Source organism: Sus scrofa, chromosome 7 (genome assembly GCF_000003025.6).
Source record: "Sus scrofa isolate TJ Tabasco breed Duroc chromosome 7, Sscrofa11.1, whole genome shotgun sequence".
NCBI classification, from domain to species: domain Eukaryota; kingdom Metazoa; phylum Chordata; class Mammalia; order Artiodactyla; family Suidae; genus Sus; species Sus scrofa.
The window spans coordinates 115,408,578-115,552,756 of NC_010449.5; the positions used below are offsets into that span (position 1 = coordinate 115,408,578).

At 41.4% G+C, this 144,179-nt stretch overlaps 2 protein-coding genes across 12 annotated transcripts in view; one reads left to right on the top strand and one right to left on the bottom strand.

Annotated features, from left to right (window-relative positions):
* Window positions 3,880–114,655, top strand: PPP4R4 (protein phosphatase 4 regulatory subunit 4). 9 transcript variants are annotated; one of them, XM_021099655.1, is made up of 26 exons: window positions 3,892–4,176; window positions 5,680–5,753; window positions 44,504–44,606; window positions 60,480–60,569; window positions 64,052–64,199; window positions 64,956–65,029; window positions 68,975–69,081; window positions 69,787–69,894; window positions 75,758–75,879; window positions 77,732–77,854; window positions 79,370–79,539; window positions 79,864–79,983; window positions 82,305–82,382; window positions 83,689–83,772; window positions 84,386–84,568; window positions 89,736–89,841; window positions 91,303–91,450; window positions 96,555–96,699; window positions 97,181–97,222; window positions 97,322–97,396; window positions 104,096–104,165; window positions 104,898–104,981; window positions 105,284–105,377; window positions 106,706–106,779; window positions 111,496–111,643; window positions 113,020–114,655. In XM_021099655.1, the coding sequence occupies exons 1-26, from the start codon at window positions 4,057–4,059 to the stop codon at window positions 113,042–113,044; spliced, it is 2,715 nt and encodes a 904-aa protein (XP_020955314.1). In that variant the 5' UTR covers window positions 3,892–4,056; the 3' UTR covers window positions 113,045–114,655. The 9 variants fall into 9 exon arrangements, with proteins under 9 accessions (XP_020955322.1, XP_020955314.1, XP_020955315.1 ...); XM_021099656.1 differs by lacking the exon at window positions 97,322–97,396; XM_021099657.1 differs by lacking the exon at window positions 60,480–60,569 and having other exon boundaries at window positions 3,893–4,176.
* Window positions 126,975–144,179, bottom strand: part of SERPINA6 (serpin family A member 6) — an 18,985-nt gene continuing 1,780 nt past the window's right edge. Inside the window, exons 1-5 of one of the 3 annotated variants that reach the window (XM_013978395.2) lie at window positions 144,033–144,179; window positions 140,706–141,334; window positions 133,052–133,322; window positions 129,204–129,351; window positions 126,975–127,345 (exon numbers count right to left, since the gene is read on the bottom strand). The exon at window positions 144,033–144,179 is cut by the window's right edge and continues 175 nt beyond it. In XM_013978395.2, coding sequence (XP_013833849.1) covers window positions 127,331–127,345; window positions 129,204–129,351; window positions 133,052–133,322; window positions 140,706–141,334; window positions 144,033–144,097 — 1,128 coding nt within the window. In that variant the 5' untranslated portion in view covers window positions 144,098–144,179 and the 3' untranslated portion in view covers window positions 126,975–127,330. 3 annotated transcript variants of the gene reach the window in all.

Here is a 144,179-nt window from a genome sequence, read left to right on the forward strand (position 1 = left end):
TAAGGTAACACAGTCGCGCATCCATAGGATCAGGATGTGGACATCTTTAAGAGAGCATCATTCTGCCTCTCACAATAATCAATTGATTCAGCACAATTTATTTTACCTTTTCGGAATGCTTGCTGTGTGCCAGGAATTTCTCTAAACACTGTAGGCCATCATCTCATTTAATTCTTCCATAACTTTGTGCTAAGGGCTCCAGAGGCCACGCACCTAACCACCATGCTGTTGTTGAATGAACAAATGAAATAAACCTAGCTTTCCTTAGCTGTTCAAGCCTAAGTCACCTTACTTCTCTGAGCCTGTTTTTCTTTATAACTTTGGAAGATTGCTACATCTCTTTTGTACTTCACAGGGCTGCTCTGAGGACACATTGAGACAAGCTGTAGGAAAGCAGTTCAGATCAGGAAAACAGGGCTACAAGACTCATTCCACTGTATGGCACCAAAAGAGCCAGGACTGGGACTCGGGTTTCCTGGCAAGGTGGGCTAATTCCACCACAGGGTCGGTGACTGTAGCAGGTGCAAATGTTCACACTGAATATTTTCCCTTCATCAACGTCCACACAAAGACATGTCTGGGAACTCAACCACTTGCTGCTTAAGAAGGTCATCAAGCCTCAGAGGATGCTGTTAAAAATTTCATATAGGAGACATCACCTCTTAGCTGAAACAGGGCAAAGTTTCCAGGTATCATTTAGTATCAGCTACAAATCAAGGGCAAAGGAGAATTCAGAAATTGACAGAAAAGGGAGGCTGCAAGGGCTTTGCTAAGGAAAACCACCTCCATCATGTCATTGCCTCTTCTCCATACTGATCCCATCAAGATCTACCCCTTTCTGTATTCCCTTGGATGCTCCTTAGTGGGATAGGGATCAGAAAATCTAACTTTTTTTTTTTTCTTTTTAGGGCTGCACCTGCAGCACTCCCAGGCTAGGGGTCAAATCAGAGCTGCAGCTGCTGGCCTATGCCACAGCCACAGCCACAGCCATGCCAGATCTGAGCTACTTCTGCAACCTATGCCATAGTTTGTGGCAATGCCGGATCCTTAAACCAATGAGCAAGGCAGGGATCGAACCTGCATCCTCGTGGATACTAGTCAGGTTCTTTACCTGCTGAACCACAAGAGGAACTCTGAAAACCTGACTTTTGGCTTTAGGGTAACCCCCTGACTGTTTTTCTTTGACCTTCAAGGCAATGTTGGAAAAAAAAGAAAAAGGGCAAAGAGTGAGAGGATTCCCTCTAACAGATATTAGGACATATAACGCAGTCACAGCAATAAAATCAGTGCAGCACTGGTACAGGAACAGATCCAGATCAACAGAAGAACAACGAGAGCCCACAAACAGAGACTGGTGTCTATGGAGACTTGGCTAACAATGTAGATGCCGTTACATCTTAGTGGGGAAAATATGGATTATTTGGTAGGTGCTGCTGGGAAAACTGGCTTACTGTGTGCAGAAAATAATACTGTAATCCTATTTGCAGTATATGTGAGATGAACTCTGGATGCATAAGACCTGTAATAAGTAAAAGTACAAAGCAAAATAGGGGAAAATATAGGGAAATATTTTGCAAGCATGGGTAGGAAAAGCTCCTTAAAAAAGACCCCAAAAGCACACTTCACAAAGCTGAAATTGGATATATCTGGCTACATCAAAATTAAGGACTTCTGGGTGTTCCCGTTATGGTGCAGTGGAAAATAACTAGTATCCATGAGGATGCAGGTTTGATCCCTGGCCTTCCTCAATGGGTCGGGATCTGGTGTTGCTGTGAGCTGTGGTGTAGGTCACAGACATGGCTCGGATCCTGCGTTGCTGTGGCTGTGGTGTAGGCCGGCAGCTGCAGATCTGTTTCTACTCCTAGCCTGGGAACTTCCATATGCCACAGGTGCAGCCCTGAAAAGAAAAAAATTAAGGACTTTCCCTACATTGTAGGATAGAAAAGACCAAGCTAAGAGGATGCACAAGAGACTGGGAGATATTGGCAATGTCCAAGACAGATAAGGGACTGGTATTTAGTATAAGAAAATTCAGAGCTCATTCAGAAAACAGTAGGAAATAGAGCAGAAAGTCAGCAAAGATGTAAATAAGTAACTCAGATGGAAAGAATCTCAATGGTTCTTAAGTACGTGGAAAAATGGTAGTCACTGATCATTAAAGAAATGCAACGGGGGCCTGCTGTATAGCACAGGAAACTCTACCCAATTTCTGTGATAAGCTATAGGGGAAAAGAATGTGAAAAAGAATGGCTGTGTCTACATTTATAACTGAATCACTCTGTTGTACAGCAGAAATGATCACAACATCATGAATTATACTTCAATAAAACTTTAAAAAAATGAAACAAATGAAAATTAAATGTGATATTACTTTACCAATGCCAGATTGACATGAATTAGGACATGATACCAAATGTCAGCACATAAAATGGAGAAACAGGAACTTTCCTATCTTCATAGGCCATTGGTGGGAGTGCAAACTGGCAAAGCCATTCTGGAGAGTACTGAGGCCGAGTGAAGCCAAGCAATACAGACACATGACCCAGCAACTCCATGTCTTTCTTATGGTCCATAAGAGACAGGTGTAACACCCCTTCCAGCATGGTCTGTGATAACAAGGAATTGCTGGAAACCCAACTGTTCCTTATTTAAAGAACTGATAAGTAAAATGTGTTAGAGTGGGTAAATCAAATACTTTCGGTGGCTTGAATTAATGAACTCCTGGCATATATATATCTCCAGATAGATCTCCAAGATATGTTGAGGGAAAAACAAGAAACAGAATCCGTTATCACAGTAGCATTCATGTCTATTAAAAAATAGTTAAACTAAAAACAGTATATTTCCATGATATATACATGTACTGGAACATAGCTTAAACGAGAGAGGGTGCATATGGGGTGGGGAGTGGTAGAGAAATGGGAGCGTGCAGAGGGAATGAACATACCAGAATGACATAAAAAAGAGATGGGCCTTGCTCACTCTTAAGAGCTGAAGAGTATTATCAACAAAACGCTAGTCCCTGAGGTCCAAAATAATCGCCCCAATCCCCTCCCTATCGCTTCCTACTCTTAACACAATCAAACGCAACCAACTCAACGTGGCTGCTTAGAGTTGGCCTCTTCCTCTCTACCTTGCCAAGCACTCGGTTTCCCGCACTTCAAGCTCTACTCCGACTGCATGCACGTCCTACAACCAAAACACGCCCAGGCTTCAATCCGAAAGGGGCTTACTCTTACTTCTTTTGGAAAAGTCTTAAGATTCAGTTTAACTCCTCTCAGGGAATCCTGTAATGCCGGCGGTCTTTCCCTCAATGCTAGCTCCTCCCAGACGGCACTCCCTAGTACTCCCCTCTCCATCAATCCAGCACACACCAAGTTCTATTTACTTATTTTGGGTACACACCGCTCCCCCAAGGCTAGAGCAGAGTTACGGTGGTCTCCGCATCCACAACTAGAGCGCTGGGGAGGGCGGCCCCAGGAATAACTGCACGGTTAGGTGACCCTAACAAGTTAAGCAAGATCCCAGTCCACCTCCCTCTCCTTTTTTCCCCTCGTACTGGTACACCACCAACCCCGGACCGGGTTACCGACCCCAGCCCACCCCCACCGGCTGCAGGAGGTGGAAGTCTCTGCGCACGCGCCACAGCTGGGGCGCGCGCTCGACCGGGGGCGGGGCGAGGGGGAGGGGAGAGCAGAGAGGTGAGGGTTGCGGAGGGGGCCACTGCGACGTTGCGTGGCAGTTGCGTCCCGCCCGCCGGCCGGCAGAGCCCGGGAGGGGGCGGGGCTGAGGCGGGCACCGCCCCCGCTCCGGCCCCGCCCCCGTAGCTCGCCCGCGCGCCTCGCCCCGCCCCCTCGCCTAGGCCGCCCCGCCCCTCGCCTAGGCCGCCCCGCCCCCCTCGGCGGCCGTGCTCCTTCTCCCGCCGCCCGCTTGCCTCCCGCCCGGCTCTCGCAGCCGAAAGCGGGAGAAAGTCCTGCTGGTGGGCGGCCGTGGGGCTGCGCACGTCCGGCATCCCGGGGTCGCTCCGGCCCGGCCGGCGAGGGGGCCCGGCGGTCCATGCATCCGCCGCCGCCGCTCGCCGCCGCGATGGATTTCAGTCAGAACAGCCTGTTCGGCTACATGGAGGACCTGCAGGAGCTCACCATCATCGAGAGGCCGGTCCGCCGGAGCCTCAAGGTGCGCCCCGGGGTGGAGGAACTGCCCGCAGGGCGCCCGGCGGCTTGCCCCTGCCCCGACCCCCGCCCCTCCGCTCCCCGAGGCGGCCCGGGACCCTCTTGGAGTCCTCCTGCCCCCCCAGTCCTCCTTCAGTCCCCGGTCCCCGTGTTACCCTAACATGGCCCCTCTCGGGTCCCCTTCCTCGACGCCCCCCGGGCTCCCCCAGCCTGGACCCCCCGACCCCGAGGGACGGGCACCCGGGGCCCGCCCGCGACCCCTCGGACGCCCTCGGTTCTCTAATTCCCCCGGCCCAGCTGGCCCTGGGCCCTTTCCCCAACCCGTCCCTCTAGGAACGGCCAGCCGAGCCCCTGACATTCGGACCAGCCCCGCGCCGTCCCTCTCGTACAGCCAGGGCCCCTCGGTTGCAGCCCCTCTTCCCGCGTCCCTGCGGTAGCTGCCCCTCGCAGTCGCAGCCGCAGCCAGCTCAGCCTGGGTCCTTTCCTTGCCTCCCCGCTTTGGCTCCCTGGTACTGCTGCCTGGGTTCTGGCCCCAGTCCCATTCCTCAGTCAACACGGCCCCGACTCTTGCCCCTGCCTCTTCCAGAGATACGCCAGATCCCATCCCCCCTCCGCCCCCATCAGAGCAAGCCCAGGTTCCCCAGTGACCCCTTCACTCCCAACTAGCACCCATACTAGAGTCGTCCGACCATGGGTCTTCAAAGCTTTCGCGACCCTTTGTCCCCATCCTGAGTCACCACGCGTCCTCTCCTCCCAGCCCCTCTAGGACTCTAGCTGGGACCCTGCTCCCCAGCCCCCTTAAGGGAGTCAACCTTCACTAGCCCCCCACCCCCACCTCCCACTAGCTCCCCCACCCCGCAGAGTCATCTTCCTCCCAGAGGCCCCAACCCTTCACTGCTGGTAAACCTAGTTGACAGGACCCGACCTCCCTCCCGCCCCCCGCCGCAACACACAGACACACAGACACGCATCCACTTAATAAGTCCTTCAGCTCTTTTCAGTCTCACCTGCCACAATAGCTGGAATCTTTGATTTCCTTCCAGTTCCAGAGTTTAGTCCCTTCCCCACCCAACCCCCCTCCAGATTTCGTCTTTCTCATCCTCACTCGGCTGCAGCCTTCATTCCCCCTTTTAGCATTTCCTGGGCTAGAAAATGCTGGCAAAACAGTCTTGGGATAGTAGAGATTAAAAGTATGTATATATTTTATATATGCACATAAAATTGATTTCAGCACGGTTCTGAAGCCACAATGTCATTCTCCAGCTTCAGTCTAGAAGCTGGAAGAGTAAAGCAAGGAAAAAAAAAAAAAAGCCCCAAACCCCCAAACTCCACCACCTAAACCCAATAATTAGAGAAGCCTGTGGTTTGAGCTCGTCAGACCCTTGATTAGTTTTCAATGACAGTGCTTAATTGTGAAACTTTTTCATTAGTCTCTACTCATATAGGGTCCCTGGAGGCAAGACTGATCAGATGTTTGTGTGCATAATTTGTATTTTACACTTGACAGACACCAGAAGAAATAGAAAGACTGACAGTTGATGAAGACCTCAGTGATATTGAAAGGGCTGTTTATCTGCTCAGGTACTTCATAAAGTCTTTTGGTGATAATTGCTGCTCTTTTCCTGGGGCGGCATCCACGAGTGACTTCTGAAATGCCCTGTTACTGTTATGTTCAGATTTACTTAACCACTTGACCAGAGTACTTTTTGCATGCATAGCACTTAATGGTGTTAGGAATTAAGATTTAGATATGGATTTATAACGTTGAAAATGAAAATCAAATCACCCAACTGAGAGAATATTGTTTGAGGAGGAGGAGCAGAACAACTGATGGTTTGAGTTGAATCTCATTTAAAAATTTTTGCAGCTTTGGTTCTCACTTAAGATCCAATAAATTTAGATGAGACTTAAGACTATCCAAGTGATTCATTTTAAGTGAATTGTAGAGTATGATTTTCTATGCTATTTACTGAACAGAAAAAAAATCCACAAATAGGGTAGTTCAATTTTTTTCTTCAGCTTATCCTGTTTATATTACTTCTGCTAAGTGAGCTTTATAGTTTTGCCTGAGAGATTTAAACATTTAATTGAGCCTATTCTCACTTAAATTTCATCTCACAAGCTCTACAGAATTGCTTAAGGCTAATGGCTTTTACATATATTTACAAGATTTCTCTCAACTCTCTTAAAAACTGTATTGTGGATTTTGCTTCTTAAAAGCTAAGGTGACCCATTAATGAACAGATCTAAAAAACTTAAATAGAAATTTTCTCAAGGTATTTTGTCTACATTGTTTTAGAATTTTCGTTGAACTTGCACAATTTTTTGGTCCCTTTTTTGGCTAGTTTTCTCTTTAGTTTTTCAGAACCTGGTGGTGGTTACCTCCTGGAATATTTGTCATCCTTGTTTCCTTAGCTCAGGTCTGCGTTGCCAGTTTCAGTTTCTTGTTCTTTCTGGCTTTATAGATCAGGTTTCTGGTCCCATGTGAGTCAGTGAATGACCCTGTTTTTTTTTTTTTTTTTTTTTTTTAAAAAACCTCTTTCCTTGACTTCCATTTTCTTAATTATTTACAGCCTATTAGTGACATTTTGGGTTCTGTTCCTATTTTAGTCAGAATTTTAGCATGCTTACAATTTGGACATTTTCTTCAATAATTCTGCTATGTAAAACTGTTTCCGGATCATGGCCTTTATGTTGCTGATATTTCCCCATCTCTTTTGTGATTTATCATCATTTCTACTTACTTATTGAAAAGAGAATGTTTTATTTATGTATGTATTAGCGGCATATGGTTTTGGCATTTACATAGAGAATACTCTGTTTAACCTGTTCTGGTAATTTTTTGCATTACATGTGAAGGCTTTCTTCCTTAGGGATTAACACATCCAACATGGTGAACAGTAGCTGTAAACACCTGCCTTTCCCCACAGTTCTTTTGTTTGGAGTAGGTAGACAGTTGGTGAAAATTAGGATAAGTTTCTTTTAACATAAAGCAATTAATAATTTGAAGGCAGTGCCTCCTTACTCCTACTGAAGCGTCGCTGTATAAATGCTGGCTTATGGTTAAGAAATGAAGAGTCTTGCTCTACTTACTGGTGACAGCAGATACTTTATTCTAGATATCAGTGACAAGGCTTCTTTTTTAGGATAGCTTATTCTCTATTTTGCTTTTATTGTTAGCGAACCAGGTCATCTTAAGTGGTCTGTATTTCTCGGACACAGAACATAAGTTTCATCCAGTTCTGAAACTGACAAAGCCCTTACAGAGACAGACTGGTCCTTTCATTCTTAGGCAAGAGAGTTTTAAAACAGATCTGATTATCTCCTTTATTTCTTGTGGCTCATCTACCTTGAAGGAGGTTTGCAAGGTGACTCTGAAGGCAAACACTAGTTTGGTTGTGCATAGGTTCTCAAGCTGAGTTCTTCTTTTGTGTTCCTCTCATCTCACCACCTCCTGGGGGAAAGTGGGATTTCACCCTTAGGCCAGCTTCTGAAGGGTTCTTTCTTCCCTGGGATTCAGGAGAGGGTATGGGCTTGTCTTAAGGACGGATGGACGTGTTCCAAATTTTGCTGCCATTGAAGCCTCCTGTGTTCTCCTGTATCGAGCCTTCTCATTGAAATGTAGTTTGTTCCTTTTAAAAAAATTAGTACTTCCAGATGCTGTAGAACCTCGTGCTGAGTCCTGTTTTTTTTTTTTTTTTTTTTCCTCTGTGATTTTCAGGTTTATTTTGAGTGCTTTATCTTTTCTTCTGTATTGGATATTTAACGTCCAGATTTTTCTTTTTTGCTTCTGACTGTCAGATTTGTTTCTTTAGCTCTCTTACTTGGTATGGTAAATCTATTTTGGAAGAGTATGTTACATTAGAATTCAGAGTCAGATATGTAAGCATCAGGAGGAAATGCTTTTGGTGGAGGTTCTGCTGGAATTTAAATTGAACCTAATATCTACAAAAGCAGGATATGCAGAGTACTGCCATCCAGTGAAAACCAGATTACACTGTTCATTGTCTTACCCTAAACTATGGCAGATCAATTATTAATGCTGTTTTCATGATTGAGCTTAGAACATTATGGTATTTGAAGATCTGACACAGATGATTTTGTGGCTTTGCATAAATATGATGATGTTATACCCATCTGCGGCATTTAGCGCTGAAGCAAAACAACTTCCCTAGTAGTCACAGCTTGTGGCTTAGTCAAAACCATATCACAGTATCATCTTCTTGTTCTCTCCCTTCTTTGTGATTATGGCATATAGTTTAGGAGTGTACTTAAAACGTGTGAATAATTTTCTTAGAGAAGCGTCCTAAATTTATACTGTATACTGTGCTTTCATGAGGTAAGTCTTTGCTCACTTATCTCCCACTGCCTGCCAGATAAATTCTAGACCCTTAACCTTGGCATTAGTGACTCCATGTAACTGTACAGTGGGACATCCCACCAGGCCCTTAACTTTTTTTTTTTTAATGAGTTCATGGAGATGTAGTTCATATACCATATGGTGGTTTACCCATTTAAAGTGTACAGTGCAGTGGCATTTTTAGTGTATGCAGAGTTGTGTATCCATCACCACAATCAATTCTAGAACATTGTCTTCACCCCCCCCCAACAAAGAAACGGGGTACCTATTAGCAGTCACTCCTCACTTCTCTATCTTCCCAGCTTTGGGGAACCACTAGTCTACTTTCTTTCTCTATGGGTTTGCCTATTCTGGCGTGTTATGTACATAAGTTATACAGTATGTGGCCTTTTGTGACTGATGTCACTTAGTATAATGTTTTCATCCATGCGTAGAAGTGTCAGTAACTGGTTTCTTTTTATTGCTGAGTCGTACTCCATCGCGGAGGCACGGCCCATTTTGCTTGTTCATGCATCAGGTGATGGACACTTGGGCTGTCGCCCCTCAGTCCTTCACTTTTGAAGCAGTCATGCCACCCTCTTCACTGTTGGCCCAGATACATTACGTTCCTCCTTAACTCAGCTTTTCCCCATCCTGGAATACCTTTCATTCTACCTCTCCAACCTCTTCCGTCCCCAGGGTCTGGCTGTAGTCTGGCATCTTTTGTAAGGCCCTCCCTACTTGGTGAAACCACATGGATCTCTGGCTTCTTTGAGCTCCTGTTACCACTTAGTGGCTGTATCCCTCAGCTATCCATTAATCACTGCTCTGTATTCCTTAACACGTGTGTGTGTGTGTGTATTTTCTTTAACAGACTATAAGCTCTTAGAGGGCAAGCTGTGTGTTTTATGTTGTTGCTCTTTCAATTCTTTCTTGTTCTGTACTGTGATTTAAATACATACCTCTGAATGGAATAAAGTGTATTTATTTTAAGATGCCCAAAACGCCAGACGAATTAAGCAACTCCTGACTTTTTTGTGTTGTGGGCAATAGAGTCAGACAGATTTAGGTTATGTCTATTCTGCCAGTTATTATCTGTGTGACCCTGGGCAAGTTACTCATGGTTGTTAAACCCTGGTTTTCTCATCCGTAAAGTGGAAATAATAGTTCTTGTTTCTCAAGGTGGTTGTATTACGTGTAGAGCCCCAGACACCAAATAGGTACCCAGTTAATGTTCATTTCCCTGTTTTCTTTGCCGTGTCCCCAGTTCCCTACTGCTTAGGTGCTCGATGTATATTTCAAACTTTTAAAAGAAGATAGCAGTATTAATTTTGCTTTCCAATAATTTAAAAAAGCAATGAGCAAGTCACACGTATCAACTGAAGTTTGTGATAGATAACTGTTATCTTGCTTTGCTAATAGTATTTAGCAGAATCTTCACATATTGTAATTATTTTAAATGAATGATAAGGTCAGCCTGTTTAAGCAATATTTGTTGTTTATATTTTGCATTAAATGTGTTGATTGGTTAATGTTGCTTTTATTTTGCTTACTTTTTTTTTTTTTTTTTTTGGTCTTTTTGCCATTTCTTGGGCTGCTCCGCGGCATATGGAGGTTCCCAGGCTAGGGGTTGAATCAGAGCTGTAGCCACCGGCCTACTCCAGAGCCACAGCAACGAGGGATCCAAGCCACGTCTGCAACCTACACCACAGCTCATGGCAACGCCGGATCGTTAACCCACTGAGCAAGGGCAGGGATCGAACCCGCAACCTCATGGTTCCTAGTCGGATTGGTTAACCACTGCGCCACGACGGGAACTCCTTGCTTACTTTTACAGTCACTTTAAAACTACTTATTCTTTGCACTGTGAATTTTAAAACATTTTTTACTTTGCATTTTAAGGACAGTCAGATGAAGCACATCTTTAATTAGCAACTTTCCCCCTTTTCTCCCCCCCCCCAAGGAGTCAGTGCTCCCCTAGTGATACCACAGAGTAAGAATGCTGCAGCCAAATCTGCAAATAAACAAAGTGCTGTGAACTATGGCTGTTGCTAATCACACATCTGGAAACTTGCATTCAGGACTAGTACAGGGTAGCAGTGAGGTCGGGAGGAAGGACTCTGGTGATTAGCTCTGCTCTGGGCTAGCTTTGTTTTAGCTTTAAAATTACCTGTCCTGTTTGCGAGGCAAGGGGGAAAAGTTGTGTGAAAACCTCCTTTGAATGCTTTTATTTCTAAGATCTGTGTTCCCACACTACTTTCGCCTTTGCTACTGTCTTGATTGCTTTCTTTTTCTTTTGACGCCTTCTGCCATTTAGTACTGTTTTGGTGAGGTGGAGCGCATGGGGGGAGGGGTGGGAGTGGGTCTTGGGTAGCCAGTAATGCGGGCTCATTTTCTTGAATGTTGAGCAGGAGAGGCGCATCACCATTTTCAGTTCCTCGCAACTGGGATGAATAGTTGGTTAGTTAATCCCCCAAAATTGGAATCATAAAAATGATACATACCTTCAGTATTTCATTTAGTGTAAAAAAAATTATGTTTGTTTGCCAATCTTTAACACTAGGTGCACCAATTTTTGAGCATGGTTCTGCTTAATATAGTTCATAATCCTTTTTCTTTTCTTTCTTCTTCTTTTTTTTTTGTGTGTGTTTTGTTTTTTGGTCTTTCTAGGGCCACACCTGTGGCATATGAAAGTTGCCAGGCTAGGGGGCGACTCGGAGCTATAGCTGCCAGCCTACACCACATCCACGACAAGGCCGGATCCGAGCTGATCTGCAACCTACACCACATCTCACGGCAACACTGGATTCTTAATCCACTGAGCGAGGCCGGGGATTGAACCTGCGTCCTCACTGATACTAGTCAGATTCGTTTCTGCTGAGCCATGATGGGAACTCCTATAATCCTTTTTCTTCCATAAATACCCCATGATGCATTTACTGTGTCAAGTTCAGGTTTTTTTTTTAAGTTGAGTGGGAATTTAAAGATGCTTAATGAAGAAGTCTTGAAGGCCTGTCTTAGATTGTGAAGATTTTCTACTCATCTTTTGCAAGTTGTCTTATTCTTCCTAATTCATCACAGTTTTCTTTGGCAACTTATCTTTATTGAGTTTTTCTAAAAACTTAGTTGTCATGGAAACGACTCTCTTTGCATTCATATGTTTATGTAATATTTAATTAAATTATGTAATTGCAGTATCAAGTCAATTAGGATAAACTGGTTGGAGAACAAACACAGCTGACTCTTTGTTACCACTCACCTGGTCAGAGTGGAAGCATGTGGTCCTTTTAGAGCGTAGCCTGTTAGCTCTAAGCTTTCAGCTTGCCTTTGGCAGGGAAGTGCAGTGCGTTGCTTAACTGGGAGAGTCTTTTACACTTGATCTTAGCCAAAAGGCGGAGAAGCGATGGGTGAGTCTTTTAATACCTTGTTGATAGAGACACTGGCCCTTTTCAGAGCACGCAATGCAACAGCCATGCATACCCATAATATATCTCTCGTCTCTGCATTGAGTTTGCTCCATAGTCTGGTCTGCTCTTCCTTCACCATATTCTAAAAAAGAAATTAATGGATCAGGAATCTCAGTTAAAGCGGTACTCTCATAAACATATGCTTTGTTTTTTAAAACAAATTTTGGAACATAGGTGGAAATGAGCACACATAAATATACAGCTTGTTATAGTTTCACAAGTTAAAAAACACCATGTGGAGTTCCCGTCATGGCGCAGTGGTTAACGAATCCGACTAGGAACCATGAGGTTGCGGGTTCGGTCCCTGCCCTTGCTCAGTGGGTTAATGATCCGGCGTTGCCGTGAGCTGTGGTGTAGGTTGCAGACGTGGCTCGGATCCTGTGTTGCTGTGGCTCTGGCGTAGGCCGGTGGCTACAGCTCTGATTTGACCCCTAGCCTGGGAACCTGCATATGCCACGGGAGCGGCCCAAGAAATGGCAAAAAGACAAAAAAAAACAAACAAAAAAACCCACCATGTAACCAGCACCAGATTAATAGGATATAATGTGTTGTATTAGCCTAGTAGCCACCCTTGTACCTTCATTCAGTGTCCTCCATCTTCTGCAAAAGCTAAGTACTATCCTAACTTCTCACACCATAGATTGATTTGCCTGGTTTTGAACTCTATTGACTGTGCTCTTTTGTGTTTAGCTTCTTTTGCTCAACTTTTTGTTTATTTATTTATTTAAATTACTCAAATGAATTTATCACATCTGTAGTTGTATAATGATCATAACAACCTGATTTCACAGGATTTCCATCCCATAGCCCAAGCACATCCTCCCACCCCCCAAACTGTCTCCTCCAGAGACCATAAGTTTTTCAATGTCTGTGAGTCAGCATCTGTTCTGCAGAGATGTTCAGTCTGTCCTTTTTTCATATTCTTCATGTCAGTGAAAGCATTTGATGTTGGTGTCTCATTGTATGGCTGGCTTCACTTAGCATGATAGTTTCTAGGTCCATCCATGTTGCTAAAAATGCCGGTATTTTTTTCTTTTTAATGGCTGAGTAATATTCCATTGTGTATATGTACCACATCTTCTGGATCCACTCCTCTGTTGATGGACATTTAGGTTGTTTCCATGTCTTGGCTATTGTAAATAGTGCTGCAATGAACATTGGAGTACATGTGTCTTTGCGAGTCGTGGTTTTCTCTGGATAGATGCCCAGGAGTGGGATTGCTGGGTCAAATGGTAGTTCTATGTTTAGTTTTCTGAGGAGTCTCTATACTGCTTTCCACAGTGGTTGCACCAATTTACAATCCCACCAAAGTGTAATAGGGTTCCTTTTTCTCCACACCCTCTCCAGCACTTATTGTTTGTAGACTTTTGGATGATGGCCATTCTGGCTGGTGTAAGGTGGTACCTCATCGTGGTTTTGATTTGCATCTCTCTAATAATGAGTGATGTTGAACATCTTTTCATGTGTTTCTTGGCCATCTGTATGTCTTCTTTGGAGAACTGTCTGTTTAGATCTTCTGCCCATTTTTGGATGGGGTTGTTTGTTTTTTTGGTATGGAGCTGCAGAAGTTGTTTATAAATTTTGGAGATTAATCCCTTGTCCATCAATTCACTTGCAAAGATTTTCTCCCATTCCGTGGGTTGTCTTTTTGTGTTGTTTAGGGTTTCCTTTGCTGTGCAGAAACTTTTTAGTTTCATTAGGTCCCATTTGTTTATTTTTCTTTTTATTGTCAATACTCTAAGAGGTGGATCTGAGAAGATGTTGCTGTCATTTATGTCGGAGAGTGTTTGGCCTATGTTTTCCTCTAAGAGTTTGATAGTGTCTGGTCTTATATCTAGGTCTTGAATCCATTTGGAGTTTATTTTTGTGTATGGTGTTAGGGAGTGTTCTAATTTCATTCTTTTCCATATGGCTGTCCCGTTTTCCCAGCACCACTTATTGAACAAGCTGTCCTTTCTCCATTGTATATCCTTGCCTCCTTTGTCATAGATGAGTTGGCTGTAGGTGTGTGGGTTGAATTCTGGGCTTTCTATCCTGTTCCACTGATCTCTATTTCTGTCTTTGTGTCAGTATGTGGTTTTGATGATTGTTGCTTTGTAGTATAGTCTGAAGTCCAGGAGCCTGATTCTTCCAGCTCCATTTTTCTTTTTCAGGATGTCTTTGGCTATTCTGGGTCTTATGTGCTTCCAAACAAACTTTTTTTTTTTTTTTTTTTAATATTTTGTTCCAGTTCTGTGAAAAATGTCCTTGGTAATTTGATAGGGATTGTATTGAATCTGTAGATTGCCTCAGGTAGTATAGTCATTTTGATAATATTAACTCTTCCAATCCACGAGCATGGTATATCTTTCCATCTATTTGTGTCATCTTTGATTTCTTTCATCAGTGGCTTGTAGTTTTCAGAGTACAGGTCTTTTGTCTCTTTAGGAAGGTTTACGCCTAGGTATTTTATTCTTTTGGATGTGATGGTAAATGGGATTGCTTCCCTAATTTCCTTTTCTGCTCTTTCATTGTTAGTGTATGGAAATGCTGTCGATTTCTGTGTATTAATTTTGTATCCTGCGACTTTGCCAAATTCGTGGATGAGCTCTAACAGTTTTCTGGTAGAGTCTTTAGGATTCTCTAGGTACAGTATCATGTCGTCTGCAAATAGCGATAGTTTTACTTCTTCCTTTCCAATTTGGATTCCTTTTATTTTTTTTACTTCTTTGATTGCTGTGGCTAGGACTTCCAAAACCATGTTGAAGAGTAGTGGCAGTAGCGGGCATCCTTGTCTTGTTCCTGATCTCAGCAGGAATTCTTTCTTTCAGCTTTTCACCATTGAGAATGATGTTTGCTGTGGGTTTGTTGTATATGGCTTTATCATGTTGAGGTAAGTTCCCGTTATGCCCACTTTCTGAAGGGTTTTTATCAGAAATGGGTGTTGGATTTTGTCAAAGGCTTTTTCCGCATCTATGGAGAGGATCGTATGGTTTTGATTCTTCAGTTTGTTAATGTGGTGTATCACACTGATGGATTTGCGGATATTGAAGAACCCTTGCATCCCTGGGTTAAATCCCACTTGATCATGATGTATAATCCTTGCTCAACTTTTTAAAAAAGAGTTTTGTCCATATTGTTGCCTGGAGAAATAGATGGTTCATTCTCATTCCGGTATAGTTTTCCATTATGTGGATATACCATATTATTTATTCTTCTCTTGGTGGATGTTGTCTTATTTTCAGGTTTTGGCTATTATGAGTCATGCCGCTCTGAACAGTCTTGTACAAGTCTTTTGGTGGATATGTGTATGCATTTCTTTTAGGTATCTTCATAGTAGTAGCATTGTTGGTCATAGCATATGCATATGTCCAGCTTAGAAGATACGACTCAACAGTTTGCCAAAGTGCTTGTACGAGTTTATACTTCTATCAGCAGTACATGAGTGGTTCCACTCTACATTTTTTAGGAAACAAAAGTGACAAACTTTCTACTACCTAATTTTCTAGTATATCAATAATAAACTGCCTACCTAAAACCACAGAATTTTCTGTTATTCTGTGTATGATTTACTTATAGCCTATAACTTTTTTCTTTTCCTGTGAGAGAGTTTCTATAACACTTTACAATTAGTTTTTTATTCTGCTGGACTGCTTGGTTAGAAGACTCTTGGTTAGAAGGTCTTCTTTAGGAATACCCCTCTAGTTGCTGTGCTTTCAATGATTCCAAGCGGTCCTATTTTTTAAAAAATTGCCAAAGAGTTATCATCCAGTGTGAAGACGATGCACACATCGCCTGCCTTTCTACCTAGAAATGGGAGGCCTCTTCACTTTCATGTTCTCAGATAAGGCGGATCACCGTGTCACACACGAAGAGGACTGCACAGTGAATTCCACCTCTGTCTCCCAGATTCCTCAAGTCCTTAGCGACCCCTGAATTCTCTATTTTGGAAAAGTACTAGGTCTCTGAATGTAAGGGGAGATAATTTCCCACCTCCTTTTCCTTACCTTTTGTTACGAGAATAACGATGGGAGGCATCTGTTTCTTTCTTTCTTTCTTTTTTCTTTCTTTCTTTCTTTTTCCTGTTTACTGAAGCTTCAGAAGGCTTTCACTGTGACATCAGTAGAAAGCAGACTGCTCTCATGGGATCTGTAGGAAAAGCTGAAAAATAAAAAGTAAACTCTTTTTTTTTTTTTTTCGATAAAAGTGACCCATATAATGTCATTGGGGAGACCTCAAGTTTAATAGTATTTAGCAAGAACTCTGGTGATTAGCTCTGCCACGGGCTAGCTTTGTTTTAGCTTTAAAAATACGTGTCCTGTTTGCTAGGCAAGTGGGAAAAGTTGTGTGAAAACCTCCTTGTTAACTATAGCTGTTTGATAACCTATTTAAAATACCTACAGAGTTCCTGTCGTGGTGCAGTGGTTAACGAATCTGACTAGGAATCATGAGGTTGCGGGTTCGATCCCTGGCCTTGCTCAGTGGGTTAGGATCTGGTGTTGCTGTGAGCTGTGGTGTAGGTTGCAGACGTGGCTCGGATCCCACATTGCTGCGGCTGTGGTGTAGGCCGGCAGCTACAGCTCTGATTCGACCCCTAGCCTGGGAACCTCCATGTGCTGCCTGAGCGGCCCTAGGAAAGGCAAAAAGACAAAACAAAAAAACAAAACAAAACAAAAACAAAAAAACCCCAGAAAAAACAACCAAAAAAAACTGCAAGTTTCTCTGATAAACACTATCATAAGTAACCCTAAAACGAATGCTTGTATAAAGATTTGAATAAAATATGGGTTAAGTGAAATAACTGCAGTGTTAACTATATTGTAGCATATGTCTGTATGTGTATATTTATTTTCTTGATCAATTAGTTCATACTGACACTTGAGACGTGACACACAGGGAGATTGAGTTTTGTCCCAAAACATAGCTAATGAGCTCCAAGTAAAAGTTTGGTGTTGTATTGCTTGGCTTCCAATCTTGTTGTATAGTGGTTTCTTAGTAGTCACATTATGACAACACGTAAGAGTTGACTGTACCAAGTGGTAAAAGTCATACCTTTCAGAAATAGATCATTTTTTGGTTTAGTGATAAATATTGTTTTTTCAGTTACATCTTCTACTGTGTATGAGACTGGATCCGTGGTGTGGCTAGCTCAGCTCGATTGACTAGGGAATTCATAGCGGATGCCAAAAAAAAAAAAAAAAAAAAAAAAAATACATGAAGGAATTAAACCAACGAATAAGGTCCAGTGATCTTCAAACTTGCATCTCTTTCAACCTGGATATTTTGCTTTTTACGGTGTCTTTTGGCTGCCCTGTTGGCCACCCACTGTGGGGGCAGAGAGAAAAGTGTTCAGACCTAGTTCTTGGCAGTCACCACCTTTTGGCTTTATCCTTACACGATATTGGTGTGTGGTAATCAGGTCAGGAATAATTGCAAAATCGGTTATATCCTTGTATATGGATGTGCCTTAAAGTGTCATTTCCCCTCCAAATCAGAGATGTTTTAATGGAAAAGCTTTGTAATGCAACTAATGGTTACCTTAGAATAAATCTTGTGCATTTCGGTTAAAACATACAGACTATTTACTCAGTCCTTAGCACATGTTAGGCATCTCCTGAGGAATGAGTGGTGTTGTACCAGCAAATATTTGTGTACAAGGAGGTACTTGTTTAAGGAAGCCAATGCATTTTTCTCAAGTGTCAGTGCACTGGAAGTCACCTCCATTTATAAGGATGTAGGTTGTTGGGAAGGCAGAATTTAGTGTCAGGGGTACTTTACATTGAGACAGACCCAGATTTGTTCTTGGAGGCTGAGGCTTGCTCATTTTTTATTGAGCTCCTTTGGGTAGTTTGCTTATCTGAGCCCTCCTAATCTAAACTAGGAAAAATAAAACCTACTTTGCAGGATGGTTTAGAAGATGAGAGAAAATGGATGCGGAGGACACAAGGCTTGGTGGAGAGTTGTGTTCAGTAAAGATAATTGTTATTGATCATTTAAAGCAGCTGTTTGCAATTCAAAAACTATTTTACTTGGATGTATGGGAAAATTCCTATCCGGAAACTTAATGTAGTTACAAAATTTTCTCTCCAGATGGTGCCCCTTTGTAGTTAATCCCCCACCCTGACCCTAGGCAATGAGTGATCTGCTTTTTGTCACTATTAAGTAGTAACAAATTCTCTTGTTCTAGAGTGTAGACATATATATATATATATATATATATATATATATATATATTTTTAATCTCTTGGATAAATGCCTAAGAATGGAATGCTGGCTCATATGGTGAGTATATTGTCTATTTCTTAGAGTTATATTGAAGTATAATTGACATCTAATAAACTGCACATATTTAAATTTTACAGTTTGAATTTTGCCATGTATAGACCCATAAACCATCTTTCCCATTAAGATAATGAACATAAACAAAGTAACTTTATAATATCCTCTCCCTTCCTTCTGATACCCTGTCCCACTCCAGGAACCTATGATCTGCTTTCCGACACTGTAGATTGCAGTTTGTAGAATTTTTATAGACGTGAATCAGAGTAGCTCCTCTTTGGTCTGGCCCTTTTACACAACGTAATTATTTGGATGTTCATTCATGATGTTACATGTATCAATAGTTTATTCCTTTTTATTATTGATAAATTATTCTGTTTTCAAGATAGAGCACATTTTGTTTATCCATTCATCAGCTGAGATATTTGGTTAATGTTGACGTTTTGGCTGTTACAAACCGAGTGGCTGTCAGTATTCATGTACACGTCTTTATGTGGACATGCGTGTTCCTTCCTCTGGTCCACAGCTAGGAGCAGAATGGCTGGGTCATATGTGGCTGTATGGTTACATTTTAAGACACTTCTAAGCTGTTTCCAAAGCGATGATACAATTTTGCATTTCCTCCAGCAGTGTGTGAGAGTTGGAGTTGCTGATATACTCACCGACACTTGGTACGATCAGTCTTTGATTTTAGGTCGTTCTAGTTGTATTTCTAGTGGCCTAGCATAGTGGTATTTCATTGTATTTACAGTCTGGATTTCTGAAATGACCAGTGGATATCAATTTTTACATGTGTTCACAAGCCAGCGCATATATCTTGTTTGGTGAAGCATATGTTCCAGTCTTTTGTGCATTTGTTAGATGTATGCTTTACAAATATGTTTTACCAGTCTGTGGTTTGCCTTTTAATTTTTGTAAGAGCACCTTTCTTTTAAAGACCAAAAGTTTCCTGGCTTTGCTGGGGTCTAATTTTGGTGAGGTCTAATTTATTGATTTTTTTTTTTCATTATAGTTAGTACTTTTTTGTTTTGAGAAATCCTTGCCAAATCTAGGTCATTAAAATTTTTTTTTCCTGTGCTCTTTTATAGAAGGTTTGAGGTCTTAATTTCAAGTCTGTGATCCATTTCCACTTAAATATTGTATGTGATGTGAGGGAAGGGTGGAGGTTAATTTTTTTTTTTTTTTTTTTCACATGGTGTAGTGGAAAGAGCCAGTTTGCTGTTGTAAGAATCAGGGGACCTAGTGTCCATCTTTGTGGTCACATTCACATCCCTTAAGTTCTTCACACACTTCCTCTCCTTCTCTCCATGTGATACGATGGGTTGGGCCTCAGAATTTAAGGTTCCTTCCTGCTTCAGCAGAGTTCGCTTCAGCTCTAAGAAAGATAAGGAAAACCATCGAACCTCAGTTTCTTATTTCATCCACTAGGCGGTGCTAATGGAACCCTTGTAAGGACAGAACCTCCTCGGGTAGGTGAAAAGTTTCAGAACTTTTTTAAAATGGGCATTCGTGAAGTAGATATTCATAATTCAGAAAGTGCCTGTGTTTTATTAAGGAGTAGTTGCAGTAATATTATAATGACACTTAAAATACTATTAATTACTGAAAAAATGTCAGAGTAAAACAATATTTTCTTTAAAGAGTTCTGTACATTGCAGATTTGATTTGAATATGTTTTGGGCAGTATGAGAGTTATATGGCTAGCATAAAAATATTTACATGTTCAGTATGAGAGAATCAGACTGAAGTCGGAGTTGAGAATTGTCACGGAAATTCTCTTGGTACTACGTTTATAAACTGTATTTGCTTGGAAATGCTTTTGGTAATAAAATTACAGACTGTATTTCCTTAAGTAGTGGACATCCTTGAAGAGGAAAAAGATTCCCAAAAGTACGTCCTGGGCCTGTGGAAGAGCAGGCATCTCTCCTTGAGCTCTGTTGCTAGTGGGGAGTTGGGGGCCTGGTTTACACTTGTGGTTAATGTGTACCTGCATCTCCTGTAATTTTCCAACGATTTGGGGGATTTTTCCAGATACCTTCCTGTTATTGGGTTCTAGTTTAATTCTCTCATGGTCACAGAACATACTTGCCTGATTTCATTTTCTTCAAACTCGCTGAGGTTTGTTTTTTGCCAGAACATAGGTTGATCTTGGTGTTCATTCCATGTTTACTTGAATGTCTTTCTCTTGCTGTTGGGTGTGTAATATTCTATAAAAGTTAGGTCAAGTTGGTTGATGATATTTTTCAGATCTTCTATAACTCTAAGGAGGACATTTTCTGCCTACTTGTTCTCCTGACTAAAAGAGTGGACTATTGACTCTCTAATTGAAATTTGTCTACACCTTCTTTCAAATATAACCTTTTTAGTAGTAGTTCATGCATTTGGATTTCTGTAATTAATGCACGTACAATTAGGATTGTTAAGTTTTCTTGGTGAAATAAGCCCTTCATAGCTATGTAATGTTTGTCTTTATCTGTAGAAATATTCCTTGTTTTAAAGTCTGCTTTATCTCATATTAATATACTCTAGTTTTTTTCTTTTTTTTGGTTAATGTTTACACAGTATATCTTTTTCTGCCCTTTTATTTTAAAAATATTTCTATTTTGGAATTATCTTAGATTTCTAGAAAAGTTACAACGATAGTTGAGGGAGTTCCTGTATGCCTATTACCAGTTTCCCCTAAAGCTAACATCTTATGTAACCATGGTGTATTTGTCAAAACTAAGAAACTAACATTGATACAACACTTCTTTTTTTCCTTCCTTTTTTATGGCCAGACCTGCGACATAGGAGGTTCATAGGCTAGAGGTTGAATTGGAGCTGTAGTTGTAGACCTGTCACAGCCACAGCCACGCTGGATCCAGGCCAGTGATTGAACCTGCATCCTCACAGACACTATATTGGGTTCTTAACCCACTGATCCACAATGGGAACTCCTGGTACGACACTATTAACCAAATGCCTGACTTTGTTTGGATTTCACCAGTTTTTTCACTGACACATCTTTTTAAATTTCAAGGTCTAATCTAGGATATCACAGAGGATTTAGTTTGTCGTATCTCCTCTTGGCTGTGACACAGTCTCAGTCTTTCCTTGCTTTTCATGATCTTGATAGTTTCAAAGAGTACTACTGGTCGGGTATTTTGTAGAATGTCCTTCAACTTGTATTTGTCTGATTTTTTTTCCTCATCGCGAGACTGGCGTGGTGGGCTTTTGGGACGAATACATCGAGGTGACATATGACTCTCCCATCCCATCATTTCAGGGGTACCTGGCATCAACGTGACTTGTCACTGGTGATGGCAATTGTGATCCCTTGGTTGAGGTGGTACCTGCCACATTCCCTCACTGTTTAAGGATGGTGAGAGAGGACTTCCCAGCCTTGCCCCTGACCCCAGGGGAAAAACATTGTTTCTCATCATTAAGGATAATGCTGGCTATGGATTCCGTATAGATACCATTAAGTTAAGGAAGTTTCCTCTAGTCCTAATTTGCTGACAGTTTTTTTTTTTTCCCCTATGAATGGGTATTAAATCTTGTTGAATTTTTTTCCTGAATCTATTGATATCATATATGGCTTTTCTTATTTAGTCCTTTAAAAGGTGATTTATGCTGATTAGTTTTCAAATGATGAACCAGCCTTGCATTCTTGGGATGAAATCTGCTTGGTCAAGATGTCTGAGTCTTTTTTATATTTCTGGACTCTATTTGCTAATGTTATTGTAAGGATTTTTGCATCTATTTTAATGAGAGGTATTGACTTGCAGCTTTCTTATAATAATATCTTTGCCTAGTTTTTGGTTTTAGGGGAATGCTCATAAAAGCACTTGCGAAGTGGTTGTCTAGAATTGGTGTTATTTCTTCTCTAAATATTAGGTAGAATTCACATTGTTAAACATCTGGCCTGGAATTTTATTTTTGAAAGGTTTTTAACTAAAATTCTGTTTATTTTATAGATTTAGGGCTATTTGGGACGTTTGTTTCTTCCTGAGTGCGTATTGGCAGTTTTTGTCTTTCAAGTACTTTATTTCATCATCTGTGTTATTGAATTTATGGGCATCAGATGATGCTATACTAGTATTCCCTTTTAACCTTTTTGGGATGTTCTCTCTCTTGTTCCTGATATTGGTGGTTGGTGTCTTCTCACTTTTTCTGGTTTAACATGGCTAGAGATTTACCAGTTTTTTTTTTTTTTTTTTTCTCGATCTTTTCAAAAAACCAGCTTAGATTATTTTTCTTTAATGTCTTCCTGTTTTTTTTTTTTTTTTTTTTTTTTTTTTTTTTTTTTTTTTGGCTTTTTGCCATTTCTGGGCTGCTCCTGTGGCATATGGAGGTTCCCAGGCTAGGGGTCTAATCGGAGCTGTAGCTGCCAGCCTACGCCAGAGCCACAGCAACGTGGGATCCTAGCCACGTCTGTGACCTATACCACAGCTCATGGCAATGCTGGATCCTTAACCCACTGAGCAAGGCCAGGGATGGAACCCCCAACCTCATGGTTCCTAGTCGGATTCGTTAACCACTGCGCCACGACGGGAACTCCAATGTGTTCCTGTTTTTGATGTCATTTATTTTTGTTCTAACATTTATTGTTTCTTTCCTTCTGCTTACTTTATATTTCGTTTTTTCTTCTTTCTCTAGTTGTTAAGGTAGAAGCTCAGGTTATTGATTTTTAGAGCGCTCTTCTAATTTATGCATTTTTAATGCTATCAATAACTTCCCTTTAGCTGTCTCCTACAAATTTTAATACGTTGATCTTCATTACCATTTAATTGAAAAAAAGTTCTAATTTATTGAAAGAAACTCATGAGTCATTTAGAAGCAAATTTTTGCATTTCCAAATATTTAGAGATTTTCTGCTTTTTTTTTTTTGTTTTTTTTTTGGTCTTTTTAGGGCTGTACTCCGCAGCATATGGAAGTTCCCAGGCTAGGGGTTGATTTGGAGCTGCAGCTGCTGGCCTACACCACGTCTTCGACCTACGCCACAGCTCACGGCCACAGTGGATCCTTAACCCACTGAGTGAGTCTAGGGATCGAACCTGCATCCTCATGGATACCAGTTGGGTTCGTTAACCACTGAGCCATGGAGGGAACTCCTGCATTTCATTTTAAGTTACTGATTTCTAATTTAGTTCCATTATGGTTTGAGCATGTACTTGGTCTGGTTGCTGTGACCTCCCCTTTTTTCCCCATTGCAGCCCTTACTTCATTTTTTACGAGTCCTTTCTTTGCTTGGTATGTACTCCAGCCATCCTTGCTATTCATTAAATACACCAGGTACACGTCTTTGCTCTTGCTGTTCCTTCTGTTTTCAGTGGTTTTTTGTTTTTGTTTTCCCCCTCAGATATCTGCATTGCTAGTTCTATCACTTGCTTCAGATCTTTTCTCAAATTTGGGGTGCCTACTGGTCTCTGATAAATGGCACCACCATCTACTTCATGTCGCTGCCCGAAAACCTGGCAGTATCCTCAATTTTCCCTTTTCCTCACGTCTGCTCTTTAGGCAAATGAAATCTTTTCTTTTACAAAATAGAAACATTCACCTGGTGCCTGTAGTTTTCCGATACACACATTATTAAAAAAATTTGCCTAGTGAAGATGGTTTTTAAATGGTGGATTCGCAGAAACCTGCGGAGGGTCAAAATTCCAGTGTTTGATTCCTTTCTTTTGGTATACTGGTGGGTAAATAGATGTAGCCTCTTTTTTTTCCTTCAAGGAATATATTTATTTTTTGTTTTTACGGCCACACCTGTAGCATATGGACGTTCCCAGGGCAGGCAACAAATGGGAACTGCAGCTTCAGGCTGCTCAGCAGCCACAGCAGCACTGGCTCGCAGCCGCATCTGCAAACTACACTGCAGCTTGTGGCAGCACCAGATCCTTAACCCACGGAGCAAGGCCAGGGATAGAACCCTCGTCCTCACAGAGACCACATCAGGACCTTAACCTGCTAAGCCACAACGGGAACTCCAAGAAGAATATTTCTTAATGTTCCCCAATGCTATCTATATTATTAGTTCAGCTCTCTTCTCTTATTATACAGGAATATATACACGTGTGTGTATGTGTATTATTCAGCTCTATTCTTTTATGACACAGCAGTGTGTGTGTGTGTGTATAAAAATCAGTCTTTAGACTAATTTTATGTTTCTTTTTATTCAGCAGTGAGGGCTATGTAACTCAAGGTTTGTTTGTTTTTTTTTAAATCTTGGTTGCTAAGAAACATGGGACAGAGCCACTAACCAGCTGTGTGACCTTGGGAGCATCGTTTCGCTCCTCTGAATTCCGTCAGTGAAGTAAGGGAGCTGCCAAGCCTCCTTGGTCTGTGACTCGGAATCTTAAGTCAGTGCTCACCCCAGTTATCAGCGTTCGTCAGATGGTAGGCACATCCACTTCTCTGCTCCTTCAGAAATACTTAGTTTTCACCAGTTAAAACAAACACCCCCAAACTCAGGATGTACCAGTCAGCTCTGATTCTTTTGACTAATTATTTTCTGAAAAATACTGAAGTGGTCAGTATTGCATGTTTAAACATGTGTGCTGCTCTGAATTCTTTTGTGCAGGTAAACAGGATATATAAATAAAAATAGAATGACGTTATTTTATTAAATCATTATTTCATAGTAGAAGTCATTACATATTATGATTCCAAAAGTCCATTATATTGTGTTTTCATAATTCTCACGTAGCTAGCACGTGGACCTAGGCTTGCGGACAATAAAGTCTTGAGATATATTTATAATTTAGGTAAGATATATGCATTATTATTTGTGCATATGAGTAAATTTACCCTTTATTTACTCATGTAGCTCCGTATTTACTCATTGAATTACAGATGGTATAAGTAGCAATTATATTTCCTTAGATAATAGTTTTCTTCATGGTAGCTATAGCTAGAAGCCTGGTAATTTATATGTTGCAAAGGGGATGTCTGAATTAGTTCTTTGACTGTAAAGGACTATAGGAAGAAAATTGGCTTTGTTTCTCTTAAAGAAGAAAATGTATGTGTACAATTAAGTTCATAGTTATTTAGGAGTCCTTGAGGGACCTTAGTTTTGTTGGTTTATTTTTTTCTTTTTGTCTTTTTCTAGGGCCACACCCTGCGGCATATGGAGGTTCCCAGGCTAGGGGTCTAATTGGAGCTGTAGCTGCTGGCCTACACCACAGCCACAGCAACCCAGGATCTGAGCTGCGTCTGTGACCTTCACTACAGCTCACGGCAATGCTGGATCCTTAACCCACTGAACGAGGCCAGGGATCGAACCTGCAACCTCATGGGTCCTAGTCGGATTTGTTGACCACTGCGCCACGACGGGAACTCCTTGTTGTTCTATTTAAATTAGATTCTTGCCCTGTGGAAGTGGTGTCCTGACCCTGGCAATAGCTAGCTAGGGGTTGACCTTGACCAACTTCCGTAGTCACCGTGGGTGCTGGTTTCTTCACTGTCACCATGTGAGGGAGTGAACTGTCTGAGGGCCTCTTCACCTGCAGCCTCCCTTTGTGTCCTAGCAGAAGCATTAGAGAAAAGAACCGTTATATCCCACAGCTTTTCCAGACCGATTCGGGGGTGATGGATGAGCTTTTCCATTTTGTAATTGATTTATTTGTACCTCATTTCTTCTGGTTTGGTGCCCCATTTAATATCAGCCAGATGAGCAGATGGGATCCTTGCATACTGTTAGGGACTCTTTTTCTGTGTCATGTTCTCTGCTCTAAGGCTCAGCATGTCCCTGATGTAATTTCCAAATCTGTGGTCACAGCCTTGGGCTTTTCTCCAGGCTTTGGGCCGGGGCTGCTGGCCGGGTGCTGCCACCACTGCGATGTCTCTAGCGGAATAACTTGCCAGCTTTTCAAACGTAGTGTGCCCGAAATCGAATTTATCGCCTTTTATCTACATTTGCCTCCACTTCTTATTGAAGCCTGACCTTCCTTTTAAATCACACTGGAGGGAAACGTGGGAATAGTTTTGTACTCTTTGTTCTCTCAGCAATTTCGTTTCGCGTTAAGTCCTATTGATTTTATTTCCACAAGAAGCCGTTCCCTCCTTGCCACTAATTCCGACGCAAACTCAGCCGGCTTTGTTTTTCTTGTTTTCTTTCTGCTTCCAAAGCACAGTGACTGGCAGATCCTAAGTGTTCAGTAAGTGTGCAATGACTGGATAAATCCCGTCCGGCAAGGGACCTTCAAACACACTGTTCCTCCTACTCTCTCTTTTCACTGATTCCTACTCGTTTTTCAGGCTCGACTTCCAGGAAGGCCTCCTTGACATCCAAACTAAGCGATGTTCTTGGTAGTATCATGTACTGTTCCCTTATAGGTCTTTGCGCATTAAGGATAATTTCTTTGATTTTTGTTGTTGTTTTAACGCATGTCTTCTGTGAAGCTCTGCTAGGGCAGGTTTGTTCTGTCTGTGCCACCATGTCCCCGCCAGGGCCTGGCTCAGTGTCCACTATATAATATGCACTCAGTCCATATTTGTTGTCTGACAGATTCTCTGAATAGGCACAAAGCAGTATTAGATGGTGCTGGGGAGTCCAGAACCAGTGCCTGGTACCCAGCAATTCTTAAATAAATACATGCTGAATTATTGAACCTATTAGCCCATTTGTCTTCTGTCGTTTAAGTAATCGGATCTCTTCCCCTTCCAGTGATAGCTGTTTATCATCATCTCTCTCGCTCGCTCTTTTTTTTTAGTGGCCACACCCCTGGCATATGGAAGTTCCTGGGCCAGGGATTGAATTTGAGCTATAGCTGCAACCTGTGCCACAGCTGCGGCAACACCAGATCCTTTAACCCCCTGTACTGGGCTGGGGATGAACCCTTGCCTATGCAGTGACCTGAGCTGCTGCAGTTGGATTCTTAACCCACTGTGCCACAGCGGGAATTCCTCATCCTTTCTTTTTGCAGGTGCCAGGGATTTGACCTGATTTCTCTCCCTGCCTGCCTCCCTGCCTCTCTCTCTCTTTTTATTTTTTAACAACTGTCAGTTACTATTCTATTTTCCCTCCTGCCTTACATGCTACTGGACTGGCTGCTATGTAAATGCAGTCCTCCTAGCTGACCCCTTTCCCTCATGTCCTATATCTCTATATTTTTAAACAATGTTTTTAAATGGATTTTTTTTTTACTGCCATTTGTTAATGGGGAAATAGACAGGCTTTTTAAAAAGAGTAGTGGGAGAGATTATAGTGTTTCCAGGAATCTTCCAAGTTTGTATAATTATTCCTGAACTCATATTTTTATATGTCTTTCAATATTCCTGTTAGAGCTTATATATTTAGGGCAGACATTGCTCATTTTCCCTTTTCCTCTTTGCAAAATACTGTAGAACAATGATTTCCAATTTTTTTTAACCATAGTTCATAGTAAGGAATACATTTAAAATTATGACCTAGTGTATACATACATGTGTGTGGGAATTAATATATATAATTGAAACCAAATTGTAGTGGCAGTTATACTTATGGGTATAGTAAATTGAAAACATCGAAGTAAACATGCAATATAATCCTGCTAATACTGAAATATAATATGGAAAAAATCCAAAATAAACAATACAAAAACAGAAGTAAGGAAAGATGTATTCATGCAACAGGTGTGTGTCTACTCCTTGATAAGTTGGTTCCACTCCAGACCAAGGGAGGATTCTGCTCATCCTGTGCACTGAGGGTTTTTTTTTTTTTTTTTTTTTTTTTTTTTTGTCATTTCTTGGGCCGCTCCCGCAGCATATGGAGGTTCCCAGGCTAGGGGTTGAATCGGAGCTGTAGCCGCCGGCCTACGCCAGAGCCACAGCAATGTGGGATCCGAGTTGCATCTGCAACCTACACCACAGCTCACGGCAACGCCGGATCCTCAACTCACTGAGCAAGGCCAGGGATCGAACCCTCGACCTCATGGTTCCTAGTCGGATTCGTTAACCACTTCGCCACGACGGGAACTCCTGTGCACTGAGTTTTGACGTGGGGTATGAGGGAGAAAGGAAAGGTTAGTCTAATTCTAGGCTGTGCTCGTGGTGAATCAGAGGGCTATTTGCACCGCTGTTGGTAGAAAGAGGGGAAAAAGGAGCTCCAGTTTTCCTGCACAAAGTTGAAGAGCTGTTGAGAAGGAGGTGCTCTCTTTACAACTGGTGGTGCTGGTCTTATCAAAAGAGGAGTTTGCCTCTTCTTCATGATGCACGGAACTTTCTCATTCTGTGTGGACTTGGTGTGGGGATAGTAAGAGGTGTACAGTAGAAATTATCAGTAAAAGAACTCATTATAACATGGAAATTACGAGATAATTGGTGGGCACATTTTTCTCTTGTAACATGATCAACTTAGAGACCCTTTTTAGGCTGACAGTTCAGCCACTTCTTAGGCTGGATGGAACGAGGAGCCTACGTGGCCTGGTATCCCTAGGTTATGGACTTGGAAATCCTAGGCTGGACTCCTGGCTCTGGTAGCTGGATGACTTGGGGAAGTCACTGTTTTTTTTTTCTTTTTTCCTGGACTCAGTTTCTTCACCTCTAAGGATATGACCATATTGCATGTATATTGGAGTTCCCGTCATGGCTCAGTGGGAGTGGCCCAAGAAATGACACACACAAAAAAAGACCATATTGCATGTATATTGTCAAGGCCCATGTGTGATAATGTATGCGAAGCCCCTTGCCTGGCAGGTAGACCCTTAAATGTTACTTTTCTTTTATTCTCCTTTGGCACTATTAAAAATTTAGTCTGTTTCTCTGGGATTCTAAGCATGACGACTATAAACAGAGTTGAATGGTTCTCTGTGTGAACCTTTAAAGGTGATATTTTAAGGATTTAATGTTATTACGAATTCGATTTTATACTACCAACTTGGAAATACACCACATTTGAAATTTTACTGATGTCTTGGATTGGTATTTGGTATCTTCTGCTTTAGATTCTTCAGTCATCTTTGTCTCAAAAAGAGGTTTTGTCTTTCTTGGGAGTTTAATTCTCTCAGCTAATCATTTAATTAATTTTGTTCTATTCATTCAAACGAACTGATTAATAACTTATTTTGAGTAAAAGAAATAATTATGTAGCAACCATATAAAGTTTAGTTTTCTTTGGAGATTCAGCACAAGGCCTGTGTGACCTCTACTTCATTGTTATAAATTCAGGCGTGGAATCAACAGCTGATGTGTTGGATTTTGGATTTTGAAACGAGAGCCGCTAGGATGAAGATCACAGGCCGTGTGTATACAGATCATTTAGTTTTTTTTTTTTTTTAATTTTTTTTTGTCTTTTGTCTTTTTTGTTGTTGTTATTGTTGCTATCTCTTGGTTCTTGGGCCGCTCCCGCGGCATATTATACAGATCATTTAGGATGCTACACATAATTCAGTAGTTAGGAGAACTGCTCTCAGGTTAATTTCTCCAGCGGGGACTGTGTTCTGTTGTCCTCCTTGGGTGATAACTGCTCCTTCCTCTCTCCCTTTCCTTTTGGTTTAGGATTAAATAAACTGTGAGGGTTTTCTAGCTAGGAAAAGAAATAGGATTTTTTGCCACACAGTTAGAATTTTTAGTGTGTGAATCCATCTTCTGCTTTAGATTTTGAGCTCTCTGAAGGTTGAAGCAAGGTAGAAGAACAGAGAAAGATAATATTGTCACTATCTAGGTCTGTTCTGACACACAGCTTGTTCCCTGTGGGCAAGCTCATGAGTTTCATAAACCAGCACAGATTGCCTCATTTTTAGAGACCAAAGATAATGTTTCTGAAGGTGCTTGAGGAAATATGATATACTAAGATTTTCTGGTCCTTTTATTGGTCTCCCACAAATTAGTTATTTTGTCTCTCTCCAAGCATCATTGAGGAATGGCTTTTTTTGGGGGGGAATTGTATGTTCTTAAAAGCAGCATAATTATGCAGTTACCTCTAGTAGTGCTACATAACTTAAAAGCAGGAGTCGGATGGAAGGAGCAGATGGTTGAGCTGGCTATTAGCTGGGTGCAGCAGGTTAGAAGAGAGGCAGTGTGTGTGATGGTCAGTGCATGGGTTTTGGAGCTGTCCAGGCTGGGTAATGCTGGGCAAGTACCTTCCACTTTCTAAGCTCTGATTTCCTCATCCCTAAAATGGGGCTGGTGATAGTATCTAATCAGCCTTATGATTATGGTGAGATATAAGATGACTGCGAGTGAGGCATTTATTAGCATAATGCCTAGTACGTAGTATATCAGATGCTGTTTTTTTTTTTTGTTGTAATTAAGAGGAAGAGAATTGAAGTTTATTGGTGAGAGTGTAATTGAAGTAATAGAGAGGTTCAGGCTGTCAGGAAAGGAAGTGAAATGAGGAGACATATTAGAAACTGGAGAATAAGAAGGAATTGAAGGAGTTATAAATGCGATGAGGGTGAAAAATGGATTTGGCAATAAATAAAGAGGTAACAGCAAAGGAGATCAAAGTCTGAGATTCCAGAGCTGGAGCATTTCTTGGTCATGATACAAGCTGGCCTTTGACAGTGGTGCTGAGATGGAGACAAATTCAGTTTATTTTTATTTATTTATTTTCTTTTTCGGCCACCCCATGGCATATGGAGTTCCTGGGCCAGGGATCAGATCTGAGCCACAGAACTGACTTATGCTGCAGCTGTGACAGCGCCGTATCTTTTAACCCACTGTGCTAGGCCAGGGATCGAACCTGCGTCCTGGGGCTGCAGCGACACTGTGGCACAATGGGAATTCCAACAAATTCAGTGTAAACCAGCAAATGCTTACGGAGCTCTTTCTGTGTGCTAGATACTGTCCTGAACATTGGGGAGTATAAAATTTGGGCAAGACATCATTGGATTAGAGAGGGCCAAAAACCAGCTCTTTGTCATTCCTCTGAATGAAGAAGTTACTGTGGCAATGGCAGGACTGGGATGACAAGGAAGACTGCTAATAAACTTTTTATTTTAGCAAAAAATGCTTCAGTGGATTGACTTGTTTTTTACTGGCTTAAGATATTACTATAAATGGCTCTTTAAAATAGGTGTATCCCTCCAATGGGAATAAAATAATTAGTGACATTAATTTAGAATTTGAAAGATAGGTGTCCTAAATTCTTTTATTTAACTAGTCTTCCCCCCTCCCCCCTTTCTCTTTTAGCCACTAGTGTACAGATTAGATGATTAACCCAGTTCTTTTTCATTTCAGAGGAGTGGTTTGCTGAGTGGGCTTGTCTCCTCCTCATTTCTGGGTGCACATTCTAGAAAAGGGATGTGTCCCAAAAAATAGCACAGCTGGGGCAAAAAGGAGCAGCTCACGTTGTAGCCCGGATGATGCTCCTTGTGCTTTTCCATTGAAAGTTGTAGGCTTTGAAGTTTAGGAAGCTTATTTTGTTAAAACAATAGTTTAACATTGCTCAAACATTTATTTTAAAATCACACATACCACATCACCTAGCAATAAACCAAATTTTACACTGTTGACTTAAAACTTGTGCTGGTTATTGTGGGCTCCTTCCCTTTGGTGATGAGAGCATAGATCCACACATATCTGGCTTATTTGTACTGACTGGGACCAAGTCAGCAGGGGGTAACAGCAGGTCCACAGCACTCAAGAAATTTCCGGGCATGGGGGCTTAGCACCCCACTTTACACCCAGGTCTGCTCTTCTCTAACCCTTTCCCAAACGCCTCCTCACACTCTCCTGTAATGGATATTTAAGGAGACTACCTGTTTTTCCATCTCTGCTGTCTATTCTCTGCCCCGTTATTTTTAACGCTGTTATCATGAAGGGGAACCTTGCTGGGAGAACTGCAGATAGAAAGAGTACACACATACTTTAAGGTCAGAGAGACTTTCTGCTTCTTTTGGGCAAACTGCTACCATGCACTTGGCTCCTTTCACGCATGTTGTCTAAAAAATGAGAACGGGAAGTTTCCTCCTTCCTCTAATAAGACCCTTCCCTCTGTCATGGTAGCGCTGAGAGAATTATCTCCATCAGCATCAGCATTACCTGTGAACATAGTAGAAGTCAAGTTCTCAGGCCTCACCAAGATCTACTGACCCAGAGTCTCTGGGGGCGGGGCCAGTTTAACCAGTGCTGCAGGGTGAGTCTGATACCTGCTGAAGTTTGGGAACCGAGGCCGTAGTGTATTGTGGTTACCAACTTTACACATTTCCTTGAAGGGTCTGCCAGTATACTTCTGTTAAGTTGAATGCATAGGTTGAAAATATTGCCATTGTTGTAGGCTAAAAATTGGAATTCCCGTCGTGGCTTAGTGGTTAATGAACCTGACTCGCATCCATGAGGACTCGGGTTTGATCCCTGGCCTTGCTCAGTGGGTTGGGGATCCGGCGTTGCCATAAGCTGTGGTGTAGATCGCAGATGTGCCTTGGATCCTCATTGCTGTGGCTGTGGTGTAGGCTGGCAGCTTTAGCTCCGGTTCGACACCTAGCCTGGGAACCTCCATGTGCTGCAGGTGCGGCCCTAAAAAGGCAAAAGACAAAAGACAAAAAAAAAAAAAAATTATCTAATGTTGGCAGTTTCATTTGATTCAACTAATACTTTGTGTAAACAAGATTTTTTTGTTTGTTTTTTGCTTTTTAGGGCTGAACCCGAAGCATATGAAAGTTCCCAGGCTAGGGGGCGAATTGGAACTACAGCTGCCAGCCTGCACCGTAGCCACAGCAACACGGGATCTGAGCCACATCTGAGACCTGCACCACAGCCCATGGCAACGCTGGATCCCCAACCCACTGAGCGAGGCCAGGGATCGAGCCCGCATCCTCATGGATCCTAGTTGGGTTGGTTAACCACTGAGCCACGAAGGGAACTCCTGAACAAGGTTTTCGTAAACCTTTTTTTGTTGAGACACACTGACATTCTTTGTTGTGGGCAGCTGTCCTGTGTGTTGTAGGATGTTTTAGCAGCATTCCTTGATTCTACCTATTGGATTACAGTAGCATCTCCCAAGAGTGGTCATCAAAAACGTCTCCAGGGAGTTCCCGTCGTGGCGCAGTGGTTAACGAATCCGACTAGTTGCCGTGAGCTGTGGTGTAGGTTGCAGACGCGGCTCGGATCCCGCGTTGCTGTGGCTCTGGCGTAGGCCGGTGGCTACAGCTCCGATTCAACCCCTAGCCTGGGAACCTCCATATGCCGCGGAAGTGGCCCAAGAGATAGCAACAACAACAACAAAAGACAAAAAGACCAAAAAAAAAAAAAAAAAAATGTCTCCAGACATCATCACATGTGCCTGATGGAGGAGGGCAGTGCTCTTGGCCAAGGACGACTAGCTAATAAGCCTGTTTGCTTTCCCTTCTAAGCCATGGTCTTTAACACAGGACCCAAATACACGTGTTTTCCTCCCTGGGTGGCAAAAGGGCTGTATAAAAATTGATTATAGAAATTGAATTTAGATTTTTTTGATAGAGATTATGGTGATTATAATTTAAGTGTACTTTTGTATTTTTTCACATCCTGTTTACAGTAAGCAGTGTAGCTGTTATTTGCTTTTCTAATTTAGCTGCCAAAGTCTAATGAGAATCTCTATATTTTTTTCTTTTACTGAGTAACTTGCTTGTTTTCTTGGATGCCCAAAGGATTTTTTTTTTAAGTCCTAGAATATTTCTCAGTGTTGGTTACGCTGGATTAATTTTTCTCAGATATATGATGTGCTTTCTTGAATCTTTTCATTTTAAGTAATTTTTTTTTTGAGGTTTCTCTTGCTTTGGTTGCTTTTTTAGGGACTCCTATTAAAAGTACATTGGATCTTCTTTGCCTCTCTTATGTATCACTTTCTCTCACATCTTTTTTAAGTTTTTTAATTTAGAATTTTTATTCTTTTCACCTATTTTGAAGGAATTATCTACTTTATTCACTTCTGTATTCTTTCTAGTTTAGTTTTTTCAAAATATTTTCTTTCATTTCTTTCCTGAGTTTTATTACCTTATTTCTGAGTTTCAATAATTATCATCCATGGTTTTTTTCTATATATTTTACATTTTCTTATTTTTTCCTTTGCTTATGGAGAAATAGTAGGTTACAATTAGCTGTTTTGTGGGCTGGTCTGTCTTTCATTAGTTCAGTCCTTATACTCTTTTTTTAAAAAAATATCTGAATGGGATTTGATCATGATCCTTACATACTTCTCATATTTATGTGAAACTAGTTTCATAAGCCTTTATAAGAAGGTGTGGTTCAGGATAGCTTTTCAAACGTCAGGTTTTAGAGTTCCCCCTGCTTTTTTTTCTTTTTTTTTTTCTTTTTTTCTCCTAGTGTTCAAAATAGGATCCTTCCCTCCTTCCCTTCCTCCCTCCCTTCCCCCCTCTGCATCCACAGCATATGGAAGTTCCCTGGCCAGGGACTGAATCTGAGCCACAGCTGTGGCAGGTACTGGATCCTTTAATTCACTGCACAGGTGGTGGGAACTCCAGGATGCCTTACTTTCTGAAGTTTATTGGTACCATTTCTCTGAAGTTTTTTTTTTGGACCTTCTCTCTCCTTTATGGTCTGTTGTTTCTGTGCTGTTCAATTGAGATTCTGTTTCCTAGAACTCTTCTTTAATGTGGACCTTTGTTCTGGATTTTTTGAGAGTTCATGGGATTAGTGCCTCAGTCCCTGCAGATATTACTGCGGATTCATTGAACTCATTAGAAGTATGCAGAATCACTGTGCAGTTTGAGCCACTTCCCATGTGTTGCATGTGCTTTGTGTTTGTGTTGGGAAATCTTGCCACTTACTTATGTTGGAGATGTGTGTATAGTTTAAAATTTTACTCTCCTAGTTGCTCTATTTTTATGGGGAGTTCAGGAATTTTCAAAAGTGTGTGGCCCCTGCTGCCATCTTCCTAAATACAAAAAGTCTTTCTTTTTGTATTTATATACTTTATTTTGCACAGATTTAATGAAGTATTATTGATGTATAATGAAATGCACTGTCAGGTGAGTTTCAAAATATGTATATGCCATTGAAAACCTTATTATGATCAAGGTCATAATCATATTCATCACCCCTCAAAGTTTTCTCATGCTCCTTGATTCCCAACTTTCTTCCCCACCTGCATCATTTGCAGGCAACAACTGGTCTGCTTTCTGTCACTATAGTTTAGTTTGCATTCTTATAATTTTATGCAAATGGAATCAGACTAGTATATTTTTTTTAAGGATGGTTTCTTTTATTCAGCATAATTATTTTGAAACTCACCCATGTTTTCATGTGTATCAGTAGTTCATTCCCTTTTATTGGTAGAAGTTTTCCACTGTATGGACATATCTCAATTTGGTTATTTGTTCACCTGTAAGTGAACATTTGGGGAGTTTCCAGTTTTTGTCTATTACAAACAAAGCTGTGATGAGTATTTGTGTTGAAGAGGTGTTTCTGTGGACATTCTTTCATTTCTGAGAGTGGAATGCCCAGGTTGTTTGGTAGGTGTATGTGTAACCTTTTAAGAAACTGTCAAACTTTTCCAAAGTGGTTGTTCCATTTTCCTTTTCCACCAGTGGTGTGTGGGAGTGCCTGCTCATCCTTGCCTATATTTGGCGTGTTCAGTTTTTATAAATTTTAGTCATTCTAGTGGTTATATAGTGGTACCTTATCGTGGTAATAATTTAAATTTACCTAATGATTAATTTTGTTGAACATCTTTTTCATGTGTGTATTTACCGCTTGTATATTTTCTTTGAAGTTTTGTAGTCTTTTTTATTTTTAGTTGGGTGTTCTCATTATTTAGAGTTCTTTATTCTAGATACAAGTTGTTGGATATATATCTTGGGTATGGCTTGCCTTTTTGTTTTTGTAATAGTGCCTTTGGAAAAAAATGATTTAATTTTGATGAAATTCATTTTGTGGATTTTTAAAATAATTTATATCTTTTGTGTCCTGTTTAAGAAATATTTGTTAAACCCAAGACCACTGAGAATGTCTGCAGTTTTCCTCCAGAAATTTTACACTCTTTGCTTTTTTATTCAGGTCTTCGATCCATTTTGAATTAATTTTTTATATTGTTTCATGTCTCATGTTAGGACAGAGTCATTATGTTTTGCATATGGCTGTCCATTTGTTCCAGTACCATCTGTTGAAAAGGTGATCATTTCTTCATTAAATTGTTTTGTCACCTTTGTCACAAATCAATTGCCCTTTTATGTTTAGGTCTATTTCTGTACCCTCTGTTTCTCTCCTTTTCTGATCTGTGTGTCTATCTTTTTGCACTGCCACACCATCTGTTTCTTGTAACTCTGTAATAATTCTTGATATCAAGTTGTATTAGCCCTGAAACTTCATTCTCTCTCAAATTTGTTTTGACTCTTCTAGATCCTTTGCATTTCCAAATAAATTTTAGAATAAGCTCGTTCATTTCTACAAAAAGCCTGTTGGGGTTTATATTGGGAACCTGTTCTTCAGTTTGGGAGATTGACATCTTTACAGTATTGAGACTTTAATCCTTGAGTGCTAAATCTTGCTCCATATATTTAGGTCTTTATTCTCTCAACATGTTTCATAATTTTCGGTCTATAGATCTTACATATCTTCTAACCACATTTTTCAAATGTAGTTCATATTCTTAATGTAAATTGGATTGCTTTTTAAATCGCTAATTATGATTTTTCTTTTCTAGTATATAGAAAAACAGTTGACATATAAATTGACCTTGTATCCTGCCCCATGGCTAGACTCACTTATTAGTTCTGCTAGCTTTTTTGCACATTTGACTTCCTCCTTTCCAATCTGTAAGCCTTTTGTTTCTTTTTATTGCCTATTACACTGACTCAAACCTTTAAACACAGTATTGAGTAGAAGTCGTAACTGTGAACATTCTTGCCTTGTTTGTGATTAGGGAGAAAGCATTCATTCTTTCACAGTTAGGTATGATGCTAACTGTTAAGTTTTTCATAGATGCTCTTTATCTGGTTGAAGAAGTTCCCTTCTAAGTTTGTTGATAGTTTTATTTTATTTTATTTTTAGTTCTGATTTATTTATTTATTTATTTTAATAGTTATTTCCCAATACATTTTTTTCCTACTGTACAGCATGGTGACCCAATTACACATACATGTACACATTCTATTTTCTCACATTATCATGCTCCATCAAAAGTGACTAGACATAGTTCTCAGTGCTGCACAGCAGGATCTCATTGCTAATCCATTCCAAAGGCAATAGTTTGTATCTATTAACTACAAGCTCCCCAACCACCCCACTCCCTCCCCCTCTCCCTTGGCAACCACAAGTCTGTTTTCCAAGTCCATGATTTTCTTTTCTGTGGAACGGTTCATTTGTGCCTTATATTAGATTCCAGATATAAGTGTGATATCATATGGTATTTGTCTTTCTCTTTCTGACTTACTTCACTCAGTATGAGTCTCTAGTTCCATCCATGTTGCTGCAAATGGCATTATTTCATTCTTTTTTTATGGCTGAGTAGTATTCCATCGTGTATATATACCACATCTTCCTAATCCAGCCATCTGTTGATGGACATTTGGGTTGTTTCCATGTCTTGGCTAATAGAGCTGCAATGAACATGCGGGTGCATGTGTCTTTTTTAAGGAAAGTTTTGTCTGGATATATGCCCAAGAGTGGGATTGCTGGGTCATATGGTAGTTCTATGTATAGATTGCTAAGGTATCACCATACTGATCTCCATAGTGGTTGTACCAGCTTACATTCCCACCAACAGTGCAGGAGGGTTCCCTTTTCTCCACACCCGCTCCGGCATTTGTTATTTGTGGACTTATTGATGATGGCCATTCTAACTGGTGTGAGGTGGTACCTCATCGTAGCTTTGATTTGCATTTCTCTAATAATCAGTGATATTGAGCATTTTTTCATGTGCTTGTTGGCCATCTGTACATCTTCCTTGGAAAAATGTCTATTCAGGTCTTTGCTCATTTTTCAATTGGGTTGTTGGCTTTTTTACTGTTGAGTTGTATAAGTTGCTTGTGTATTCTAGAGATTAAGCCCTTGTCAATTGCATCATTTGAAACTATTTTCTCCCATTCTGTAAGTTGTCTTTGTGTTTTCTTTTTGGTTTCCTTTACTGTGCAAAAGCTTGTAAGTTTGATTAGGTCCCATTGGTTGGTTTGTTTGTTTATTTATTTATTTATTTATTTATTTTTGGTCTTTTTGCCTTTTCTAGGGCCACTCCTGTGACATATGGAGGTTCCCAGGCTAGGGGTCGAATCGGAGCTGCAGCCGCCAGCCTACACCAGAGCCACAGCAACATGGGATCCAAGCCGCGTCTGCGGCCTCTACCACAGCTCATGGCAATGCTGGATCCTTAACCCATGAGCAAGGCCAGGGATTGAACCTTCAACCTCATGGTTCCTAGTCAGATTTGTTAACCACTGCACCACGACGGGAACTCCTGGTTTATTTTTGCTTTTATTTCTGTTGCTTTGGGAGACTGACCTGAGAAATATTCATAAGGTTGATGTCAGAGAATGTTTTGCCTATATTCTCTTCCAGGACTTTGATGGTGTCTTGTCTTATATTTAAGACTTTAAGCCATTTTAAGTTTATTTTTGTGCATGGTGTGAGCGTGTGTTCTAGTTTCATTGCTTTGCATGCAGCTGTTCAGATTTCTCAGCAAAACTTGCTGAAAAGACTATCTTTTTTCCATTTTTTGCTCTTGCCTCCTTTATCAAAGATTAATTGACCATAGGTGTCTGGGTTTATTTCTGGGTTCTCCATTCTGTTCCATTGGTCTGTCTGTCTGTTTTGGTACTGGTACCACACTGTCTCGATGACTGTGGCTTTGTAATATTGCCTGAAGTCTGGGAGAGTTATGTCTCCTGCTTGGTTTTTGTTCCTCAGAATTGCCTTGGCAATTCTGGTTCTTTTGTGGTTCCATATAAATTTTTGGATTGTTTGTTCTAGTTCTGTGAAAAATATCATGGGTAATTTGATAGGGATTGCATTGAATCTGTAGATTGCTTTGGCCATTTTTACAATATTGATTTTCCCAATCCAGGAACATGGAATATCTTTCCATTTCTTTACATCTTCTTTGATTTCTTTGATTAATGTTTTATAGTTCTCAGCATATAGGTCCTTTACCTCCTTGGTCAGGTGTATTCCCAGGTATTTGATTTTTTGGGGTGCAATTTTAAAGGATATTGTACTTTTGTGTTCCTTTTCTAATATTTCATTGTTAGTATACAGAAACGTGACTGATTTCTGAATGTTAATCTTATATCCTTCTCCTTTGCTGAATTTGTTGATCACTTCAAGTAGTTTTTGGGTTGAGTCCTAGGGTTTTCTATGTATAGTATCATGTTATCTGCATACAGTGACTGTTTTACCTCTTCTCTTCCTATATGGATGACTTGTATTTCTTTTGTTTGATTGCTGTGGCCAGGACTTCCAGTACTATGTTGAATAACAGTGGTGAGAGTGGACATCCTTGTCTTGTTCCAGATTTTAGTGGGAAGGCTCTCAGAAGCTTTTCTCCATTGGGTATTATATTTGCTGTGGGTTTGTCATGAATGGCTTTGATTATGCTAAGATATGGTCCCTCTATGCCCACTTTGGTAAGAGTTTTGATCATGAATGGATGTTAGACTTTGTCAAATGCTTTTTCTGCATTTATTGAGATGATCATGTGTTTTTTGACTTTTCTTTTGTTAATGTGGTGTATGATGTTGATTGATTTGCATATGTTGAATCATCCTTGTGCACCTGGGATGAGTCCCACCTGGTCATGGCGATGATTTTTTTATACATTGTTGGATTCGGATGGCTAAATTTTTTTTGAGAATTTTTGTGTCTATATTCATCAAAGATATTGGCCTATAGTTTTCTTTTTTGGTGGTATCTTTGGTTTTGGAGTTAGGGTGATGGTGGTATCATAGAGTGTCTTTGGGAGTTTTTCTTCTTCTTCAACCTTTTAAAAAAGTTTAAGGAGGATGGGTATAAGTCCTTCTTTGTATGTTTGGTGGGATTCACCTGTGAAGCCATCTGGTCCTGGACTTTTTTTTGTAGGGGGTGTTTTTATGACATATTCAATTTCATTTCTAGTGATCGGTCTGTTCAGTTGATCTGTGTCTTCTTGATTCAGTTTTGGTAGGCTATAAGTCTCCAGAAAGTTCTCCATTTTTTCTAGGTTGTCAAATTTGTTGGCATACAATTGTTGATAGTATTCTCTCATGGTTTTTTGTATTTCTGTAGTATCTGTTGTTACTTCTTCTTTTTCATTTTTGATTTTATTTGGGTTTTTTCTCTCCTCTTCTTGGTGAGTCTAGTCAGAGGTTTGTCAATTTTGTTTACCTTTTTGAAGAACCAGCTCTTGGTTTTAATGATTTCTTCTATTGCTTTTTTAATCTCTATTTTATTGATTTCCTCTTTGATCTTTATGATTTCCTTCCTTCTGCTGACTTTAGGTTTTTCTTGTTCTTCTTTTTCTAATTCATTTAGGTTGTGGGCTAAGTTGTTGATTAGTTTTTTGATAGTTTTAAATCATGAGTGAATGTTGGATTTGTCAGACTTCTGCACCTATTGAGATACACAAATGTGTTTTTAAAAATTTTGTCACATTATTGATCTTGAAAAAATTAACTTTTATTTTGAGATAATTGTAGAGTCATAGACAGTTGTAAGAAATAAAGCAGAGGTAGCCATGTACCCTTTATCCAGCTTCCCCCTTGCATGGTCAGGCCACTCCAGATGGCTCTTCTCTTGCTCTTTGTACATTCCCTGCTCGACCAGTCCCTGATTCATCTCCATCCTACTCATGCGACCATGCCTGCCCCTTGCTCCTGCTAGTAAGTGTTCTAAACCTTAAACCAGAATGGCTCCACTGTCTAGGTTATTTAAGGGAAGCCTTTGCCCTCGTGAAGGTGGTTAACCCCTAGGACTGTGAGAGATGTGCCTCAGCTGCTGGTTTCCCTGGTAACTGATGAGTCAGCCTGAGGTCAGTTTCCCCTATAAATGGTAGCCTCCTCCTCCCTGGAGTAGCAGAGATTGCTGCCATGTCCTGCCTGCCATCTGTCTGCCACACGTGGTGGGGTGTTGCTTTAGGACTCTTTGTTTGGATGTGTTAAGATCTCCTGTCCAATAAATCATTGATGTCTATGTTGCTGTCTCCTGGATCTTTCTTGGGTCTTGAGGCTGGGCAGTTACAAGGCTTACAGGCCTGTGGGGTGCAGCCCAACATCCCAATAGTAACGTTCGACAATCTGTAGTGTACATAACTGGGATATTGATATTCAAGATAGGTAAGCTTTCCATCACCCCCAGGACCCCTCAGATTACATTTTTATAGTCAAAACATCTTCTTCCTTCCCACCCCCCCATCCATCCATCTTTAGCCTCTAGAAATCATTTAATCTATTATCCATTTGTATAATTTTTTCATTTCAAGGATGTTTAAATGGAATCATACAGTGTATAACAGTTGGGGGTTGGATAATCTTCACTTAGCATAATTCTCTAGAAATTTATCAGCTGGTTGCACCTGTCAATATTTGTTCCTTTTAATTGCTGGATAGCATTCCATGGCATGGATGGACCACAGTTTAACCATTTATCCATTTAAGGACGTATAGGTTGTTTATATTTTTCAGTTCAAATAAAGCTGCCCTAAACATTTATCTGCAGGTTTTTGTGTCTTTGAGATAAATGCCTGAGAGTACAATTGCTGGGTTGTATATTGTTGTGTGTTTTGTTTTCTAAGAAATTGCCAATTTTTTTTTCTAGAGTGGTCGTACCAGTTTATATGTCCACAATCAATGAGTGATTTAGTTTCTTTGCACTTTTATGGTGATATGATTTATTTTATTTTTTTTTCCTGATAATTGTGCAGTGATAGTTCATTGTGGTTTTACTTTACCTAATAGTTAACCGTGTTGAACCGTGGTTATTTGCAGTCTGTGTATCATCTTTAGTTAAAAGTCTCTTCATTCCTTTTGCCCATTTTCAATTGGATTGTGTGCTTTTTTACTGTTGAGTATTGATAATTTTTTTTATATATTCTAGATACTGTTCCTTTGTCAGGCATGTAATTTGCAAATATTTCTCCTCATCTGTGGCTTGTCTTTTCATCCTCTTAATGAAGTCTCTTACAGTACAAAAGTTTTTATTTTCGATGAGTCCAATTTATCAGTTTTTATAGATCCTGCTTTTGGTGTCAAGTTTTGCCTCACCCTAGATTTAGAAGATTTTCTCCTCTATTTTTTTTAAAGTGTCATAATTTTCCATTTTATATTTAAGTCTATTTGGAGTTAATGTGAGACTTATGTCAAGGGTTTTTGTTTTTGTTTGGAGATTTTTTTGCCCTCTGGGTGTCCTGTTGCTCTAGCACCATTTGCTGAATAGGGTGTCTTTCCTACATGGAGTTGTCTTTGCACCTCTGGCAGGAATCAGTTGTACGTATTTGTGAAGGTCCATTTCTGGATTCTCTTCTTCTATTCCATTGATTTATGTGTCCATCCCTCTGCCAGTGCTATGCAGTCGTGGTTACTGTAGCTAGATAATAAATCTTAAAATTGAGTAGACAGATTCTTCCCACTTATTCTGCTTTTTAGAATTGTTTTAGCTTATTCTAGTTTTGTTGCCTTTTCATGTAAATTTAATTTAATTTAATTTAATTTAATTTAATTGTCTTTCTAGGGCCACGCCTGTGGCATGTGGAGGTTCCCAGGCTAGGGGTCGAATCGGACCTGTAGCTGCCAGCCTACACCACAGCCACAGCAAGTCACATCTGAGCCGTGTTTGCGACCTACGCCACAGCTCAAGGCAATGCTGGATCCTCAACCCACTGAGCAAGGCCAGGGATCAAACCCGCATCCTCATGGTTCCCTCCCTTCTCCTCTTGATTTTGTCTTTTCGAGTACTCACTTAGATGTTCCCTTGTGGACTAGCAGGTTAAGGATCTGGTGTTGTCACTGCTGTGGTGCAAGTTCAGTCTCTGGCTCAGGAACTTTCACATGCTGCAGGCTCAGCCAAAAACATAAATAAAATGAAGTCTTCACTTAGAGAGTGAAGAGAGTAGTGGAGTGATTGGGCTGAGCCTTATTTCGCAGCCTGCCATACTGCAGCAGAGAAAAGCCTTTCTCCACAACAGGGCAGCTTCATTTAGTCAGAATACAGAATATGCTGCTTATTAAGAGAACTTAGAAAGCTCTGAAGCAAATAAATAGTTTTAAAAACTGTGTTAAGGTCTTATATACATAATAACAAATGATTTCATTTGAAGAGGTAAGTAAGAATAATTTTACAGTAAATAAGTATTACGGCATCAGTAATTAACTTTTAAGTTGGTATCAGTTAAGCATACGTGGGATTTCCCTCTGAGGTGGTGCCACATTTACTAGCATCTTTTATGTATGCATATCAAATACATGTACAGCTTATGTTGCTAAGCTGATGTTTTAAAAACAAATAACTTTTGTATGGAATTGGTTTTTCAGAAGACTCTGAACACCTTTTCTGAGGTATTTAGGTATCTCAGGTACCACTGAGATTATTTTGGTAAAGCCCTAGTGACTTAATGAATGTTACGTCAAAGAGGCATTGCATAAATATGCTCTACTGACCTTTAAGAACATTGAATATAGGCGTTCCCATCGTGGCTCAGTGGTTAATGAATCTGACTAGGAACCATGAGGTTGCAGGTTCGATCCCTGGCCTTACTCAGTGGGTTAAGGATCCAGTGTTGCCGTGAGCTGTGGTGTAGGTTGCAGATGCGGGTCAGATCCCACGTTGCTGTGGCTCTGGTGTAGGCCGGTGTCTACAGCTCCGATTGGACCCCTAACCTGGGAACCTCCATATGCCGCGGAGCGGCCCCAGAAAAGGCAAAAAGACCAAAAAAGAAAAAAAGAACATTGAATATATTGTTAGATTTCCGGCAACTCATAGTCAGTCTAGTGCAACAGGTAATTTGACTGTACCAGAAGAAAGTTTATGATTCTGCTGTAGTTGATTTTGTTGCTGTCCCTGCTGTTGTATGATTATTAATATTTTATCATAACGAAATTTACCATAGATTTTTTTTTATGAAGTGTGGCAAACTGGCAGGTCACAGGAAAATATGAGGTAGAATTCTGAAGTCATTATTTAATAATAGTCTCTCAAGACTCTTAGGTGAGTCTGTAGATAGATAATCTTGTTTTAGCATAAGCATAGTTAATATCATCATTCACTTGCTGTAAGATTTACTTAATGCAATTCCAGTTCTGGCTTTATTTTTTTTTTAATCTAAGTGATGTGTTTAAAGTTTAAGCTGTCAGAAGTCTGAATATTCATTATTAAAAGCAGGGATTTTCAAGTTAACCCCTGCTTTTTAAAATGTAAATTAATACTACAAATTTATAGTTACAAATTTAAATTTTGTGTTTTTTTGTAAGTGCTGGTCAGGATATCCAAGGAACAAGCGTGATTGCGAATCTTCCCTTTCTGATGCGACAGAACCCTGCTGAGACACTTCGGAGGGTCTTGCCAAAAGTTAGAGTAAGTTGCTGTGAAATATGCTTTGAATTTACCTTTTTTTTTTCCCCCCAAGTAGTATGTTGTCATTGTCAGGAGAAGATTTGAGAGCTTTTGATGGCTAATATTTCGTACCTAATTATTGAACGGAGGAAGTATTATGATAAACGTTTGGAATTTCAGTGAAAATATTTAGGGAAATTAGCTGATGGAAATGGAGAAATCTAGATCTCAAGTTACAAAGATTTCTTTTATCATTTTCTCAGTAGACTCATTATAATTAGTCTAGCTTTGTAGTAGTTCAGAAAAAAATCTTAGTCTTATAAAATCATAGCTATCTTACTTGGTGTTCTCTTGACTTAAATACGTATTAATGGTATTTCTACAACATTGACAATCAGTTTATCTAATAGTCGTAATAATCACCCGTGGTGACTACTGAAGAATCATCAAAGATTGAAGGTTGTGACTCCTGCAGTTTTAGTTTTATATTTAATTCCTAAATTCCTTCAAAATTAGTTTCTGTGCTATAAACAAAATATTTGCTCTACTAGAACTTGCTTTTCTCTGTTTAGTATTTATTGTTTATTAATAGATAATACTAAGTATTTAATATGTGCCGTTTATTATTTATTTGTACCATGCATAAAGCACTGTTCTTTATTAGAACTTGAATGAACAGAACAGATGGTGTCTATGTGTCCTCAGGGAGCTTAACCTACTAATGGGGTCGGGAAGGTTACATGCTAATGGAGATTCTGTTTGCTAATAGTTTTATAGACTTTGCTTTGGCTTTCTGTCCAGTTTAACTTTTTTGTAATTTTAATTTATATATATTTAAAATACTGTCATTAGTAGCATCTCATTTGGGTTTTATTTTTAGGTATATATAGCATGTTTCCAGTGGTTTAGATTTTTACAAGATGCCCACATTTCTATGCAGGCAATGTGAATTTTTCTTTCTTTTTACTGATACAGTGATGAACTGAGAAGATGTTTATTTTAGTATTGCATGTGATTTAAAAGTGAATGAAGCTTTTTCATATCTGTTTTTGCCAAATCATTCTGTAACGTCACTGGAATTAAGTCTACAGAGTCTAGGTTTAACTCCCAGTCAACTTAAGCGATATTAACTGACCTAAGCTTGTTAGCATGTCATCTGGAAGTACAGTTAAACAGTAGTCGTAAGGAACAGGTGGTTAGGCCCTCTTGACCAAGGAGGTATTGTACACAAGCAGATTAGTTTTAAAGCTAAAAATATTGGGCACGCTATACATTCTGTGTTGAGCAGGCTTAATTGGGTCACAGCATGCTGAAAGTTCAAAGTTTCGTAAGTAAAAAAAGAAGATGAATGGTAGTTTTAGAGGTCTCTAAATTATTTTGAAAAAAATGCTTTCCTAATGAGTTCATAACAAAGTTAATAACTCCTGGAAAAATTATATACTCATATATTGAGCATATTTATGTGAAGAATCAAATTTTGTCTGCTGAAAACTGTATAACGGAGCGTTGTAGAAGACAGAATTTTATTAGGCTTTTAAAGTAATTAAGTATAATTCATAATACAGAGGATTAACTGAATAAATTTGATATTAAAATGTGTACTATTGAATAGATAAGAAAGTCTTTATTGCTGAATGATTTCATTCATTTCTTTCTTTTTTTTTCTTTTTTAGGGCTGCACTGGTGGCATATGGAAGTTCCCAGGCTAGGGGTTGAATCAGAGGGGCAGCTGCTGGCCCACACCACAGCCACAGCAATTGGGGATCTGGGTCACATCTGTGATCTATACCACAGCTCATGGCAACCCTGGATCCTTAACTCACTGAGCGAGGCCAGGGATCGAACCCACATCTCATGGATACTAGTCAGGTTTATTTCTGCTGAGCCACAGTGGGAACTCCTTCATTGATTTCTTTAATTAGTCAACAAGCAGCCATTTATTTAGGACTCTTATTTATCTTGCCCTGTACTAAAAATGGTAGAAATCAGTCCCACTTTTAAGATTCTATATCAGGAAAACAAAAAAGACTACAGAAGACAAAGAATAAGCATAGGAGAGGATTTAATTGTGTGATTTTGACTTTAAAATTGCTGAAGTAAGCAAGCAGTTATGGGGGCAATAATAACGACTTTGACAGAGGGTTTAATATAAAATGTAGGTAGCTAAACATTTAAGCAACCCACGTCAAATGATAAAACCTAGGTTTTTGAGCAAATCATTTGAAATCATGGTATTCAGATATTGTTAAAATTTATTGATACTCATAGCACCTTCTTTAATTCTGCTTTACTTCTGTGAGTTGTTATTTTTAAGTGATAAAAGTATGACCAGAATTGCACAGAGCCACTTTATTCACTTTTGCCATGGCCATCGTTTCTTAGTTCATTTTTATAAAAAAGCAATCTTGTGTCTTAAAGTGAGCATTTAGTAATAATGGCCTTCTCATTCCTTCATAAAATATTTCCTGAGTTCCTCCCGTGTGCCAGGCCCTGCTCTAAGCTCTCAGAAAATAGAGGTGAACAAAACAGAGAACTTACCTTCGAGGAAGTTTCCAGAGGGGGCGACAGACCCTAAACAAGTGAGTGAGGGTTAAAGAACAGGATAGAGTGACAGGGGTGGGGACGTGTTGTGGTGGTGGTGGTGGTGGTGGTGGGAGGGCACCAGCTATGCATTGATGGTTAAGGAAGCATCTCGAGAAACTGAAAGTTGAAGGGATTGGAGGGAGCAGCCATTTGAAGGGTCAGGAATGAATGGTTCAGGCAGAGAGAGCAGAGAGTTTGGCGGATTTGAAAGAGCTAAGTGTGATTGGAATCCAGTGGGTAGGGGGCGGGTCGTGATTTGAAGAGGGTTTAGAGGGACGATCAGTGACAGAGTGACAGAGAACGGCGAGAGTTGTTCTTTCTGAGGATGGTGCAGAGCCATTGAAGACTTGAGGCAGGTCAGTGACTTACTGCCTTGACATTTTATAATGATCCTTTTGCTGCTTGTGTGGTGAGTGCATTGAATGGGACAGTTAGGAAGCTGCAGCACTAGTCCTTATGATGTGTGAGGGTGGCTGGATTAGGGCAGCTCTTAGGACAATAGGGAGTGGTGGATAGGTCCAAGATAGGTTTACTGGGATAGAATGAACTTCATGATGGATCGGATGTGGGAAGTGAGAGATGACTTCCAGCTTTCTGGTTGGAGCTTCCATATGGTTCTACTGCTTTTGAGTATCTTGGTTGATAATTTATTAAGTCTATGGGGAAAAATAGTTTGAACACGTACTAATGCTTATCTTCTGTGAATGATTTAGAGAATTTAAAGATGTTAATGATAAATGTTTTATGTAAGAAGTTCATTCCCCCGATTCTTTTCATATTTATAGCAGTGGTACAAGCGGCTTTTAGCACTCACGCTGTGTCTTATCTTTACCTTAAAGAACATCAGATAAAGTGATGATGATTTTTCTGACCTTACGTATTATAAAATTTCACCAAACAGAACATTTTTATTTCTGTTTTTGTTTTGTTTTATTGTGTTTGCATTTTATCTTTACCATAATGTATTAAGTGAAAAATGGTCTTTAAAATAGGTTGTTTTAGAGATGAAGGAATTTGATAAAAATAAAATGGCAGAGAATCAGGATTAGAACTGAGCTAATCTGTAGTACTTCTAGTTTATTTTCTAAGTTTTACCCATGGTGGATGATGAATGATAGTGCAATCAGGTCACTCATCTCGAGTTTAAGTGAGAATCCAGAAAGGAAATATTTTGACCTCCATTCCCTATCTAGATATGAGACACTTCTAAATAGACAGTTGACCCTTGAACAACATGGATTTGGATTGCGTGGGCCCATTTGTACTTGGGGTTTTTCAGTAAATGTGTACTGTAATACGACACGATCCGAAGGTGGTTGAATCTGTGGTTGCAGAACCTGGGATACAGAGGAAGGACCAACGGTAAAGTTGTTTGTGCCTTTTCCATTGAGCGTAGGCACCGCTAAACCCGCATTGTCCAGGGGGGTTGACTGTAGCTGTTTTATCTCTTTGATTTGATTTAATCCTAGGATGTCTTTTGAAAGAGGAAACTTTTTTTCTCCTGTGGTTCTTACTGTGTTTTTAAATTATAGCTGATTTACAATGTTGTGCCAATCTCTGCTGTACAGCATGGTGACCTGCTCATGCACATATATACATTCTCTTTCTTATATTGTTTTCCATCACGGTCTGCCCCAGGGGGTTGGATATAGTTCCTTGTGCTTTATATAGTAGGGCCTTATTGTTTTTTTTCTGTGTATTCTATTGATTAAGCTTAAATTCTTTTCTACAATATATTACGTTCAAGTAATATGAGATGTTAGATTTCACATTTGTCTAGAAATTAAAGAATTTTTTTAAGGATAAATTTCCAAAATACTGCGGTCCTTTATAAAATTTAAAATAGTAGTGAAGTAATTATGTAATGTCAGTGACTCCTTTATAGATGAAGTGCAAAAGGCAAGTCTCTACCTGTTGAGTTATTGGATCTTGTTATTTTTTTTTTTCTTGCTTATTTGGGGAACCCAAATAGATGGCATGAAATTGTCTATTAGAAAATGTGCAGTGTCAGGAACAGATAAAAATAAAAAGCTGACATTTCTTGAGGTTTTCCGATGAGTCAGGCACTGTACTCTGTCAAACCTTTTAGAGGTTTTTATCTCTTTGGATGCTCATGGGAGTTCTGAAAGGGTTATTCGATAGAGGCAGAAACAGCTTAGATGAGTATCTTGCCCAGTGTCACAAAGCTAACAAGTGCTATGATTAGGTTTGAATGGGGCCTGACTCCTGGGTCCTCCCTCTTAGCTGCTCTATAGCTTCCTGGTTAGTTAATCTTGACTGCAACAGATTTAGTACGTATGATTTTAGTCCTTAAGCCTTAGTCATTTCTCATGTGGTTATTGCAGTAGCTGCCTCACTGGACCTGTTGCTTCCACTTTGCTGCTGGGAGTCCACTGAGCCAGACAGATCGTTTATTTGTTTATTTAGGAACAATCTACACATTATTTTGACAGATAAAATTATATATATTTAAAATATACATTGTGAAATGATTACCCCATCAAATTAATTAATACATCCTCATCCTCTCACAGTCAATTTCTTTCTTAGAGAGCTCTTTTTATTTATTTATTTATTTATTTATTTGTCTTTTTGCCTTTTCTAGGGCTGCTCCTGTGGCATATGGAGGTTCCCGGGCTAGGGGTCTAATCGGAGCTGTAGCCGCCAGCCTACGCCAGGGCCACAACAACGTGGGATCCAAGCCGTGTCTGCGACCTACACTACAGCTCAGCTCACGGCAACACCGGGTCCTTAACCCATTGAGCAAGGCCAGGGATCGAACCTGCAACCTCATGGTTCCTAGTCAGATTCATTAACCACTGAGCCACACGGGAACTCCAGAGAGCTCTTTTTAAAGCATCAATCCTATCTTTTTTTCTTGAATGAAAACTACTTAAGTAGGCAGAACAGTGCTCTCCCCCGCCACCACCAAGATGTCACATCCCAATCCCGGAAGATATCACATGTACCTTATTTAGAAAAAGGTTTTGTAGATGAGGTTAAGGATCTCAGATAGAGAGATTATCCTGGATTATCTGAGGAGGCTCTATGTGTCATCACTGTATCCTTAAAAGAGGAAGGCAGGCGTGGAGGAGAAGGCTCTGTGTAGATAGAGGATGAGATGGCATTGATGCGGCCACAAGCCAAGGATGCAGGAAGCGCAAGTGACTGAGCCCGCTTAGTGCCTCTGAGGGAGTGTGGCCTTGCCAACACTTTGATTTGGGCCCAGGGATCCTGATTTAGGACTAATGGCCTCCAGAACTGTGAAAAAACACATTTGTGTTGTTCTAAGCCACTCAGTTTGTGGCAATTATAGCAACCACAGGAAAGTAATATAAGTAACTTATTTCAGATGGAATAAAACTCCTTGCCATGCCCTTAAATGACCCTGCCTAGCTTTCTGACCGCCCTGCCCACTGTTCTTTTCTCTTTCTTCTGTAAGGGTAGAAACCTTGTTGGTCTGACTTATCACTGTATCCCCAGAATCCAGAACAGTGATTGGCAAAAATAGGTACTCAAAAACAATTTTAAATGTGTATTGATTGAATTTAATATGCCAAGGCCCTAAGTGTCTGCCTGAAAGAGCTATGGCACATTGGCCTGATCCACTAATGGTGTTCCTGGATGAGGAGTAAAAACACGCTATCGGTGGAGTGACCTACTGCTGACTTACATTTCTAGACAGACCTTTTTCTTTTTTTTTTGGAAGCAGTGGGAGAAAGATACATCATAGGAAAAGGATAAAAGAGACATAATTAATCAACAGGAAACTTGATCAGTTGTGATCAGATGTGGTCTACCAGTCTTTTGATTCTGAAAAGATTCATTAGTTCTACTTTTACTAATTTTTGCATGACTTTATGTTCCTTTATAGAAATAATGGAGAAATATTATGAGTTTCTCCCAATCTGATCATTTGAATATATCTACTGAATATAGGTAGATTTAAAAAAATTATTTAAAAACTTTTATAGACAGCCTTTGCTATGTAAATAAAAATGTTTGTTAATGAAAGCTTAAGTTACCTTTTAAGTTCCATTTCAAGCTGCGCAGACAGGTAGATACCAATTAATAACGTGAAGGAGACTTTACTGTGAGCAGGCCCTCTGCTCAGCGCTTTAGACACATCCTTTGAAACTTCTCACAGCAAATGCCACACCATGCATCTGTCCTCATTTGATGACTGAGAAAATACTGGCTTAAAAATTCAGTGTTTGACTATAATATTTTGTCAAAGTATACAATTATATAGTTTATTCAGTGCACTGAGGAACTAAAGAATTAAAGAGCACAAGTAGGTGATGCAAATTGCTTTGTTCTTTGATTTTGCTGTTCAAAAACAAAAGTACCCGTCTTCCTCACTGTAGGTGATGTTTTCTGAGATAAGAGTTTTGAAAAAAGCGGAAGGATTTGGCAAAGGCAGTACACTTATAAGCAGAACATGTTGTTCCCGGCTCCCTAGAGGTTATAAAAAGCCCACAACAGAGTAGTACTCTGTGGACAGGCTAAGCATTTTGGGACAGTCCGATGTGAAGGAAAGTGAAGAAAGTGAAATTATTCCTATAATGTAACATTGATTGGAAAAAAATCATCAGGGTCAGAATTGATCTTACAAGGAATTTTTATGGGATAGGAAGCATAAAATTAGTTAACTTACATCCTTCCAGTTCACTAAGAAAAAAAGGAGTAGTAATAACCAAAGGAATTAGGGAGCACGGACAGATGACATAATGACTCTTTCTTTCATGGTTTACAGCTCAAAAATAAAAGTACATGGAGCACAGTGCATTTTGCAAATAATGTCTGTGTTATATCTTTTATGTATATCCCTTTGTGTTTAAGGGAAGAGTAGATTAATGTCATTAATTATTTGACAATTTTAGTAAATTTGATGAAAACCCTGCAACAAATTTTTTTTTTCTGTGCATATAAAAAAGTTACATGAGCTAATATTCTTAATAGATTTAAAAATATAGCCTTTCAGTAAGATAAATTCTAGTGGAGACCAGTGTTCTTACATGTGCTTAGTCATTCAATCATTGGTTATTTTTATCCTGCCTACAATAAAAATGAGCTGGAACTTCTGAATTTCTTAATTAGAAAATCTTCTATTTCTGTGATAATGGGATCACCATTATTACTTGAATATTGTTTGTGATTTTAGGCATTTGGATGCTACAAAGAGGGTACTTTGTGGATATTTTCATCTACAATCCTTGCCAAAATTTAAAACAAAAAAAGATGTTCACATAGTCCACTGTCATCAAGGTCTATCATCATTTAAAACTATGTGGATTAACTAGCCTTTTGGCAATGTGGTGAAGTAGATATTCTAGAACATATCTCAAAATCAGAAGATCTAGAAACCCTAGATAAAGTACAGCAAGCATTCTTTTATATGCATGGTTACGCTTGTAAGAGAGTAAGGATGAGTCAGGGCTTAGAAACAAAATAGTCAGTTCCACAAGAAGACGAAACTCACATTCTAACAGCAATGGCTTATTCACAAAATTCACATAATCGTAACTTTTCTTGAGCCCATCAGGACTGATTACAAAGCACCCAAGTGAACTGTATTTAAAAGAACTCTCTGAGGGAAGATGGAACATGGGGACACTGAATTTTGACAAGAGAATAAGAGGAAGAAGTGGCCACCACCTACAATTGTTAGGAAAAAAATCAGTTAAAATTTTGACAAGTTTTTAAAGTTTGATTTGTGGGCTCGTATCAATTTGGAATAACTCAGAGTTCCAGATACAAAGGAACCTTGCACTCGTGAGCTCTTCTCCACAGGCGCAGGTGTGGCAATGACTGCTGCTGGGGGACAGGGGACACAGCACTGCCCACTTCCTCACAGTGACATGCAGGACATTTCAGCAGAGAGGGAACTATGAAGGAATCAAATGAAAACGCTAGAAATAAAAAAGAATGATGTCAGAGATGAAGTATTTCTGCAGTGGGCACAGCTGGGGAAAGAATCAGTAAACTTGAAGGTAGAAATTATCTAAACTGAAACACAAAGATTAAAAAAATGAAAAAATAGAGCATTCAGTGGTTTTGAAACAGTATGAAGTGATATCATATATGTAGAATTAAAAGTCTCAGGATGAGAAAAGAGAGAATAGGGAAGAACTATTTGAAGAAATAATGGCCAAGACTTTTCTGAGGTTAATGAATGGCAACAGGCCAGAAACACACACACTTTCCTCCTAGGCACATCATGATCAAACTGCTAAAAATGAAAAATAAGAGACTATCTTGGAACAGCCAGAGACAAAAGAAACGTTACCCAAGAGGAACAAAGGTGAGAGTTAAGCAGACTTCTGGTCAGAATACGTACAGGCCAGAGGACTGGAATGTTGTGTTAAAAGTACTGAAAGTAAAAAAGCAGAAAGAAAAAAAAATAGTCAACAGAAATCTATATCTAGTGAAAATATCTTTCACTAGAAATCTATATCTAGTGAAAATATCTTTCACTAGAAATCTATATCTAGTGAAAATATCTTTCAAGTATCTTTGCATAATACTATTTTGTTTTTAGACAAACAGAAGTCAAAATAATTCATTGTGCTAGACCTACACTGCAAGAAATGGTAAGGGAAGTCCTTTAGGCAAAAGTAATGTAATATCAGATAGAAACTGGCTATACATGAAGAAATATGGAGCTCCAGAAATGGTAAAAATTAGGGTAAATGTAAATGAAATAACATTCTTCCAGAAAATAGAGGATAAAGAACTTCACAAGTGATTCTATGAGGCCAGCATTATCCTGATGCCCAAATGAGACACATGTTACAAAAAACCCTATAGATGCCTGTCTCTCATGAACTTAGATGCAAACAGCAAATATCTAAATATCTAAATATCAAATCCAGCAATATCTAAAAGGGATAATATATCATGACCAATCATAGTTTATCTCAGTAACTTTGGGTGTTTTAAAAGTTCCAAATATAATCAGTATAAGTCCTATCAACACACTAAAAACAAACCAAAAAATACCACTATCTGATCATCTCAGTAGATTTAGGAAAAGCATTTGACAAAATCTAACATCATTCTTGGGGGAAAAAGCCCCAAACTTCAGTATACTAGGAATAGACAGGAGCCTTCTTTGTGAAAAACCTACAGGTAACATCATACTTCAAGCTGAAAGACTGAATGCTTTCCCCCAAAATCAGGAACAAATCAAGAGTGTACACTCTTACTGTGTTGTTTTCAACACTGTACTAGGTATTCTAACTAGTGCAGTAAAGCAACAAAGAGTGATAGGCCTCCACATTGCAGAGAAAGGAGTTAAACTGTCTTTTTCTATCAGACAACATTATCATCTATGTAGGAATCTACAAAAGAAAAATACTTAGAACTATTGAATATAGAAAGGTGGCAGGATACTATATAAATATACAAATAAATTATATATCTACACATTAGGAATAAGCAATTGGAAACTGAAGTGTTTCTTAAACTATTCAAGTATAGTAGTACTCAGGGATAAATCTGATAAATGATGTGTTAAGACCTGTATACTGAAGGCCGTAGAACATTACTGAGAAAAATAATAGAACTAAGTAAATGGAAATACACACCATATTTATGGATCAGAAGGCTCAATATTGTTAAGATGTCAGTTCTCCTCAGGAGAAAAAATCTGTATATTTAATGCAAAATGATAAAAATTTCACAAGTTAGGTTGTTTTTTTTTTTTTGTAGGAAATAAGTGTATTCTAAAATTCATATGAAAACGCAAAGGACTTAGAATAGGCAAAACAAATTTTGAAAACAATAAAGTTGGAGTTTTTATCACCTGATTTCGAGATATAATTTATAGCTATAGCAATTAAGATGTAATTCTGATATAAAGACAAATCAATGGGACATACAGAGAATTTTTTTAAAAGCCCACAGATATGTGCCCAGTTGTTGTTTTTTTCTTTCTTTCTTTCCTTTTCCCCCAGCCACATGGAGCTCTTGGGCCACGGATCAGATCTGAGCTGAGCTGTGAACTAAGCTGCAGATGTGGCAACGCCAGATCCTTAACCCATTGTGCTGGACCAGGGATCAAACCCACATCCCTGTGCTCGCAAGATGCTGCCAGTCCCTTTGCACCACAGCAGGAATTCCCCAATTGATTTTTTTTTTTTTTTGTCTTTTTGCCTTTTCTAGGGCTGCACATGCGGCATATGGAGGTTCCCAGGCTAGGGGTTGAATTGGAGCTGTAGCCGCCAGCCTACACCAGAGTCACAGCAACACGGGATCCGAGCCGCGTCTGCAACCTACACCACAGCTCACGGCAATGCTGGATCCTTAACCCACTGAGCAAGGCCAGGGATCGAACCCACAACCTCATGGTTCCTAGTCAGATTTGTTAACTGCTGAGCCACGATGGGAACTCCCTCCCCAATTGATTTTTAACACACGTACAAAGGCAGTCTTGTGGAGAGGATAGTCTTTTTAACAAAAGAGTGCTGAGTAAGTTGAGAAAAATGTCTATACTTGGTAACATATAGAAAGGTTAACCCCAAATAGGTCATAAACTAGAATGTTAAAACTGAAATTATAAAAGCTTATGGAAGGAAACTAAAGAGTAAGTCTTTGTGACCTTTGGATTAGACAAAGATTTTTTATATATGACACCAGGAGCATGATCCATAGAAGAAAAATTTGATAAATTTGATATCATTCATGAAAGTGTAAAGTTAAGAGAATACAAAAAAAGTCATAGAATGGAAGAAAATATTTCTACATCACATATCTATTGATAAAGGATATGTGTTTAGAATACATAAAGAACTCTCAAAACTCAATAATAAGCCCAGTTTTAAAAAGGCAAAAAATTTAAACTGGTACTTCACAAGAGATTTCTGGGTAGCAAATAAACAAGATATTCAATATCAATCATCATCAGATAAATGCAAATAAATTTATGCACTTGTTAGAATGTGTGTACTAAAAATCCCAGACAATATCAAATATAGACAAAAATGTGGAGCAACTTAAACTCTCATACTCTGTTGTTGGTGGAAACGTAAGATGCTACAACTACTTGGGAAAACAGTTGGGCAGTTTCTCAGAAGTTTAAATGTATACCTGTTGAATCACTCAACCACTTCACTCCTAAGGATTAAGAGACATTGAAGCAAGTGTTCTTAGAAAGACTCGTATATAGTTGTTCATTGCATCTCCATTTGTAATAGCCAAAACTAAAAATAATCCACATATCCATCAACAGATGAATGGATAAACAAATTGTGGTATACCCATATGATAGAATACAAACTAATCTTTAGGTATTCGGAATCCAAGTCCTTTGTTAGTTATGTGTTGAAATTCTCCCAGGGAAAAAAGAGGAACCACATTACATGCTCTCATCTCTGGGTTTCGGTTGTCTCTTAGATTTTGGGTGAGTCATTTTTTCCCTACCTTGTTGGTTTTCATGTGCCTTTGTGCAGATGATTTTTGTATTTTGTCCAGTTTTTAAAATTGTTCTTGGTGTTCCTGTCATGGTGCAGTGGTTAGCGAATCCAACTAGGAACCATGAGGTTGTAGGTTCGATCCCTGGCCTCGCCCAGTAGGTTAAGGATCTGGTGTTGCCATGGGCTGTGGTGTAGGTCACAGACACGGCTCAGATCCTGTGTTGCAGTGGCTCTGGCATAGGCTGGTGTCTGCAGCTCCGAGTAGACCCCTAGCCTGGGAACCTCCATATGCCGCAGGTGCAGCCCTAGAAAAGACCAAAAAAAAAAAAAAAAAAACCCTAAAAAGACCCCCAAAATTAAAAAATAAAATAAAATAAAATAAAATTGTCCTCATCAGGAGAGCTGATTAGAATTACCTGCCCTGTCCACTGAAGTTCCCTTTCCTTGTATTTTTCCTTTTGATTTAATCTTGGAATGACATTACCCCCCAATACTTCTTTTTATATATCTGCGTATTCCCCATCATTACCTCTACCCTACACAGATCAATTTTGATTCTTTCCTAGAGCCGTGCTAAGAATAATCCAGAACCTTAAATGAAATATTCTGCTGAAATACTTGTGATAGATCTCCTTTTTAAACTTTTTTCAACACCCTCCTCTCCTCTTTTTTAAAATTGGGATGAAACTTTTCCAGTAGCAGATCTCCACTTTTGGTCTGTGTTTGCCCTGTAGGTAATCTGTCCCCATACGCTTGACTTTAAATATCTCATATATAAATTTTATCGATTCTTTATTAATCCTCTTATTTATAATAGACCTTTTCAGAGTATCAGAACTGCATATACAACTCCCTGTTTGTAATCTCTACTTGGATGCCTCAGAGTCATTTCAAAGTTAACAAGTTCAGGAGTTCCCGTCGTGGCGCAGTGGTTGACGAATCCGACTAGGAACCATGAGGTTGCGGGTTCGGTCCCTGCCCTTGCTCAGTGGGTTAACGATCCGGCATTGCCGTGAGCTGTGGTGTAGGTTGCAGACGTGGCTTGGATCCAGCGTTGCTGTGGCTCTGGCGTGGGCTGGTGGCTACAGCTCCAATTTGACCCCTAGCCTGGGAACCTCCATATGCCACGAGAGCGGCCCAAGAAATGGCAAAAAAAAAAAAAAAAAAAAAAGACCAAAAAAAAAAAAACAAGCTCAAAACTGAGCTCCTGGTATTTCCTCTTGACATCTGGGCTTCTCTAGTTTTCCCTATCCTAATGGGTAACGTTGTTCTCCACCTGGTCTTCAAGCCAGGATTTTGGTCGTCATCCTTGATATCATCTATTCTTTTCCTACTTGTTCATTCAATCCTGTTTATTTTATGTCTTAAATCTGTCTTGAATCCATCTACCTCTCTCCAGCCACTCTACCTCCACCCTGGTCCAAGCTACTATGAAGGTTTGCTCAGTTCATTGTAGTAAATTCCCAAGGGATCCCCACCTGCTACCTCCCTCCCATTCCAATCATTTTCACCATGTTTCAGTCATTTTCACCATGCTCTTTCAAAGCATTTAAAACTGCAGTTTGAATATTCTGTTGCTTAATGCAGCTCAGGCTCTATGTGACTTGGGTTCCATCTGTTTCACTAGCCCCCGCCCCTCCTCTCACTCTGTGCTCTGGGCGCTCTGACCTTTCAGCTCCTTGAATCCATGCTCCTCCTCACTTCTCAGTGCCAGAAATGCTTACCTGCCTGCTCCTCTAGCTTCGCCAGCTTCCTTTATCCTAGGTGGTGTCGAGTTATTTCTATCACTTCATGCAGGTCTGTTGTCACCTCTCAATGATCCCTTTCCTCAGAGGCAGTCAGCCCACCCAGAAGGTGCGCTGTGGCATCTTGTATTTCTCATCCTTAGATTTTTACCCCAGTTTTAATTGCGGGATGAACAGGTACGTTGTTGCATTGCTCCTTGCTAAGTCTCCATGCTCCAGCACAGTGCCTTGAAGGTAACTAAATGAATATTCATTCAATATTTGAAGGCATATCATCAACAAGAGTCCCTCAAAGGTAGGCAACCATGTCCCTGACTTTCCTCCAGTTTCCCAGAATACTTAGTATGAATGTTGGTACTTAATAAATAGTTGCGAGTGAAATTATAGTATCAGAATTAGATTTTTCATTGGGCTGCTTTAGAGATTAGGATAGAGGGGGAAAGGTACTATGACTGACTAGAGAGAAAGGAAAGCGTGCTTATAGAATTTGCTGTACTTTCCAATGCTGAAACCCTGAGAAAACAGTGTATAATTTTTTCAAAAACATGTTTAAGTAAATATGTCTGCAGTGGATCATTTGAAATGGTTACTTACAGTTCTTGCGTCCATTAAATAGTTCCCTCTTTGATAAGCATATCCTTTCTTTGCAGTGTTTTAAATTACTTTTTAAGCCTAAATTATGAAATTACCCATGATTCTAATTAATTACGTGTAAAAATGACTTAGCAGAGTAGTCCAGCTCAAACCATGGTCTTGAAATGTGTTGATATGGTCAGGTGTTTTCATGTTTTTGCATGGCCAGATACTTCACTGCACATTTGTGGTAGTCATGTATGTGATAGTTACTATTGGTATTGGTGTTTCTTTTAAGGAAAGAGACCTCTGGGATTTTTTTTTTTTTTTTTTTTTTTGGTCTTTTTAGGGCCACACCTGTGGCATATGGAGGATCCCAGGCTAGGGGTTAAATCAGAGCTGCAGCTGCCGGCCTACAACCGCAGCCCCAGCAACGTGGAACCTGAGCCGCGTCTGTGGCCTACACGATAGTTAACGGCAACGCTGGATCGGATCCTCAACCCACTGAGCAAGGCCAGGGATCAAGCCTGTGTCCTCATGGATGCTAGTCAGATTTGTTTCTGCTGAGCCACAATGGGAACTCCCATCTTTGGGATATTTTTATGTGTACTTCCTCATGAACCTTGCTAATCACTGAAACATGGATTAAAAGAAGAGTAAAACACACCCTTTTTATTCCTGTCTACTGTCTCCACTTTATTTCCCCCTTCTCCTTCTCAGATTTGGATTTTCAGGGCTCTCAATAGTTCTTCCCGCCCTTAAGTGTGGAACAAGGCAATCAGTGTAGGGGAAAGAATGTGATACCGTCTTAGTTGTTAAAGGTATTTTAGAGTTGGCAAGATCCAGTTACTCATATTTAACTTAGGTTTAAAGTCTTTTCATAAATAGTGCAATTTATAGTGAAGAGAGCTGTTCACTGTTACTGTTAGTTACTAAAAATTCTCATACTTAGGACCTCAAAACCCCATATTTTATGTCCTAGGTTTTCTGTATTTTAATATTGAAATCCCTGTTATTTAATTTCAAAATAACCAGTGATTTTATCTCTAAAAATATACAAAGATACTTTGTAATTTTAGGGCTCCTTTACTTTTAACCATCAGTATTTTTGGTAGACGTGTTTACCAGTTTTATTTAATAAGTTTAGTTTCCAAGTGTGTGAACCCCAAATATTTGCCTTTCAGAGTAAGCCAGTGTTGATACCTCTCCATGTTGTATATTGTAAAGAGAACTACCTTTTTGATGCATATGATGTGGGTTTATTGGAGACAGCAGTTTCCCTCTCAGCAAGGACTATATTATTGTGTTTTACAAAATGCGTTCTTAAACCATTCATACTAAAACTAAAGAAGGAATTTAAACACAGAAGTGTCTAGTACATTTTCCTTCCTTGAGTGGGAATCTTTTTTTTTATAATTTGGAAATGTACCATTAACTCATTTATAAAATGTCTCGTTTCATTTTTGAGGAATTCAAGTTGGAATGCCAGCCATACAGTAGTCTGTAAGAGGAGCGGTAACTGGCATTAAGACATGCGCTTAAGCAATAGAGGAATTTACTTTTCAGTGTCTTCCAAGGTCCATGAGAACGCACACTTATTTACCCAGAGGGTTTGGATCTCACTGTGTTTGTCCAGAGGGTGTGACTGTGGAGGAGAACACCAGCTGGTAAGTATCCCACTCTTACTGTATTGTGTTTCAGAAAAAAAAAACTGTCTTTAGAAATCAATTGGATTTTAGCAGTGATAAAATCTCTTAGTCTGTGCTGGTTTCTTAACAGTGGACAGTCCCAGATGTTGAAGGCAGCACAACAAGAGAAAAACCCAAATCCTGATAAGACTTGAGGATTTTTCGAAAATTAAATGCAAAATAGTTGGGGCACATGTTGCTGCGGGAGTCAAGACTAAGTAATACAGTAAGAAGATAAGAAGTTGGAGAGCTTCTCCTGTTCTTCCTTTGCATAAAGTTTGCAAACGTACACAACCCAGGACTTTAATGACTTTTAAGAGGGGCAGACTTCCATCTCTTGGAACGTAAAACAGCAGCCTCGTGTGAACTGGAATGCACATTGTGGCCCTCACAGTTTATTTAAATATTTCTTTGCAAAGTGCTTTCTGTTTCTAAATAAAAGCTGTGCCTTCTGAAACCTGTGAGTGATGTATACCGGCCACATCAAATCTTTTAAAAGCGTTTTCCAAATCTAAAATTGTTAGTGTGGAACAAATGTTTGCTTTGGAAAGAGTCACACGGGCGTGTGGGAAGGTTGATTTCAGAGACCAGTTGCTGCTCTGCTTTACGCCTTATCGTTCCTTCTCTTTTCCTTTTAGCCAAGAACTCTTTAGATGCAGTTGACTGTTGGTTGGAAAAGCATGTCAAATGACATTTGTGTGTGTGATCCAAAAGTTTAAAACACAGCACAAATCAGCCACCCTAATGTGTGAGAAGTTTTCTGGGAATTAACCCTACCACATAAACATCTGCCACAGCAAAGCCACTGCCAGGTCTCTGACACAACCACATACAGACTCAGGACTGATGCAGGCCATGCCTTCATAACTGATGAATGGAAGTGCAGAGTTTGTGAGGAAGAATTCAGTGCTTGGCTTTGGCATCAGGCAGACAAAGGGTCAAATCTTAGAGTTGCCAGTTACAAGCTGGCTGGCCTTCAGCAGAGTACTCGACAGCTCTGAGTCTGTTTCTTCTGCTGTAGAATGACATATGTTACCTCCTAGCACGATGACTGGCTGTGGTCCCACTGCGCTGAATCAAAGACTCGGGGTACTTGGTGGAAATCATGGTTACAGAGATACTGGGGTTGGGGGTGGGCAGGGCGGGTGGGGAGATGGCAGGAATATCTCCTTATTGACATGATAGAAAGAGAATTAAGAATGCATTTCTATGTGATCCATTTTTGCTTTGCCTTGTGTCTAATTCTACCAATCCCTAATCTTTAGGACTCACTTCAAAATCTCTTGAAGCCACCTTTTAGGAGATGTGGAAAAGTGTGTGAAGGGAGAAAGCGTCAAGAGCAGAAAGTTTAGGTGAAAGGGTAAGAGCTATTCAGTCATCCAGCACTTACTTACTGAATGCCTGCCGTGTGCTCTAGGAGTTGGGATATGTTAGTGAACACAACAGACAACAATTCTGCCGTCCTGCAGCTTATGTTCTAGATGTGGGAGATAGGCCATAAGCATTGAACATGTTGTATGTTGGGTGATGGAGATGACGCACCTGTCGGGTCATGGTGAGGGCTGGGGCATGGGGCGGCTTTCGGTTTAAAGCAGGATCATCAGGGAAGGGCCCTTTGAAAAGGCCATATTTGAATAGAGGCTTTAAAGAGGTCTGGGAGCCAACCATGTGGAAATCTGGGAAAAAAAGGACTTGAGAACAGATCTTTGTAAGTCACTGAAAGGATTTTGACTTTTCGTCTGAGTGGGTTGGAAAGCCACTGGAGAGTTTTGAGCAGAAAAGTGACATGATCTGACTTTTTAAAAAGGATCTCTCTGGCTGCTGTAGAGAGTAGATAATAGAGGGGGCAGTGATGGAATTGGGGACTAGTTAACAGGTTATTGGAATAATTCAGGCTGGAGCTGATGGTGGCTTGGATTAGAGTGGCAGTGGTGGAGGTGATAGGTGGTCAGATTTTGAATCAGGATCGACTGGTCGTTTCATTATGGTAAGTGAAGGACTGAGAGGCATTAAAGATGGCCCCAGAGTTCTGGGTTGAAAGCTGGAAGGTCAGAGTTGTCCTTTATTGTTGACTAAGATGAAGAGGTTGGAGGAGAGGAGCAGGTTTGGGGAGAGAGAGTTCAGGTGATGAGGGGTGGTATGGAGGAGATCATGGGCTGTACGTGGTCATTATTTAAATGCTCAGTTTGCACAAGTTGGTAAGTCATAGACATTCTCTTTAAATGCTTTAAGCCAAATCTCTAAGATGATGATGCCATAATTCACATTTTATATATTAGGAAATCATGCAGAAAAATTAATTTTTCCAAGATCACAGATATGAAACTTTGTTTTATGGCTTCAAATTCCACATTGTTCTCCTAACTTTATTGGTTATAAAATAGGCATACAAGGGAGATTCCAGGAATTGCCCTAATTGATTAAACAAAGTAATTCTTTGAGTTACCTGTGCATTATACACACCCACACCCACACAGTCTTCTAGAGAAGTATGGGTAATATCTTTGATGAGGATTATAGGAAAGATGGGTTTTTTTTTTTTTTTTTAACCCTTTGATGTGTTAAACTCTTCTATTGTAGGCTTTAACTTTATTATTATTTTATTTTTTTTGGTCTTTTTGCCATTTCTTGGGCCGCTCCGCGGCACATGGAGGTTCCTAGGCTATGGGTCGAATTGGAGCTGTAGCACCGCCACGCCAGAGCCACAGCAACGGGGATCCGAGCCGCGTCTGCAACCTACATCACAGCTCACGGCAACGCCGGATCCTTAACCCACTGAGCAAGGCCAGGGATTGAACCTGCAACCTCATGGTTCCTAGTCGGATTCGTTAACCACTGAGCCATGACGGGAACTCCTGTAGGCTTTAACTTTGAAAGGTGAGTGGAGATGGCTATGACTATAATTAATTTTTTAAAACATTTTTATTTAAAAATTAACTTTTTAAAACAGTTCGCTTTATGGTCATTTAGGTTCTTGTTAGTTGTTTAAAGGGGAAAATACATTTGCACAATCTTAAGTGTATTCCTTTTTTATAGGAGAATGTGTAAAAGCAGAAATACAAGTAATAAAAACACCTGCGATTGTCTGTGCTTTGACATTGTTCTAGGTGGGATGGCAAACTGTGCAATACAATAGCAAAACGGAAATTGAGATCTATTACAAATGTCTATCCTGTTACCTAAAGGTTTATGTATTTTTAATAATTTTTTATGCAGTACAGCAATGGAATGATCTTTCATAAATTCCTAAGATGTTTAAGCTTTATGTGGTCTAATGAGTTAAACAATCAGGAGCAGATTAATAGACTTTTCTTAAGTAATAAGAGGAAGTACATTTCCTTCAAGGTCATAGTAATTCTTTTGTGGAATATGACTGTGTTTGGTTCCTATGACCTTGGATTAAAAAAAAATAATTTCTGATCTCTCATCTATGTAATAGCAAATTCTTTCTGATTATACAGGAAGCTCTGCATGTTGCAGGAGTGGAAATGCAGTTAACGGCTGCGGTATCATTTTTGACCATTCTACAGGAAGAATCAGTGTCAATTCATACATATGCCCACTCCTTCCTCCAAGTCATTCTACTCCACCTGGAGCACAGGGATGCAGGTCAGGTGCCTGGCATGCTTAATTGTTTATGTGCTTACTGTTTCTTGCATGTGGCCATGATGTTATTTGAATTATGTTAGTCTGCTGCTCAAGAGTTGATCAGTGGAGTGACTAAGAATAGCAATGGCCGTTTCCTTAATAAAACCCACAAAATTCAGTGTCCTTAAAGCCTAAAGACCCATTAGTTCATCTTATGATTTATAATTCTTAGATTGTTTTCTTTTAGAGCATTTATGTTTATAGTGTTATACAACAAAAATTTACATTTTGGGTTAAAGATAACCCCTCAATATGCTTTTTAAAAATATAAATGTGGAGTTCCCGTCATGGCGCAGTGGTTAACGAATCCGACTAGGCACCATGACGTTTCGGGTTTGGTCCCTGCCCTTGCTCAGTGGGTTAAGGATCCGGCGTTGCCGTGAGCTGTGGTGTAGGTTGCAGACATGGCTGGGATCCCGCGTTGCTGTGGCTCTGGCGTAGGCCGGCGGCTACAGCTCCGATTTGACCCCTAGCCTGGGAACCTCCATGTGCCGCGGGAGCGGCCCAAAGAAATAGCAAAAAGACAAAAAAAAAGTATATATATATATAAATGTTTTTCAGATGCTGAATTAAGGCAATAAATACACTTCTTGCAATAGTAATAAAAATAATTATCTACATTTTATTATTAAATACTATTATAAATATTAATGGCCAAGTGGAAACTAAATCTGTAAATGAGACTGTTAATTTGGCACACTTTATCTGTGCCATCAGGTGTCAGCAACGCGTGGCTTGAAACTCTTCTGTCTGTTATAGACGTATTGCCCAAAGAGACCCTAAGGCATGAGGTAATACTTTTGTTTTTTTTTTTTTTTTTTTTTTTGGTAAACACTGATATTTATAAAATATGTATATACTCTAAGGTTTTTCTTGCCTTTGTTTTTGATAAAAAAGGTATTTTGAAAGAGAATAATGTCCTACTCTGAAAGTAGCACATGTTCATTATAGAAAATCTGAGTAGTATAGAAAATAGAAGGAAGAAAAATTATGGTTCTGTACTTTAGCCACTTTGAACATTCTGATGTATTTTCATTGCAGATTTTTTCCTTGTGTATGGTGCTGTTTGCCATGTTAGTGATCATATTGAATTTATATCTGGTTGCTTTTTACTTAGCGTTATTTTCCTTATTATTTCCTCATATTACTCATTTGGTAAGTAGCTACAAGTATTTTACATCTTAAACATTTAAGCCTGTTTTCAGTTTTTTACTATCAAAATAAGACAATGAACATCTTTATAGAACTTTTCTCATTTTTTAGGTAATTTCCTAAACTGTAACTTCCAAAAAAGTGAAATTACTGGGTTAGAGGGCATTAATATTCTTAAGGCTCTTGACTACCAATATGAGAAAATGTCTGTTTCTCTGGGCTTTTATTAGCAATAGCATTCCGTGAAATTTGATGGCCCCAAATAGAATTATGTTTTAATTGGCTTTTTTTGATTGTTATGCTGTTGACTATGTTCTCATGTATTATTTTTAATGTACTGTATCAGTATAATATAGAGTATCAGCATAATAAAATTGTATTCTTTTATGTACTGTATATTAAAGTTGCCAGTCCTTTGTTACCTAAGTTGCAAATAATGTTGCCAGCTTGTTGTTTGCTTTTTGATGTTTAACATTCTGCAGTATACCCTTCTGGAAAAGTTTTAGTAAATTCATATGAGAGAAGAGGAAAATTAGGAAATTGATTCTCTGAAGAAATGATTTCTCATTCTTTGAACATTATTTCTATGTGAATTTCCTTTCGAATATGTCACTGTTGAGGAAAATGCTTTATGGATTTCATTGTCTTTGCCCTCATACAGATTATGGTCTCTCTGCCAAAACACATGCTCGAAAATGGGAAGATTTACCCAGTTATAAGGCTGTTTGTATGTTAGATGCTGAACATGTAGAAGATTACATATATTTAAATATTGAATGTAACATTGACATATGTTTATATTTTTTGATTATTGATGTATAGTACAGTGCAGTTTTTACTCTAGAAGGTCATATATTATCTAACAGGAGATTTAAGATTTTAAATATGCTTTTTTTTTTTTTTTTTTTTGGTCTTTTTAGGGCCATGCCTGTGGCATATGGAGGTTCCCAGGCTAGGGGTTGAATCAGAACTACAGCTGTGGGCCTACACCACAGCCACAGCTATGTGGGATCTGAACTGTGTCTGCAACCTACACCACAGCTCACGGCAACACCGGATCCTTAACCCACTGAGCAAGGCCAGGGATTGAACCCGCAACCTCATGGTTACTAGTCAGGTTTGTTTAACCACTGAGCCACGACGGGAACTCCTAAATATGCCTTTTTATTTCAGACATTCGACTTTTTTTGCAATTTTTTTTAGTTAAAGTATAGTTGATGCACAATTTTGTGCCAATTCTGCTGTACAGCAGAGTGTCCCTTTCTTATATTATCTTCCATCACATCTTTTTTTTTTTTTTGTCTTTTTGCCATTTCTTGGGCCACTCCCGCGGCATATGGAGGTTCCCAGGCTAGGGGTTGAATCGGAGCTGTAGCCACTGGCCACAGCCACAGCCACAGCAATGCAGGATCCGAGCCTCGTCTGCAACCTACACCACAGCTCACGGCAACGCTGGATCGTTAACCTACTGAACAAGGGCAGGGATCGAACCCGAAACCTAATGGTTCCTGGTCAGATTCGTTAACCACTGTGCCACGACGGGAACTCCCTATCTTCCATCAGTTCTTTGACTTCTAAATTATATATTTATCACTATGCACTCAGTTATTCTGGCAACTTTGTTGAGAGGAAAAATGTTGACCCTTTGATTAGTGTCATAGAATTTTAGAAGGTGGAGGGATCTCAGTACAAACCTAGTATTCTGATCTCCATCTCAATTAGATGAGAAACCATGGGGAGAGAAATAGCAAGATTACTTAGGCAAATTAAATAGCTGGGAACATGATGGGGGATAATGTGAGAAAAGAATGTATATATGTATGTGTGACTGGGTCTCTTTGCTTTACTGTAGAAAATTGACAGAACATTGTAAACCAGCTATAATGGGAAAAAAATAATTTCATTTAAAAAAATAATAAATTTTAGGTTTAAACAAACAAAAAAATAAATAGTAAGCGTGGACCAGAATCAGGATCTGATCTTCATAGTTCTTTGCACTCTCTCCGGCTATTGTGTTCAAGTGTCCAGCACACACACAATATAGCATCAGAGCTGGGTTGTTGTATTCAAATGACAGAATTATTTAATAGAAATACAGGGGTTCCTGTTGTGGTGCAGCGGAAATGAATTCAACTAGGAACCATGAGGTTTCAGGTTTGATCCCTGGCCTTGCTCAGTGGGTTAGGATGCGGCTTTGCCATGAGCTGTGGTGTAGGTTGCAGACACGGCTTGGATCCCATGTTGCTGTGGCTGTAGCTGAGGCCAGCGGCTTCAGCTCCAATTAGACCCCTAGCCTGGGAACCTCCATATGCCGCAGGTGCAGCCCTAAAAAGACAAAAGACAAAAAAAAAAAAAAAAAAAAAAAGAAATATGTCTGTTAAGTATTTTATAAATCCCTCTATTAAGTAAGTTATAAATAAGTTATAGTAAGTAAGTTATAAATACTTACAACTAATTCAAATTATAATGTTTTTCTTCTTCAGGACAAATATAAAAATTTATATGGAATAAAAACAAATTAAAGGATAGTGGTAGTTCCTGTTGTGGTACAACAGAAATGAATCCAGCTAGTATCCATGAGGATTTGGGTCCAGTTCCTGGCCTTGTTCAGTGTGTCAGGGATCCGGCATTGCCATGAGCTCTGGTGTAGGTTGCAGAATGGCTCAGCTCCCCAGTTGCTGTGGCATAAGCTGGCAGCTGTAGCTCCTATTCCACCCCTAGCCTAGGAACTTCTATATGCTGCGAGTGTGGCCCTAAAAAGCAAAAAACAAACAAACAAAAAAACGAGGTATCTAATTTGCTTTTTTCCTTTGAAAATATGTGTTTCACAATGACCTATGCATACAGATCACTAGAGAATTCACCATAAGCTTTCACTCAGTTCTTTTGTGCCTGACAGTTTTTGTTTGTATAATTAAAAAAAATTTTTTTTTGCCTTTTCTAGGGTCATACCTGCAGTGCATGGAGGTTCCCAGGCTAGGGGTCTAATTGGAGCTACAGCTGCTGGCCTACGCCACAGTCACAGCAACACCAGATCCAAGCCATGTCTGTGACCTACACCACAGCTCACGGCAATGCCGGATCCTTAACCTGCTGAGCGAGGCCAGGGATTGAACCCGAAACCTCATGGTTCCTAGTCAGATTCGTTAACCACTGAGCCATGATGGGAACTCCCTGATTGCATAATTTATCATCATCTTTACCTTGAAAATCCAGAAGTAATCCAGATAATAAGCAGCCATGTACATCAAAGTGTAATTGAGGTTCTTTTAAAAACATTTGGGGGAGCTCCCGTTGTGGCTCAGTGGTTGGTGAATCTTGCTAGGAACCATGTGGTGTAGGTCGAAGACGTGGCTTGGATCCCGCGTTGCTGTGGCTCTGGCGTAGGCCTGCGGCTACAGCTCCGATTAGATGCCTAGCTTGAGAACCTCCATATGCCATGGGAGCAGCTCGAGAAAAAGGCAAAAAGACGAAAAAAAAAAAAAAAATTGGGGATGTTAATATTGTTTGAAGAAAATAGCTTAAATTACTGTCAAGAATATATAACATTTTATGAATTCATTCTCTAAATCTTTTCTATTTAGATTTTGAATCCACTTGTTTCCAAGGCACAACTTTCCCAAACAGTCCAGTCTCGTTTAGTTAGTTGTAAAATTTTAGGAAAATTGACCAACAAATTTGATGCACATGCGTGAGTATTTGTATGTAATTTTTGTCTACATTAAAGTAATTTAAAATGTGTAAAACTATATGATTAATAATTAAATTTATATTATTCCATACTGTATACAGTTTAGCTGTTTTAACTTTATAGCATATAGAATTCTCATAAGTCTACTTATTCAGATGAATTTCTTCTTTGTCACATACCTAGTGTAGTTTTGAGGATAAAATGATATTATCTTACAGACTTCAAAAATTGGCAAACGTGACATAGATTTTTGGATTTTTTCCATTATTGCTTTGAATTTGTTATTTTGAATAATTTATCTTATTTTGAGGTTTTATAGAGAGTATTTATTATTTATATGCCACTCTCTGCCCAGATGATAAATACCAAGTGGAACAAATGGAATTTTGTGTGATTATGACATAAGAGTAGGATATAAAATTGAAAAGTAGTTTGGTTAATCGTTGTTAGAATCGGATATTCCACTTGCCTATAACCTTTTATCTTATATTTTAGCTGCCAATTTGAAATTAACCATTATTTTAAAAAGAGCCAGTCATTATACATAATTTTAAGGTAGCGGATAACATCCATATGTAATAGCATAGAGTAAATACACATCGTAAACTATAAAGTTCTATTTTAAAGTATGTTTGTGATTATTAGGCTAAGATTTGTATGGCAATTTTTTGAAAATGTTGCATGTTTCTTTCCTCCCTCTCTAAGCATTAAAAGAGAAATACTTCCCTTGGTAAAATCACTCTGTCAAGATGTAGAATATGAAGTTCGATCTTGTATGTGTCGGCAGTTAGAAAATATAGCTCAGGGCATTGGGTAAGTACACTTCCACTTCTCTGTGTCACATTTTTATTTCTGGGTTGTTAGACCACATGTGTTCACTTCGGTATTCCTAAAAGGATGCTACTGAAGGGCTGAGCTTCATATGACCTTTAAAAATGCATATAACAAATACCTTCTGATGTGTTTGTATTAAAAGAGATAAGAGTAAAGATGTTTATTATGATGGTAGGCATTCAGTTCAGGTTAATTTCTTCTTTTTTCTTTTTAGGGCCACACTTGGCATTTGGAAGTTTCCAGGCTAGGGGTCTTATTGGAGCTGCAGCTGCTGGCCTATGTCACAGCCAGAGCAACACCAGATTCGAGCTGCATCTGTGACCTCACCACAGCTCATGGCGACACTGGATCCTAACCCAGTTGAGTGAGGCCAGGGATGAACCTGTGTCCTCCTGGATACTAGTCGGACTCGTTACTGCTGAGCCACAGGGGGAACTCCCCAGTTAATATTAATTTCTTTCTCTCTCACCTTGGTTACTTAGGTATCATTCTAAACACTTAGATCCAGGAAGAGAAAAAATGTCTGTACTTGGAATATAATATATCCATACTTAGATGATAGCTGTAGCATGTCTTTTGGCTGAAATCGGCCGTTTCGGATGGGAGCTGCTCCACGGAAGTCTTGGTCTCCTCTGAGGCTCTGCGCCTCCTCCATCTGCTGTGTTGGTCTCCTTGCCTTTTGGGTGTGTGACACTCAGGAGGGAGAGGGGTGAGGCAGGCAGTCCCTTCCCTTCACCTATAAAAATTAATCTCATGTCAAGTTATACATATGATATGAAAGGGAGTTTTATCTAAAAATCATCTTGGAAAGCAGAGGTTTTTTTTTTTTTTTTTTTTTTGATCCTAAATTGGTACAAAAAACATTGGAACCTGTCATTTTTGCTAGAAATTGCACTGATTTCACCTGGTTCCTTGTTTCACAGGCAGGGACACTCAGGTTGTTCGTACAGTTTATACATGATAGCCATTTATACAATTGCTAATTAAAAAATCTGGGCCAGTATTTAAGGCTTTAGAAAGATGTTAGAATGTCATATATGAATTCAGGGTAGAATAGTGTCCTGTGGCCTCTCTTGCTGAGTAGGATTTAAGTGTGTGGAAGTTTAGCAGTTCAACAGAGTAATCAGTTCCTTAACTTTGATCTCAGAACCAGCTTCTTTCTTTCTGTTAGGTCTTCAAAGTCTAGGCTGACTCTAGATCATTGTGGACCAAAATTAATTCAGTCTTGTCCAGGTCTATGCCCCTTAACCAAGATCAGAGCCTATTAGAATATTCTTTGGTTTATTTTGTATTTGGTTTTTTGTCACTGAAATTTTGACACAGTTGATGAGTTTTCTGAAAGTTAATATACAGTTATTGCTTAAGGATTAATTTAAACAGGTAAAACCAGAATCAGCCTAGCTTGTTAAGTTAGAGTGCACTTAAGAGACTATTTTGCTTGGTTGTACATATATTTATTTAATTTTGAGTTCCTACATATATTTAAGGACATAATTGTAGGAATATCATGTGATGCTGACTGAAAACTACTAAGACATGAATCATATTCTTTATTCTCCCTTTGATAAATACATAAAATTAAAGAGAGGGACATAGTTTTTTCCTTTCAGCATTGGAAATTAGAAATATTGTTAAGGTCTGATAGGTACCAAGAGAAATTTTCTTATATATACTCCAGGCTAGATGAAACCCTGAGATAGGTGAAAGGAATTAGAAAGATAATTTCAGAGACTGGCACTGATTTGGTAGAGAGAGTCCCCCACCTCCTGTACCAGGAGTCACATTCCTAAGACGTTTGGAATTGAGCTGTGCAGGAAAGAGGCCCAAGAACGGTACAGAACTGAGCTTGTAATTTTGTGTTTGCTCTGGCTAGGAGTGGAAGGTTTCCTGACCACTTCAGTTTAACCAGAAATGAGCACTATTATTTATTAATAAGATAACTAGGGAGCTGAATTAGAGATTCTTCTCAAGCCAATACATCCGTATGAAATAAAAGCTGCAAAACATTAGGAAGCCACTATGGATGGTGCACCAGCTCAGGATCAAAATGGACAATTCTTAGACTATCAGATTAATAGAGAATAGTACTGTAAAGAGGACATAAGCAATCATTATAGGAAAACAAGTGTATTGAACAGACTTCTTGTACAGGGATGGCTAAGGAGAAAAAAGAAACAAACATGAGATCTACAAAAAGGTCCTTCAGTGTTAGAAAGGAAGAACATATAGCACTCAGAATGGAAAGAAAGAACATACTTCTGAAAAGTTGATCAAACTTCTAATTATGGCGATATACTGAACAAGGTAACCTGGACATCCTCCCGTTATAATATGACAAAATTAACATTCTTGGTAAAAACACTCAGAAAGCTAGGGATGAAGGAAACTTCCTTATCTGATAAAGGGCATGTATGAAAAACCTACAGCTAATACCATACTTAGTGGTAGATGTTTAATGCTGTGCCTCTAAGATAAGAACTGGCAAGGATTGTTTTCATTACTTTTATTCAATACTGTACAGAAAGAAGGATCTAGCCATTGAAATAAAGCAAGAAAACAAAACCCTAGAAAGTCTAAAGATCTGAAAGCAAGAACTAAAATGTTTCTATTTGTAGATGACATTGCTGTTTACATGGAAAATCTTCAGTAATTTACAAAACAACTGTTAGAACTAGTAAATGGATTTGAGGGTGTTTCAGATTACAAGTTAATATAAAAAAATCGGTTGTATTTTTATATACTAGTAGAATATATTTAGAAAATGAAAATTTTAAAATTCCACTTAACAAAAGATACATAATATCTATACTGAAAACTCTACACTCTACACTGAAAAACCACAGAACAGTGTTATGAGAACTTTTCAAAAACAAGTATATACCATATTCATGGATTGGAAGACCTGATGATGTACTATTGTTAAAATGTCAGTTCTCCCCAAGCTGATCAACAGCTCAACACAGTCACAACCAAAATTGTGCTTTTTTGTAGAAAAGCTAATTCTAAAATTTATATGGGAGTGCAAATGACTTGAAAGAGCCAAAGAGATTAAAAAAAAAAAAAGGTAAAGGCATGTTTTCAAGACTTATAATAAAACTGCAGTAATCAAAAGAATGTAATGTTGCTAAAAGGATTGACATACAGAACAGTGGAAAAGAAGAGAGAATCCAGAAATAGACTCACGTGTACTTGGTCAATTGATTTTTCAATAGAGTGTCAAAGCAATTCATTGAGGAAAGTGTTTTCGAAACGTGGTACTGGGATACATAAGAGAAAAAAATTGAACGTTGGCTCTCATCTCTCACCATACACTAAGACTAACTTGAAATCTATGATAAATGTAAATATAAAGCTAAAACTGTACAGCTTCTTGATAGAAATACAGGAGAAAAATATCTGTGGCTTTGGGATTTAGCAAGGATTATTTAAAGTCATGAACTATGGAGGAAAAATGTGATAATTCAACTTTATTAAAACAAAAAGTCAAGCCCAAATGAAAAAAATATTCACAGTACATATATCAAGCTTGTATCTGGAATGTATGAGGAACTATTACAACTCGATGACACAGAACTCTTAAACAATCCAGTTAAGAAATGAACAGTATATTTGAAAATAGATATTCACAAAGGAAGCTATAACACCTGATCAAAAAGAGGAGTTCATGCTGTGGTACAACAGGATCAGTGGCCTCCCTAGAGCGCTGGGACGCAGGTTTGATCCCCAGCCTGGCACAGTAGGTTAAAAATCCAGTGTTGCCACAGCTGTGACGTAGGTGGCAACTAGGATCTGATCCTTGGCCCAAGAACTCTGTATACTGTGGGACGGCCAAAGAAAGAAAGAAAGAAAAAACATGAGAAGGTTCTCAACATTGTTAGCCATAAATGGAACACAAATTAAAGCCATACTAAGATACAACTACCCACTCACTAGAATGTGTAGTGTAAAAAGCCTGTCAGTACCAAATATTTGACGCAGACTTGGAATAGCTGGAACCCTGATGCGGTGCCAGTGGACTGCACTGTAAAATGTAAAATGGTGGAAGCCACTTTGGAAAACTGACTGGCGTTTACTTAAACGTGCATCTTCTATATGACCTAGTCATTCTACCCTGAAGTGTTTACCCAAGAGCAGTGAAAATACATGTTCACACCAAGAGTTGTTTTAGGTACAAGTTTATAGCCTCTGTACTGGTGATCTCCCAAACTGGAACAGTGCAAATGTCCGTCCACAGGTGAACGGAGAACATAATGTGGCATGTCTGTACACTGGAGTACTATTCAGCAATGACAGGGAATGGAGCACGGGTGCACGTGACATTACCTCCTGGATGAATCTTAAAATCAGTATGTTGGGAGTTCCCTTCGTGGCTCAGCAGTTAAGGAACCTGAGTAGGATCTGTGAGGATATGGGTTCGATCCCTGGCCTCACTCACTGAGTTAAGGATCCAGCGTTGCTGTGAGCTGTGGTGTAGGTCACAAATGTGGCTCAGATCCTGCGTTGCTGCAGCTGTGGTATAGGCCAGGAGCTGCAGCTCTGATTCGACCCCTAACTGGGAACCTCCATATGCACAGGCACAGCCCTAAAAAAGGAAAAGAAAAAAAAAATTCAGCCTGTTAAGGGAAATAAGCCAGACACAGAAGGGTATATACCACATGATAAATACAAACTAATAGGGACAGAAGGCAGACCTATGATTGTCTTTGTCAGAGGTAGTTGTAGAATTCACATATAATGGGATTGATGGTTGGTTCTTGTCCTCTGCCCCATTTTTGTCTTTTGTCCGCTTGGAAGCCTGTTGTTGAAGGGGGAACATGTAAGGGAGGGCTGAGCAAGAACACTGGGGACAACTTCATCTTGTGCAAAGAGAGATGGGGATGAGTAGGTTGCAGTATTTCTTCAGACCCAGTCTCCCTAGAAGAGGCCAGTGGAAAGACACAAACAAATGGGAAGTCTCCTTGAATTGTTTTTGCTGTCCTGGCTGACCATAGAACCCGGGATCTTTGTCAGTATTTTAACTGGAGCAGACAGCTACCATCAGATGATCCCAAATCACAGCCAGCACCTGGGCGGGTTTGTACCACACAGCCAGACCCCAGAATTCCTGGATGGCTATCTGGGCAAGCTCGCCCATTTCATTCATCATATTATTCCTGACCCTGCATTATATCCCCTTCTGACATGGCGAAAGGGTTAGATTGTAATTACTGGCATCCAGACTGATAAAACTGAATTCCTACAAAGATCACAGAAACTGGCTGTCCTTAAGCCTAAACTCCATATACTTCTGGTTGGGGCAGAATTCACTTATGAGACAAGAGAAAGATATTCTCCTAAATGCATTTGTTTAGGCGGTATAGAGCTTCCTAAAAAAACTACTCACCTACGGTTCAGTTTGCTGAGAGGAACTGATGAAAAAGGGAAAATATTTGTATCATATGTATAGGTCCACCATGATGCCTTAGTTCCCTGAAACTTTCATTATATGAAAAAAGGGCGAAGGAAATGAACATACATTTCATAAAGAGGAAATATAGTGGCTAATAAATATATATTCAACCTCATTGCTCAACTGCGTTAGTTGTCAGAGAAATAGATTCACTCAGTGAGTATATGTTGAGCCAGTAGCGTAAGTTGTGTGAGTAATTATGCAGTTTTACTGTTGATGTTTCTTATGCTTGTATTCCCGTGCTCTCCCAGCCAGATTGCAAGCTTCTGGGAAACAGGAGCCATATCTTTATGACCTTTCCTATTTTCTGCAGCACTTAGTTCAGTGGCTTGTTCTTAGTAAGTTCTTGCTAAAGATTTATTGATTTATTGTCCTCTGTTGCTTATTGTGCAGGACAGAACTTACAAAAAGTGTGGTGCTCCCTGAATTAATAGAACTTTCTAGGGATGAAGGCAGCAGTGTACGGCTGGCAGCTTTTGAAACTTTGGTTAATCTGCTCGACATATTTGATACAGGTAAATCTTCATGTGGACACAGCTTTGCTTGTGAAAGCACTGTTTTTCCATGTTTTGTATCACTGTCCAGAGTGCGGGTAGCTGCAGGATGGAATTTCTTCTGTTCATTTTCATGATGAATGTTGGGCTTCCCTTCTCTCCCTGTCGTTGTGGTCTTTTCTCTTTTGGTGACTTCTCTGTTGCCACTTTTACCCTCATGGCACCTGGAGTTGCTGCATATTCCATACCCCTCTCTTGCTCGCATCAGCATTTAACTGACTAGTGTGTAGGGCTGAGAATTTGGGTTGGTTTGTGATTAGCTTTTAACTTGTTCAACTAATTGACTAAAGCAATGTCTAAATTCGTTTCCTCTCAGTATTTTAATGCTAGACCTCATGGCCATGGGAGAGAAATCTGGGATGTGGTATTTGGGTGGGATTGGGTAAGGAGGTGTTTTTTAATGTACAAATCAAACGACAAAGACAATTAATTGCTGTCCTGAGTGTGTGACTAGATTCTTGCCTAATGCTGGATGTTGGTTTATCAGTGCAACTTAACCATTTTGATAGGATGACATTTGGAAGGGCAAATGTCAAGTACTCAAATGCAAAACACTATTATGTGATTGTATGATGACACTGACTTGAATTAACAGTGTTCTAACTGAACGAGGAGATCCTCTAAGAGATTATTGCAGTGCGGACAGTTACAACGTAGAGTTGTTACAGAAGAATAATTTAGGCCATTTGATGAACTGGAGGGGTAAAATAGCAATATCTGATAAATGACATCTTTCTAAATCCCTTTATCCCAGGGGTTGGTGAACTGTGGCCTGTGGGTCAAATCCCATGGCCGCTTGTTCTTGTAAATAGAGCTTGTTGGGACACAGCCATGCCCATTTTTTTATGTATTGTCTCTAGCTGTTTTGTGCCAAAGTGACAGCATTGAGTACTTGCCACAGATAAACTACAAAGCCTAGAATATTTGCAAAAATAGTTTGCAGACTTCTGCCTTATACCAGTTATTAAAAATAGTGATCACATTGTCTTATGATATTTTTTATGTTTGACTTCTTTGCTGGTCTGAGTTTCTCAAGTTCAGAGACTACTTATTGTTCGTCTTTCCACCTGTGTTACTCATATAATGCTTGTTTGCTGAGAAAGCCAATAAATGTCAAATGAATGTTATTTAGCAAAAATAGATGATAGTACTGAAAGCTGATGATAATATTAATAGTAATAATAATAATACCAGTAAGCCTGTCACAGGATTGTGCTTTGTATGGTCAGACCCTTAGTAAGGCAGCAGTTCATTTCTGAAAGTTTAAGACAAGTGTGGGAAATTCAGGGAGTATTTGGAATCAAAACTTAAATATTGTTAATGTCAGAAACTTATGACCTAAGCAGGTATACTCAGAGAATCGATTCACTTTTTAAAGAAGAGTCATCTAAGAAATAAACGTGAAGAAGTTCATTATACAGAATGTCATATAACTAACTTAACATCAATCAAAAATGAAGTGATAAAATGCAGCATGTATGCAAAAGAGAATTCCTGTTGACATGAGTAGTGTTAGCCTTCTCACACTTATTCAGACTCAAAACCTCATCCATTCCAGCTTTTTAATTTATCGTCGCTCTTTATAGGCTGTTCCCTGTAGCCCATTGTGTCAGGTCCAGAGCCCTCAGCCTGCACGCTCCTCTCACCTCTTCTTTATGTCATTCCTCCATCATCATTGTTTTCAGATGTATTTTCTGTTACTCTCAGACGAACACAGTAATTTTTCTCTCTGGAATTTTTGTATGTGCATTAATTTCCACACATGTAGTGTTGGCAACTGGATCCAAAGTATATTTTGTTCTTTGTTTTCCAGATGACAGAAGTCAAACTATACTTCCCTTGGTGAAATCATTTTGCGAAAAATCTTTCAAAGCAGATGAATCAATTCTTATTTCCTTATCTTTCCATTTGGGAAAACTGTGCCATGGGCTGTATGGTATGGTATATCCTAAGAATTTCAAGATTATAGATAATTTCTCCCCTTTTTTAATCTTAGCCACTAAACTTCAGCTTTTCAGTTGTAAAACCTACCCTTTAAGTGTGTAAAATCTTAAAAGAGATTCTAGAATTTTAATAGCATGATTTTGAACACAGAAATGACTTTTTCACTAGTAGAACTTATATGAACAAATAATGACAGAGTGAGGTAGGCATAGCCCTTTACATTTCTGAATATTTTGTGTATGTATTAGTTTGTATATGATAACAAAAGTGATGTGTATTAACTATTGGTGCATAATAAGTATGTCCTTATTATTTGTTGAATAATTAGCATATCATGAGTAGTTAAGCTTAGAAAATAAAATAGTACCTGTAACTCTTGGCATTTTGAACATATTACTCAGTTTCTAACTTACTAAAATAATGCAAGCATTAATTATGTAACAACTTAGCATAGTAAAACATTTTTATGTGGATTGTTAGACTTTTTTAGGCTGTTGAAAAGAAGTAGTGCAATACGTGGAGTTCCCATCATGGCTCACTGGTTAATGAATCCGACTAGGAACCATGAGGTTTGCGGGTTCGATCCCTGGCCTCACTTAGTGGGTTAAGGATCCGGTGTTGCTATGACTGTGGTGTAGGCCCATGGCTACAGCTCCGATTAGACCCCTAGCCTGGGAACCTCCATATGCTGTGGGTGTGGCCCTAGAAAAACAAAACAAAACAAAACAACAACAAAAAAAAGTGGTGCAATACCTGATGAGTTCCTAGTTCCCTAAGAGAGTATATGAATATGGAACTAGTCCATTGATCAAAAAATTTTTTTCCATCAAAAATATTTTGAGAAGTTCCCGTCAGTGGTTAACGAATCTGACTAGGAACCATGAGGTTGTAGCTTTGGTCCCTGGCCTTGCTCAGTGGGTTAAGGATCTGACGTTGCTGTGAGGTGTGGTGTAGGTCGCAGACTCGGCTTGGATCCCACGTTGCTGTGGCTCTGGTGGCTACAGATCAGGTTAAACCCCTAGCCTGGGAACCTCCATATGCCACAGGAGCAGCCCGTGAAAAGGCAAAAAAAAAAAGACAAAAAATATTTTGAGTTTACTTTGCCATCTTTCAGATTCAGTTTTTAAGCTCCTTTTCTGTAGACCATAAGTGCATGTCTTTTTTGTAGGCAACTTTAGAATATTTACCATAAGTAAATAGCAGTAATGGCCCTATATTATTACGTAGTAACTTGTTAGTGGTACATACTGTGGTTCATGATACAGAAACTAATACAGGCCTAATTCTTGTGTGGCATTGTTTATACTATTGAAATTAAAATGAAAAATGAGGCTGAAGACCTGTTAAATTTCTTCACAATACTTTCTTCAGTGTTGCTTTTATTTATAATTTCTAACCATTTATTTAAATTTTGTTTCCAATTATGTTTTTATTGCACTTTGCTTTCTCTCTTTTTAATTTTTATTTTCAATTGAAATGTTGAACAAAGGTTTTACATTTATTTTAGGAATTTTCACTCCAGATCAACACTTGAGATTTTTGGAGTTTTATAAGAAACTTTGTACATTGGGTTTGCAACAAGAAAATGGACACAATGAAAACCAGATTTCACCCCAAATCTTAGAGCAGGAGAAGAAATATATTTCAGTACGGAAGAACTGTGCTTATAACTTTCCGGTAATAAAGTATATATTTGTATTGGATAAACATTTTGATTATAACTTAGAAATATGTGAATAGATAGCATTAAAAATATTTGACACTTAGTACTTGGCATTATATCTGGTGTACCTACTCCGTAGGTGCTGAGTAAATGTTGGTATAATTTGTATGAATCTCTAGGTATACATTGGAATTTATGCATGCCCTTGAATCTTCTGGATATGATTTCTAACTAAATTATTCAGAGGACATGGTTTCAGTTTAAGTGAAACGATGATGCTATTAGGTATTGATGCATGTTTTCCTCTCCTTCCTCTCATCTCCCTGCCACTTGCCCAGGCCATGATTGTTTTTGTGGATCCTAAAAACTTCCACATGGAACTCTATTCTACATTCTTCTGCCTTTGCCACGACCCCGAAGTACCAGTCAGATACACTATCGCTATTTGCTTTTATGAAGTAAGTCTGAAAAAGTGATACCACTTTACATTTGTTGTTAGTTGTTGTTATGTCTACCTATGTATAGAAGATGGTTTTTTGATGTTTCGTTCATTTCTGTTTACAGGTTAAAAGATATAGGCTCCATATCTCTTTCATATTCTAGTCCTAAATTTAAAATCATTCCCATCATTCTGTTTAGAATGTTTTCAGAATTCATTTACATGGATTATATTCATTTATCATGTATTAATTCATTCAGTATATCTCTACTAAGCCAGACATGGTGTGGATGTGGCTGTTGTTGCAGATTTGGACGTAAAACAAGTTTTAATATGCTTTATCATGTTTATATTTAACTTTGCACCTAAACTTAGGAACTTGAAACAAATGGAAAATTGAGAGGGAGATTGTTTATTTAAATTTACAGTTTTTACAGCAAACGGATCACGAGCATAGCCTTTCGATTCAGCTGTTACAACTGTCCATAGTGTGAGAGCAAAAGTGAATTTAAATTTTATGATGAATGTAATTAACTTTTTAACTCCCGAGGCTGAAATTCGGGGCCTGTTTCTTGAGTGATTGCAGTTAAGTTACATGTATGCTGTAATTGCAGTCAACATGTATGCTGTAATTGCAGTCAACATGTATGAACTATAACTTGTCAACTTCAAGACTGTCACATAAAAATATCTAAGTGGCTTAATAAAATATTTCCTTCCTTTATAAGGTATGTTAAATATTCTTATTCTCAGTAAGAATATTTCATCCCCTTCCCTGTGCTGTGTTCCTACATCACAGCACTGTTAGGTTAGCAGCATTAGAAATGTTGCTTAAGACACTTTTGGCTGTTGGCTGATAGTCTTTGCTTCTTTTGAATAACATTTTTTCTGGTGCGAGTGAAATGACATTATTCATTGTGCAAAATCTTGGAAATAGTCCCTTTAAATGGTATAATTAATTAAAATAATTCAGGGTTGAACAGTTACGTCACCTTTGTAAATATATGTATAAGAATGTGCTTTTGGAGGAGGAGAGGCCAGAGGACACTGGCTGGCTGAGTGAACTGCGTCTCTCCTTTATGTATTGAGCAGGCATTTAGGCTTGGTTACCATGCATGCTTGTATTTGTCTAGACCAGTGGTCGCCAGAGCTGGTTGCACGAGATAGAGTATGAGAAAGCAATATTTATGCAATATGAGTTTCTATTTGTGGTCATTTTTATCTCGTCCTTTTATTGTTATGTTTTATATTGGACATAATATGTTAGCACCATAGAAATAAACATATTGAAATATGTATACAAAAATATTTCACTAATAGAAATGAGTTTGGAAATCATCAATCTAGCTATTTTCTGCATGGCTAGTTTCTGTATTCTTATGTATTCTTACGTATTATCCTACCATGTAGGTAGGTTAAAATGATACTTTACTCCGTAAATGAATGGTTAGGTTAGGTTTGTCCTTTTAAATAATGAAAATACACTGGTTGATTTAAATGTCCCAGGGTTATTGGTAGATTCTGATACTTACTTTAGTATATTCTGAGTTTATTCTTTTTTTTTTTTTTAGAAAAAAAAATATATTGTGAAAATACTTTCAAGTCAAAACAATCCTGTAGAACAAAGGTTTTTAAAATACCTTATTTACCTTAGGACCCCCTTTTTCAAATAAACCTTACTCAGAAACTCAGTATGTAAAAAAATATATATATGTATTTAAAGTAACTGGTGAATGTACCATTGTATATTCGTTACCATTGCTTATCTGGAGGACACAAAACAAACAAAGACAATAAACAGTTCACAAAAAACAGTTCACAAAGGAGCTGGATTAGGCTGGACCCTCCCCACTCCTCTCTTGCTCCTTGAAGTCCTTGATGGGAGAAGTCTTAGATGTTTTGCTTGCTTGGGAGTTTTCTCTATCCCTGTGTGGCTGCTGGCCTGCCGTAGAACTTGCCCTCTCTGGAGCTCTGCACTGGGATGAATGCTTATGTGGCTGGGCTTCTTTATAAGACTCCGGTGGCTGCTCTAAGACTTTAAAATATGAATTAGAGGCATCCATGGGCTTATTATCGCTTGTGATAGGAAAGTGATGACTGGCTAACCGCCCCCCGACTCCCGCCCTCTGCACTCTTCCCACCCTCTGTGTCCACAGACCCCAACATGTCAGGAAGCAGACTAAAAAGCTGGTTATTCTTCTAGAAATCGAATTTTACATTATGTTGTAACCAAATCTTATCTTAGAAGAAAATTTAATAGAGATTATTTTTTTCATCGTTATTATAACCTTCATATGTCTAGTAGTCTCAACTCTGAGAGACTTTATTGCTGTATTTTAGGTGTCTAAACTTCTGAATTCTGGAGTATATTTAATACATAAAGAACTAATAACATTATTACAAGATGAATCACTGGAGGTAATATCTTCTTACTCTGGCTTTTACTTCTTTTATGTTATGTCTGAATATATCAGTGCCATTTTCCTTTTTTTCTTTCTTTCTTTTTTTTTGGGGGGGAATTGCATGAACTCTAAGAGCTGACTAGCCCCAGAAGCTTGAAATCAATGTACCACTTTATCATAGACTGGAAATAGGGAAGATATTTTTTAAATACTAGGTTTAACATATATTTATATATTTGTTAAGGAAAATTTTAGAAATGCCAAAAAGTAGACACACAAAAGAGTGCCTTTAGTTCTAATCACTGTTTATATTTTTATATTTTTTCATTTTCTATCTTTTCTATATAAAGTTTTTTAAAATTTTACACAATTTTAATCATATATCATATTTTATGTGTTTTTATTTCTTTTAGCATTGTTCGGGAAGTATGTTTCTGGAGGCTTTGAACTGGAAAGTTCCTAGGCCAGGGGTTGAATTGAAGTTGCAGCTGCAGGCCTAACCCACACCCACAGCAACGCCAGATCCGAGCTGCATCTGAGACCTACACCATAGCTTGCAGCAACGCCAGGTCCTTAACCCACTGAGTGAGGCCACGGATAAACCCACGTCCTCACAGATGCTATATCAGGTTCTTGACATGCTGGGTCACAATGGGAACTCCTGAAATACTTAATTTTTTTTTTTTGTCTTTTTGCCATTTCTTGGGCCGCTCCCGTGGCATATGGAGGTTCCCAGGCTAGGGGTCTAATGGGAGCTGTAGCCGCCGGCCTATACCAGAGCCACAGCAACACGGGATCCAAGCCGCATCTGCAACCTACACCACAGCTCACGGCAACGCCGGATCGTTAACCCACTGAGCAAGGGCAGGGTTCCAAGTTGGATTCATTAACCACTGCGCCACGACGGGAACTCCTGAAATACTTAATTTTGATGCTATTTTTAGTATATCATGTTTACCTAAATGCCTACTCACTTGCCAAATCTCAACGCTTCAACATTAGACATCATTGAGGGTGTCATCTGACTTCAACTGCTTTTCAAAAGTTGGGAGGCATTTTTGAGGTTGTTGTTTGACACTCTTTGAATAATATCAAGAGGCAGACACACTAATCTCCTTTCAAAGGTGGTTTGATCAAGGGTAGTATGTTTCTAAGACTTTCCAGCAAGAAGATGATAGAGCAAGAAAACAGAAACCCCCAAAATGCCGTTTGGTAAATAACACTACTTCTCTGTAGAAATTGACATGTAAAGTTAGTTAATTGATCTAAGATTAGGGAAACATAGCCATCACAAGAAGGGTAATCAATATCTCTATTAAAAGGTACTAGATGCTCTCATAGATCATCTTCCAGAAATTCTGGAACTTATGTCCACTGGTGGAGAAAGCAGTGTTCAAGAAAATAAGGTAAATCCTATCTATCAAAAAAGTTTCTGGATGTCATATGGTTACCTTACTTTACAGAGTTGTTGTGAGAAATCAGTGGAAAGAATGGTATGAAAACCATTTAAGATCGTGCTTAGTACATAGTAAAAGGTGGTTGGTAAATGTCTATTGGAGTTTGAACAGCTTGAATTTCCTCTATTTTTCTCACGTTAATGACCACAATCATTACTTATTGTCCCTCGGGTTTATTCTCATTATTTTTCCATTTTTATTAGCATTAATTCTTATTCCAAGAGCAGCAACCCATGAGGACAAAAAGTTAGGAATTGAGAAGGTCCAAGTTTGCTGACAGTGAAATAGCAAAGTTTACTTTAATTAGAGGGATTGTGACTCCCAGTCTCCTTCAAAATTTTGTTTCCAGTAATCACAAATTTTACCTGTAGGTTGTTTTTTTTTTAAAGTATTTGATTTCACTAAACGATTACCTCCCTGTTACAACTGAGATGCCTCCTAAGTTCAGAAATGAGCAAGAGCTTTTCCCTCGCCAGTGTGTTTAAGAGTGAAGAGTCTGGCTGAGTGCTGCAGCTGACTTACTTAATTATCTTGGATTCTCTTGATGTGTTTTCGTCTTCAGTTATCATCCCTGCCTGACTTGATTCCGGCTCTCACAGCAGCTGAGCAGCGAGCTGCAGCCTCTTTGAAGTGGAGAACTCATGAGAAGCTGCTCCAGAAATATGCCTGTCTCCCACACGTCATATCAAGTGATCAGATTTATTATCGTTTCTTGCAGAGAATGTTCACAATCATGATGACAAATGTGAGCCCAATACCTTTTATCTGATTTTTCTCTTGAACTGTTTTGGAATTAAGCAAATTCTCCACTGTCTTGAAGTACAGCAACGAACTCCGTTCATGCCCTTCTGCCTTGGAGGAGTGTTAGCTTTGCTGCTCCTTCTGATCAGCTTCCACCTGGAGGCGGGGAGGGAGAGGTGCACAGGGAGGGTGTCAACACGCTTCAGTGCGGGGGAGAGATGGGCGGGAGGCAGTGATCTCAAGTGCAGGGTGCCTTCTGTTCTGATGTGCACATTTCATGGTCATGGCTCAGCGAGGCCCTTTTGCCTTAGGGGTATCCCTTCAAGCCCCTTAATGTTAGTTTGGTTTAGTATCGTTCCTAAACAGTAGCTGGTAACAGAAAAGTTATACAAAAATGTGAATGCCCAACTATGGATAACCTCAAAATTAAAATCAAAAGCAGGGGGGTGGGGAGAAAAGACTTGTACTCAAATGTCCCCATAGAGTCAGTTGTCTACTTTTTTCATAAAAATTTCCAGAGGATTGTTTAACCTGCACTTCACTGTACACTGAATATGGCATCCTGCTACCATTTTTTGAAATATAAGAGTTCTGCATAATGTGTGTGTTTTAGCGACTATTAATAATGAAATATACGATCCATCTCAAAAACTCAAAATCAGTTTTAGCTTCAAAGATTAAAAGGAGAAAAAATGACATTACAGGTGTGACAACTTTAAAAAAAAGAAAAAGCACCTATCTTATGAATTAACACCTCTTCATGAAGTTTGTTTCATGCATCAAAGCAAAGCCTGGGGCTTGGAAGTTATTTTATAGATGAAATAATCTTAAAATAGTATTGACAAAAATAACTTTCTTAACAGAGGATAACGCGTGACTGTACCACATAAAAATTTTCACGTGAAAGTAGAATTTCTTATTTTACTCAGCAGTTGGTTATTTGAGTGTCTGCTGTGTGTCAGGCACTGTCCTAAGAGCTGGGGATGTAGGAATACACGAGACAGAATCCTACTCTAATGGACCTTGGCTTTAAAGTGGTGGTGGTGTGGGAAGTGATAAATAGGAAAATGGAATTAATAGAGTAAGTGGTGGTGATAAGTGCTATGAAATTTTATCTTAATTGTTTGCCTCAAGCTAATTACTTAGTAGGCATCTTTGTGTTTAGAAAGCTAAGAATGCATAATTATTCCATATTTTTAGCCTTTCTTATTAGGAAAGAGAAATGGTTTACACCACAGTGTGAACAAAATACTTTTAAGGCTGAGAGATTTGCTTTGTTTTCTTTTTTCTTTCTTTTCTTTTTTTGTCTTTTTAGGGCCACACTGGAGGCATATGACTTTCCCAGACTAGGGGTTGAATCGGAACAGTAGCCACTGGCCTATACCAGAGCCACAGCAACACCGGATCCTTAACCTACTGAGCAAGGCCAGGGATGGAACCTGCATCCTCATGGATGCTAGTCAGATTCATTTCCGCTGAGCCAAGAGGGGACCTCCTGCTTCATGTTTTCTTTTACAAGGAGGCTGTCCCACACTTAAAAGGACACACATGATTTGCTATAGCACGTTTTCCATCATCAAAAAACATGTATCCTGTTTCGATATTCTCTGGAAAAAAGATTTATGTTTTCAGTCTCGTATCTGAAGGTCATAATATTCATTCAGTCATTCATTTAACAAAACTTATTGAGCACTTAACTAGATGCCAAGTGCTATTCTGGATGCAGAGAACATAGTAATCAGTGGAAGAGATAAAGGACCAGTTCTCATGGAACTTTGAATTCTTTTTTTTTTGTCTTTTGTCTTTTTGGTGGTTGTTGTTGTTATTGTTGCTATTTTGGCGCTCCACGGCATATGGAGTTCCAGGCTAGGGTCAATCGGAGCTGTAGCACGGCCTACGCAGAGCCACAGCAACGCGGATCCGAGCCACGTCTGCAACCTACACACAGCTCACGCAACGCTGGATCGTTAACCACTGAGCAAGGCAGGACCGAACCCGCAACCTCATGGTTCCTAGTCGGATTCGTTAACCACTGCGCCACTACGGGAACTCCGGAACTTTGAATTCTATTAGGAGACAGACAACAAACACACACATGCATTTATAGTACATCAGGGTTGAAAAGTAAAAGAAAGAACTAAAGAGCAGCATAGAGGGAAGAAAGAGTTGGGGGGTAGGATGGTGTTGTGGATATAGTGGTCAGGAAAAAGCCCTCTCTGGCCAGGTGTGCTCTGTGCAGAGCTTGGACCAAGTAAGGGAGGGAGCACCTGGAGGGCTGAAGGGCAGGTGGTCCGGCAGAGGGAGGAGGGAATGCAGAGGCAGGATGCAGGTGTGCTTGGTGGTGTGAGGACCAGCAAAGAAGCCAGTGCGGAGCTTGTTAGAGATGCGGCTGGAGGGGTGACTGGGCCACAGCACGCAGATGCGTGAAGGCCACGAGGAGAATGCAGATTGTATTCCATGTCACAGGGGACGTCTTTGGAAGGTTTTGAGTAGAAGAATGACGTAAACTAACTTTTTTTCCCCCCACTGCTGTTATGAAAAAAATTTTAAGTTACAGAAAGGCAGAGAAACAACTCTAAGGAACTCTCACACTTCGATTACATCCAGGTGTTAAATCTAGGTGTTAAATTTATCACCTCGATCTAACAGTCGTTAACATTTTGCCATGCTTTTTTACTATTTCATTGTGTTGAAAAGTTTAAATTACAGGTATATTTTATCTCCACCCATTTCAATATTCATCTCTGAAAAAGGTCATTGTCCTGTGTAATCATGATACAATTATTATGCTTGACAAAATGGACAGTTATTCTTTAATGTCATTTAAAGTTCATAATCAGATTTACCAAATAGCCCCCAAATGTGTGTGACATTGGTTTTTTTCCATGCAGCATCTATAGCATCCAGCTGAGGTCTACACGTCACCTTTGTTTGTTCCATCTCTGAATTCTCTCTTAATCCAGAGCACATTTCCTCTTCTCCCTCTCCTTCCTACTTTTCATGCCATTGAGTTGTGGAAGAGACTTAATCAGGTGTCCTGTAGAATGGCTTCAGGAATTAACTTGTTTATCTGCTCTCCATATTTCTTCTAAGCTGGCCATTGATAAGAGCTCGCTGGGTTTCAGGCTCAACATTTTTGGCAAGAATCCTTAATAAGCACTGCTGGGTGTTTTGTGTTAAATCACATCGGGATGGCTGTCCTTCCATAAGGGAGCTAAGGGGGGTTGTGCAGGTGGGGACAACTCTGTCAGTCCCCTGAGAAGTTGTGTTTTCTCCTTGTGATCCGCATTGTAATCCGAAGCTGACGCTTAACACTCTGAATACGCAGCTTCCCACCAGCCTTGTACGCGTCAGTCTTTGAATCCATCGATGACCCCTGCCTGAATCAGTTCTTACATTAGAACTTGCAAAGGACTCATTTTTAAACTTCTGTCATTTCCTCTACTTTTTTTTTTCTTTTTAGGGCTGCACCTATGGCATATGGAGGTTCCCAGGCTAGGGGTCGAATCAGAGCTACAGCCACTGGCCTACACCACAGCCACAGCAACACAGGATCTGAGCTGTGTCTGCAACCTACACCACCGCTCACGGCAACACCGGATCCTTAACCCACTGAGCGAGGCCAGGGATTGAACCCAAAACCTCGTGGTTCCTAGTTGGGTTTGTTAACCGCTGAGCCATGATGGGAACTCCATTTCCTCTACATTTTTGATGGCCTTCTTCTGAGGAAAGATGCTTTTTTTCCCCATGTATGTGGGTAATTGGATTACCCTAAAATATATTTCCTCATGAAAAGAGAGGATAAAGTCTTACTGCTTTCCCTCTAATTATCAATTTTCAGAGCTAGGAGTTGGTGCCTTAGCTGCTTCCATTGGTGCCAAATGAATTTTATTCTTGATTTTGTCTCTGTTTTTTTGGCTTATCTTGTTATATTACATAATGTTTTAATCAATTGCAGTCATTATTCATGTGCTCAAATTGCCATTACTTCTTTAAGCTGGCTTTAACTTATTTTTGATTTTTGGGCCAAGAGATACCTTATACTGAGGTACAGAGTCTGCATATTTTCATATGACTGACTAGTGTTTATGCATTTGACATTCCATTAGTATACACAAAATGAAAGAAAAGAGTAACATCCTCTCATTTAGTTCATTTATCTAAAATTCATTTTCCTTAATTCCAGGGGTGTTTCTGTTTATGTACATTTCTTAAATGTTCTGTTCTAATTTATAGTATTCTTTTAAAAAATTTTTTTTGCATTCAACAAGTTAAAAACACCACACAGAATGGTACCCAATAGAATGGACATGGTGTGTATGAAATATGAGAGGAGGTAGCAGGCAATACTCTCTCAGCAGTGTATAGTTTTTCTACTTGAATTTCAAGGAAGCCTACTGTAATAGTCTGAATCTTTAAGAATTGAATATTATAATATTTATATATACGTCAGGATGGTGGACATGAATTTACACTGGATGCAATGTACCCAACTGAGAGATTTTTCTCTAATACATAGTTTGAATGCAAATCTAGACAAGATGGATGGTTGAATTCATTTAGATTTAAGTTCTGTCCAGGGGTATGTCAGAAATTCAAAGGACGAAGGAGTTAAAACCACTGATAAGAGTAATTGGCATGATGTCCCTTGGATTCTAAGCTTTACCTGTGTCACAGACCAGGGATCTCAGTGAAAGGCATTGAGGTGGAAGAGACAGAACCAAGCCAGAGGGATCTGAAGTATACCTGCTTGTGGGATCTCTGAGTTTGTATTTTAGAAATGGCAGATTTTTGGTGATGTACCTGACACAGCGCACATTCTAGCACATGTTTGTTGAATAAGTGAATGACAAGGTCCAGAGGCGGCCGAGGTGATTTGGGGAGAATATCACTGAAGATGAAGTGGCAAGGAAATGAGAGTCAAAATATAGTCAAATCTGGATGATTTGGAAATAACCATGCCAAGTTATATTAACTCTGTAGTGTAATAGATGGGTTGATTTGCCTGGGTGATAATAACATTAAATCATCAAGATGCTTCCACAGTCATCTGAGAGGCAGACAACACTGCATTGACTTTTAGCCAATAACTTAAAATTGATGGGTGGGGCCAAATTATTCAGAATATATGCTATTAGGCTGGCTTAATTACCTCTCTTATTTTTTTCAAGAATGTCTTACCTGTGCAAAAGGCAGCTTCACGAACTCTATGCATTTTTCTCCGTTATAATCGTAAACAAGAACAGAGACATGAAGTCATTCAAAAATTAATCGAACGTAAGTAATCACTGTCTCTCGTTTAGAAAAATGAACTGGTTGGCCTCAGTTAGGTCGGACTTAGGTACCATTTTGCCGTGAATAATTAGGCTGATGTTGGTAATTATCTAGAGTGTGTTTGTGCCTGGGTTCTGTAGGCTAATTTTTTGCTTTGTTCTAGAAATCTTTGCTAGGATCAGATCTGTGATGAATGAGAGTCATAACTACTGAATGCTTTTTGTGACTTTCTACACTTGAGAAATTAAAATATGTACACTTAACTGCTGAAAGCCTAGTTTCTATCCTGATGAATACAGTTCAGAATTAAAATACAAGTAAATATCTGTGATTCTCATAATTTGTTTATATTCCTATTTTAAATATTACAGATTGTGGGTTTTTTTCCCCCTTGAATAGACTTGATCTTACACACAAACGTGAATCGTGTTAGCCTAGGTGGTTTATAATGTCTTAAAAATTATCAGTTAACAAAAGCAAATTTAATTTGCTGTGGTATAAAACTGAGACAAACCTTTTGTTAAAGTGTTACCTATACAAATAGCGGTGCACATCTGTATATACTTAGTGAATTTATTAATTATTATGGACTTGTTTTCACCATAGTGTCTTAATGCTTTTAGTAAATTTTGCTGTTCAGCACAGACAGGTAATGGGATTTTCTGATTTATAGGAGCCTACCATTTTAATCATGGATCATTGCTTTTCAAAAATTAGAGTACATAAATTTCCATTTAAGAGAAATTATGCTTAGTATATTTTAATCTTTCCTTTTTTTTTTTTACTGTATTTTAATTTTCATTTTTCAGTGGTAGGACCTCACATTTTTAGAATGTTTTATTTTGAGTGGAGATTGTGTTAAAGGATTTTGCTTTTGAACATTTGTGTAGTAAGGGAGAAAAAAAGTATCCTTTATATATTGACATGAATTATTTTCAGGAATACTGTGTTGACGTATGACTTGACGTCAAAGCATTTTTAAGGGAACAAGAGGAAGAGGAGGAAAACAGCAATTTCACTGGTCAAAGATTTTGAAGTCACGTAGACCTGTATTTGAATTTGAGCTCTGTCCTTTCTAGCTCCGTGACTTTAACCTCTCTGAATCTCAGTATCCTTATCATTTGGGAGGAATTCATATATGCTCATCCCATTGGATTTATTTTCCAGATTTAATGAGATAACTATGTATAAAGTACATAGTGGGTAATCAAAAACAGTAGATGTATTCATTCAATACTTAATAAATGCTTATGGAATTGAATGCAATATTTAATATTTTTTCTGTTGTTTAAGGTGCCATTAATTTGGGGATCTACAAAAATGGGGCCATAAGATTTTTTTTTCCCTTATCTCTTGTTTTTGCTGAACAAATTGTGGGTATTAATTTATCATGAACTTTGTGATTCTGTCACATGTAATTTCGTGTAGGGAAAATTAAACTTATAATTTTATTGTTGTTTCTAGAACTGGGCCAAGGAAAAAGTTATTGGAATAGACTCCGATTTTTGGATACCTGTGAATTTATTATAGAGATCTTTTCCAAATCATTTTTCTGTAAATATTTCTTTCTACCTGCTATTGAACTGACACATGATCCAGTAGCAAATGTGAGGTATGGTACCAATCCAAGAAAATAATGTGATTAAATTGTATATTTTATGTATCTACTATAATGAATATATACAGAAGTGTTTTCTTAATCTGAGTAAAGAATTTATACTTGTTTTGAAATTCTTGGTAGTCTTAACTGAGCCTCAGGAGGACTTGTAAGAGTGACCTTTTTTTTGTTTGTTTTTTTTTTTGTCCTTTTTTTTTTTTTTTTTAGGGCCACACCTGAGGCATATGGAGGTTTCCAGGCTAGGGGCTGAATTGGAGCTGCAGCTGCCGGCCTACACCACAGCTACAGCAACACCAGATCTGAGCCGAGTCTGAGACCTACACTGCAGCTCACAGCAATACCAGATCCTTAACCCACTGGAGGGGCCAGGGATTGAACCCAAGTCCTCATGGATATTAGTCGGCTTCGTTACCACTGAGCCACAATAGGAATTCTGAAGAGTCACCCTTGAACACTGTCTCGGGTCTTTAGTTTATTGGGTTGGCAGAGCCGTGATCACAGCCAGACTGGCAGGCTTCTCTGGCCACTTGGATACACATATTGGCATCAAGAGAAGATCGAATGGGTTTGATTAAATTAGCTATCTTCTGAGACTAAAGAAAAAAAATAGCTCGAAGTTGGCTTGGGGAAGACCTGTCCATTTATTCAGAGAAGTAGAGCTGCTTCCAAATCTTTTTCTCGCCTTTTTCCTTTGTTCAGCTGTGTCACATTTTCAAAATCCAGTAAATGTTCATTGGAGCTGATTAATTAACTATGAAGTTAGATGAAACAGGCCCGAAAATGGCTTGCTTAGAAGTTGAAGAAAAGAATACATATATTTTGCCTTTTTGTTCCCCCCAAATATGCATATTAATTTTTTTAAATTGTGGTAAAACATCCATAACATGAACTTTAACCGTGTTAACCGTTTTGTACTATTCGTGACCTGAAGCACACTCACATCCTGAGTTGCAGAGTTTTCAACTCTCAGCCGTTAGATTTCTGTGTTTGTGCTCTATGCCCCTGCTCCGAACTTGAGGAACTCAGATCCGTGGGAGGCACAGTCAGTCAGTTGGCGAAGATTTCCTGAACAGGGCAACCAGCCGAGTTTTCACAGGGCAGCCCAGCTTCATGCTAGTTCCATGCTGTGTGACATGTGCATCTTTTATAAACAACTGAGGTGCATTGTAGTGAATAAGTAACCATTTAAGTTTTTTTCTTTTTACAGCCACACCTGTGGCATATGGAAGTTCCCAGGCTAGGGGTCCCATCGGACTTGTAGCTGAGGCCTGCACCACAGCCAGGGCAACACCAGACTTGAGTTGCCTCTGTAACCCAAGCCACACCTTGTGGCAACACCAGATCCTTAACCCACTGAGCGAGGCCAGGGATTGGAACCTTGGTCCTCACAGACACTGTGTTGGGCTTTTAACCCACTGAGCCACAGCGGGAACTCTCATTTAATACCTTTTAACAAGAAGAATCGGCCAGGCAAAAAGTATAGACTGATAGTGTGACCGCTGAGAGGAAATATACCAAAAAGCATCATTAAAAGATGTTGAAAAGCTCAGCCTAAGAATGTTGTGAGCATTATTTAAGGGGAACTCATCAAGAGCTTGCTGATTTTTGGTTTTGATTTTGGATTTTTAGGGTGAGGAAATACAGACGGTGCCACTGCATTGGCTCTAACATTTTGTGCATCTGAACTGGTGCTATATAAATGAGAGCTGAGGTTTCCTCGGCTTGACATTTAAAGCAAATTGCAAGTGATTTGAAGTAAATCGAAAGACCCTATATATAATTCTTTAGAACTTCCCACATTGTTAGCATTTTGCAAATTGAAGTTGTGCTTCTAGAAAATCAGTTTCTAAAGCGATGAATTATCACTTATCAAGCAGTTCACAAAAATTGTTTGAAAGGAAGTGAGATCACCTCTCCTCAAGTCTGTGTGACTGAGAGCATAGCACTGACTCTAGGAGAAGGCAGACTGTCAATTCAAAACCAGAAGAAGATGGCGATTGCTCTGTGAATTTCGGTGGTTTTTCTGAGTAAGAGATGATCATATAGCAATCTGTCTTGGTTCTCACTCTCTTACCTGGGCAGCTGCCAGCCAAACAAATGGGTCCAGCAACACCATATCCTAGCTGGCTTTTGAATACAAAAGTCTTTGCCCAGCAGTTCCCATTGTGGCTCTGTGGGCCAAGAACCTGACTCAGTGTCTGTGAGGATGCGGGTTTTATCCCTGGCCTCTCTCAGGGTGTTAAGGATCCGGTGTTGCCACAAGCTGTGGTGTAGGTCACAGCTGTGGCTCAGAAACTGTGTTGCAGTAGCTGTGATGTAGGCCAGCAGCTGCAGCTCCAATTCGACCCTCAAAAACCTTTCTGCATCAATATTCTTGCTACCTAATTCATAGTCGCCTGGACCCGGGATCCTCGTAGACATAAATCACTACTGAGGCTTCCGTGGCTTCTGCTGAATGTTATGTTTTCTAGATCTGCCTTGAGTTATAATGAATGAAATGTACATAGACTGTTGATTGTTTTTGTTTTTCCTTAAGTGAATGTTTAAAAGTTAAATTCGGAGTTCCTGTTGTGGCGCAGCGGAAACGAATCTGACTAGGAACCATGAGGTGGCGAGTTCGATCCCTGGTGTCGCTTAGTGGGTTAAGGATCTGGCGTTGCTGTGACCTGTGGTGTAGGTCACAAATGTGGCTCAGATCTGGTGTTGCTGTGGCTCTGGCGTAGGCCGGCAGAACCTCCATATGCCATGGTGTGGCCCTAAAAGGACAGAAGATCAAATAAATAAATATATAAATAAATAAAATAAATAAAATTTAAATTCACTGAGTCTAGACAAAGCCAAGGCTAGAAAAAGACTATTGGTATTCAAAGAAACCTTCTCTTCAGCTGCCAGAAATGAAAACAGTTCTCTTCGGGGAAGTTGGGACCCTTTAATTAGAGAAAGCATCACCACACTTGGCAGTAATCATGGTGATGCTGAATAAGTTTGAGGCCAGTATTGCTATATACAGAGAGGAAGATTCTAGAAGAGGAGCTGCTTTTGCCTTTTCAGTTGAAATAAAAAGCGAATTTTAATTGTATCTGAAGAATCCTCAGGGAAAGGCTCAGCTGAGAAAGCGTCTTGGGAACCCCAGGAATGGGACTTAGTTATTGGCATGGAAATGAAAAGGTATTATCTGGAGAGCACTTGGATGGATGGATGGATGAATGAATACAGCAGCCCCAAATTAGGCAACCATTCTTGGCAAAGCGGTAGACTTTTAGCTTAGCAAAGCAGAACGTTTCCTGTACCACCTCTTCCTAGGAAGGTTATTTTTTTGGTTGGTTGGCTTTTTTATACTTTGCTGGATTTCCTCGCTTCAGTCTGCTTGTTGCTTCCCTGTGGGCTGGGGTGGCGCTTTCCTTTTACCTCTTCTTTTCAAACTGCACTTACTGCCTGCTGATCTCTCCAGGCTCGTGGCTTCCATGTCATCTGTGTGCTGGAGATTCCTGATTGTAAATCTCCAGTGTGGGCGTCCACTCCGGACAGAGACTCATTGAGCCAGCTGCCCCAGTATTTCCCCGGACTTCGTGTGTCCCCTTAACCCTCATCCTCCTCATTTGCACTTGCTTCTTCTGCAGTCTTCTCATCTCCGTACATAGCTGTTTCATCTTGCCGCTTGCTCAACTCAGAGCCCTGACTTCCTTTCTCTCACTCCACCTCCAACAGCACATCCTGCTGCTTGTCAAATATATTCAGAATCAAACCACTTCTCATCACCTCAACTGCTGCCCCCCTGGTTTGAGCCACTATCATCTCTTGCCTGAATTACTAAAAGAGCCTTCCTTGTGTCCCTTTTGTCCTTGACAACCTATGGTCTAATCTCAATATAGCAGCCAGATGATATATTTTTTTTTCTTTTTAGGGCCACACCTTCAGCATATGGAAGTTCCCAGGCTAGGGGGTGAATCAGAGCTGCAGCTGTGACCTATGCCACAGCCACGGCAACACTGGATCTGAGGCTCATCTTTGACTATGCTGTAGCTTGCAGCAACGTGGGATCCTTAACCCACCGAGCAAGGCCATGGATTGAACCCACATCCTCACAGAGACAACATTGGGTCCTTAACCCACAGAGCCACATGGGAACTCCCAGATGATACTTTCAAAATGTTAAGTCAGATCATTTCACTCTGCTATGCAAAACCCGCCATGGCTTCTCGTTGCTCTCAAAATAAAAGCCAGTCTCCAAACCATTGCCTACAAGGCCCTGGATGGACCCACTTGTTTCCACTTTGAGGCTCCAGCTAATCCTGATTTCACGCTCTCCTAGCCAGTTGGCCAGCTTGTTAATTTGGGGTAACTTCTTTTTTTTTTTTTTTTTGGCTTTTTGCCTTTTTCTAGGGCCGCTCCCACGGCATATGGAGGTTCTCGGGGTCTAATCAGAGCTGTTGCTGTCGGCCTATGCCAGAGCCACAGTTATGAGGGATCTGAACTGCGTCTGCAACCTACACCACAGCTCACGACAACGCCGGATCCTTAACCCGCTGAGCAAGGCCAAGGATCGAACCCACAACCTCATGGTTCCTAGTCGGATTCGTTAACCACTGAGCCACAACGGGAACTCCTGGGGCAACTTCTAAGGCAGCTCCCCGGTATGGCATTTACTCTTTACTGTAATGGTCTTTTCTAGATACTCACATGGCTCAGTCCCAGCTTCCTTTAAGTCTTTGCTTAACTGTCATCTTTTCAATGATAGCTTCCCTGGAAGCCTCTCTACTCACCTGTATTAAACGGGCAGCCCTCCCCCTGGTACTCCCTCGTCTTCTCTCCCTGCTCTGTTTTTCTCCAGAGCACTTACCACTGTTTGACAGACATTTTGTTTATTTATTCTGTCTCCCACCCATGTGCTAGCATGTAAGCTCCACGAGGGCAGAGCGTTTTGTTGGCTTTGTTAACTGTGGTATCTCAGCACTGGGGATAGTGAATGCCTCCCAGTAGGCACCCCGTAAACATTTGTTCAGGCTATGGAGCACTGGAATTTTCTTTCAACCTCGTGTGACTATTATTCTTAGTTATTAAATTCACTCGGCAGTTAATACGATTTAATTTATTGCAGAATGAAGCTCTGCTGCCTGTTGCCCAAAGTGAAATCCACTCTGAAGATCCCTGCGGATAAGCATCTACTTCAGCAGTTAGAAATGTGTGTGAGAAAACTCCTCTGTCAAGAGAAAGATAAAGATGTTCTGGCTATCGTGAAAAGAGTACGTATCCCTCTGCCACAACGTCTGCCTTGCTTGCACTGAGAGAGTCCTCCTGGTCATAGCTTCGCTATTTTTGCTTAATAGGACAGCAGTATAGTAAAATACTTTATTTATTTATTTACTTATTTATTTGTCTCTTTAGGGCCACACCTGCGGCAAATGGAAGTTCCCAGGTGAGGGGTCGAATCAGAGGTGCAGCCGCCAGCCTACGCCACAGCCCCAGCAACATGGAAGCCAAGCCACGTCTGAGACCTACACCACAGCTCAGGGCAGTGCCGGATCCTTAACCCACTGGGGATCGAACTCACATCCTCATGGGTGCTAGTCGGGTTCATTACCGCTGAGCCACCCCAGGAACTCCAAGCCTTTCACATAGTCCAGAAGTCTTTTCTTTGACCTTCCCTTTGGAAAAGGAGTCTTTTTTGAGAAAGGGTAAGTTGATTTAATTACTGTTGAATAATTGAAAACATTTTCTTTACAGACCGTGTTAGAGTTGGACAGAATGGAGATGTCTATGGATGCTGTAAGTACACTCTCCTTACATTGCGTTGAAAGGAATGTTTAAAACTTGGCAGAGACTCATCATTGATGTTTCACAATTTCATTTAAACTTTAAACTTAGTTTCAGAAAAAGTTTTATGAAAAAGATTTGTTGGATCAAGAGAAAGAGAGAGAAGAACTACTTCTTTTGGAAATGGTATGTTTTTACAAGTGCACACACACATCCTCTTCTGACCAGTATTAACTGTGTTTTGTTGTTAAACTTGACACATTCCTTTCAACTTGACGCTACTCCCCCCCCCCAACTCAATGACCACAGATGAGTCCTGATCTTTTGAAATATATTCATTTATGAACCAGAGGGGAAACTGCATTTGAGAGCTTTTTAAGAAACTGCCTTATTGAAGTATAATTGACCTGTGGTTCGCTGAAAAGATTTAAAGTGTACAATTGGGTGAATTTTGACATATGGGCATACCCATGAAACCAGCATACAAGATACCAAACATAGCCATTCCTTCCAAAATTTCCCTGTGTCCCTTTCCAATCCATATCGTCTGTTCCAGCCCCTAGCAATCACTGATCTAGGTTCTGCCACTATAAATTAGTTTGCATTTTCTAGAATTTATCTCAGTTGAATCATATATTAGCGCTTTTTTTTGTTCATGCTTTTGTCGTCCATGTTCTGAGTATACCACACGGTGTTTATCCACCTCTTAATGGACTTTGGGCTTACTTCCAGTTTGGGAACATTAGTGAAGAGGTCTTTGAAGGGACTAAGTTTAGATTTCTCTGGGGCGATAACTTAGGAGTGGAATAGCTGGGTGGTGTGGTAGAGTCTGCTTAACTTAGAAACAAAGACTCTGGCAGAGGGGCTGTGCCATTTTACATTTCCGAGGGCCGTGGGGGAGACCTTCAGTTACCCTGTATCCTTGGTAATGCTTTATAGGGTGGGCAAGTGACGGTATCTCACTGTGGTTTCGAATTGCATGTCCCTGATGCCTAATGAGGTTGAGTGTCTTTTCCTTTGTGCACTGGCCATCCTGGTATCTTAGGATGAAGTCTGTTTTCTGATTGTAAAGTGGGTTGTTTGTCTCATTATTTTTCTATTATTATTTTTTAAATTATTTTATTTTCCCACTGTACATCAAGGGGACCAAGTTATCCTTACATGTATACATTACATTTACAATTTTTTTCCCCACCCTTTGTTCTGTTGCAACATGAGTATCTAGACATAGTTCTCAATGCTACTCAGCAGGATCTCCTTGTAAATCTATTCTAAGTTGTGTCTGATAAGCCCAAGCTCCTGATCCCTCCCACTCTCTCTCTCCCTCTCCCATCAGGCAGCCACAAGTCTGTTTTCCAAGTCCATGATTTTCTTTTTTGTGGAGATATTCCTTTGTGCTGGATATTAGATTCCAGTTATAAGTGATATCATATGGTATTTGTCTTTGTCTTTCTGGCTCATTTCACTCAGTATGAGATTCTCTAGTTCCATCCATGTTGCTGCAAATGGCATTATGTCATTCTTTTTTATGGCTGAGTAGTATTCCATTGTGTATATATACCACATCTTCCGAATCCAATCATCTGTTGATGGACATTTGGGTTGTTTCCATGTCCTGGCTATTGTGACTAGTGCTGCAATGAACATGTGGGTGCACATGTCTCTTTTAAGTAGAGTTTTGTCCGGATAGATGCCCAAGAGTGGGATTGCGGGGTCATATGGAAGTTCTATGTACAGATTCTAAGGTATCTCTTATTGAGTTGCAAGAGTTCTTTATAAACTCTGAATATAACTCCTTTGTCCGTATGCAGTTGATGAATATCTTCTTAGAGTCCGTGCTTACCTTTTCATTTACTTAATAGTGTCTCTCTTTTTTTTTTTTTTTTTTGTCTTTTTGCCATTTCTTGGGCCACCCCCGCAGCATATGGATGTTCCCAGGCTAGGGGTCTAATTGGATCTGTAGCTGCCGGCCTACACCAGAGCCACAGCAACTCGGGATCCGAACCGCGTCTGCAACCTACACCACAGCTGATGGCAACGCCAGATCCTTAACCCACTGAGCAAGGGCAGGGATTGAACCCGCAACAATAGTGTCTTTTGAAGAGCAGAAGTTTTTAATTTTGATGAAGTGCAACTTATCCTTTTTTTCCTCTTAGCATAATTCATGCTTTCTTGTTCCAAGAATCTTTTGACTACCCCCAAATTATAAAGACTTTTTCTTATGTTTTATTCTGGGAATTTTAGTTTTTCAGATTTTACATTTAGGTCTATGATTCATTTCTAGTTAATTTTTACATATGTTTATTTTTTCCATCTGAATGTGCAATTATTCCAACACCCTTTGTTGAAAACTTTCCTTTCCCAATTGGATTGCCTTAGCACCTTTAAAAAAAATCAGTTGTCCATATATATATATACGTGTCTGTTTCTTGATTCCCTATTCTGTTCCACTGATTTATGTGCTTATTTTTTTATGCAATTCCATCTGTATTAATCAGTGTAGCATTACAGTAATTCTTAAATCAGGTAAAGTAAGTTTTCCAACTTTTTAAGAAAAATTGCTTTGGCCAGTTGAGACCCTTTGCGTTTTGATATAAAGTTTAGAATCAGCTTATCAGTTTCTAAAGAACCTGCTGGGGAGTCCCATTGTGGTTCAGCAAGTTGAGAACCCAACTAGTGTCCATGAGGATTCAGGTTTCATCCCTGGCCTCAATCAGTGGGTTAAAGGATCTAGCGTTGCTGTGAGCTGTGGTATAGGTCCCAGATGTGGTTCAGATCTGGCATTGCTGTGGCTATGGTGTAGACTTGTGGCTATGGCTACAATTTAACCCCTGGCTTAGGAACCTCCATATGCCCAGGGTATGCCCATAAAAAAAATTAAAAAACTAAAAGTAAAAAGCCTTCTGGAATTTTAATTAGGATTGTGTTAGCATTGCTCTCTAGATCCATTGGAGATTTGCCGTCTGAACACTATGAGTGTTCCAAAAGATGAGCCTTGTCTGCTTCTTCATTTAGTAGTTCGGCTTTTTCTCCGTTGTTCTGGTAGTGCTAAGTGTAGAGGTCAAGGAAGTCTTTTGTTAGGTTAATTTCAGTGTCTGTGTTTCTTGGCATTGTAAGTGGAATCATGATTTTAAGTTTTACTTTCTAGTTTTTTGTTGTTAAAAGAATACTATTAATTTTTTATATTAACCCTGCATTTTACAAATGTGCTAAGTTTGCTTATTTGTTCTAGAAGTTGGTGTTTTGTTGTTGTTGCTGTCGTTTGTTTTTTAGGGCCTCCCCTGTGGCATATGGAGGTTCCCAGGCTAGGGGTCGAATCAGAACTAGAGCTACCAACCTGCGCCACAGCCGCAGCAATGCCAGATCTGAGCCGTGTCTGCAAGCTACACCACAGCTCATGGCAACGCTGAATCTTTAACCCACTGAGCGAGGCCAGGGATTGAACCAGCAACCTCATGGTTCCTAGTCAGATTCATTTCTGCTGCTCCACGAGGGGAACTCTTAGAAGTTGGTTTTTTAGATTTAATAGGACATGCTACTTGAGTCATTATGTCATCAAGTACAGCAAGTTTACTTCTTCCTGTTGAGTGTTTGTGCCTTTTATTTGTTTCTTTTTGTTGTGTTAAAAGGCCCAGGACCTCCAGTAAAATGACAGACCTCTAGTTAAATAAAAGTGATGCAAGACATCTTTGTCTATTTACTGATCTTAGGGAGAAACCGTTCACTCTTTCACCATTAGGTCGAATGTTAGTAGGTTTTATGTCAATATCCTTTTCCCTTGTAGTCCTAGTCGGCTGAACACTTTTATGAATGATTAGTGCATTTTGTCAGATGCCTTTTCAGCGTATCCAGAAATGATGTTTGGTTTTCCTCCTTCATTGTGTTAAAACACATTGATTTTCCAATGGTAAACCATTTTTTATATTTTGGGGATAAACTCTTTTTGGTGATGATATATTCTTCTTTTATGCTATTGGATTCTTATGTAATATATTTAAAGGAATTTTGCCTTTTTGTTCAAGATTCATAGTGACATTGGTTTATAATCTGGGCGAGGGTCATTTTTGGGGTCTTTTAAATTTGGTATTAGAGTTACTCTGGCTTCTTAAAATGACTTCTATTTCCTGCCACGTTTTGTTTAAAACTGGTTTTTCATTTTTTCCTTGAGTGTTTACAATTCACTAGTGAAACTATCAAGGCTTAAGGTTTTTGTTTTGGAAGGATAATAATTTTTTTTTGGCTGCACCTGGGGCATGTGGAAGTTCCCAGGTCAGGGATCAAATCTGAGCCACAGCAGTGACATTGCAGAGTCCCTAACTGCTAGGCCACCAGGGAACTCCTGGAAGGATAATCATGTTGATAATTGATCCAATTCCTTTAACAGCTATAAAACTATTCAGATTTTCTCTTTCTTCTTTTGTAAATTTTATGTTACTTACCCCCCAAATTCATCCATGTCATCTAAGCTGTCAATTTTTTTTTTTTTTTTTTTTTTTTTGGTCTTTTGTCTCTTCAGGGCCGCACCCACGGCACATGGAGATTCCCAGGCGAGGGATCGAATCAGAGCTGCAGCTGCCAGCCTATGCCAAAGCCACAGCAACTCGGGATCCAAGCCGTGTCTGTGACCTACACCACAGCTCACGGCAACGCCAGATCCTTAACCCACTGAGCGAGGCCAGGGATCGAACCCACAACCTCATGGTTCCTAGTCGGATTCGTTTCCAGTGCACCACAACGGGAACTCCCTAAGCCATCAGATTTTATTGGCATAAAGTTGTTTATAATATTCCTGTATTATCCTTCTAATGTATATAGATTCAATGGTGATAATCCCTGTTTTATTCTTGTCTTAGCGTTGGTATTTCGTTCTCTCTCCCCCATCCCCCCCTCCTTTTCGGAATTGCTTTTAGGTAGTTTCTCTAGAGATTACAATTTGCGTCCCTAACCTTTTATAGTCTTCTTGTTGTCATATTGCACCACTTTATTAACAATGAGACAGATCCCTTTCACTGCTTTACTCCTCTTTATGTCAACAGTCGTCATGTGCGTTACATCTGCATTGAAAACCTCACCAGTCTGTGTGATAAGTTTTGCTTTACATTGTTATATGTGACTTGAAGAACTAAAGAGAAGAATCCTCTGTGTTCCAATGTTCTTTATTCATTGCTTAGGACCCAAATTTCCCTATGTTTTTTTCCTTCAGTGTAAAGAACTTGCTTTGGAAGTTCTTAGAGTGCTGGTATTTTGTGACAAATTGTCATAGTTTTACTTGATCTAAAATGTCTTATTTTTACCTTCTTCTCTAAAGGATATTTTTACTGGATACAGAATTCTTGGTTTACAGTCTTTTTTTTTTTTTTTTTTAAGAGGCAGACCCACGGCATATGGAAGTTCCCAGGCTAGGGGTCAAATCTGCCTGCCGGCCCAAGGCCAGATTCTTAACCCACTGAGTGAGGCCAGGGATCAAACCCATGTCCCCGTGTCCTCATGGATATTAGTTGGGTTCATTACTGCTGAGCCACAATAGGAATCCCTGGGTTTACAGTCTTTTTCTTTTCTTTTTTTGTATTGTTTTGTTTTGTTTTGTTTTTGGTCTTTTTAGGGCCATGCCCACAGCATATGGAGGTTCCCAGGCTAGGGGTGGAATCAGAGCTGTAGTCGCTGGCCTACACCACAGCTATAGCAACGCCAGATCCAAGCTGTGTCTGTGATCTATATATACCACAGCTCATGGCATCGCCGGATATTTAACCCGCTGAGCGAGGCCAGGATCAAACCTGCATCCTCGTGGATGCTAGTCAGATTCGTTTCCACTGAGCCACAACAGGAACTCCTACAGTCTTTTTCTTATTGTACTTTAAAGTAATGTCTCTGTCTGTGTTCTGGTCTCCGTAGCATCTGATAAAATGTCTGTTCTCATTTGAATTATTTTTCTTCTGTGTATAACGTTGTTTGTCTCTGGCAATCTTCAAGATTTTTTTTTTTTAATCTTTTGTTTTTAGCAGTTTGCTTTTGATGTTTTTAGGCATGTTTTTTATCATATTTATTCTGTTTTGGGTTTGCTGAGTTTCCTGAATCTGTAACGATGAAACAGATGACACTACTGTTAAGCCCACTTATTGACAACTTTCAGTTTTGTATGTTTTATTTTTAGTTTTAGAATTTGGGGTTTTTATGCAGTCCAATTCTATGTGGACATGTATCTTGTCCATTTTATCTGCCTTTTTCTTTATTTTATGTGTGCACTCGAAAAGAATGTATGTTCTCCAGTGTTGAGAGTAGTGTTCACATTTGTTCAGAACTCAGTTTTTTTTTACCTATTCTGTTGGGACAAAGAACACTTTGAGTTTTGGTAACATTTTGTTTCTTGGTCTGGGAGCTGATGATATGGGTGTGTTCATTTGGGGAAAATTCATTGAGCTGCACACTTATGATTTATGCACTTCCTCCGTGTGTATTATACTTCAATAAAATGTTTAAATAATGCCTAAAAGATTATTTCTTTTTCTCTCAACCTTTGAAAAGAAGAATATTGTTTTTGCCGTGTATCAGTCAGAAATGGAAAGGGCCAATCGTAACAAATATTTTGCTGATGAGAATTAGTAAATACCTTCTAGAAAGTAAAGGCTCATCACAGCAGTGATACTAAACCCACTGTTTTAGCTTGACAACCCCTAGGGGCACAATTTTTTAGATGTTTTTAAAAAAAACACAAATCCAAAAGAACTATAACTTCTTTAGACACTAATTTGGAAAAAAAATGACTTCAGTTAGGCATTTTTGTGAACTATACACCTCTAAAGCTTAGAGTAATTTCTCATTAGAACAGTTTTTCTAGATCTATTTATGCTTACCTTTAATGCTAAGATACTGTTTTAATACTAGGAACAATTAGAAAAAGAAAAGCAACAAAATGATGGAAGGCCCATGAGTGATAAAACCTTTGAAAAGAAACGTAAGTAGTTTTCCTATCTTTTTTTTTCTTTTCTTCCTTTCTTTTTTTTTTTTTTTTCCTATGTCTTTACCAACAAAGTACGCAATTGATGTGACATCCTGGCATTCTGAAAGACCTTACAGAATTTTAAATTTTATATGAAAAAAATCACTTTAGTTTCTTTCATTTATCCAAAGTTATTTTGAAAAATTGGCTTCTTGCAGTGATGCAGATTTAGGAAAACATGAATAAACGGTGGAGGTCCAGTGTTTCTTCCTTCAAAGGAAAGCTTGAGGTTTGAAAAACAGCAATACGATTGTGAAATTGATCACTGAATAAGATGGAAATACTTAAATATTTAAATATATAAAAAGTAAGAAGAGGAGTTCCCGTCGTGGCGCAGTGGTTAATGAATCCGACTAGGAACCATGAGGTTGTGGGTTCAGTCCCTGCCCTTGCTCAGTGGGTTAAGGATCTAGCGTTGCCATGAGCTGTGGTGTAGGTTGCAGACACGACTTGAATCCCGCGTTGCTGTGGCTCTGGCGTAGGCCGGCGGCTGCAGCTCCAATTTGACCCCTATCCTGGGAACCTCCATATGCTGCGGGAATGGCCCAAGAAATGGCAAAAAAAAAAAAAAAAAGTAAGAAGAGTTGGAAAAGAGTGCTGTTTAGCTAGGGTTAGGGATTCATAGTGTCTGTGTTGTGTTTGGAGATGAATAAGAACTTATAGCACTTGACACAGAGTTTGTTTTAGGTAGAGACACCAAGACACCCACAACTCTCCCCAAGAGCATCCCCGTTTCTGTTCCTGGAACCTCTCCTGGCACCTCATCCACAAGTAAGAAACTTCTTTTTGTGCCTCCTATTTTCCTTGTGTAAACAACAGTTACCGGGAAGTCACTCTATGAGACGAGCCATGTTATGCGAAGGTACCTTTTGCCTTTTGCCATTAGTTGTTTTGGTGGTTCTCCACGGGCGCTAGGGTCAGAGATAATCCAGTCGGGTCGAACTAAGAAAAGGCAGCTGGACCATCCGTGTTTCACTGCAGGTAGTGGGAGATGGAGAGAGGCTGGGGTTGGGGCAGCTAAGGATGGACTGATGAATCAAGCAATTGCATTTTCCTTCTGCTTGTTACTCTAGGCAAAGAAATCAAGAAATCCAAATTGATTCGAAGCCAGTCTTTTAATAATCAAGCTTTTCATGCAAAATATGGCAGCCTAGACAAGTGCGCTAGGTATGATCTGTCAGCTGTTCACCTTTCGACGTGCTTTTTACTTTATCATCTTTTATTTCTCATCCTGATGTGACATGTTTATATGTTATATAAAATCAGGGTTAATTGTGAGTTTTTGGTAGGTCAATAATTTGTACTATCTTCTGTAAGGATTTCACATTAGAGAAAGAGGGGTCTGTTAATATGCCCGAGAGTAGGTATCCTAGAATTCCAGGAAGACGACTGCTGTGATGCTGTATAGCAGCACCGTGGACTCCAGATATTGTCTCATGAGGAGGGCGGTGCTGTACCACGTATGCCATGGGACTTCTCATTGGGCGTGGATCTGTCCCACTTACTAAATGGATATTGACTTCCATGGACTGTTGTGTCATCTCTGTCTGCAAAGAAGCCACTGGTCTGTTTCTGTGGTAAAGTGGTCCCAACGGAGTTCTCCTGACACCCCATGAATGTCAAGTCTCCATTTTGGCCCCACATCAAGATTATAAACAGCTATGATTAGGGGAGAATCAGCATAAATTAAATGACCATGACATGTACATACATCGCGCATATGTAACAGCTGCGTATCCCTCGACGGGCAAAGTAATTTTAAAGAAATATGAATCTTTAAAACTGCTTATCAAGCAAAATAATGTTATAGAAAAAAACTTATTTTTATAAAAGATTGAAAAAAAAGCTTATTCTAGGAGTTCCCATTGTGGCTCAGCGGTAACCAACCTGACTAGTAACCATGAGGATGTAGGTTCGATCCCTGGCTTTGCTCAGTGGGTTGAGGATCCAGTGTTGCCATGAGCTGTGGTGTAGGTTATGGATGTGGCTCGGATCTGGCATTGCTGTGGCTGTGGCATAGGTTGGTAGCTGCAGCTCCGATTCAACCTCTAACCTAACAGCCCTAAAATGACAAAAAAAAAAAAAAAAAAGCTTGTCCTAGATTGTCAGCTATGTTTTGGATGTTATCAGTAGATATCTAGACTCCCCAGTCAATAGGGTAATCTCAAGATGGACTAAAGAGATTAAAACTAAAGAGAACTTATTTCCAGGGAAATTTTATTCATATTACCTGTTTTAGCTGAGCATCAAAAGAAATGCTGTAACTCTGATGCAGCAGAAATTTAAGGAAATGCTTTTAGGTTAAATACAAAATAATTGTTGAGAAGCATGGAGTGTAAAAAAATAAAATGAGAGAACTAGCAAGCGTGTTTTATAAGAAGTAGAGGAAAGCATTCAAAAAAAAAAAAAAAAGGATTAGAAAAGACCAAAGTAATAGACGTCTGGGTTGAAAGAAGCATTTGCCTGTATTTTAAACGAAACCGTGTTTTTTCTAGTAAAACATCTGCAGCAGCGGCATATACCCCTTCCGTCTCAGGCTTAGCAAAGACTTCCATGATTTCACTAAGTGGTAAGTAAATCTGAGTTCTTCAAAAATTGTTAAATTTAAGAAAATGTGATTTTCTTTAAGTTACTCATTTCTTTTCTTTTTTTCTTTTTAGGGCACACCCATGGCACATGGAGGTTCCCAGGCTAGGGGTCCAGTTGGAGCTACAGCAGCTGCTGGCCTACACCACAGCCATAGCAATGCAGGATCCTTAACCCGCTGAGCAAGGCGAGGGATCAAACCTGTGTCCTCATGGATGCTAGTCAGATTTGTTTCCGCTGAGCCATGAAGGGAACTCCAAGTTACTCATTTCTTTACTTCTAGGTAGTTTCCCTAAATTGGTATCTTTATCAAATAGCGAAGAAATTAAACTTTCCTTAGCAGTGAAGAAGACACTTGCCAATACTGTTTTGTTTTCACTATGTCAAGAGTTGGAGTTCAGTAGTTTTAAAAGTGGAAAAGGACAAAATGGTAGGATAGGTTTTACTGTGGTCTGAGAACCCCCCCAGGTACAGACTAAAAGATTTTGCCATAACTTTTAAGGAGATTCAAAACAGTAGGGCTTCACTGTGCCTCCTATGCAGCGAAACAGTTATAATACCAATATATAAAAGTTTAGAACAGAGGTCAGCAAACCTTTCTGCCAAAGCCACATGGGTTTTGTTGGCCAAATTCGTTTCTGTCACTATTACTCAGCCGTGGTGTTGCAGGGTAAAAGCAGCTGTAGACAGTACGTAGTGAAGAGGCATGGCTTTGAGTGGCCCCCGTGCTGCTGTGCCGCAGGGAGACCCGAGGAGGGGCAGAGAGGTGGGGAGACGGCCAGAGAGTGGAGCAATCAGAACACACACAACATCGACCCATTACGTTTGCCATCTTATGTGGGTGTGGTTCCTGGTGCCCCTTGACAACTGCAGTGGTAGCATCAAAGATCACAAATCACCATAAATAAAATAATAACGAAAAAGGTGGAAATATTATGAGAATTATCAAACTGTGACACAAAGACAAGAAGCGAGCAAATGCTGTTGGAAAAATGGCACCAAGAGACTTGCAGGACGAAGCATTGCTCCAAACCTTCAATTTGTAAAAAACTCACCTGTTTCATCTGCAATAAAGGGAAGGGCAATAAAATGAGGTGTGCCTGTGTGGGACCTGCAGATCCTAAAACTTAACATCCAAAGTCTTAAGTAAAAGCATGTCTCTCATAAAGGCGAATCGTTTATTCAAATAATTTGAACAGTACTCTGTCTTCAAGTTTCAGTATTATTTGGGGGAGGGGAATGGGTTAAATGAAGTATCTGCCGTCTTTCTTGGTTAGAAAAATGTGCTCATTACTTAATAAATTACAGACTGAGGAAAAAGTCACTGTGCAGTTACACATCTGATCTATAAAGAGAAAGTGGGAGCGAAATATCTCCTAACAAATGTCTGGGGTGTCCACAGAGAGAAGAGACTTTACGTACATGTGGAACTTAAGATGGGCTTCAGGATGATTAGCATTTGAGGGGAACCGTAAGGGACACTAGGATTCTGATGGGCAGGGTGGGTATGGAGTAGTGTCCCTCGAAGGGGACCTGTCAGAAACAAAAGCTGACTGTTGTGTCCCAAGGGAGCCACGCAGCCTGTTTGGCTGGAGCGTGGAGAGGGCATTGGGAGAGTAGTGTTAAATAAAACAAAAGTTTGAAGTTATAGCTTGGAAGGTTGAATTGAATGCCTTTTACTTATCAGGACCCCATTGCCATCAGTTACAGCCTTCCAGAGCTGTGGGCACCACAGACTGGGGAGATATGAAGGGAATTCTGCTAAGGATTCAAGGAAACAAATTATAATGGGTCCCTTGTCAGTGGGTATGGAAATCAGTGGAACCCTTTTGGAAAAGAGTTTGATAAAATTCATCAAGAATCTTCGTTTTTAAAAATATTCTGTGATTCAAAAAAAAAAAATCCCATTTGCAGTGATTTGAGATGAAGCAAGAAGGTGCATCAAATGAGATAAAAATATGTCATCGTGTGCACCCTTGATGTGTTATGATGAAAATGCTACTTGGCCCCTGTCATCCTTCCTCAAACCCGAAACCTGAGTCTTACTGTGAGAAAAGCTTCAGACAAATTCCAGTAGGGGCACATCTTATGAAATGTTTGAGCAGGACCTCTCAAAACTAGGTCATCAAAAGCAAGGAAGGCCAAGAAACTGTCCCAGCCAAGGAGACCTGACAGGTAAATGAACTGTGGCCTGGATAGTGTCCTGAGACAGATGTTGGGTGAGCTCTGATGAGTGTGAACTCACCGTGGATTTTTGTTATTAATAACGGGTCACCATGGGCTCACTAACTGCCCCAAATGTAGCATCTACATGTAAGTGTTAATAGTAGGGGAACTAGGTAAGGGGGTGGGTGGCAATGCTTCATACCCTCTTCTCAATTTTCCTGTTCATCTAATACTTTAAAAAACTAAAAATATTTAAAATGAGGTCTAGAATAACTTCAAAAATGTACATGCTTAGAGATGGATTTAACAAAATGTATGCTAAATGCATGCTCAAAACTTCAAAACACTGCTGAAATAAATTAAAGAAGGTATAAATAAGTGGAAAGCTCTACCGTGTTTGTGGACTGGGAAATGTAATAGTGTTATGATGTCAGTTCTTTTTAAATTAAGCCAGAGAGTCACTGAAGTCCTGATTAAAATTCTTGCAGTCTTTTTGAAATTTACTATGTATTGAAATACATAGAACTGAGTATTTTGAAAAAGAAGTTAAATTACCTGATTTCAACATTTACTACGAAAACTTGAGTCATCAAAACCATGTAGGCTGCATTGAAATTACAGTCAGCTGAATTCCAGCAGAGGTTCCAAGATCAATCAGTGGTGATGGGATTTTTTTTTTTTTAATGATACTAGAACAATTGGATATCTGTTTAAAAATAAAAAAAAATTGAACCTCAGTTCTTATCTCACACTATACACAAAATTAACTCACAATGTATTATAAACTTAAGCATTAAAGCAAAAACTCTGACACTTCTGAAGAAAATATACAAGGAAGTCTTTGTGATTTTGGAATTGACAAAAGTTTCTCCAAACCATAAAGAAAAAGATTAATATATTGGACTTGATCAAAATTTAAAGCTTTGGCACTTTGAAATAGAGCATTAAAGGAGGGGGGCAGGATACCGATTGAGAGAAAATATTCATGTTACATATACCTACCAAAGGACTTGTATCCAGAATATACAGAGATCATTAAAACAAATCAGGCAACTGATTTTAAGCAGGAAGAAGATCTGAACATGCACTTGACAAAAGAAGACACAAAAATTAATGAAAAGATGCTTAACATTAGTAACTATTAGAGAAATGCAAATTAAAAGCAATGAGAAAAAAAAAAAAAACCATGCATACAAGGAGATACCACTTCATTCCCACTAGAATGTCTAAAAGGCTCACAATGTCAAGTGTGTATGAGCAGGTGGATCAACCCTCCAGGATGCCCACAAGCTGCTACTGGAAATGCAAAAGGGTGGAACCACTTTGAACACATTTTGGCAGTTTCTTAGGAAGCTAAATCTACACTCAACTCCATGATTCAGCAATTCCATTCCAAAGCTTTTAGGAGGAATGAAAACATAGGTCCACACGCAGACTTGTGCACGATTGGTCACAGCAGCTTTATTTGTAATAGTTCAGTTACAATTTTTTTTGAAAAAATCCAAATGTCCCTCAGTAGGAAAACATAGAATTTTGGCATGTCTGTACAACGGGAATACCAGCCAGGAAAAGAAAGGGATATGGTGCTGCGATATACCATAACAGGAAGCATCGGAACATAATTATGCTGGATGAAAGAAGCCAGGCAAGAGCAGAGGACTTATTATATATGATTCCACTTGTATAAAATTCTTTATTTTTTTTTTGTCTTTTGTCTTTTTAGGGCCACACTGGCGGCGTATGGAGGCTCCCAGGCTAGGGGTCTACTCGGAGCTGTAGCTGCCAGCCTACATCACAGCCACAGCCACGCCAGATCCAAGCCGTGTCTGCGACCTACACCACAGCTCATGGCAACGCTGGATCCTTAACCCACTGAGTGAGGCCAGGGATCGAACCCTCAACCTCATGGCACTTGTATAAAATTCTTTAAAATGCAGACTAACGTCTATGGTGACAGGAGGCAAGTGATGGTTGCCTGGCTTTTCCTGGAGTTGGGGAGGGAGCTAAGGAAGGGACCAGAAGGGGGGAAGCATTTGGTTGTGATGGTATGTTCACTCTTAACTGTGGTGGTGGCTCATGGATGCAAATTTCAGAACCTTAAGTTTGTGTAGTTTATTGTATATAAATTATACCTTAATAAAACTGATTTTAAAAGAAGGAAAAATAAGTCAGCTCTCAGTAACTTGTCCTCCCTTATTTTTTTATTTTTTTTGTCTTTTTGCCTTTTTCTAGGGCTGCTCCCATGGCATATGGAGGTTCCCAAGCTAGGGGTCAAATCAGAGCTGTAGCCACCGGCCTACGCCAGAGACACAGCAACTCGGGATCCGAGCTGCGTCTGCAACCTACACCACAGCTCACAGCAACACCAGATCCTTAACCCACTGAGTGAGGCCAGGGATTGAACCTGCAACCTCATGGTTCCTAGTCAGATTCTTTACCACTGAGCCATGACGGGAACTCCTACCTGTCCTCCCTCAGGTTAGCATCTCTCCTGGTGTGTTCAGTCTGGCTGACCATCTGTTATTAATTTCAGATGATTCATTCCGGACTCGAAATGCCAGCAGTGCTCCGAGTTCCTTCTCATCTAACACCCCCCTGCCTGGCACCTCCCGAGGGACAGGCAGCTCAGCTGATCCAAAGAGCAGCGGAAGTAAAGACACACAGCCACGGAAGGCCACCTTGTAAGTAAGCCAGGCATGTCCTGCTAAGTGTTTCTTCTCTTTCTCAGTGTACTTTCCATCCCACTTAAATACTGTCCAAACAATAGGAAATGTCTGCAATGAAGAAAGACTAGAACTTAAAAGGAATTATCACACGCGCCTCTCTTATATTAGATATTATCTAAGACAATCTATATATGGCAAAGATGTTGTAACCTTAGGAAACAGAAACTCTAAGTGGCTGCCACTAATAGCTAAGGTCTGTTTATCTTTCTGTGAAATGTTTGCATTCAGGAGATTTAGCCTGAGGAGACACTGGGTATAATCACATTCTTTGAAACAACTAGCTTAAGTATGTAGTACTGTCTGTCTGTCTGTCTGTCTATCTCTCATCTTTACATCTATCTGTCTACCTACCTACCTACCTTCAATCAGTCATGGCTACTTTTTTAACATGTAACTGAATATACTCCATCTGCACGTCTGTGGTTCTCATTTGGACTTTCTCATGGATGCACACGGCCGCGTACCTGGAATAGAGATTAGTCTCTGTACTGGTCATATTTTTGTAGAATATTATCCAGAATTCAGTGCCATGCCATATCCAAATAAAAAGCTGTCCCTTTTCTTTAAAATAAGCACATGAATGATTTCAGAAAGAATTATTTTGGTTTTTGCTGCTCCAAAAAAAAAAAAATTCTATGCAATAACATTTTCTACCTTTCAGTGTCATAGAGATGACACATCTGGTACTTAGGAATATATATCAATGTCTTAAGGGAATATAGGATTGCATCATGTATTATGGCTTCAAGGCCAGATGATGATATAATTTAGGCTGTGTTAATGTCTGTTATGGTTCTACAAAATGAATAACATAGGAAAAGTGTGAATTGAATTGAATGCTGTGTTAGATGCACACAGTTTGGTAATTAAAGGGTAGTCCAAGTAATTTTTTTTTTTTTTTTTTTTTTTTTGGCTTTTAGGGCCGCACCCGTGGCACATGGAGGTTCCCAGGCTAGGGGTCTAATTGGAGCTGTAGCTGATGGCCTATACCATAGCCACAGCAATGAGAGATCTGAGCCATGTCTGCACCTACACCACAGCTCATGGTAAAGCCAGATCCTTAACCCACTGAGCAAGGCCAGGGATCGAACCTATGTCCTCATGGATGCTAGTTGGGTTCGTTAACCACCGAGCCACGACGGGAACTCCTCCAAGTAATTTTTAATGTGTCATTTACTTTTCTACTTGATCACAATTCTCATATTAGGTTTATTCACAATAGATTATATCTGTTTCTTTATTGACTTTGTAAGCATTATGTGGATAAAAGTTTTCATTTTTTTCTTTCTTCTTTTTTCTCTTCTCTCTCTCTTTCTTCTTTTTTGACAAAGAAAATCCAGAAAATCCAATCCTTAGATCATCTGCTTGATGAAGGAGGTAAAACAAAGACAACTGGCGATGATGTGATTGATGGACAAAAGCTAAAGTGGTAGTTAGGGTTCTTTTTTTTTTTAATGAATGGAAAAGAGATACGTGATGGCCGCTGATAGTGTTCAGTGTTCCATATTTGAAATTAGATTCCCTGGGAGGTATAATATCTATTTCTTGAATAATAATGTGGTTACAGAATTCCAGTGTTCTAGTGAAGTATAGTGAAAACACATCTTTAGGTATGTGCTTTAAGTACTGCTTCAAATGAGACAAGTCTGCATTTATTTGTGCAGGAAACCATCTATTTAATTGTTCTAGAGTTTAGCATTTAAAAATTGTTTGAAAGGTCCAAATCAGCTGAAATCGACTGCCTCGATGATCACTCAGAGGGGGACTCGGGAGTAAGGACACTGCATTTTCTCCCAGATCTCCAAGCCCAGTTGAAAAGTCACGCTGACACAGGGTACAAACAGCTGTCCAAAATTATATCAGCCCTGCAATTGTGGTGACAAGATGTTGTACCTGGACATTCCGAAATTAAAATTTGGCAATGAAAATGCTACAAAGATTTCTGATAACTTTTAGCTACCACTACCTTAAAAATAATAGAGTGATGATTTCCTTTATTTCCTAGAAGAATTTATTTTATAAATACTTTGTTTACATTTTAGATTGTATTTGTCCTTACTGAATTAAAAAATGATGAATCTAGTTTGAATCAGCTGTTATTCCAAGCTATCATGCTTAAGCTATGTCAACAGCATTTATTTGTACTAATGCTAATATTTCCATCAAAATTTGCCTGTGGAATATATACAGTTCTTAATTTTAAAACGTCAGTTCTTGAGATATACTGTATGAAGCTATTGTCAGCTTCTCTATTTCAAAATGCAATCCGCATATAACTACATTGATATTAGAAAATTTTGTTTTTTTAACTATATTGATGTATGATAAAGATGATCTAATTTGTGAATGCATATGCGTGTGTGGTTACTTTTTATAATGTGAAATAATAATGAATTGACTCAAAATAAAACATAGGTTAATGAGATACCTGTGTTTGTGGAAAAAAAAAAAGCTTTAAGTACTTTCCTGCAGTTTTTATTCTGTAATTAAAGATAGGTCATTTTTAATAAGGAGCCAGAAAAGCACACAAACGTCAGCTATAAATTACCCAGGGGACAGCTACCTGGTGTGGGACTTTTTCATGCTGTTTGCTCCCCCCTTTCCTTACCTGTGGCCTCTTTGGGGCTATTTTTAGTGATTCTTATATCTGTCATTTACGGGCAACAGGTAAATGGAATTGTTCAACCATTCATTTTGCTGGAGTTCAAAATTAAGTAAGTATGAGAAGCTTGACAGTACTGCTAATTCATAGGCTCTTTGTGGATTTCATTTAACTCTTTTAGCGATGTCTCCTGCCAAACATTGCTAACGTGGACCTGAGTGCACTGTGATCTAGGAGAGGTACGAAAGGACCTCAGAGCAGCATCAGTTTTTCCAGCACTTGATTTCATAGCATTGCTTTGGTTACTTTAAATAAAATGGAGAACTTCAGTTTACTTGTTCAATAATAAATGTTAGCAGCCTTAAGAACTTTTTATTTTCCACCATGCATGCAGGAGAAGAGGAATGCGATTTGACAGAGAAAGTTACGACTGCCTAGAAAGTTCAGGAATCTACAGAAGTCAGCTGCGGCCTTATCCCTAGGCACTAAATTATCAATTAAGACAATCAATCAAAGCTATGTTTGGAAGTCTTTTTTTTCCCTGAACATGATGATTTCGAAAATTCTTGAAATATTTGTTAACATTATACTTCCAAGGACAGGTGTATAAAAGCAGAGTTAAAAAAAAAAAAGCATCGGCGAGGAGTTCCTTTCGTGGCTCAGCAGAAACGAACCTGACTAGTATCCATGAAGACGAGAGTTTGATCCTGGCCTTGCTCAGTGGGTTAAGGATCCAGCGTTGCCCTGAGCTGTGGTGTAGGTCGCAGACGTGGCTCAGATCCCCCGTTGCGGTGGCTGTGGTGGAGGCCGGCAGCTACAGCTCCGATTCGACCCCTAGCCTGGGAACTTCCATATGCTGCGGGTGCGGCCCTAGGGGGGAGGAAAATTGGTGACCTTAGGATTATAGCACTCATGCCTCGATTCACCCCAGAAACAAGATTGGTACCCTTGTAAAAGTTCTCGAACAGCTTCTCAGATAGTTCCTCTCAACCAGCTGTGCGACACAGAAAGATCCCCTCGCATCTGTTCCTGCAAGAAAACGGGACATCTCCATCTGTTGCTTATGGAAACTTGAAGCTTTAAGGGTAGGTTCTAGAGTTTCACTAGTTGGCACTATAAAAAAAAAAAAAAAAAAAAATGACCTGTAAAAACAAGTTCCTGGCAGAACTGGAGAGGGCCAAAAAGGATTTTACTTAATATAGAGAGCATTCCGAGCTCTTCTCCCATAACCTCATACGCATTTAGAAGTCATTTCCAGAGTTCCCGTTGTGGATCAGTGGGTTAAGGACCCAATGCGAGGATGTGGGTTCATTCCCTGGCCTTGCTCAGTGGGTTAAAGATCTGACATTGCCACAAGCTGTGGTATAGGCTACAGCTGCAGCTCTGATTTGACCTTTGGCCTGGGTGTGGCCATAAAAAAAATCATTTCCATTACTTGACTTCCTGAGCTTTAGACGCTATTCTGGAAGAGTGAGTCCAGTTTGCCTGCGTTAGTGGGCATGTGTGAAATATTTGAATTGAAATGGAATACTCTGCAGCTTGAGTAGGGGGTTTACAGTGAAGATAAAAATGAATTTCATTCATTCAATAATCTGTTCTCAGTTTTTATGGCATGTGTGTGAGGGAATGAGTGTGTGTCTGTTCTCTTTCTGTGTAGGAACAGTTTTTAAAACCTGACGTGGAATTCCCGTTGTGTCTCAGTGGTTAATGAATCCAACTAGGAGGTTGCGGGTTGATCCCTGGCCTCACTCAGTGGGTTGGGGACCTGGCGTTGCTGTGAGCTGTGGTGTAGGTCACAGATGCAGCTCGGATCTGGTGTTGGCTGTGGTTGTGGTGTAGGCTGGCAGCAACAGCTCTGATTAGACCCCTAGCCTGGGAACCTCCATAGGCCCTGGGTATGGCCCTAGAAAAGGCAGAAAGACAAACAAAAAAACAAAACAAAAACCCCTGATGCTTAAATATAGTGAAGCATTGTTATAATGTTCAGATTCCGCCCCCCCAGGTTGAAACCTTGAATTTTTTTCCTAAGATCAGTTACGTTTTTCATTGATCTGCATTTTTTCACCATGCATGTGTACTTGGAAAATCTGAAACCTAGTGTTCTTGGAGCTTTTTCAAGCATATGTAGGGAAATACTAATTTTTAAAATAGAGAATAGGACCACTTTCTGCCTTGAAGAGTAATGTGTTAGGTATTGCCTATGCCATTATTGTTTTATTCCAGTTCACGGAGTGAGAAGGAGAGAATTTGAAGTTGGTCTGTGTGTTCTATGTATCATGCCCCCCCGCCCTTTTAGGGCTGTACCTGCAGCACTTGCAAGTTTCCAAGGTAGGGGTCAAATCGGAGCATGCGGGATCCGCAACCCACTGAGCAAGGCCAGGGATCGAACCTTCATCCTCATGGATACTAGTTGGATTCATTTCTACTGTGCCACAGTGGGAACTCCCTATGATTCCTTTAATGATAATGAACCTTTCATAACTAGGTTTGGCCGTGTTTATTTCACAGGGTATGGTGCTCTCATAGGCTTTCTTTTCTAGACGTCATCTTTTAAAAATAAATTTTTTAAAAAATTAATTTTGTCTGAAATCCTACACTCAGGTTTTTATTTACAACAAACCAAACAAATTCTTATTGCCTTCATTGCATCCTTGCTATTGTCAATTATCTTTGAATAAGTCTCTGGGTCTTCTAATGTAAAAATGAGTAATTTGACCGAGCCCTCTTTTGTTTCTCTTTCTACTATTTTTCCGCAAATGAACCTGATTAGTTGTTTTACTAGCTAGTCTCAAAGGAATGCCGGTTGAGGAGTTCCCGTCATGGCACAGTGAAAAGGAATCTGACTAGGAACCATGAGGTTGCGGGTTCAATCCCTGGCCTCCCTCGGGGTTAAGGATCTGGCATTGCCATGAGCTGTGGTGTAGGTTGCAGACACAGCTCGGATCTGGTGTTGCTGTGGCCGTGGCATAGGCCGTGGCTGTAGCTCCAATTAGACCCCAAGCTGGGAACCTCCATATGCTGTGCGGGCAGGCCTTAAAAAAAAAAAAAAAGAATGCCACCTGAAGTTAGTCGTCTGTTTTGGTCTCTCTAGCCCCTAGGGTTGCCTGGCCCTTACCAGCATCAGCTAGTACACTTGGAGGGAAGTGAACTAAGGTCCAGGTTTTAGAGCAATGAGGGGTCAGTCTCTAGACGGCTGCTCATTATTATGACTCATCCACATTGCTCTGATTCATTGTTATAAGATGACTAATCAATACATTAGTTTTAAGTATATGTAAATATTAGGTATATATAAATATTGGATAGCAAAAAGAAATCCAATTAGGCAACATCAGTTAGTCAGCAGAGCTGACATTCTAAGATTAGTTAACTCTATTCATGATTCTCTGAATTTGCTCCTAAACTATTTTCTCATTTCCATAACAGAAAATGACTCGCTAAGAAAGTTTTGGGGATATTTGCTATTTTTCTTTCAACCTGGGACAGAGTCCTTGCTGATATTGTTTAGCCACAGGAGGTAACTGAGAGGTGAGCCCTTGCTGCCTGTTGGACTGGACCCCATCAGCTGTCTTAGATGGAAAGAAGGAAGAGTGAAATAGGCTTGGGGACTGGAGGCCGGGCTGGGCGGGGCGGGGGGCGGGAGCAGGCCTCTGACTCTGCCATTGCCCCACCGGGTGACCTTTTCCTTCTTCTGAGATGCCCTGTATGACCTGGGCATGGTGCCCAAGGCCCACAATACTTTTAGCGGCCCATGGAGATGTTTTGTTTCTTGCAATAAGCAAGTTCCATAACTTTGCATTGATGTAAAGACAGATATAATCCAGCATATATTCATCTTTATAGCAATGCAGTCATAAAATATTTTTATTATACACACATAGATTTTTTTTTTCGCGTATTTATTTCTACAGAGGAAGGTGCCCATGAAGGCAGAAGTGCCCAGGGCCCACCAAAGCCATGCGGCGGCCCTGTCTCTGCTTTCCCACTCCTTTCCTTTGTTAAATAAAGATACCGAACTGGATGATCTGTGGCTCGTTACTGGCTCCCTAGAGTAGACGGGGCCACGTTGCCGCAGATGCTACGATCTGAACTCACCACAGCTGTTTTCTTCTAGCTTTAGCAAGAAATGATTCTATAATAGGTTAAAGTAAAATAATTTTGCAGCAGGAGGAAGAGTGGGACGCTCATGACCCCTGGAAATGTGTACAAAGCTCTGTCTTAATATATAGAGTTCTGATCTGTCATAGTTTTAAGTCCAGATACCAGGATAGTCTCTAGTCAATAACAGAGGCTCTTAGAAACAGGCTTAAAATTACCAGACAGGTTGTACAAACATCTCCTTAAGGTAAATTTGAATTTAATACTCAGATTTATCTAAGAACGGCTCAAACTGGCATTTGAGGACAAGGGGGACATGCAGTGCCAGCGTTCTGTGTAGGTTCAGACACCTAAGATCCAGCATCTGCTGTAGCTCTAAGTTCTCATGAGTGTCATCAGCCACAGGAGAGTCAGACTGACCACGCTGCCCAGAAACAGCAGCATCCTGGAGGTATCTTCATAGATCTCGGAGTGCAGGGGCCGGTCCGCTTTCATGATGGAAGGTGTGGAATAAGCAGGATTTCTGACAGGCTTCCCACCACTGCTTCCATTCCCTCTTTGTCCAAATGCAATCACTGCTCTTTGTAAAACCTAGAAAGGGAAATACATGGAAGGCCATCTGGGTACCTCGTCTCCACTGAGATGAGGACATGAATTGAGCCCTTGACATTTTTTGTTTGGTCCTACCCAGGGGGCCATGCTCTCAAGATTTATTCTCAGAAGAATGGTCTGAGGTTGCACCAGCGACTGCTGTAGAAGCTCCCATAATACCAGGAGACACCAGGAACCCGCAGGTGAAATGCATTCTGGGCAGGGACGCCGTGACTGGCCACTGTGTGCGCACATGCATCAAATCAGCAAGTACTTCATGAGCATGTACTTTGTGCTACTGATGCTTGAGCTGAGCTGGTGTTCAGCTCAACAAGAAGCTTGAAGGTTTTCAGGCTGCCTGGAACCCCTGAGAACATTGACCTTCCTTCTGGCAGGCATGATGGGGGCAGGACTGTGGTTAGTCTTCTGTAGCAACTTCCAGGGCCTCGTGCTGCTATGAGGTGGCCCCCTGGGTAAGCCCTGGGGTCCCTGAAGTCTTCCTGAACTCTGGTTGCCTTAACTTAGGCCACCTGTCATATTCGTGAGGCCCTTTTGTCCAGGAACCACATATGATGTGAGATGGACCTGTACACTTCTTTTTTTTTGTCTTTTTGCCTTTTCTAGGGCCGCTCCTGCGGCATATGGAGGTTTCCAGGCTAGGGGTCGAATCGGAGCTGTAGCCACCCGCCTACGCCAGAGCCACAGCAACGAGGAATCCGAGCCACATCTGCGACCTACACCACAGCTCATGGCAACACCAGGGATCGAACCCGCAACCTCATGGTTCCTAGTTGGATTCGTTAACCACTGTGCCACGACGGGAACTCCGGGAACCTGTATACTTTTATAAAGATTGTGACACAGAGCAGTAGCACCTGCACATTCTCTGCATTCTGGGAGTGAAAATTCACTTACTGGAATAAACAGAAGGAGAATATTTAATAATTTACAATTTAAACTGTAGACCCACAACACATTTCTTCAATTTTTCATGTGTTTGCGGCAGAAATGCATGTGTTTGCAGCTCTAGAGGCAGAACAAGGGACAAAGAATATGAGTCAAGGCCAAAAAATATATATAGAACACCCCCCACAATTTTAGCCGTTCGTGAATTGAGCTGCTTTTCAAATAAGTGATGAGTTGCTTGTCACGGAAGGCATTAAAATGAAAAAAAGAAGAAAAAAAAAGCAGAGACCTATTTTGTAGGGATATCTTCGAGAGGCTTTCCACAAGAGGTGGGAAGTTAGACCTCTGGGGGTTTCTTTCATCTTGAAAGTGGTGCAGTTTCATGGAATTTTAAATGAATCTGTGAACCAATTTCATTTGGTGGTGAATTTCCCCTTGAGCATCAGGAGGAAGAGTTCGTTCGTTCTACATAAGAGAAACTAACTGAAGAGATGTTTTAATAAAGCAGCTCCACATTCTGAAAACATCCAGCTTGGGTGTTATTTTAAGTCTTTTGGAATGTTAAATCTAATTTTCGGCTACAGCTTGGCCTTTGATCAGTGGTAAGTGGCATGTAAAAAAGATTTGTTGGTTTGGGGCCCTAATGAAAGATCCTGGCCTTGGTTATTTTGAGATTTCTCGCAGCAATGGCGAGGTCACGAAGGTCAGCCCGGGGTGAGAAACGTCTCCCACGATTCCCATCTGCTTAGGCCGTTCATGCATCTCACGCTTCTGATCTGACTTGAACTTTGGAAAGAAAATGTCCATTTGTCTGTGGTACAAGGACATGCAATGGTGAAATGTAGGGGAAAGCCATAGACTGCCGGGCACACCGTCTCTGTCCCTTCCTCCAAGACGATTTCCGGTAACAAGCCTCCCTCAGTTGATGACATGTAGCTCATTGCATTCTTTTGTGATGCTCTGGCTCAGAGAAAAGAGCTGGAACTTACCAAATATGTATTACTTCAGCTTTAGTGAAGCAGTTTTATTTCCCAGCCAATGACTTGCATTTTCTCTGGGAAAGAATGCCACACTTGGGTATCCATTTCTCTACGTTTTTCAGCAACCCAAACCAACCAGATAGCTGCAGGATTCCTGGATGAGGGCTGTTTTCGGTCCCCAGATTCTCCAGACTTCCAGGATTCCAGGAGAACCTTGGGAGTCTGGGCGGGGACCAGGGGAGGGGAGCAAAGGAAATTTTCAACCCCCTATCTATCTTTAGTTAGAGAACCTCTGGCATTATCTATCTAATCTATCATTCTATCTGTCTATCTACATGCATACCTTGGATTTTTTCCCTTTCTTTAGAAAGGATGAGTTCTGTGACTCCAAAATAAAAAGAGTGAAAACTACTAATTGGTACTAAATTAGTCTTAAGGAAGCTCCAATGTCTTAATGTGTGAAGTACAGCCAAAATTTACCAGTACCTATTTCACAGTGTTCTTCAGAGGATTAAATGAAGTGATATATGTTAAGTACCCAGAACAACGTCTGATGTAGAATTGGGGATTCATGAATATTCATTTTCTTTGGCTCCTTGCATCCCCTTCTCACGGAGTTGGCCTGGCTGTCGGGCTGGAGTATAACTGAGGACGTGACATGTCTTGAAGATTGATTTATAAATCTGTTCACCTAGACATTTGTTGAGGGCTTATGATATTTGAGTCCTCTGCTAGGCACTCAGGATTTGAAGAAAAATCAGGTAGAAAGTGTCTGTCTCAGTGAGGACAGGCGCAAAAGGGGTCAGCCCTGTCCCTGAACAGGTGAGAAAGGAACTCCCTGCAGAAACCACCCTCCCTGAAAGCATCATTCTGCTAAAGTAATAAAGGGCCGGGGTTCTGTCCCCTTCCTGCCTAACCAGGAAAGGTGTCCTTATTGGGTTTGTTTTGACCACAGTTCAGGCAGCCAAAAGAAATTCCCCAAAGGTCAGCCTTTCCCAGCTGGCGAAACACGGACCCACTCGTAGGCCCTGGTGGAGTCACGCACAAAAGCAAGGTCCTGTCTCCTAACAAGCCCTCATTCTCTCCTTGTTCTGGACAAAATAGAGTGAACAAGTCACTAATTCCAGCTGGTGCCCCAAGGACCCATGTCCTTCTGCACCTGCTCCCTTGTGCTTGGTTAGCTCTGGCGTGTCTGGCCTTTTCCGTCCCTGTCTGCGGGAGGGGCCCTCTGGCTGCTCCGTCTGGTCACACCATGTGCAGACAGAGGCCTCTGTAGCAGAAGTGATGACCTTTCCGCCCTCCTCTGCTTAGCAAGGCCCCTTGCTGACAAGCAGCCACACAATCCGGAGTGGGCACAAAGCTGTCTGTCTGGCCTGGCTGTTACAGTGGTGGCCACACAAGTCCAGTGCTCCCTGAGAGTGGCAGGATGGAAGGAACCCGGGATGAATATGTCATATGACCTTGATCAAGCCAACCTCTGAGCCCGCTTTCATCTGTAGAGTAGGTGGGAGTGTCTTAAGTTTTCTATACTGAGAATCCGAGGACAAGGGATTTTGTCACTTGCCCCAGGTCACAACATTAGAGACTGAAGGAGCAAAGATACAAGCCTAAATTTCTCAGATGATATGCCTTTTTAAACATGACCCAGAAGAATGTCAGGATTGCTGTGTAGAGGTGCTTGGAAAACGGTGAGCCTGTGGGAGGTGGGCGGGCGGGGAGGGGCATCGCATGAAAATGCTGGCACTGGCCCCTGGTCCATCCCACATGCTCAATGTCTGTTTCAATCTGTGAAACCTGAGAACATGTTCCTGAAATCCTTTGGCATCAACTGAACACAGGCCCAACGCGCAGGGAAGAGATGGGAGTAGACCCATGGCTCTGGGAGAGAAGAACCTTATCAAAGTCCCTTTGGGCAAGATGTAATCCACAAGAATTGACGCCGTGTCAGGATTAATCTCATCAAAGAGTTTGGGACTTTTCCGCTGAGTCCTGCGAAAATTCATAGTCCTTATTGAAGCGCCTCTTGGGGAAACTGAGGAAGGTCTCTGACATCAAAGTCCTCGTGGAATGAAGGCAAAGCCTTCCTGGGCCAAGGCCAGCTCGGGGTTGTGAGAGAGGCTCCAGGAGCCCCTTACAGAAGGGGTCAGGCACCAGCCCTTGGTCCCCTGCAGGCAGAGTCTCCTCTCCAGCTGGGCTCAGCTCGGCCTGGAGGCCCCAGGAGCTCTCCCCTTCAGCCAGATGCTTTTTTTTTTTTTTTTTCTTCCCTCAGTCTTTTCTAGGGCGGCCCCGCAGCATATGGAGGTTCCCAGGCTAGGGGTCGAATCGGAGCTGTAGCTGCGGCCTACACCGGAGCCACAGCAGCACGGGATCCGAGCCGTATCTGCAACCCACACCACAGCTCATGGCAACGCAGGATCCTTAACCCACTGAGCGAAGTCAGGGATCGAACCTGCAACCTCATGGTACCTAGTCGGGTTCGTTAACCACCGCGCCAGATGGAAACGCCCAGCCAGTGGCTTTTAACGCTGGATACACACCTCCTCCCAGCGTCCGGGTACTGTTCCTCCACCGGCCCACGTCCTCCCAGGGGCAGGGCTCCCTCCCGCCTCCTCCCGGAGACCCTGAGCCAGCAGCAGTCCCGCTTGTTCACCTTGCGGGGCAGGGGGGGCATTATTCCCCAGAGCGAACCCCCCTCCAGCTTCCTTCCAGGGCAGGCCCTGTGGCCGCCCCTGGTCTCCAGCAGCTTTTCTCATTCACCCCACTTCCTCCCCAGGGGCTGCGCAGCCAGTTAGAGGTGGGGGTTGCAGGGGGGAGAGGAGGCCGCTGGGTCCAGGCCCCCACGGAGGTCTCCACGGCCTTGTATTGATCTACGTCATTCACCGCCCTTGGTCGCCGAGCAGCACAGCAGCCTCTTCACGCTGGGCCGCGGGGACTAGGCCTGTGGACATCTCTGGCTGGGGATTCAGTGGGTCTCAGTGGCTGCCAGGGTGCGGGCAGAGGGAAAGTGCTGCCTGCGCCTGGTTCAGTGATAGAACCCCCGCCCCTCCTCCACCCCACCCCCACCCAAGCAGGATGCCACCCAGCCCATTAGAGCCCCTTTCTGGTCCTTCCTTCACTCTCCCTGGAGCTCCCTGAGAGAAATGAATGGGGAGCCAGTTCATACCACACCAGCCTGGGCCAAGTTCCACTCGGACTGAGCTCATCCAGTCTTCACAACAACCTGTGAAGCGTGTCCCGGCTGTCACCATCCCAAGGTGGCACATGCTGCAGTGGGGCCAGCACAGGCAGGGGTCCCAAACCTCAGGCTGCCCACCGCTGCCCCTCCCTGGCCGCCCTCACATCCTCAGGCACTGAGCCTGGCTCCTGAGCGCCTGCACGTTTTCCACCCGAATAAACCTCTGTGTCTGGCCTGTGCCACCTACGTGCAGGCTGGCTCTCTTCTGGACCCATTGCCCCCGTGGGCACAGGGTGGGAGGCTGCAGACCTCGTGGGAGTTTCCTTCAGCAGAGACCCTCACTCCGAGCCTCACTACCTGTAGCAAAATGTGGTGACAGGGTGAGGTTCCCAGGCTTTTCTCCCTACAGCTGGGATGTCTGCTGCAAAATGACGCTGGCCTTAGGACTCTGTGCATGGCTCCTGACTTTGGCTAAACGGCATCGAAGAATCCAGGGCCCCTCTCCCCACAGTTTGAGTGGCACGCCCTTACTCAATGAAGTTCTCTTGCTTCTTTTCTCCCTTTTCTTTCTTCCTTTTCTTCCTTCCTTCCTTCCTTCTTTTGCATCTTAGGGCCACACCTATGACATGGAAGTTCCCAGGCTAGGGATTGAATTGGAGCTGTGGCTGCCAGCCTACCCCACAGCCACAGCAACACAGTATCCGAGCTGCATCTGCAACCTACACCTCAGCTCACGGCAACCACAGCTCACAGTAATGCCAGACCCTTAACCCACTGAGCAAGGCCAGGGATCGAACCTTCATCCTCATGGACACTAGTTGGGTTCATGACCCACTGAGCCACAATGAGACTCCCTGCTATTTTCTAACTGTCAGGGTTTAGCAAATTCTGTCCGATGCTAAATGGCAAGCCTGTCTTCAGTAGGTCACTCCAGCCTTGTACGTGCTGGGTAACTACCTTCTGGAATGTACTAAAAGCATCCAGATTCATGCCTTCATTCTATCAGGATTTAGCACCACTTTGTAAATTAATCCGAATTCAGGTCACTTCTCTTTGTGACAGCCATCAAGGAAGTGATCCCAGCACACCAGGTAGATGTCACCTCTCCTGGTTGCTCATTCTTTTTTTTTCTTGTCTTTTTGCCATTTCTTGGGCTACTCCCGCGGCATATGGAGGTTTCCAGGCTAGGGGTCTAATCGGAGCTGTAGCCACCGGCCTACACCACAGCCACAGCAACGCGGGATTCAAGCCGCATCTGTGACTACACCACAGCTCACGGCCATGCCGGATCCTTAACCCACTGAGCAAGGCCAGGGATCGAACCCGCAACCTTATGGTTCGTAGTCGGATTCGTTAACCACTGAGCCAAGACGGGAACTCCCTGATTGCTCACTCTTTAACTTGAAGCTCCACCTTCAGGCTGGCGTGACAGCCCAGGAATACACGGGGCTGCCCTACACGCTGCTTACTGGACAGTCCCACGTGCCCGCTAAGGTCGTCGCTCATTTCCGGAACAGCACAGAATCTGTGTGCAGGGGGCACTCCTTCCAACCCTAGGGAGCCATCAAGGATGCTGTGTGTGAAAATGAACGCGGGACACCTGATTGGAATTGGAGCCTGGAAGCCGCAAAGGGTGAGTCCTCACACATTCCGCCTCGGCTCAACATACCTTAGTGAGGGCACAGTCCCCAGCACTTGCCGCCAACAAGAAACCACTGCATCTCTGAACACCCAGCCTCCTCTAGTGAGTTTTGTTCAAAACAAGCCTCCCTGGAAGTTCCTGTTGTGGTGTATCGGAAACAAATCCGACTACTGTCCATGAAGACATGAGTTCGATCCAGCATTGCTGTGAGCTGTGGTGTAGGTCGAAGATGCAGCTTGGATCCTGTGTTGCTGTGGCTATGGTGTAGGCCGCCAGTTGTAGCTCTGATTGGACACCTAGCCTGGGAGCCTCCATATGCTGCAGGTGCGGCCCTAAAAAGCAAAAAAAAAAAAAAAAAAAAAAAAAAAACCCACCTCCCCAACTCCTTTCCAGCATCTAAGCCAGCCTCGCTTTTGTCTTTGGACTTGCCTGTGGTTTGCCAGACTTTGACCCCAATTGCAATTCCTCTGCTATTCCTGAATCAATTCATCTTTGCTCGCTCACAACTGCCATTCATTTTGAATAAGGACAACACAAAGGTGCAGCGTCCTAAATAGAATCTGAGTGGTAAGACACCAACCGCTCACTTCCCTGCTCTGAATGTACCTGGAGCAGCTACCCCCGGGTCCCCCAGGGCCTCTGCCCCCCGACCTGGAAGCAGAGGGCACTCGCTTGCCAGGGCAGGCAGGTCCCTGGGAAGAAGGCCAGGGTGTGGTGCGTGGTTTGCACAGTGAGAGTTGGGGGCCTCAAACTTAAGCCTTAAAAGCCTCTTCCTCTGGCCTCCTCCCTGCGGAGGAAGCCCCTGTGTCTACAACAGCACCCCCCCCCGCCCCCCAGTCCGGCCTCTCTGTCTCAGAGTGAGGGATAGGCACTGCCTAGATTTCCATCTGCCTTGGAACCGTCCCTAGGTCAAGAAAGTCTTCTGTCCCCATCCCCCACGAGGCAGCCACTGTGCAGACCCCGCTTTGATCCCCTGCCTCCAACCAGTGAGTGGCCCCCGGGTGCCTGGGTAAGTCCTCCATTCAGGGCAAAGATGGAAGTTTAGGCTTTGCAGCTGCAAGCCTGCGGCAAATATTTGCTCCTCCAAAGCGTGATCCCATGTGAGACGCTTACTGATTGGCATCCTCCTGCTTGGAGATGGTGGTGGTTCTGGAAAAGCCAAGGTTGGAGAGAGAGGATTCCCACGACCCCCTGCACTCCTACAGTCCTGACTCTGATGGCAATTCCTCCATCTGCATCTCAAACCAGGCAATACCCTATTTTGCTTTAAACAGTTAATTATAGTTTAAATATACTTTAAAATGTTTTATATTTATCCACGTATTTACTCTTTGCAGCGTTTTCACTGTTTTGGGTAGCTCCAAGTTTCCATCTAGAATCATCTTGTTTCTCCTTTAAAAAAATCTTTAGCGAAGGTGACAAGCTTCTTCAGCTCTTGTTGTTCTGAAAAAAATCTTTATTTCGCCTTCATTTTTGAAGGTTTTTTTTTCTTTTTGGAAGATATGATGACATTTCCCCCAGCCCTTTAAAGACGTCTTCCTGTTGTGTTTTACCGTGCGTGATTTCTTCTTTTTAATGTTTTTTTCTTAGACGTAATTGCAAACTTACAAATATAATAGTGTGTCCGTATGCCTTTCGTGGTGCTTCCTCATATCACATAACCCTAGGACAACGATCGAACCCAGTAAATTACATTGGTACAGTATTATATTGAGATTATATTGATATTATTCTAATTTTATCAGTTGTCCCACCTTCCCCTTCCACCACACTTGGCATCAGTCGCAATGACATTTATTCCAGCAGGAGAACCTGGGAGAGACTGGGGGAAACGACCCACCACCCAGAACATTTCTTTGGGGTCCCTGATGCCAGAGTCCGATGAGCTGTGGTTCCTAAGGCGCCTCCTCTTAGGTCAGATTCACAATCTTGCCCAGGAAAAGGCTGCTCCACGTGAAGTGGTCGAAAACCATGACGATGAAGGGCCGGTTGAAGTGGACAGTGACAGGCTTGGGCGCCGCGTGCAGGCTGCGTCCACGCGTAGTGGGGGCAGCTGCCTCCATGCCCTTCTCGTCAAATTGCAGAACCGCCTTGTGGACCACCTGCGGGGACCGACCAACGAGCCTCATCAGCGACCCATCAGCGGAGGAGCGCCCACTGGTGTGTGGGTGCGGGTGCAGAGCCTTCCAAGCCTCATGGCTCAGACCCCTCCCGCCCTGAGATTTCTGGACGGCGAAGCGGAGGCTCAGAGGAGGTCACTTGCGGGGTTTCACCCACGTGGCAGCCCCAGGACTGGAGCCCCGGCCACATCTAGACTTCCTCCCTAGAAAGCGGGTGGGGGGAGCCCAGCCCTGGAGATCAAGGGTCTTGGGGCGGCCGATGGACTTCAGCATCCACTTCGGGTGCTGTCGCTGAGGCCCTGGGACCTCGCGCCCTCTCCCCTCGGCCCGTAAACACGAGGGGTCTGTTTGTGTGCAGTGCTTGTGCCAACTCTGCAGGAAATATCCTTTGTTGTGATCAAAATCAGAAGGAATTCTGAAATCAGCAAAACGCTTGAGTAGCTGCTATCAAAAGCCTCCAACAGAACTGGCTAATTAAATAACAACACTCTATGGGGCCGGCCTCTCATTGATGGAGCAGCTCTTCCCACGCTGTAAATGTGTACCTGCAGCTGGAGAGAAGCTGAGCCAGGCTGGGAATCTCTGCATCGTGTCTTGGGACTATAAGGTTTTGGGTCAAATAGACCCCCCAGGTCAAATGTCAGGCTATTTACTACCTCTGTGGCCTTGATGAGTTATTTCCCCCCGCCCCTGGAGTCAGAGATTCCTGCTCTGAGAAACTGGGGTAACACCCACCTTGTAAGGAGGCCGCTGGTTGACCCACCTGGCATTTTAATGAGGACATACTGTGTGCTGGGCATCACCATGGTCAAAGTCTGTGGGCTTGAGGGAGGGGGCTGCTGCCACTACAGCTTTCCCCTGTTCCTTCTCTTGTCACCCACAGGACCGTAAGATCCTGGAGGGCAGGGCCATGTCTGAGTAACCAAGGCATAGCCAGGGTCTGGCACATAGGTTTGGGGCACATAGTAGGTGTTCAAGAAGTGTTTTCTAAATGAATGAGGAATCCCAGAAAGTAAAGCTGAAGGCTGATGATGATGTCACTGGGTGGACAATTCAGCGTGATCTCATTTAGATGTTTCGTTCTTGTAGGGGTGGGGGGTGGATCACAGCCCTGCTGTGATGACACTGTCTTTCAAACACCCCCTTGGAGTGGCCTGGCAGAATGAGTGGACCCCTGGGCTTTGAAGTGCTCCCTTGTCACCAGCATCCCGCGTGACCTGGGAGGATATCACCTGCTTGCTGGGCCTCCTTTTCACCCGTTGTAAAGCCAGGGGCTGGGACAAGACCTGGGGTTCTCGGCCTGGGGCCTAGAAGCCTATTCACGAACGGGCTCCCCATTGCTTATTGTTATTTGTATTGTGAGTTGGGGAGGGCGGTGCGATGAGTTCTAGAGACACCTACCTTGGACATCTTCGGCAGGGCATTCTGGGTGATGCCTGAGAAGTGTGTTGGGTGGCTGAGCAAGTCCACAATGCCCATGTCCCCCAGGATGCTCCCGAGGTCATAGGCTCCAGAGATGGAGACCTTTGGGACGTACAGGTCCACCTGGCTGCTCGGAGTAAGCAGATGGGGTTAGATCTCCCAGGGCTGGGCCTGGCAGCCAGACTCCCGTTTCCCCTGTGCTCCCTCCAGACCAGAATATGGCACATGCTATAGGTTAATGCTGGTTAGATATTTTAGTGAGGAGATCATTTTTGGAGTAAAGACAAAGGTTGTCCTTCATCTCATTTTCAACACGCTAGGGTTCAACGTTTGAGCCATGGCGCAGTAGCACCACCTGGTGGCACTGTACCTGAATTGCAGGCCCCCTTCTAGAGGTGGGGTTGAGGGGGGCATGGGAGGGGGCAAATGGATCCCTACACAGACTCTCCCCACACACTCAAGGCGGGTATGGTTGGTTCAAGGACTCTAGGGAGGGCTTCTGTGCCCCCCACCCCGTAGCTCTAGAGGATCTCAGCTGACCACACCTTTCTTCCCGGCAGGCACTCCCAGATCCACTTGGGGAACTGGATTAACCTCTCCAGAAACACCAGACTCAGCAGCTCTCTAAGTGGGGACTTTAAAATAAAAATAACCCAAGGAGTTCACAGTGGCGCAGTGGGTTAAGCATCCCACTGGGGTAGGAGGCAGACGTGCCCCTGGGCTGAGAACAGCTGGGTCTTGCTAGGCCAAGTCAATTGGAACTTGTTTCCCTTTGATACTTCAAAGAGGAAATTCATGGCAGGAGCGGAGCTCTGCTGGAGTCAAAAGATAAGGTGACCACTTCAATCCCTCCTGGGTCAAGGAGAGCTCCCCAATCACACATGCGCAGGAAGACTCATAGGGGTTAGAAAGGGAGCGGGGGTGTCGGGCCATAAGTCCTGATACTGTCCCAGCACCCTTCGCTCTGGAATCCATCTTTGCCAAAAGATGTGCATGCATATTGGGGAGGGTCCTGTGTGCAGTCAGATGTGAGAAATAAAGTAAGATATTTGGCTACAGGTAAACAAAGACCAGAAGAACTGTCCCACATACGTGATTCAGATCACCTCTCTGGCACACTTGTCACTCGGGGCCATCCACACCCACACTCCTCTTTAGGGTGTGTATTACTTTGCTTCTGACTTAAATAATAAACCACTTCTCCGTGTGCTCTCCCACATGTTGTACTGTGACTACGATAACAAACTTTGTACCTGTTTTCACAGTCTTTGCCTCCTTGAAATATTCTTGCCTTCAGCTTGGGGCAAGAATCAGGGCAATTCTGCTTTCGACCTCTAGCTCGTCTGGTGGTTAGGATTCCTGGTTTTCAACTAGGCTGCTGAGGTTCCAGGCCTGGTGGCTCAGCGGGTTAAGAACCCGATTAGGGAGTTCCCGTTTTGGTGCAGTGGTTAACAAATCCGACTAGGAACCATGAGGTTGCAGGTTCGATCCCTGGCCTTGCTCAGTGGGTTAAGGATCCGGTGTTGCTGTGAGCTGTGGTGTAGGTTGCAGACGGGGCTCGGATCCCGCGTTGCTATGGCTCTGGCATAGGCTGGCAGCTACAGCTCTGATTGGACCCCTAGCCTGGAAACCTCCCATATGCCACGGGAGCAGCCCAAGAAATGGCAAAAAAAAAAAAAAAAAAGAACCCGATTAGTATTCACGAGGATTCGGGTTCCATTCCTGGCCTTGCTCATTGGGTTAAGGATCTGGCATTGCCACGAGCTGCAGCATAGGTTACGGATGTGGCTCAGATCTGGTGTTGCTGTGGCTGTGGTTTAGGCCAGCAGCTGCAGCTTCGATTCGCCCCCTGTCCTGGGACTTCCATATGCTGCAGGTGTGGCCATAAAATAAAAAAAAAAAAAAACTAACTTGCAACCATAGACAACAAAAACCTACCTATATAATAAAGTAGAGGGGCTTCTTTCCAGATTTTCCTGCCTTCAGAATTCTTGGCTTACCAAGTTCCCATCCAACAGGGATTCATCTCATCCTTTGCTGGGTGGGGGTGGAGGCTGGCCCCACCTCCTCAGCCGTTGCCCCTCCTGTGCCCTCTCTCCAGCCACTTCCCCCAGGTGAACTCCTACGAAGGCTTAACACTCAGTTCAAAGTGAAAGCCATCTGCTCTGCAGCCTCTTCCCCAGTCCCCTGGGGCAGAGTTCCGTGTCCCACCTTCCCCGCAACTTTACGCATTTATGCCTCTCCTTCCCTCTCTTGCTCTTGGGTCACTGGACCACTGTTAATTCCACCAGAATCTGTTTTTTGCTCTAGAGCGCATCCCTTGGGCCTATCCTAGAGCGAGGTACATAGTTGCTTCCATGTATGGATACTGAATGAATGAATGAATGAATGAAATGGCGCCTGGTCCCCGAGCCTAATGGAGCTCCTCTGGATCCAAGCGCCGGCTCCTTTCCTGCACACCCTCTTCCCTTTGAGTTCCCATCACCCGCCCACCCCACCTCCCTTGTCAGTCAGCTCGTGCACAGACCGAGCTCCAGTCTCCTGAGGGAGGAGCATCTTCTCAAGAACACCTGCTCCCTCCTCCAAGGTGAGCATCCGGGCTGCTCACAAGCAGAACTGTAATTCTGACTGTCTTCTAGCTCAGGGTTTCCCGAGGGAAAATGAGCTCATTACCGACTTCTGTCCTTACTTTCTTACTTACTGACTGACCGAGTGACTAAGGCAGGGTTAGATCACCAAGTGACTTCGCAGGCTTTTGAGTTGGTTCTAAGGTGGATGTAGTCATCATTTTCTTTCCCCTTTTTCTTTCTTTCTTTCTTTTTTTTCGGCCATGCCTGCAGCCAAATGTGGAGATGTGGAGGGTTATCTCAGCTCAAGTTCCATTTTTGTGCTCCTGCCTCCCCAGCCTGGACCTGGCCGTGCACACCAGATCCAGCTGCATCCCTGACCTCTCTGCCAGGATGTCCAATTAGGTGTTTCTGATCCAGATGTTTCAGACTGAATTTTTTTTTTTTTTTTTTTGGCTGTACCTGTAGCATGCAGATGTTCCTGGGCCAGAGACTCAACCTACACCACAGCAGTGACCTGAGCCGCAGCAATGATAACATCAGACCCTTGACCTGCTGAACTCCTAGTGATTGGGGAACTCCTGGCGATCAATTCATTACAATTTTTAAGGGTCTCCCAGGAATCTTTATGGTGCTTGGTCTAAGGTGAATCGTGAGCAAGATGATCCATGTGTCAGTGAGAGCTGGGTGTTGCTGAGCTTAGTGTAAGGAAACAATGAAAATGTGGGCGTTCCCATCGTGGCGCAGTGGAAACGAATCTGACTAGCATCCATGAGGACGCAGGTTTGATCCCTGCCCTTGCTCACTGGGTTAAGGATCTGGCATTGCTGTGAGCTGTGCTGTAAGTAACAGATACAGATCAGATCCTGTGTTGCTGTGGCTGTGGTGTAGCCTGGCAGCTGTAGCTCCAATGAGACCCCTAGCCTGGGAACTTCATTATGCCACAGGTGCGGCCCTAAAAAGCATTAAAAAAAAAAAAAAGAGGGAGAGAAGACGATGAAAATGTGATAATATAGACGGCCACTACTAACTTCCCAGGAAGGAGGACCTCCCTTTGTGCCCCAGAGTTTCTTGGTGTCAGTTGACAGGTGGGTACATAAGTGACCTTTAGGTCAGAGAACCCAGCAGACAGGAAGACAATGAGCCCCCGAGGGCGTGTCTGGGGGGAGAAGGGCGGCCAGGTGCACCCCTTTCCTACTCGCCCTGCTTTCCAAGTACGCATCCACTGCAGAAATCACCACGGGCTGCTGGAGAGCTTACCTGGGGATCAGGGACTTCGACCACCTCTGAATGGTGTCCCGGCTCAGCCCGGCAATGACCGTGTCCATCTCCCCCTTGACCGGGAGGACGAAGAAGGCCGTCTCATTGCCCGTGTATTCCAGCTGCACCAGCTGGCAGGGGAGCAAGGAGTCATTCAAGTACTTCATGGCGCGCGACTGGAACATCATGGGCACCTTGACCGTGGCCGTCTCGTTCACATAGAAGTTCTCTTCCCTGGTGCTTTCTGGGGGGAAGGAGTGTGTCCATGTGCCTGGGAAGAGGCAGGAAAGGGAGGGCAGGAGACAGGCCCATGAGCGCTCGAGTGACAGCAGAGCCAGGGGTGATGGCTCAGCAAATATCCTCCCTTGCCCCGGAGCGTCCCCCACTGAGGTGCTGGAATTTTCTGCTAAGATATGAAATTCCCAGAGCTTTAGGACCTGTTCTGTTTGCCACCCTTGAGAAGGGGTTGAAGATTAGCACCATTTCTATGGATTTTTTGCCACATCCGTGGCAGGTGGACGTTCCCAGGTCAAGGGACTGAACTCTCGCCACAGCAGCCCACTGTGCCACAAGGGAGTGCCATTTCTGAGACTGATCGCTAAAAACGAAAGCAGAGAGAGCTCACCAGGATGCAGAGGATTTGGGGGTCGGGTTCAGCAAACCTGATTTTGCCTTGAAGCCCCGCCCTGGGGTGAATCCTGAATTGGAGGCTCTGGAAGTGGTGTTGGGTCTCAGTCATCGAATTCAAGGTCCCCGGGGGGGGGGGGGGGGGGCACCCACCATCCATTCCGTCCCCATCCCCTGATGTCCTGGCCACAGACTCCCAAACCCAGCAGGGAGCCTGGCCACCCAGTCAAGTGTACCCACTTTCCTTCAGGAGGTATCTCGCCTCCGGACTGGTCCTGAAGGGCACAGTCTGGTTCCTAGAGGCACAGTCAGGGTGAGGCAACTGCTTCAAAGTCACAGATGCCCACCCCGAGCTGGACTTGAATCCCCTTCCCTCATTGTTCCATGTCGTCATGCAACTTTGTTCCTCCGGGAATGGGGAACTCACTACCTTAGCAGGTGGGACTTTCCACTACGGGTCATGCTGATGGCAAGAACGCTGCTCCTTTGATGCCTCCAAAGCCTGCCTGATGGTAACACCTGCCTGCTTAGCCTCTTCGGCCCTTGAGTTTATTCCAAGCAACTCTAAGTCCTCTTGCAGGTGACAGACTTGGCGTATTTAAAGACAGAGCTTGAGTCTCCCCAGGGCCTCTTCTGCTCCAGGTTAAGTCTCTCCAGATCTGGAGAGGAGTGACAACTCTGAGTCCAGTGGGTGCCAAGTATCCTGGCTGCCCTTGACCTCCAGCCTAGAAGCGCTTGTGTGGGCACTGTTTCCCAATGGAAGCTGCCTAAAGGTGGCCAGAGCAGGGACCCTTCCCTATCCCTTTGCCTGTGGGAATCTCTGGACCATGAGGCCAAAATATTTGCTTCTAAGCCTCAACTCCTGGAAGAGGCCAGGGGATCCAAGGAAAAGAGCTGTGGATGTGGCGCCTAGAGACCCAGGGGCAATGCCTGCTTCATCCCTAACGGCTGAGGCTGTCCTGCAGCAGGTGAGATAGTTTGCCAGTTCTCAAACCATCCTCCAGAGGAAGTCGGGGAGGGGGTCCCCAGAATCGAAGGGGTGGTGTTTTGTGGCTAACTCATCTAACTCACAGCCAAAAAATGGGCAGAAAATACTTTTCAGTGCTAGGTATTTCATCCCTAAAAGTTTGTGGTGTGCTTTTTACTGAAAATTTCTTTTCTAGAAGCAAGTATAACATATATCCAGTCTGGCAGAAAACAAATAGAGAATAAGATCTAACCTCTACTTTAAGGGATTTGAAAAAAAATTTTTTACTTTATGGCTGCACCTGTAGCATGTGGAAATTTCTGGTCCAGAGACTGAATCTGAGCTGCACCTGTGACCTATGTCACAGCTGCAGCAACGCTGGATTCTTTAACTGACTGTGCCAGGCTGGGGATCAATCCTGCGTCTCCACAGAGACCCAAGCATCTGCAGTCAGATTCTTAACCCACTGTGCCACAGTGGGAACGCCAATAAATTTTTTTCTTGAAAAGTCTTGGGTCAGGAGAACTCATGGTAGAGAAACTTAAGAATTTGAGAAGGGAAATTGGAGAGAGCAAGTGTGAGTCCCTGGAAAATCTTTTAATAATATTTTTAGTGTTCTTCAAAAAAGAGCTGTTGGCATTCCCTTGTGGCTCAGCAGGTTAAGGATCCAACGTTGTCGCTGCTGTGGCTTGGGTCACTGCTGTGATGCGGGTTTAATTCCCGGCCTGGGGAGTTTGCACATGCTGTGGGCACAGCCGAAAAAAAGAGCTGTTAACACAGTAGTCCACCAAGTAAGGAACGTGCCGGGGACAGTGTACATGTCCTTAGGTTTAGTGGTGGGAGCCACACCACTCTTCATTTCTGTTTATCATTCCGGCTTGCTGGAAGCATAGCAGAGCACCTTCCAGCTTAAACAGGGGCTTGGTAATTAGCTTGGCTGTATCACAGAAAATCTGTGTACAACCAGGCAGCCACATTCCTGCCAATGTCTGCTCCTGCATTTAAATGTATAAACCCTCTCTGGTTTCATTGCCAGGAACACTTATTTCCCATAAACTCAGCCCCTCTGTGGTCCTGAGAACACCAAGAAACCGAGAGCAAAGCCTTGTGCCAAATGGCACCCTGCCAGCACCTGTCCCACCAGCCCCCTCTCAGTCTCCTCTCAGGATCAGGAGGGCCCTCCCTTTACCTGGCTTTACTGTGCTTTGCTCCCTAGTCTGTGTTGTCAGAACCTCTAGGCAACCACTGTTGAGTTTCATCCATGTGCCCAGGGCCATGCAAAGGCACTGGGGCCCCCAAAGAGATGAGGATGCTGTGTGTAAGAGTGCATAGACTAGTGGGAGAGAGGGCCTGAAAAGTTCATGGAAGCATCCAGAAACATTTCTGGGCAAACATTCCCAAATTCCTTGGCCTTCCCATGGTCAGATGTAAAGAACACTGCCTTTTGTATGGAACCACAAAAGATCTTGATTAGCCAAAGCCGTCTTGACAAAGAAGAACAAAGCTGGAGACATCACACTTCCTGGTTTCAAACTATATTATAAAGCTATAGTAATAAAACAGTATGGCACAAGCATAAGAACAGACATATTGACCAATGAAACAGAATTGAAAGTGTAGAAATACTTTATAGAAAGTATATATAGTCAACTAATACCAGATAAGGGAACCAAGAATACTCAAGGAGGAAAGGTAGTCTCTTTAAGAAATAGTGCTGAGAAAATTGGATATTCACATGCAAGAGAATAAAACTGGATGCCTACTTTACATCATTCACAAAAATTAACTTGAAGTACATGAAACACTTAAACAGAAGCCCTAAACCATAAAACTCCTAGAAGAAAATGTTGGGAAAAAGAAGTTCTTCGACATTAGTCTTAGTTAAGATTTTTTTTGGATATGACACCAATAGCACAAGCAACAGAGGGAAAAATAAATCTGTGGGATCATAGTAAAATAAACTGCTTTTGCACAGCAAAGGATACAGTCAATAAAATAAAAAGGCAACCTACAGAATGGAGGAAAATACTTGCAAAACATATACTGGATAAGGGGGAAATATCCAAAAATATATAAGGAACTCATAAAACTTAATAGCAAAATAAACCCCAAATAATCAAATTAAAAAATTGGCAGAGGATTTGAATGGATTTTTTTTTTCCAAAGAAGATATACACATGGCCCACAAGTGTAAGAAAAGCTGCTCAACATTACTAATTCCCAGGGAAATGCAAATCAAAACCACAATGAGATCTCACTACACATTGGATAGAATGGCTTTTAACAAAAAGAAAAGAGAAAACAAATGCTGGCGAGGACGTGGAGAAAAGGGCACACCTGTGCGCTGTTGGTTGGAATGTAAATTGGTGCAGCCACTATGGAAAACAGTATGGGGGTTCCTCAAAGAATTGAAAACAGAACTACCGCATGATCCAGCAATTCCAGTTCTAGGTATACATCAGAAGGAAATGAACCCACTGTCCTGAACACCTGCACACCCATGTTCATTGCAGCATTATTCACAAAGCCAAGATACGGAAACAACCTTCCAATCCGATGGATGAATGGATAAAGCAAAGTGGTGTATATATATTTGGGGGAGGGGGAGGGATGGACTGGGAGTCTGGGGTTAATAGATGCAAACTATTGCCTTTGGAGCAGCTAAGCAATGAGGTCCTGCTGTATAGCATGGGGAACCACATCTAGCCACATATGATGGAACACGATAGACGATAATGTGAGGAAAAGAACATGTACATCTGTGTGACCGGGTCACTTTTCCGTACAGCAGAAATTGACAGAACACTGTAAACCACTATAATGGGAAAAATAAAAACCATTCGAAATCTAAAAGAAAAAATAAAATAACAGGTGAAAAAAATATATTTGGAACATTGTTTAGCCATAAAAAGAAGGAAATCCTGCCGTTTGTGACAACATGGATGAAACTTCAGGGCATGATGCTAAATGAAATAAGACAGAAAAAAACCACTGTATTCTCTCACATATATATGGCATCTAAAAATAGAGAACTTATAGAAACAGAGACGCTAATGGCGAAGCAGGAGGTTGGGAGAAATGGGTGAAGCTGGTCAGGGGATGAATTTCCAGTTCTAAGAGGAATAGGTTCCAGGGAATCTCATGCACAGTCAGGCAACTACAGTTAATAACTCCGTATTATATACTTATTTTTGTAATTAAAAAATTTTTTGGCTGTGCCAGTGGTATGCAGATGTTCCCAGGTCAGGGAACGAACCCATGCCACAGCAGTGACAACACTGGATCCTTAACCCACCAGGGAACTCCATGTATTAAATACTTAAAAGTTGCTAAGAGAGCAGATATTAAAAATTCTCAACACACACACACAGCTGAGTGATGTGAGTGACGGCTGTGATTTTGGTACTCACCTCGCAATCTATACACGGAGCAAATCATCACGTGGTAGGTCTTAAAGGTACACAATGCTGGAGTCCCTGGGTGGCTCAACAGGTTAAGGATCCGGCGTTGTCACTGCAGTGGTTTGAGTCCTTCTGTGGCGTGGGTTCGATCCCTGGCCTGGGAACTTCCACATGCTGTGGGCATGGCCACCCTGCCAAACCTCTTACACGATGTTATAAGTCAATTATATTTCAGTAAAGCTGGAGGAAAAAAAAGTATGCTGCCCTTGCCTGGTCAGTCTCTTACCCTCGCCACCCTCCAAGAAGGGAAGCAGCTGACAGGTGGGTTCCCAGAGTTGTGCCGAGAACAGGCAGAGAAAGACCAAGTGGCAGCTGGAGGGGGGCTCCCCAAGATGCTAAGTCTGTCCAGGTAATAAAGAGCTGGGGGAGGGAGGGGGGTCAGCGGCTAAGGGGAGGCCTGGAGTGAGAGCTGGGGAGGAGAGAAATGGGCATATGAAGAGGAGTCTTTGTTGGGCTATAGGGTTTGGATACTCTTTAATGTCATTGAGAGATACATTAGACATTATCTTTTTTGGTTTCACCTGCCCTTCTTTGACTATGACTGCTTGATTGAAACTAAACCACTTGGGCCCAGAGTTACACATCCTAACGAGATGACTGTTAAAATGGGGCATGGGGAAACTGCAGAGGATGCATATGAGAGACAAAGATGTGCCTGAGGAAACCAGGGCAGGCTTCAGAGAGGTGGTGACTTTTGAGCCAAGATGTGAAGGGCAGGAAGAAGGTTTAGGCAATCAGACAAGTTGAAGGAGGGCTCAGGGGACATAATGGGCGTGGGCCTTGTGTCAAGCAGGATGCGCCCCCCAATGATATCTGTCCTAATCCTTGGAACCTGTGAATATGTTATGTTACATGGCGAGAGGAAATTAAGGTTGCTAAGAACTGACTTTGAGGTAAGATTAGTCTGGATTATCCAGGTGGGCTCCATGTAGTCATAAGGGCCGTAAAAGTGGGAGAGGACAGCAAGAGGCTGAGTCAGAAAGGAGATGTGATGATGGAACCAGAGGTCAGAATGATGTGATTACAAACCCTGAAGAGGGAAGGGGGCCTTAAGCCAAGGCATACCGGCCACTTTTATAGGCTGGAGAAGGCAGGGCACAGGTTCTCCCCTAGAGCCTTCAAGAGGAGCCCACCCTGGCATCACCTTGACCTTAACCCAGAGTGACCCATTTTGGGCGCTGACCTCCAGGACTCTAGGATAATAAATCTGCGCTGTTATAAGCCCCCAGGTTTGTGGTAATTTGTTACAGCAGCAATAGGGAACCAACACAGGCTTTCATGGGGACAGACTCAAAGACACATGCGGAATTTGGTGTGGTCAGACATTCTGTGTATGTGCCTGTGTACTGTGTATTGGGAACTTGTATGAGGCAAACATTGGGATATGAGTCTGGAAGACAGAAGAAGCAGGTGATTCTAGGCCAGGGTCTCTCAACATTGGAACTCTAGCCATTTGGGGGCAGATAGCACGTTGGGGGGCTGTTCTGTGCATCGTAGGATGTTCGGCATCTTCCTGGGCTCTACCCACTAGATGCTAGTGGCACATCCACCCCACCCCCCGTTGCAACACCCATGATGTCTGCAGGTATTGACAAGTGCCCCTGAGGGTGGATGGGGGCTGGGCATCGCCCTGGGTGGAGAACCACTGCTATAGACTAAGAAGTGCAGGTTTTATTCTCCTGGATAATATAACCCCCGGTTGCCTGCTCAGAAATGCAATTGGGGGACGGGGCCTATTAAAATACAAATTCTAGAACAATCTTGTGGCAATTTTGCTCTTGTAGGTCTGACATGAGCTCTGGAATCTGGAATCTGGTATCTGTCTCCATGGCGATTTTTATGAACAGTGATTTTTGAAAACCCTGCTCCAAATTGGTGAGGAGGGGCTGGGGTTTGGCTGAGAGGGGTCTTGGTTGGAGCTGGCTCAGGACTTAGGGTCTGTCAGGAAGTTCCTAAGGCTGGGGTAGTGTCTGTCTGGTTCTAGGCTGTCTTTCTATCCCCTAGCCAAGTGCCTGACTCACAGGCAGGACTTGACCAATATTTGTGGACCATGAGCGAGTCAGACTGTTCATGGTCACATGTTTGGGCCTTGAACCAACCTGCAAAAGCTTGGGCAACTTGCTCTTCTGGGTGTCTTTTTTTTTTTTTTTTTTTTTTGTCTTTTTAGGGCTGCACCTGCAGCACATGGAGGTTCCCAGGCTAGGGGTCGAATCGGAGCTACAGCTGCCAATCTACACCACAGCCACAGCAATGTGGGATCTGAGCCGTGTCTGCAACCTACACCACAGCTCATGGCAATGCCGGATCCTTCACCCACTGAGTGAGGCCAGGGATTGAACCTGTGTCCTCATGGATGCTAGTCGGGTTTGTTAACCCCTGAGCCACAATGGGAACTCCCGGGTATCATTTTGATCCTCAGTAAGGATGATATAAATTCCACTTTGCTCATAGGATCATTGGCAAATATGGAGACTCAGACGTGCATGTGATTTGTAGGCTCGAAGGCTTTGCCCGAGAGTCTGCCCTGGGTTTTGATGGCTCTTAGTATCCTTGGCAATAGTAGATGAGGCCTTGTCGGGATGGGGTGGGTGAGTGGTACCTTTAAAGAAGATATAGTTGATCAGGATGAGCATGGCTGAGCTATCCTGCTCCAAGAACAAGTCCACAATTTTTCCTTGTGTCTTATTCTTGATATACTCATTAATTTGTCTGCTGGCTCCTGCCCAGTCCTGGAAATCGGCAGCCAAGGCTTCCAACCCGTAGTAGTGCTTGGAGCCTGTGGAGAAGGACTCCAGAAGCTCCAGACTGCGGTCGAGGAACAAGGCATTGCCCATGGTCATTTCTGAGGTGATGTTTGACCCCTTGAGGAGAGAGTGGAGATGCTGGAAGTCCTGATGGATCTCAGCTTCGGGGGTCTCAGTGAGGTTGAAGCCTAGGCCTTGGAGAAGCTGCTCCCGTGTGTAGCCACTGGCACCTAGTGACAGCATAGCCAAGGCTGTGGAGATGCTCACAGGGGAGAGGAAGACGTCCTTGCCAGGAGCTGAGGCCACCAGGTGCTTATACAGGGCAAAGGCAAAGTCCACGTTGTTTGGAGCCAAGTTCCGGTGACGGCTCCTTGTGCTCAAGTCACTGTCAGGGTCCTTAGCCTGGCTGGTCCAGAGCCCGCTGGTCGACAGCCAGAGGAGACAGGCATACAGGGTGAGCAGCATTGTCCGGGACGGCCAGGCCCTGCAAAATCAGAAGTGCTCACTGGGTGATGAGGGGAGGCGTGGTGGAGTGGTCGGCACAAGACCCTACGCGAGACTCCGCTCAAGCCCCAGTTCCTTCCTGCACGTCGGCTGAGTGACCCGGGGCAAGTCAGGACCCTGGGCCTCAATTTCCTCATCTGAAAGTATGAATTATACCTGCTGAGATTTAGCAATTACCTACCAGGTGTCCGATCTTTCCCCTCAACAATGATAAAGTAGATATTATTATTCTCATTTTAGGTAGGCAGAAATGGAAGCTCAGAAAGGTTAAATATCCACCCGGTTGATACAGTCAAAGTGCTGAAAGAAAAAACTATCAACCAAGAACCCCGTATGGGCAAAACTGCTCTTTAAAAGTGAGGCAGAAATTAAGACAAACTCCCAGATAAGCAAAAGCCAAGGGAGTTCCTTACCACTAGACTTTTACATTCTGTGTTTATGGACTGTAGGATTTAATGTTTTTAAGATGTAAAAACTACCCAAATAAATCTACAGTTTTTTTTTTTTCTTTTTTCAGGGCCACTCTGGTGGCACATGGAAGTTCTCAGGCTAGGGGTCTAATCGGAGCTGCAGCTGCCAGCTTATGCCACAGCCACAGCAGTCTAAGATTCAAGCTGCATCTGCAACCTACACCACAGCTCACGGCAACGCTGGATCCTTAACCCACTGAGTGAGGCTAGGGGTCGAACCTGCATCCTCATGGATACTAGTCAGGTTTGTTACCCCTGAGACATGATGGAAACTCCTCAGTGCAATTCTCATCAAAATCCCATGACGTATTTGCAGAAATAGAAAAATCCATGCTAACATTCCTACAGGATCTAAAGGGACCTCAAATAGCCAAACAGTAAGTTTACGTGAAAGCTATATAAGAACAAAGCTGGAGGTCTCACATTTCCTGATTTCCAAATTTGCCATGAAGCTACAATAATCAAAATGTGGTATTGGCATAAAGGCATGAAACAGAATAGAGAGACCAGAAATAAACCCATGCATACATGGTCAAGTGGTTTTTGGCAAGGGTGCCAAGACCCTTCAATGGGGAAATGGCGCTGGGAGACTGGATATCTACATGCGAAAGAATGAAGTTGAACTTTACTGTGTGGCATATATAAGAATTAACTCAAAATGGATCAGGGGCCTAAATGTTAGGGCTAAATAAAACTCAGATGAAAACATAGAAGAAAAGCCTGATGACATTGGATTTGGCAAATTATTTCTTGGACCTAACACTAAAGGCACAGGCATCAGAGGAAAGATTAGACAAATTGGACTTCCCCAAAATGAAAGACTCTGTTCATCAAAGGTTACTATGATAGAGTAAAAAGGCAACACACAGAATATTTACAAATCACACTTCTGATAAAAGTTTACTATCAGAATATACAAAGAACCTCTATAGAGAACTCCTAAAACTCAAGTGCAAAAATCCAAAAAACAATCCAACTCAAAAAATGGGCAAAGTCGGAGTTCCCATTGTGGCTCAGTGGAAATGAGCCCAAACAGTATCCTCGTGGCTTGGATCTGGCTTGGCTGTGGCTGTGGCATAGGCTGGAAGCTGTAGCTCCAATTTGATCCCTAATCTGGGAATCTGAATATGCTGCACCTGTGGTCCTTGAAAAAAAATGGGCAAAGGACTTGAATATATATTTCTTTAAAGAAATATATGGATGAAGTATACAAATGGCTAGTAAGCACATGAAAAGATTCTCAGTAAGCATTAGAGACGTATCAAAATCACAGTGAACTATACAACTCATACCTATTAGGATGGCTATTACAAAAAATGAAAAAAAAACCACAAAAAAAAATCAGAAAACCAGTGTTGACATGGATGTGGAAAATTTGGAAAACGTCTACATTGCTGGTGGGACTGTTCAGGGGACAGTTCCTTAATACATTAAACATAGAATTGATCCAGCAATTCCATTTCTGAGGATGAATACAAAAGAACCGGGAGCAGGGACTCCAACAGATCTTTATAGCCACCAGTGTTCATGACAGCGTCATTCACAATCGCCCCCAAAATGGTCTCAAACCAAATGTCCATCAATGAATGAAGGACAAATTAATTATAAACCATTATAAATGTTTGGAAGGAGCAATTTTAAAAAATGCAGCCCAGGTCAATGGTCCCAAACCCTGTGCTTTTGGAACCCAATAAAGAAGAAATGCTTCTAGGAGAAGCAAGTACCCGGTGCCACTCCACCTATGGGACTAGCCATGCTGGAGGGGGCTGGGCATCCACAGTGAAACCAGTCCCGCTGGTTAGTGTGTGAGCACCAGTGAACCACTGGTCTGCTCTGAACCCCCCAAGGCCCTTTCCCTGGCCAGATCCCAACCCAGAACCTCACAAGAGACAGGTGCAAACATCCTCCCGACCTTCCAGAGCCCTCCTCCAACCCTCCCCACTTGTCTTCCTCCACGTGGTGGAAAAACAACTCCTGCCTCTTGGCTTTGATAACAGCCCAGCTGCCCTGCTCCCTTCCTCCCCAGCTGCCTGGCTTTACAGACAGTGCTCCATTTTCCAGGGTTTTGTGGCAGACCAAGTTGCATTAGGATCTCAGCATTGCTATTTATGACCTAGGTGACATGAATGCAGTGTTTAAACTCTGCCTATTTCCTCGATATAAAATGGCGTTGATAACAATACCCACCCCTTGCCAGACCCATTTTACCTTCTAAATTGCTGATGTTTGTCTTCTCCAGTCTTGGGAACCAGCCCAAGTTCAAGGCTCAGCATCTCTCCCCATCATCCCCACTTGATCTCTTTGCCTCCTGCCACCTCTCACCAGCCTCTCTCTCCCCTTTGCAGCCAGGGGCAT

Excerpts from the sequence above, each read along its gene's own strand:
- PPP4R4 (XM_021099655.1), top strand. The coding sequence starts at position 4,057 with ATGCATCCGCCGCCGCCGCTCGCCGCCGCGATGGATTTCAGTCAGAAC. Across the intron at positions 65,030-68,974 it reads AAGAGACCCTAAGGCATGAG|ATTTTGAATCCACTTGTTTC; the intron begins GTAATACTTTTG and ends TTTTCTATTTAG. Across the intron at positions 106,780-111,495 it reads TTCCATGATTTCACTAAGTG|ATGATTCATTCCGGACTCGA; the intron begins GTAAGTAAATCT and ends TATTAATTTCAG.